Genomic DNA, 144,179 nt, shown 5'->3' with positions numbered 1-144,179 from the left:
TAGAAAGACTATTTCAAATGAATAAATATTTTATTGGTAACACCTGGTGAAGGAGGTCTACATATTGGTTTGTAATTCCCCCTCCGTGGGATGGGTCCTTTGATATCCTTGATGCTTCAGAAATTTATTCTCTCTCTCAATATGTGAAAAACCCAAACAAAAGTGAAGAACTTAAAATGGGAGCTCAAGAAAAATGACAATAATGTTGACGATGATTATGATCATGGTGAAGAATGAATGAAAAGCCCTCCATTATATAGCAAAGTATGGAGTTAATCTTGACAATGGAGAATAATAAAATATTATTAACCAAATTTATATTCAACTACTTGGAATACTTTATTATATTTATTGGAGAGCGAAAACATATTTAAAATGGTTAAATACCTCTATTTAGAAATAATTAACAAATAAAATGATTTATTAATTATTTATCAGGAATCAAGAAAGGTGTGAAATCAAGATAATTATTAAATGGTGATTTGATAATTATTCTAATAACAGAAATAAGGAAATTTAAATAAATAGTGATTTATTTAAATATTCCTAAGGGGTTTAGTCAAATGTGACAAGGAATAATTATTAAATAATGATTTAATAATCATTCCTAGAGAAAATTAAATAAATAATGATTTATCTAATTATTCTCATGGGGTTTTTTTATTTAAATCAGAAAATAATTTAATAAAAATGGTTTACTAAATTATTTTCTACAGTGAAAGTGATTTTACTATGGTAAAATTAAATCTACATGGTGTATTTCGATCCACCTAGTTAGAAATGGTTAGGTGATCATTTTTTGGTGATAACAATATCATTCCATGATCTTATTGAATTAGTCCATAAACTCATGAACCATTTAAGAGCTATATCCTTCAATGTTACTAGAAACAATCTCAAATTTTTAGTGTTTAATAAGTAACCATAAAATCTACAAAGTATTTCAAATTCAAAGAGAAAGGTTTCTGGATCCTCTAACCCCATACCATTGAAGTTGGGAAGGAAAGAAAGAGGGATGTTCTTCATATGAACATTGCTATCAATTCCTTGAATCAGAAATCCAAGAGGATCTTCCTCATTGTCATTATCGCCATCCATTTATTCTACCTTCTATGCCACATCTTCTTCTTCTACCTGCAAAAGTGGATGGTGATGTGGTTCTTACTGCACCACCTGATCAAATGGGGGGTTTGGTGTTAGAGAAGTATTTTTTATGTTTTCATATTTTCTTTTAATAATAATGCTAATGCAATGCAATGTGCCTAAATTGATTTTTTTTTGCAGAAAGTAAAATAAATGAATCAACTGGGGAAGAAAACAATGCATTCTTTGACACCTCCTTGGCAACAACGCTAAAAAGTGATAAGCCACAGTATTGCAACAAGAATGTTGCAACTCTCAAGGCTACCAACTTAAATTATCAACCTGAGGTTTGTAAAAAATTATGAGGTGTTGGAAATATATGTGCAACATGAAATGTGTCCTTCTTTCATTGACCTGATGCAATGAAGTGAATATCAAGAAATCAAATCTAAACTAATTGTAGAATTGGAAATGCTTGAAATGGAAACCTTAATTTATTGTAGGAAACAAAAGACAAGGCAATAAAATCTATTCTAATTGCATAAAGTAAAGAACATGAATCAAATATCCATCACTGCATTCAAAAGAGATTATATCTAGAAATAGAGTTCATTACATGGTTCATAAAGTAATCATGGAAATCATCACTATGCCATTCAATTCATGAATCTATCTACTAACCCTTAATTGTTGGAATGTGTTGCAGTGGTAAAAAGGAAAGTCCTAAGTGGTCTTTGGTCTTCCTCAATCATGGTTTCATAGCCTAAGGGTCATTATTCAAGGCTAAGAGGAAAAAATCAAGCTTTTGGAGCAAATCTAGCCAAGTTTACATGGTGCTACAAGATACTGCAAGATTGCTACATGATTTCCCTATTTTGCTACAAGATTGGATCTGTGAGAATTATGAGGGTGGAAAAGGTTATATAAAGGCATTAAAAGGTAGATGAAGGTATATGAAGGTTGTATGAGGATTTTTCTAAGCTTAGAACCTCTCAAAGGTCCATCTTGCACAAAAACAAATGCACACAGTGTCCTTCAATGACCCAAAAATGTACTTTCGGTGGCAGAGTTTTGAGGAAGTTGTGTAGTGAGGAGAAAGAAGATTATGATAGTAAGAGGAATGTAGGATGACAATTTTAACCCTAAAAATCAATATTACTACCTGCACATTGCAAAAAGATTATATTTTTTTATACTTTAAAAGACTAGAATACCTAGTCTTCCAGCTAGTTTATCCTCCAATTTATCTCATTACATGACCAAGAAAATCAAATGAAAATGATATGGGATATTTTTTTTACTAATTAGGATTTCCTAAGACTCGAATCCAAGTGGAATCACTCAAAAATACCATTTTAACATGTGATAAAAAACAACAGAAAGTTACTACTCCAAAAAATAGAAATTCAAGAATCAATGAGCTAGTTAACCTACCAAATGCCTAACCTGATCAGGTGAAAATGATATGGGTTAACTTTTTTTATTAACTTTAATACTTTTATGAATCAATACAAGTGAAATAAACTCGAAATAATATCATTAATATGTTCTAAAAATTAGCAAAAAGTTACTACTCTTTTGCTACAAGAGACTTCCAGAATTTCTAGATTTGTGAACTAATAAAGAAATCCGAGTAGATCAATGATGAATATGAATTTTCAAAGATATTATAAGGATGGATCATGCTTTTGAATCTATAAATAACCTAAAAATAAAATCACTTCAATCATTTAACCAATATAACCTACAACAAAGGAAGCAGAACACTAAATGCAAAAATAATAGATGCAATTGAAAAAGGCATCCAAAGGAAATAAAGAAATTGTATAGCAGGGCTCTAAGGCTCCTGAGATGGCCAATCCCAAGGATACTCAAAGTCCTAGGAAGGAAACCAAGCTTTAGAAGCTAAAAATGGCATCAAACTTCATTATTAGAGTCAATCCAAGTACATCCTTGCTAGAAATGAAAGTAAAAATGCTAAATAACAAGTTTTCTCCTCAAGAAGACTAAGAAATAGGTGCCCCTAGAGGAAAATTCGAATTGGTACTTACAAAAACATATGGTGAAGCATCCTCCTTTAAAGGAGGCAACTTTTCCCTCCACAATCTTTCAAAACGTGGATCTGGTTTCCGACACTAGGAATCTTCATTAAATGATAGGGAACACATTCCTAGATTTTCTCAATCAATGGAGCTCTAGAATTAGTCAATAATTTCATGATATCTAGTTCATTTATTATCCAATATTGGTCCATTCTATAGTAAGGATAAAGTCCCTATATTATCTCATTCAGAATTTACTCAATATTCTGCAAAAATAAATAATATTAGGCACATAATATGTAATTATCTCTAAACCTTCCTAAGAACATATTAAAGCTAAAAAAACATTATTAAGTGTAGAAGGAGAGATTTAATATAGAATTTATGTGCCTAAGAAATGTTATATGGGCCTTAATTTGTGTATAATTTGAAGGCCCATCAACTGCTAAATGAGCATTTGGCATTGTTGGTCCAAAGAACACACTAAGAGGGGAAACTTTACTAAGGCTCCAACTTCACTGATGAGCAAGCTTTAAATTTCTCTAGGCTTCTACCTAATTGATACACTAACCTCAGTGGAGGAACCCACCTTTCAACTTCTTGTGGCCCTCTTTTCAAAATATTTCAAACTAGATCCACGTGCTCCTCATTCAATAATAATCCTCAAATTAAACAAAATATTGCCATCATACTATTGTCAATTACCTTTCACGCCCTATCCAAACTTTGGTCCGACTTGATCATCAATTTAGCCATAGAAAACTCATCAGTCCTCGTACACATAATAACCCAAAAACACTAAGAGAAGCAAAGAGAGGGGATATCTCTTTTATTTACCCTAACATGACCTAGTGCTTAACTCCTATGTTAGAGGAGCTTCCTTAGCAACACTAGATTTAGCACTCACTAGTCAATATCTATGTTTTTTTAGTGTCCTTGGAGAGATAACTCTCCAAACTATTCCAAGGTTCTAAACCTAGATTGTATGTGTAACCAACAATATATAACTCTTGGAAAAATTCAAATTAACATTCATTTTAATGTTTTTTTACTCATGGTTATGGATGTTAAACTGGTATTTTTTTCAAAGACACTCACAAAAGATAATTGATAAGAACAATGACCATTTTAATAAAAGCATTGATTCTTCAATGTGAATTTTAACCATGAAATACTTCAATGAAATCTACAAGTTAACCCTAGGATGTAAAATTTTATTTTCTTCTAGAATAAGAAAACATGAACTAAGGCTACCTTTTTAATAAAACCAAGTGCTTCACTAAAAAAACCCGAAACGCTACTACAAATGCAAAACCTATAAATGAAAACAAGAAATAAGTGAAGAAAAAATCCTACACTAAGATCTCTTTTTTTCATAAATGAATGCAAATCAACAAACTAAAAAGTAAGAGACTTAACAAGAAGCAACCTATATTCTCTTTCTACTACTAAAGCAATAAAACCACTAAATTGGTAAAGACATCTGATTGTAGAGAATATTTTTCTTTTTTCTTTTTAAAACAAGAATGTAAGAGAGGAGAGTAAAGGACCTAGGTATATAATCATTAATTTCATATATGAATGCAAATAGTAGAAAAGAAATGAATAAACCCAAGTCAGATACCTCTCTTTTCAAAATTGCACCCAAGAAAACAAGCAAAGACCTAAAGGAGACAATTTTATTTTCTTTACTTCAAAAGGAAAAAAAAGAGACATCCAATACCTATAAAGATTAGTTAAGAGATTTTAGACATAGACTGGAAATGTACATAGAGGTCATAGCCATAACAACAAGGTCAAACAAAGGCATGAAGAAGAAAAATTCACTTCCTATGTGATATATGTTATTGTTTCTTGAGAAAATATCATACCTACACTACTGGTTTTTGAGAAAAATGTGTTTACATGTAGGTTCTCCTTAGGAAAGGAGTGTATGCAATTAATTTTTGCAAAAAAATAAAGAAATAACTAGAAAAACACCACAAAACATATTCTAAGTGATCTAAAAAGGACAAAAAGAGAGTAAAAATAGTGAAAAGATGAGACTTAAGAACCTACAAGCAATAAAAACAACCATTGAAGACCAACTTCACTATTGTGTCCGAAGTAGAGTTACCAAGTATATTAATGGAAATAATTATCCTATGAATAGGCTCAAAGTAAAAACAAAATAGAAATTGATAGAAAGGAAACTTAAACCCAAATTATCAAGAGCACACACATCAATGTAACTTCCTAGTTAGTTATAGGGAAAATACGTCGAGCATCGATGCTTGAAGGAAATTTTGGATGGAACAAGTAGTAAGTAAAATAAATAAATCCATAATTATTTTAACTAAATAGAACCAAATATATGCTTCCTACCAAATATTTATGATTGAACACAATGAATATAAGTTTTAAACCTTACATAGAGATTTACCCTAGAAACCTAATCCAGGAAAACCAACTAACCATTTAAAGTTGCATCTCTAATTTTTATCATATAACATCAACCAACTTCATGTTTACATTATAATATGTATGCTTACACGACATCCAAAACCCCAAAATCGTTAACATGGATTAGAATCCACAAAATTGCTAAGTATGAAAACTGTATATAAAAACTTCCAAAAACGAACGGAAAAAAATTGCCCAATTTTTTTTAGTGGTTCTATCGTCCCAGGTTGTGCCTAATGCACAAAAATTGTCCATAGGCATAGTCATACAAATAATATGATACATAATCGACAATGAGAAGCATTGAAAAAGTTAAATAGGGAGAGGGAAAGATGTGATTTCTAAATAAACAACATTGGAATGGAATGATTATACCTAGTTCTTTCCATTGGCACCACTTAGCAGCATTTTTTTGGTTTCTCCTCATAGGCCACTGAAGGTTCATTCCTCCTCACAATCCTTACCCAAAATAAGAAGGAGAAATAGTAGGAGTCTCTTTCTTCTAGTAAGATAAGATGGTAATGGAATTAGGAAACAAGGGTCTTCTAAGAGAGAGTTTCCTTAAAATCAAGGAAATGATTCCTCGCAGATTCTAATAATAGTTCACCAACATAAGGGTGCTTCTTGTTTGCCTTCATCATGAGGCTATATTTATACCACTAAATGATTGTTGGGGTACCTATCCATGGGAAGTAAGAGGTAAATGACCTTGACACTAGTAAATGTTGCCCAAAACATGCAATTTTGTAGACATTTATATTTTTTTGGTGCATTTTGAAGCCATCTGTGAGTTTTCAATGGGAAAATAGCATATATATGCACCTTTCTCTAAGGAAACATGAATATGTATACTTTTTGCAAGATCCAAAGTAGCATATGTGAGCCAAAAAGGTGTTTGTTAAAGAGTTTAAGCATTATAAATGAGGTCGGCAACTATAAGGGTATTATGGTGTAAGGCCATTAAATATATCTTAAGCATGAGAGTGATAAAAGATGATATAACACTTGGTGAAAGGATAATGTAGAAAGAATCGAGAATTGAGGCTTGGGAAGGAAAAGGGAAATATAAGAAGAAGAGATCTTAAATAGGTGATCTACTTGAATATTAGAGGACAAAGGAGTCATTGAGCCTGTCCATGCATGAGTAGAATTTTTCCACAACAAAATCCATTTACAAATATTGTTAGCATCTAAGGATGTATCAAAATATCATGAAAATACATAGCTCACCCCTTGTAACACTTTCCTAGGTAAGAATAAAATCCCATTGAATGTTGGTTTTCCCATTTGGGTTTTCAAGGAAAAAAATATCTGTTTATTACATGTATTCATTCATTGGTTGTGTGATTAAGTACATTGCTTGCTTAACTTGTTATGTTGGAAATTTCTTAAAACACATTCATTGAATAATTGGATCAATTTCTTGTCGACATTGATCAATAGCATAATATATCTTTACAATGCTATGTAGCAATGTCCAAAATTAGATTATTATCTATTTTCTATAACACTCATATTAAGTGTTTGTTGCATCATTGGTCTTGTATTATACAATGTATTACATTTAATTAATTTGTTTGTGTACATTTCTCAGTTATATCTTTCTTTTTATTTGTAGATCTCCCAGTTTAAGAGGGTCTACCACAAGCCTAAGAAAAACCCCTTTGCGAGAAAACACCCTCCTGAAGCTAAAACTACATTTATACCAATGTAGGTTTTAACCCTACATAATTAATTGTTACAAATAAATTCTTATTAAAATAGAAAATTGTAATGGAAAACATACACATTAACACATATATTTTATCCTATAAATCCAAACTCGAAAAACCAACAAGATTTTTTTCAATATATTTTCCTTTATTATATGTTTATTAATGAAATTTAATAAGATTTTTATATCTTTATTAATTATATGTTTTGAAATATCATTGTTATGATATGAATATTATTTAAATTTATTTTAAAGTAATTTGCATATGATACTTTTTTCATGAAAAAAAATGTTTTTAATTTTACTAATAGAAGAAAATGATAATGATTTTCTATTTGAGAAAAATATTTGGTGATGGAAACCCTAAAGCCTTCAGCTAACGCCTTTGTTATAGACATTTTTGGGCACTGCAACCCCAATCATAAATTTCCATAAACCAAGGGCTCCTAAGTCCCTAAAAGTGTTGTTCCAACCCCTAAAAGAACAAGGTCAGCTGATTACATCATCTCCTAGAAGTTCTCCATGAAAAACTACTCAGAACTGGTCAAAATTAGACCATCTCACCTGCTCCATGGTCAAGCTATGCTGCATCCCACCTAAATGCACACGGGAGGTGCGATGCATACTGAAAAGCCCTTCTATGGGGTGCGATGGGCGAGAGTGGACAAATGGCAGGGTCAATCTGTGAGGTGGAGGATCATGGAATCTTCCAGAAACTTCTCATGTGACACTTGCCTCTCTGAATTCGACCAGGGATGAGTAAGAGATCATTATTCTCCAAGTGGAATCAAGAACTATCAGAGAGAGGACACTATTCAGATCCCAGAAACTGATTCATCCCCCTTGCAAACATCTATATATGGATCCCTCATCCCAGAGATCCAGAGGCTGGAATTTTGTATCTTGTAAGGAAGTGCTGCTGGTTTCTTGGTGTAACATCATAGCGTTGGGTGATCTAAGCTTTTCATGAGGTTAAGAGGGGCTTTCTTGCTGAGAGGATGATGCTGAGTCAGAACAATTGGTTGTAATCCTCTTTGCTATTCTTGATGTTAATAAAGCTATTCAAGTTTTCCTCCACATTCTTGTATGATTGATGATATATGCATTCGTGTGGTCAATGTATATCTAGTCCTATATTGTTTATGATAGTAGATCTCTGTTCTTGGATAGTGTTATGCTGCTTTGATTCCACAGGTACTCTTTGAAGCTGGGTAGAAGAGGAAGCGAGTGGCAAAGATCTATCAGAAGGGAGAGGAATCAGGCAAGGAACCAAGCGCAAGATAGAGGTTGGTCTCCTTCTTTCCCCTCTTATCTACTTCTCATAAAGGAAAATGAAAGTGGTTTTAGTTTGTTTGTTTCTAAGGTAGCTACCAGCCTTAGTGGGACTAGCAGCTCTGCATAGACAGCAAATTTCCCGATAACAAAATGGCGACTCCGCTGGGGAGCGAATAGATTGTTTGTTTGTCTATATTTGTTTGCTTTATAAACTTACAGACGGAGCCTGAAGTGAAGCCAGCTAGCCTTCGAACTGCATTTGCTATGCAAGTGCAAAGTAGATCAATGCTGCTTCAGTCTATCTCCGAGTTTTGTTTATGAACTGAAAAATCGATTTACAAGCTCTCTAATTGCCCCTGTGGTGGCTCTAGTAACCTCCTTAGATCTACCCCTGTGATTTATTTACTGATTACCACTTGCTCGGCCTAAATCCCTGAACTATGCTGCAAACTGTGATCAAGAACTGGATCAAAAGTCTCGCACTGTACCATTGCACCCTCTCTTCAAGGATATTAGTATGCATCACACTTCCCATGTGCTGTGGGTGGGATGCATACTGGAATCCCTGTGTAACAGATGCGCTGATTAGAAAGGGCTAATTTTGCTTGCAGACTTTGGTTTTTTCACTCTTTTTAGCTCTATTCAGGAGTTTTGTTGTCTGTAGTCAGTATACCTCTGTTGGAAACCCCCTTCCTTGCCATTATTCTGCCTCCATTGTGCAAAGAACTGTAAATGTTTTTATGTATTTTGAGCCATTTTCAGTTCTCTTTTATAAAGAAGTAGCGTAATTGAACTGTCGTTTCTTGATTTGGAAGTGTCGCAAGTGTCGTTTTCAGTCATAGAAGAGAATTCGATTGTCCTTGATAGTCGATTACACTGTTACTCTTGTATTTGATTTGAATTAATAGTTTTTCAAGTGTCGAAAGCAAGTTTTCAATTCCAAATAACAAAGTGTCATCATTGTCTTCATTTTGTCTTGAAAAGAAACTTGTTAGTAATGTCGCTTTGAAAAATAATTCAGATTTGCGCTTAGCTTTCTTTTTTATCATTCACACATTAAGAAGGCTGAAAACAAATACTGCATGTGCATTTGCATTTAGACTGTTTGTTGGTTTGATTTAGGACAGTGCATATAGTGTATGCTCTTTGCTCTATGTTGAAATAATATCATCTCTCTTTCCTTAGTAGCTAGGATTTTCATTGCAAAAAGAAGATTAAACGATTGTTTATCATCTTAGATTGCATTTTAGGAATTGTATATCTACATCACGCGATGAACCTGAAAGGCAAATTTCTTAAGCAAGATCAACTGTAAAATAAATTTAATGAATCTAAAAACGCTTTGGAACCTAATGCACAACATTTAGAATTCTAGGCTAGAGACGTATTCCGACGTCGTAAAGCCTGGTAACTGTTGTTTTCATTGCTGGTTGGGTGATTCCTCCACTTTGAGACGATAAGTGCCAGTACGGACTTGTGCTCCCACGTACTGTCGAGTATATATTTGGAGACCACAATAGGCTTTATCCTTTATCCATAGGAAGCCGTGTCTACCGCCCTATCGATCACAATGCACTAAACACAACATTCGGGAAGATTGACTGCCGTACCATAAAAAGTATTCTGCAGTTTTGCGATTGGTTTGGTAATCCCTCTATCTAGATTTCCAGAGTAGTCTCTTTCGTTCCTTTTCAGACTCCTTAAAGGAAAAGGTCCATCTGAGCACTTGTCACTTCAAGCTCATTAAAAATCGAAGGTGACTAGAGTCATCTTTTGTTTTTTCTCGACTCTTAAAAATTGAAAAAACAAGTTGTGTCAAAGCGTCTAAAATTTATTTTAATCGGAATAAATATCACCTTTCCTACGTTGGTCTTAGTTTGAGAAAAATGGAGTCCAACAACCAAGGAGTTCCCCTTGGGGGAAATCCTAGTCCTTTCTCCTCTTGGGGAGATGTTGGTGCACCTCATATGGCCACATTGTCGCTTCCAGGATTGACAATCGACCTGCCCGTATGGCTTTTCTCGACCTCTGTCGTTCAGAACACCGCGATTCCTGAACAATCAAGTAAGCAACTAGATGATACCAGAGTTACCCCCCAACCTTCTACGTCGTCCAATTCTCCCTCTCCTCCTTCCTCTTTACTTGATGAAGCTGGTAAAGCCAAAAATCAAGTAACTGAGAAGAAGAAGGAGCCAAAGGCGAAAAAGGGCAACGAGGCATTGTCTAACGAAAATCCACACACTGCACCATCCAGGCCTAAAACCCCATGTGTCATTTGCAAAGGAGACCACTATCATCGAGATTGTCCTTACATCCCTCGGATCTTAAGGGACTGGTCTCCTCGTTTGCACAATCCGATGTCATCAACCTCTGACGATCATGTTGAGAATATACCGTCAACTAGTGAAAGTGAAGTCCCTGGACAAAAAGGGAAATTTAAATTTCCTTGTAAACTGTGTGAAGGTGATCACGCCGTCCACCGTTGTCCCTTCTTAGACGAGGCTAAAAGAGTATTGGACGACTGTCTGGTTTCACCATTACAGCTTCCTCCTGGATATAAGAAACTCTTGCCGAGTCCGTCACTAGTTGAGAATCCGGCTGACACTCCATTGTGGTTGGCTGAAGCATCTATCATTGAAGATCAACCCTCTGAATCAACACCAGACGAAAGTCAAAAGGTCGAGGTGGCAGTTGACCCGGTCTTGCCTTCAGAAGGTCCATCTTTGAATGATACAGTCACCGGAGATAACAAGAACGACACCGTTCAAATTCTCTTCGTAAACACAGACTCCGATGAACATGGGGGCAGTCTACCCATTCCTTTACCGCAGGAAGGAAGTTCATCAGAGTCATATCCGGCCGTCTATTCGGTCCCACCTCCAAGCAACCTAGTTGTTTCCTTCGATTAGAATCTACTAGGCAGACCCCGTTTACCGGCTAGTGTACCATTTCGAATCATTGCTCAAATATACAGAATGGTCATGGCCGCTACCATCATAGATGAAGGGGCTTCTGTGAGTATCCTTTCCTCAACTGCTTGGAAAGCGCTTGGTTCGCCATCGCTTTTGCCTGAAATGAGAAATCTAACAGGCTTTGATAAAGGAACCAGTCGACCATTAGGGATCCTTCCCAATGTGCCGATAACATTGAGAAGGAAAACCGTTCACATGAACGTAATGGTAGTCCAAGGACCCCTGGATTATAATCTACTCCTTGGACGTGACTATATTTATTGCATGGGATCCATTGTCTCCTCACTCTTTAGAGTAATGTGTTTTCCGCATGAAGGAAGAGTGGTCAAGCTCGTAGACCAACTTTCATTCCCCGACTCACACATAGAAAATAGTCAAATACCATCCCTGAATGGTCTTTTCATGCAAGGAATGTCTCATCAATCCCCAGTCCGTCCACCTAATGAGCGCGAGTGATTCGGAGGACATGACTGAAACCCAGGAGGCATGCACCCTGGTCTGTTTTGGCAGGAAAACCTTGGGTATAGGGTAGGTTTCCGCTAAGGATATATGACTAGTTTATGAGATTAGACTGGAATAATATTCCTTCGTCAAGGTTATGTGAGTGGAGCCAGTTGCGCCACTCACCTTTGTTTATTTCGGTAGACATCGCCGAGGAAGTTTTTTGTCCGCAGTACGGATAGAACAATCTTTGGTAATCTGGAAATTTTTCGCTATACCTAGGGGCATGCAAACCTTTTGGCATCCAAGCAAAGAGCGACCATTTATTTTTTAAATTTGTAGGTCCTATAACCCTTTAAACTTGTAGGATTGGTCATTTCCTAACTTGCATAAAGAAAGGATCTGGGGCAAAGCTTTGTAAGGTGCAAGCTCCATAAAAAATGGCATCTTAGATGAGACATCCTTATTATACGACTGGATTGAGCAGTTTTAACGCAGAATTCAAGCTCGTTAAAAAATAAACATAAGCAATGAGCCAACGTTTCCCCAGATTTTAAGCTCATTAAAAAATGAACCAATTTCCAGTAAATAACCATCGTGAATTCATTATCATCAGCCTTTGAAGCCTTGGTCATGTTCTCATCACCACCTCTACTCTATATTGGCCGATCATTCACCTTCATTTGATTGCTTACCCTTTTGAGGAATAGCTGCGAAGAGTGATCCTGTTAGCCATCCTTGTGACACTGCCGTGATTGGAAAATTCCAAACCTTACCTGGAATTAGCTGCTAGAATTTATCACTCGTTCCTCAAAAAACGAGTCTCCTTTAAGATCTTTTCAACTGACTCATAAAATATGAAAAGACTGCCGAGCAATTGGCCTCTCCAGCTCGTTAAAGTGACTGGAAGTGCTATCCCTCCTTTAGATTTTAATCTTTTTGGACCTGAGGGATTATTACACAAAAAGATCGAGCGCTTGTTTTGTTCGGCTCGTTAAAATTACCGAAAATTCATCCCTTTTGTATTATTTTATACTTTTTCGGACTTAAGGGATTATATGATGAAAATGGATTGTTAGAGTTTTCTTTACATCCCTTTTCAAACTCTCTAAAATTGAAAAGGACCGAGTTATCTTTGTCGTTAAACTCGTTAAAACCTAATAGCGACAAACTTGTCCATACAGACAAGAACGAGTTTCACTATCGCTAGGCTCGTTAAAACATAGCGATGGGTTTACCTGAAGGGAAAATTATAGAACAAGCATATGTTATCCTCCTCAAGCTTGACAAAAATAAAGAGGTACTGGTCAGCAATGACTGGGGAAAAATTGGGAAGAAAACTTGAAGAAACTTTATTGGTAGCAAGTCGCTCTTGAACATGACACTTTCACTCCGCATCTGAGTCGGGTTGGGTTGTTCCGTTCACTGGTCATATCACCATTGGTTCGTCACACCATCCACATTTGGGGTTAATGCTACCAATCCATCATGTCAGTGTCGCCGATATGTTCTAGAGAAGTCGCTCAGAGAATTCACCTGTGTCTTATCCACTGCAATACATTTATGCTCCATTCCTTCATGACCGCCACCCTGAACCTTATGTCATCAGATTGTTTTCACCTCCATTAAAATCATTTGCTCCATTCCGTGTCATTGATGTGGGATTCAATAAGGCCCTCCTATGACGGATCGCTTCTTGTCGACATCAGCTCATTATCCAGGAAGTCGATCTAGGAACAACCCTTTTAGTACTTTGAAGCTTGCATGACTCAATGGCAAGTTTCTCACTTCCGGCGATAGGTTTACATCAATGGCCTTCGATCGAAATATTTTGCATGGTATTCGAAGCCAAGTCCCTTATTCACACCACGTGAATTGTACTGTAGTACCTTGAGGGTCATCATCATTATCGGTGATTCCTCTCACGCCTGTTAATAGCTTACATCATTGGCTGGTAATCAGGCGATGTCTTTCCATGTTCGACTCCAGAACATCTCTCACATGGATCGAATTGTACTTTGAGTGAAGATCGAACGAGATTGAAGACCCCGGATCTAGTTTCATCCATCCGGGCTGCGGTATATATTTTGGAAAATAAAAACATCAAATGTACATCATTACTGCACAGATAATCATCCAATCCAAAGGATGATGGCTCTACTAGAATCATCAGTCTACACTCAGACGATTGTCTAGCTTATGTACATGAAAATGAATTTATAAAGCTGAGCATGGGAAATGCCTGCCTTAGCTAGATCATGAAAATATTATGAAGATAATGTATTGTATTGTATCTTATTACAGGTCACCTTCTAGCTCGAAAAAACTTCGGATCCTCATGATAAAGCATTTCACCCGACATCAAAAGATTAACAACCTCATGCTTTAGGGGGCAACTGTTATAGACATTTTTGGGCACTGCAACCCCAATCATAAATGTCCATAAACCAAGGGCTCCTAAATCCATAAAAGTTTTGTTCCAACCCCTAAAAGAACAAGGTCAGCTGATTACATCATCTCCCAGAAGTTCTCCATGAAAAACTACTCAGAACTGGTCAAAATTGGACCATCTCACCTGCTCCATGGTCAAGCTGTGCTGCATCCCACCTAAATGCACACGGTAGGTGCGATGCATACTGAAAATCCCTTCTATGGGGTGCGATGGGCGAGAGTGGACAAATGGTAGGGTCAATCTGTGAGGTGGAGGATCATGGAATCTTCTAGAAACTTCTCCTGTGACACTTGCCTCTCTAAATTCAACCAGGGATGAGTAAGAGATCATTATTCTCCAAGTGGAATCAAGAAATATCAGAGAGAGGACACTAGTCAGATCTTAGAAGCTGACTCATCCCCCTTGCAAACATCTATATATGGATCCCTCGTCCCAGAGATCCAGAGGCTGGAATTTTGTATCTTGTAAGGAAGTGTTGCTGGTTTCTTGGAGTAACATCATAGTGTTGGGTGATCTAAGCTTTTCATGAGGTGAAGAGGGGCTTTCTTGCTGAGAGGATGATGCTGGGTCAGAACAATTAGTTGTAATCCTCTTTGCTATTCTTGATGTTAATAAAGCTATTCAAGTTTTCCTCCACATTCTTGTATGATTGATGATATATGCATTCGTGTGGTCAGTGTATATCTGGTCCTATATTGTTTATGATAGTAGATCTTTGTTCTTGGATAGTGTTATGCTGCTTTGATTCCACAGGTACTCTTTGAAGCTGGGTAGACGAGGAAGCGAGTGGCAAAGATCTATTAGAAGGGAGAGGAATCAGGCAAGGAACTAAGCGCAAGACAGAGGTTGGTCTCCTTCTTTCCCCTCTTATCTACTTCTCATAAAGGAAAACAAAAGTGGTTTTAGTTTGTTTGTTTCTAAGGTAGCTACCAGCCTTAGTGGGACTAGCAGCTCTACATAGACACTAGATTTCCCGATAACAGCCTTGTCTCTGGGGGATTTTTAGCTTCAAGAGTCTAGAGATCCCTCATTATTTCACCACTGTTGCAGATCTATTAAACCATGAGGATTTTTTTTGTAGTAGGGTTCTTCCCTCCTCCAAGGTCATGCCATTATTTTAAATCACTTGAGATTTTTGGTCTTCATGAGGCCATTCTTAGGGAGTACCCTCTATCTATAGGTGGGAGTCGTCAAATTTATATCTAGACTCATATCTAGAATCCAAGATCAAATAGGAATCCCTTTTGTCTCAATGCAACTCCTACATGGGGTAGGCAACTTTAGGAAGGGTGTTTGCTTAAATATTATGGTATAGCCAAGGATTCCTTAATCCTCTTAGTCTCAATAATAAATGAAGGAACCAAGGTGAGGGTGTGCCCCCATCCTCTACACCACAATATTTTAAGGATGCTCTAAAGCAAGGCCTCTTTCAACTGACTCCCAAATATCTCTCAGGGCCAACCTTCATTGTAGAATAAGCAGAAGATATTGTAGAACGAAAGGTGGAAGTCTCCCAATATGACATTTTTAGCTTATCCTATGAGTTGAATGTCATAATATATAATTTTAGTGGGTTTTTTCCATCAACATACGCACTTCAAGAATGGGTACATCAAACTTGATCTCTAAATACATATCTATATTTTTATTCGAAGTGATTCTTTGTGGTTTATTTCAAAAATTGAGAGGACTGTCAAAGAGTTTTTTTATCAAGGACCTTGGTTTTTGGGACACTCGGGGCTTTCCTTTCTACAATTATTTCCTGAATTCAACCCTTTATCCATGAAAACTATAGCCACTCTAGTTTGGGTAAGACTTCCTAATATTCCCTTTGATTTGTTAACTCCAAATGTATTAGTTTATGTAGGAAAATATCTAGGTCGTTTCATTAAGATAAATACAAAAATGATTGATAGGAGTAGTGTAACCTTTGCACACATTTTTGTCAAAATAGATCTTAGAAAGGGGCTTCATGACATGATCCTTATCAATTGGAATTGCCTAACCTTTCACAGTCGATGGATTACGCAAACACAACTTTTCGTTGTAGGTATTGTCAACAACCAAGTTATCTCTATAATTCTTTCCCTGAGTCTTCTCAAGGGCATTCTCATCCCCTTGATGGAAAGAAAAAGAATTAAGGATGGAAAGAACCAAAATAATATAATAATTACTTAGTGCACAAGAAAGATAACATGTAGCAACAAAAAGAAACTATGGCCAAATTTAGTCCTTCAGCCTCAACTAAGCCCCCTATAGCGCTAACTTATCCCACAGACACTACGATCCCTCCTCAGCCATATCTCCACTCTCATTTAGATTCCTTGGGTGGAGAAGAGAGAGATACAACCATGATCTTTCATTTATCCATGAGTGGACATAAATGTCTTAATGAGCCATATCACTAAAATAGTGATAAGGAAATAGCCACTATTGCAGAACCTCCATAAATGGAAATTCCTCAAGGAAATGTAGTCATTTCCTCCATGCCATTTTCTCTCAATGAATTATTGTGATGGATTGATGTTCACAAGAAAAAATGAAGAAAACACTTAAAAACAACTCAATGATCAATTTTTGTCTCTTGTTGTTGGTCTCCCCCTCAATGGGACAGTTAATGGTTTTTGTCAAAGTTTTACATGGGTTTTCATCTAATTTTGTAATTTCTTGACTCTCTATTTTACTACCTCTGGTATGTTTTCCAATATGGCAAGCTAGAGATAGTAATTTTGCTAAACTAATGTAAATATTTTCTACTGCAATGCAAAGAAAGATTAAAAAAATATTAATAAAAACAAAATTATAATTTAACAAATTGAATTGAATCAACTTATTATTTTTATTACTTTTCATTTTTTTACTTCCTTAATTGAGTTGAATTTAAATGTTTACACTCATTTATAGCCACTACAACATATTGAATTGTAGAGTGTCCTACGATGCAATAATTTAAATAAATAAATAAAATATGGATCTTTATATAATTATGATGATTTTATATATGTTTTATTTTTTCTAAAGGTGTAACTCAATTCTCCATTCTCCCCGATGGGGGTGCTTTCATAACCACCATTTCTCGGTTAGCGATTTAACAGGAGAGTCGGGATTGACAAGTGGTAAAATGAGAAGGCAATTTTTCAATGGAAATTAACCATGGGTATAGTCATTATTTACGTGTGCAATTCATGTTTCGTTAATAGAGTGGCAACCCTCGGCGTCCAAGCTTTTCTCTCCACCTAGCGTTGCATGTCCCTTGCGTGGAAAAAACTTGATTCCCTAGCTTTTCCACACTTGCTCAAGCCAGATAGAATCAAATGTGAGCAGGTGGGAGGATGTGGTTTTGTGTATGTTAGGTTCCATTGTAATAGAATTATTTATGTCTTCTCTCAAATGGGCTGCCCCTATCATGTCAGATTGTTTGTGGACAGGGAAATTCCTGATTGCCAAGGTAAGCACATTTATGAGCTTATCATGCTTAAGGGTCTTGGGAAGGAAAAGTACTAGCTTACACAATACACTTGGCTCACCATGATGAGTGCTCCTACCCTTCATCTATTTTTACTTTCTCGACATGCCATGCCCTAAAATCGCTATATTTGCATGGGCTTAGAATCAGGATTGCAGAAACATTTTTTCAAGGTTACGATCTGTGCATATCAACAATTGTTGATTTATTCATGGTGGTGCAGAGGTTTGTTTTTATTGTATTTTCTTCATATTGTCAATGTATGGTTGCATATTAGCCTCACAGATGCCTACTCATCTCTTTGTCATTGGGTTTTTAACTGTAATTAAGTTAACTCATTTCCCACTCCTTCGTTTCTTCTCCAAAGGTGTCAATGTTCTCTATACTCTTTCTTCCCAATTCGGGGTCTAGTTTGTCATTTGAATTGGTTGCAATGTTACCCTTGAATGCTACTCAACACTCCGACCTTGCTAGGATTTCGTTTAGTTATCAAGTGTTTGCCTATGGAGTGTGGTACCCAGGTACCTTATTCATATGGTTTTGACAAGGTATATGGGTTTGTTAAAATTAAAGCCTTTAAATTTCTTCCCGCTCCTTGAGTAAATGGTGCTCATAAATTTAAGGGTAATGGGAAACTAGGACACTTTTCGCCCTTGCAGTATTGTGGGTTTTCAATTTTCGTTTCCAGTTCAAAAAAGTTTATCTTTGGTGTCCCCTTAGAGTTTGTGGCCCCTCTCGTTGGGGATCCCTACACTCCCTTGGCTCGTTCCATCCATGTCAATTAGTCTTCCACAATTTCTCTTTGCTTTCCTTGTAGGTAAATTTCCCATATGGCTCTACAACAAAGACTTCCTAGTTGCAAGGGTGGCACTCCTGGGTCATCTTTGATGTGACACCGACATCTGTTTACATGGGAATTTGTGGCCAACTTGTTCGATGCAACTCTTCTGGAGGTTCGTAAGGAAATTCTTCAGTTGAAGGCCAAGCAGTTTGGTGATCGTGTTTATTTATTGGATTCAAAGATTGGAGGCAACAACCTCAAGTGGGTTCCAGACCCAAGGAAGTTTCATAAGGGAAGGCTCCACTTCCTTCACTCCATAAACCTACGTCAACAAATGGAAACTCTATTATGCATGCGAATTAGAGACAAGCAAGTAGTCAACTACAAGTTGTTTGATGGTCAGGAGGAGATAACAAGAATCCTAAGGGATGTTAGATATAACTTGGATGATTTAGTGGTTAGACTGACTTGAGTAGAATGTTATGTGGTCTCTTATTTAGAAACTGAATCAAATCAGCAATGTGACATACCTATCATCATCAATGCTCCAACTCAAGTCTCTCCTCACGCCAATTCCTTTTCCACTTCATCAATAATCATCTTGGACTAACAAGTCTACCACGTACTCTGTCTGCAGGTCTTCCATGGGTGACAACTTGTGTTTTTTTGTAAACAATATTATGATTTTTCTTAGTGTTTCTTATGGGCACGTATATGTATTAATGTACCTCCTTTTTTGGATTTGCTTCGCTATGTAACAGAGCCCTCGTGATACTGGAAGAATGAAATGATATTCGTCTAATCTTATAGTCCTCAAGCATTAGAAGTAGGGTACTATGAACTTATCATTTTTGTCTTTATTTGGTCAAGCGTTGTCTATGGTTATCCCTGTTGGCAGACAAGATCTTGCAGGTCTCTCTTTTGGATGTTTTTTGGAACAACTTTCACTGTAAAATATTTTGATATTAATAGAAATCTATTGTAGAAATTTACAAAAAAAAAAAAAACAAAACAAAAACAAAACTCAATTCTCCATTCATAATAAGAATACAATTGATTATATATATATATATATATATATATATAGATATATTTTATTTTTACTTTTCAAGGAAAAAAATTATAATTTCATATATAATGCAAAATTGCAATTTATATATACACCATGGCATCCTAGTGGTTGCATGCCTCATAATAAACAAGTTCTCTCATTATGTTTCCCTCCTCTTGAGGAGGAAATTACGTATATGCTTTACATGATTAGGTTTTACAAAATAACATGGCACAATAATTATAGTCTCATATACATTCTTGATAATATTAAACAAAAATTAAAAAGGTAATTAAAAAAAAGTATATATCAATATAATTTTTAAAAAAATTTGTTTAGACCCAAGAGTCAAGAAGATAATTTTGTTGTTGGCCTTCCACATTTTTTGTGACTTTGAATGTGCCTTTGTCCAGATCTTGCCTTTGTCGAGTTCCAATCTAGTCTTCGTGAGGGCATGTCAATTGTTGTTCCTATGCCTGTAGTTATGATCAACGGATATCTAAGTAAAGTGAGCGATCTGTTGAATTTTTAAAAATTTGGGAAGAAGAGTGTACTTCCTTATGATATTTGCTCTTTTCATTTGATTGATGATGGTTTGAAAGTCCCCATATATGTGTATGGAAAAGATACTCTGTGAGATGGCTAGTTGTAAAAATAGTTTAAGGGAAACACTTCCATATCATTATTTGTTGTTGACCCAATGTTTACAACAAATAATAAGGAAATAGATAGTATAATATGTAGTATTCCACCAACCCTTCCCATTGAGGGGGAGCATTGTATTGCCCCATCTAAAAAGGCCCAAAGAATATTAGTCTATGTTTTTGTTTTCTAATTAAGAAAAATAAAATGCCATATTTTTATATATGTAAATAAATCTATATCTAAAATTTATTTTATATATAAATTTATTTTTTCTCGATTAAGACTAATTCTATTAAGGAAACAATATTGTACAAGAGGATACATTCCAGAGATGCAAAAAACCGGCCACCGGAAATGATAGGACTATCAACCTCGGTTCCGGAGAAGGAAAACAGCAAGCAAGGAGCTACAACGAGTCACTGGTGATCTAAAGGAGCAGTGATTCCTACCCAGAAAGGGTAGAGGGATCAACACGAATCTTTTTACCCTTCCTTTTTTTGACTTCAACCCACCCATTTTGGGGTGGATGAGCAACAATAACTTGAAGATTGGGTACCTCCCCAGGAGAACCTTCCTTTTCTGAATCAGAGGAGGAGGACAAATGGACACGTTTCTGAGCAATGGCTGAGTCAGTGGAAGGCGCCAGACCATCTGTGGGAGGGGCCTCGAAATGAGGCGATTGAAGCAACTCTTCATCACTGTTTTCATCTTCATCTTCAGAGCTGGAGGAATCAGAGTTCTCGACAGGAGGAGGAGAACAAGGAGCCCATCGTTTTGCCTTGGGCTTGGAGACGTTGGCCTTGTTCTTTCTTGCTGGGCGAGATGGGCATGTATCTTGCAAATGCCCAGATTGGTGGCAATGTCGGCACCGGAAAGCAGTATTCTCGTAGTCCAGTGTCTGGGTCCATACGAAGTCGTTGATCTTGAGATTGATCTGTTCTGGAAGTCCTTTGCTCAGATCTAATTCTGCACATATTCTTGCAAATGAGTAGAGACCTTTGGATTCCCTCCAAAGATCACCATGAATGAATCTACCCAATGAGTCTCCTATGGCTCTGAAGACGCGAGTACTCCACAGGTGGGCAGGGAAGTTTGGAAGCCGGATCCATACAGGCGTCTTAGTAATGACTGCGGTAGCTGGATCAAAATCTGGGAACCAAGGAGTCAAGAAAAGTCCTGCAGTTCCCATGAACCAAGGGCCTTCTTCTAAGGCCTTTTCATAGTGCTTACTATTGTCAAATAAAACAATGAAATAACCTTTGGAGCAAAAAAAGATCTTACAATGATGTGTCCAGTTTGCATGGATCCATGCATAAAGATCCTGAGATCGCGGCCACAATCCATTGAATCTGCAAATGATGGCTCTTTCTGCAAAATTTTGAAGCTGGGAAGCCAGTTCATCATGCCTGAGTTCAATAAAGGGAATATCTTCAGCCTTGTCAACCAAGAAGGCCTTAGATTTAAGGGCTTCCGGGGGATTGGGGAGCTCAGAGTGAACAACATCTTTGTATGAAAAAGGCCGAGAGGAGGAAGGCTGTCCCGCTGCCCCTCCTCTCAAACGAAGGGTTACCACTACAGAACTGTTCCTTAAAATGCTGTAGGCAGAGAGGGAAACAGGGTCTTCAAGTTGTTTACCTTGAAAGAGGAGTCGTTGAATGCCTGCAGGGATCCCCGTTCTGCTCTCCAGTTTCAGTTTAAGATCCAGCACCAGATCTGAAGGGCTAACCCATTGCATGATAGTGCTGCCTGAAGGCTGAGAGATCTGGATCTGAAAAGTGTCAGGTGATGGCTTTGAGCTTCCTTGAGCAGATCTGCCATGGCCATTTCCCGTCCAGGGGAGCAGATCTGCAAGATCTTGGCCATGATGTGAACAGAACTTTGGATCTGGCCTGAGCGGGGGCAGTTCCTCCTTCTGGGTGACCGGATCTGGCTGATCTTTGTCAGATCTGAAGCCCAGACTGTGCTTCGGAGGGCGCGTGTTTTCCCCAGATCTAAACACAGACCAAGCTGACTTTGAAATCTCCTGCTCTGGTTTGTGGCCACATCGCATGGTTAACTGACCGGTCGATGCCATAGTGGCGTGTGCAGATCTGCTATGAGGGCATACTGAACCCGCGTTGAGCTTGCCGCAGCTGCCCCAAAAGCTGGATCGGAACGTTTCTTGACGGCTTTCTGCAAGATCCCGCTTTGATTCAGTTTGATTACAGAGTTTATTACGGGACAACACATGGGCCCTCTGTCCTTCATGGCCATCTTGAGCACCGAGAGGGGCCCTAACCTGAGCGGCCGAAGGCAAAAACGAAGAACTCAAACCCTGCGTCGCTGCTGCTGCGTCCATCTTTTTTAAACTATTAGTCATCTTATTGTTCATTTTATATATAAATTTATAATTTTGTAATAATATATTTTTTATATTTATATATTTTTATTAAATTAAATTAATATTAAAATATAAAATATAAGATTGTAAAATAATTATATATATATATATATATATATATATATAATTTTTTTGGAAATCTAGCCAACTCTTCGGAAGGGCTTTCATAATTTAAGAATCATTTAAAATTCAAAATATATTCTTAACATTATCTTTATACTCTTTGCTATTTGGTTTAACTATTTGTACTAATTATACTGTAGTTTTTCTTTGACCAAAGCTACTTAATAGATATCTTTTAATATTAATATATTAGTATAAAAAAGTTTTGTAAATTAACTTTTTATTAAAATACATTTTTAAAAAAGGGCAATCGTTTAGTATTTATCTCTTATCTAAAATTAAATTAAATAGATATATTTTTAAATATATAAATAAAATTAAAATTAAAATATTAAAAAAATAATTATATACATTCTATTATTTATAATTTTAATATATTTTTATTTAATATTAAACCAAATTTTTTAAAAATAAAATCATTCAAAACTTAAATGAAAGAAATTTTAAAAAATAAAATCATTCAAAACTTAATATCAATCTTTGTTATAATACTAACTTTCTCAGCCTTTTACAATGTCAATATTATAGTGAGCTTGAGGGGCTTCTCTCCAAACTTTTTGAGCATAGGAATAAAAACTTTTTGACCAATATTTGGTCTCAATGGACGTTAACCACCACCACCATCATCATCACCATCATTTAAAAACAAAAAACATAATAATAATAATAAAAAATTAAACTCTACCATCAATATATTAAAATATATAAATTATTTTCATTAATTCTCGCCGACCGCACTGCATTATCTTTTAATTATTTTTAATAACGTCAAAAATTAAGGTTTAAAATTTCACTACCACATGACTTAATCATTTAATTGCCGTCGTTGAAATTTGACGATGGTCCTGCGTCTCACTTTGTCAATATATGCGAGGAAGAAATGATGAAAATCATTAAGAGAAAAAGGAGAACCACACAAACTATAACCATGGCAAAGTATTAATAAATATTTTTAAATATTTATGGTGTAAAATATTCATTCTTTATAAAATTTAAAAGTTGTACATGAGTATGTTAGAAAAATTCTCTTACTATAAAATTGATATTTTCATATTTATAAAGTATATAAATTTTATTTATCTTTGCTAATAATTTTATATAAATTTATAATTTAATTGATATTTTCATATTTATAAAGTATATAAATTTTATTTATTTTTGCTAATAATTTTATATAAATTTATAATTTAATTAAAATTTATTTAATTTATATTTAAATTTATTTTAAAATATAAAAATAAACGTAGTTTTGTTATTTAGTATTTATTTTTTATAAAAAAAAAAAATTAATAATAAAATATTTCTCATAAAAATAATTATAAAATAGTATAATATAAAGTTACTATATTAAAAAAGCATGGAACAAGTCATTTACATTACTACAATTTTATATATCACAACATGAAATGAAATGAAATTATATATATATATATATATAACAATTTTGGTTTGATATATCATTAGATACACATCTGATATGTTTTTCTAAAATTCTATTATCTTTTTAATAATCTAACACAATTGAAAATAATAATATTTATAAAAATCTCATTTAAATGAATGTAATTATAAATTCCAAAAATTTTATAAACTTTATAAACAATCTATAGAAATATAATATTTTCTAAACTTCTCACTTGACTTTTGAATGTTAAAAGTCGTCTTTCAATTTGAATTTAACTTAGGACTGAAATTTTAATAATTTGAATATAATTAAAAAATTTATTAAAAAACCTATGAGATCGTACAATTTTTTTTCGATAATATCAATTGAAAACTGTACCCCGAAGAAAATCTAAAACTTCAAATAATTAAACTATGATTTCTACATAAAAAAACATACATAGAAATGAATTAAATGGTGACAATGTCGAGCCGACAAAGTTCATAATGTGGTAGGGGAGGGACACCATTAGCTGAACGAGTCCAGCTGGGAGCTCAATGATGCCACGTCAACCTACTAAGGTGTTGTACAACACCTGTTCGTTGCCTGAAGACACCTGTCATGCGTGTGTGGTGATTGATTCAACTGGTTTAGGGCGCGTTAGGTTAACATGGCAATCACTTGTCGGAGCCTTCATTCAACTGCTACCTTATTTTGTTCAGGCTTGTTTCTTGTGTGTTTTTGGTCCCGGGTACTTGCGCGACGTTGCTGCAATGCCGCTCGCAACCACACTTGTCCTTGGCGCTACACATAGCGACTTATAAGGTATTTTTTTTGCTTGTTTGGGAGGTTGTGAGGTTGTTATCTAGAGTTTGGTCTGGTTTATTGGGTTTTTTTTCTTCCCCGTATGGTGTATTGGCCTGGGTATTCGTCTGTGTTCGTCCCTATGGTGGATTTAGCTCGGCTCAATGTTGGTTATGGCAGTTTCGTGCTCTGAAGGGTTTTATCAGGTAAAAGAGTAAGTTTCTGAGCTACATTAGAGATTTTGCTTGTTTTATGCAGGTTTTTGGATGTCTAACCCCATGGCAGGCTTGTCTTGCAGGTCACTGTGTGATTTGCAGTTGGAGCTATGGTTTATGGAGCATATAGGGTTCTTATGGCATGTTGGCATGGAGGAAGCCGACAAAATGAGACCTGGAAGGTAGGACACTGTCCTACCAGCCTATATCTACCTGTGTTTTTAAACACATTTAACTAGATGGATTATTGTGCCTTTGTTCAACATATTTGCCTATGTTTTTGAACACTTTCAGTTGTGTTGGTTTTGTCTAAATTGTGGGTTTTGTGTAAATTGTGGGGTTTGTATAAATTAAGGGGTTTGAAGCATGAAGACTATATGCGTCGAGTCATTTGTGCAACAACAATGCCTTTTGTAGGTTGATTTGTTGCATAATAGAGGAAGGTTGAATGCTTGTGATAATTTATTTTGGTTGTAGTTTTGGTGTTTTGGTAGTTTTTATGTTTTGTTGTTCTGGTTGTGATGATTCATTTTGGTTGTGCACTCAGTGCTAGGGTTTGGTGTATTATAGTGCTCTATATGTGAGAATAGGGTTTGATCTTGTGTGTCGCTTTGGAGTAAGTTTTCTTCCATTGGAGTCACCAATTGAATCTTTTAAGCCAATCATGTGTAGCTTCACAACTTCAAACACATAATATAATCGTTCTCCCCAGGGAAATTCTTCCTTTGTGCATCCTTGGCAATGATGCCATTTATGATGTTGTAGCAATTTCTTGTATTCTCTCCTAGAGGTATCCTCTGATACAAGAGGCACCTAGGCATCTTATAACTTTGTTATAATTTCAACTTAGCCTTAAATTCTATTATCTAGAGGACAATAGTTAAGCTTTTATGTATGTGCTTGAATTTACTCTTAGGGGTAAAGTAATTCAGCTTTGAATCTCTTAAGAATAGAGGAATCTAGTAAATCATGGTCTTGATTGAAATTTTGTAAGTAAATAGGGTTAAAGATCTTTTCAATACCTTTAAACACGGGGCATTAATCCATCATATATCAGATATCTTATTGTTTTCATGAAAGTATGAAGAATTTCCAGAATACAAATGAAAATAAGCAAGGCACAAATGTGTTGTAGTTTTGGTGTTCTGGTTGTGATAATTTATTCTGTTTGCATGCTTAGTGTTCGGGTTTGGTGCATTATACTGCTTTGTATGTGAGAAGGGTTATTTTCACTTATTCTAAGATTGAACTAAGCAGTATGTAGTCTTTCTGTTTATGGTTGGCATACTTTCTCATGAAGACATCAGTCAAGGCCTAGGTAGCAAAGCCAGTTAGTGTAAAATCTTTTGTAAAACACTCGTATCATCCTAGATCTTTGGTCTTCTCTAGATATTTCAAGGTTGTCCACTGGCATTGTGGTTGGATCTGGTAGTGCATTCTAGTTTGTTTGTGTTGTTGGTGTTGCTAATTGGCCTGGCTATGTTCTTGCTGAGATTGTTTGGGCAGTGTTTTTCTTTTCAGGTTGATATGGTACTGGTTTGTTGTAGATGCCATGTGGTTATGTTGGTATATTTTTATCAGTGGGTTATAGTTTCTAGTTTTTGTGATGGAGGGTACATGTTATCAGTAGTCCGGATTATGATTGGTACTTGATTGGATTATGATTATGTTACCAATTTAATTGACATTATAATAATTTTTTAAAGCAGTTGTTAGTAGTATAATACATTTAAATTGTTAGAAGTTGTCAGCAGTATAATACATTTGAATTGTTAGTAGTTGTTAGCAGTAAAATTTTGTTAGCTTGTTTGTTTGTTTGTTAGATTTAAATTTAAAATTGTGTAAATACATGCAATTTTCTTCATTTTCTTTAGTCCCTCCCTCTTTTCAATTTGGGTAATGGTGTCCCCCCCGAATGGTTTAAATGCTTCCGTTGTGAGTTGTATATTCGTGGTGCCAGAGAAAGGTTTGGAAGTCTCTCTTTTTTTTCATGGCCAAAAAATTATGTGAGGAGGAGATACAACCACCATATGTGATTGCAACAAAGAAAAGTGCTTGCAGATTCATCAGAGAAGGTGCTTAGAATTAGCTTTAGGGCTTTAGATTTTAGTATTTTACCTTATTTTCCCATAAAGATAAACTTAATGGATCCACACATGCTTGTATGTTGTTGTATGGAACTGGGTGATTCAAACTAGAAAAGTTGGTTAGCAATAAGATGCCTAAAAATGTTGTTGTTACTGACTCCTAACAAAACCATAAACTAAAGCTTCCAAGGAAAACATTAAACTAAATGATTCATTGCTTTTTCTCTAAATAAAAGAGCAGATTTTGATGATTGAAAAAAGCATAAAAACCTAACATCGAAATAAAAATAATTTTTCAGATTAGAATTCAAATTAAAATTCAATAGAGTTCAGATTCTTGAATTCAGTTTATCTAACTTTGATCAAATTATCCAAATAGAGTTCAATTATCTACAGATCATATTATCCCAACAAAGTTCAAATTCTTGAATTCAATTCATCTACCTTTGTTCCTTGATCATCACAATGACCATTAACAAACATTCTCAAATCAAGTAAAACTGGATGTAACTATGTAGAAGAGAATGGTATTTTTTATCATTTGCAATCCTCAATCTGATGAACTAGATAATCCTTAACTATGTAGAAGTGTAGCTTCTACTATTAAACCAATCAACATATTGCATCCTTACAAAATTTACATTGCGATGTGGTTACAAAAATTATGTCATGCCACCCTTATGTTTGATGGCCTCCATTTCCTTCATTGCCCAAAATTGTTGAGTTGCTTGCCTGACCCAAGTATGGTGGACTACATAAGATTGGTTGATTAGGATGTGCTTGAATTTTTTCATATGCCTGACTCCAATTTCCTCCTTATAGCCATGGAGGGACTGAGTACCCCAGGTGTCCACTTGTGTTACTAACCCGAGAACTGAGTGCAGGTGTCATATAAACATAGTTAGGATTTAAACTTGCACTGGTAGGGGTATAAGAGGTGGGCATAACCCCTGGCTGATAGCTGGGCATGTCGATGTTAATCAGGTCTTGGTATTATGGTGTGTGCTCAGCAATGTGGTCTAGCATGTTGGACATCATCCTATTTGCCTCAAATTGGCTTGGACCATAGTCTTCCCTTCTTTTCACCCCTCCTCCTTTTTCCAACACCCGTTAACCTTTCTTGCCTCCCTCTCTTTCCTTGCCAATTTTTTTTGATGCTCCTTATCTTCCCTTGTTTTTTGTCTTTCCAACCTTTCCTTTGCTCGAACTTTTGCTACTGCAATCCTTGCAACTCTCTCTTCCTTGGTCAACTCTCTTTTCCTTGGTCAACTCCTTCTTTCTCTTTTTAGATTCTTGAATTTCATTTTTTTTATGTTCAAAATAAAATAAGAAATTCATATAATATTTAGATGTGAGCAACTGTGAACTCCTCCCCAAGCGAAGGAAATCTAATGTTGAGTGCCTTGATGAGGCCTTCACTCTCTCTACTGGTAGCTTTAGGAATTCACCAAGTATTCTCTGTTTTGATGTACCATACTCCTCAAGACCTAACACTTGGATTTCAACCTCCGGGACAATTGATTGGCCCCCATTGTTGTCTTCTTCAGGTACTTCATTCTGAATAGGCTCCTCTTCCAGTAATACATTGTCCACAAAATAATGAACAATTTCAATGTTCAACTCTGATGGTTGTGAAGGCATGTCCATGCTTTAGTCATTGGTGGTAGACACATTATGTGTGTTGATATTCATCATGGCCTCTGCCAACCATGATGGTGGGCTTACTTGGGTTGGCATGCTCAATTTCTCATTTTTTAATCCTATTGCATTATCATTTGAAATCAAGTTTACATTTTCATTCGCTTGATCAACTACCTCATATGGAATATCACATGAAGAATTGGTCAGTGGTTCAATGGGTGTGACAACCTCCATGATATTGACAGTTGGTTCATGACTGAATTGTGTCTCACTCACATGTTCATCATCATCACCATAGAAGTGCCCTTCAGAAAGGGAAATTATACCTTCAGCAGCAACAACATCTTCTTGACCATCAACATGGTCTTGTAAGTTCTCTGCTTCTTGACCTTCCACATCAAATGCTTGGCTACAACCAGTATCATGCATAAGAGCATCAACGTTAAGTGGCCATATACCAGTCCTCCTAAATCCATCCTTGATATTGGAAGGTGTGAGAGCCCTTTTAAATGCTTTACTTGCAATCTCAACTAGCTCTAACCTCTTTACTTCCACCCTTGGATTCTTTGCCAGCCATGAAGCTCGCTCGACCTTGAAATAGTTCTTGAATGGCCCAAACTAGCTGGCATCAAGGGGTGGAAATTTATGAGTGGTATGAGCCGACAATGTTAACAGGTCAATGCCCAAATTGTTGGCCTCCTCAATTGTCTGCACAACCATGTGGCTTCCATGGCCATCTAAAATCAGTAGGTATTTTTTTCAGGTGCAACACCACCTGGTACAAATGCAACAAAGTGACAAATCCAATTTAGGAATAGTTCCTTTGTCATCCATGCACGAGGATGTGCAGCCATGCATGCACCTAGTTCACATTTTTGTATATAGTTTTTTTAGTTGTGTTTTACCTTTGAATAGATAAAATCCTGGGATTGAAGAACCAATTTCATTGACACAACAAAGAATAATGATCCACTCCTTACTCTTAGGCAAAATATTAGGCACATTTCTGCTCCCTCTCTTGGAAATTACCCACATACCACAATTCCTTCCTGCATGTAAGCATGTTTCATCACAGTTCCATATATGGTCTAGGGCATATGAGTGTTGCTCATATGCAGAAGAAAGAGTGTTATAGAACTTGGACACAATTGCAGGGCGTAGATTTAAATCCTATCTCTGTCAAGGCCCTCAGTTGTACGTAGCACAAGTTCTGGATGCCTTTTTTTAAACCCACTCCACCATGATTTACCAAGAAACCCATCTTTGAAGGAGTTTGGCCTCCCTTGACAGATTTGAGCTAATGTGGATTTAAGTTGTATAAGATCTAACCCATGTCCCAATTGGGTCATCTCTCCTTACACCATTCAACCACATCATCCTCCTCCTCTTCATTCATAACTATAATAGGCCCTCTACGCTTTGTATTAGTCAACCCATTTATCCAATAATGTATGTTAAAGGAGGAAATAACATGTTTTTTTGCAGAGGTACGGATTGAATATCCCTTAAACTCGATGTCATCAATTGCAGCTAGCATGTCTTGCTTTGTCCAGCCTCTAATGGCATTGATTTTCTTTATTGAACTTGCACCTTGCACTGTGGTTGAAGGTGGCTCTTTGGTTGATGGTGGGATAGCATGATCTGCCACCACAATGTCCTTTTCAACAACCTTACTTGGCGCATTGGGAGCATTCACATCATCCCCCTATCCTCATCTGATGAATTGGATCACAGTTGGGGCCCCCTCGCCCCTCGCCTACTCCTATTCCTGGTACGATCTACAATAGAAACTCATGGCATGGTTGCAACAACCTACAGAGTTACCATGAAATTTTGATTTTAAAAAATTGTATTAGAAAATAAGGTAATTAATTGGCATTTGCAATCAATGAGCAATGACAATCAGTGCTTTATCTATATATTGTAACTTCAATCTTACATTTCCTTAACGTGAGCCTTACGGGTGACTGAATACATCTCAAATCTGAAACTCATAATTGGAAGGGTTTTCACACATAAAATTTCATATTACAAGAGGCTTGGAATAATTAAATTCACACAAAGAAATAAGAAATCTAGAAAGAAACAGTGAGGATTCACACATAAAAAATCTTTCTAGAATTCTCTTGCATGGTTGTGGGCTTTATTTGATTGATTTGTCTAGGCTGTGAGGATCTTCTAAGGTCTATTGCATGTTATTGATGATTGGAGTGTATTTTTTCAATCACTTGCAAGCTTACTTCTCCTCAACAATGACCTAATGCATATTGTCGAAAAATATTAGGTCTGAAGCATTGCTATTATAGTATTCTGATATTGAATTGCAGGGGTCGGATTTGAGGTTACAGTGGCATTGACCCTTTCTTGCATTTTAACTTCTTTATTGATTCTTAGAAGATTTTTTTTGTTATCCAAACATTTAATCAATGTCTTAATCTGCTTGCAATCAGTGTTAATATTTGACTTTCCTTTTCATCTTTAAACCATGACTTTGGTTTTTTTGCTTCCTTTTTATTTTTGTAACATCTTTGACATAACACATTTTTTTCAACCCAACTATTTTTATGTGTGCTCAAATCATTGTTCTTGGCATTCATTTTATCCTTTTGCAATATTTTTCTTTTTGGTATTGGAATTGGTTACTAAATTGGGTTGTTGGGAAGCCGGGGGTTTTTAATTAGTATTAGCATTCTCAGTGTTCTTGGGTTGCTCCACTTATTTCAGTTATTCTGTAATTGGAATAACTAGTCTTTTCAATTCACACATAAAAATTCTTTCTATATTTCTCTTGCATGGTTGTTAGCTTTATCTAATTGACCTGTCTAGGTTGTGAGGATCTTCTAAGGTCTTCTGCATGTTATTGATGATTGGAGTGTATTTTTTCAATCACTTGTAAGCTTAGTTTTCCTCAATAGTGACCTATTGTAGGCTGTCAAAAATTATCAGGTCTAAAGCATTGCTATTATAGTAGTTCGATATTGAATTGCAGGGGTCAGATTTGAGGTTACAATGGAATTGACCCTTTCTTGTATTTTAACTTCTTTATTGATTCTTAGATGGTTTTTTTTGTCACCCAAAAATTTAATGAATGTCTTAATCTGCTTGCAATAATTGTTAATATTTGACTTTCCTTTTCAGCTTTAAACCATGACTTTGGTTTTTTTGCTTCCTTTTTCTTTTTGTAACAACTTTGACATAACACAATTTATTTAGCCCAACTATTTTTCTGTGTCCTCAAATCATTGTTCTTGGCATTCTTTTTATCTTTTTGCAGTATTTTTCTTTTGGCATTGAAATTGATTACTAAACTGGGTTGGGAAGTTGGGGGTTTCTAACTAGTATTAGCATTCTAAGTGTTCTTGGGATGCTCCACTTATTTCACTTCTTCTCTAATTGGAATAGTTGGTCTTTTCAATTCACACATAAAAATTCTTTCTAGATTTCTCTTGCATGGTTGTGGGTTTTATTTGATTGACCTATCTAGGCTGTTAGGATCTTCTAAGGTCTGCTACATGTTATTGATGATTGGAGTGTATTTTTTCAATCACTTGTAAGCTTACTTCTCCTCAATAGTGACCTATTGCAGACTGTCGAAAAATATTAGGTTTGAAGCATTGCTATTATAGTATTATGATATTGAATTGCAGGGGTCGGGTTTGAGGTTACAATGGCATTGAAATTGCTTACTATACAGGTTTGTTGGGAAGATGGGTTTCTAACTAGTATTAGAATTCTGAGTGTTCTTGGGCTGCTCCACTTATTTTAGTTCTTCTCTAATTGGAATAGCTAGTCTTTTCAATTGACACATACAAATTATTTCTAGATTTCTCTTGCATGGTTGTGGGCTTTATTTGATTGACCTGTCTAGGCTGTGAGGATATTCTAAGGTCTGTTGCATGTTATTGATGATTGGAGTGTATTTTTTCAATCACTTGTAAACTTACTTCTTCTCAATAATGACATATTGCAGACTATCGAAAAATATCAAGTCTAATGCATTGTTATTATAGTAATATGATATTGAATTGCAGGGGTCGAATTTGAGGTTACAGTGGCATTGAAATTGGTTACTAAACTAGGTTGCTCCACTTATTTCAGTTCTTCTCTAATTGGAATAGCTAGTCTTTTCAAATCATAGGCCTTTCGTGTTCCCTCTCCTCTATAAGTTCGTTATACCTCCTTAGGTGCATCCCTTCTTGCATTTTCAGGCCCCCTTACTTCCTTCTCCCTTCTCAAAATTGGTGCATTCAATATCTGTTGTAGCTCATATTTATTTCTCACATCCGCCATGATTTTATAAGGCACCATTTTGAGCTGGGAAAGGGACAATTTAAAGGGATGGTCATCATTTAAGTACACTTCCTGCTCCCACACTTCTTCTTCCTTCCTCATAATGAGAAAACTAGTGGAATCAAGGGAAATAATGTCATCTTCTACCTCTACATTATCATCATGATTAAATAGCATTTTAATGTCTATGGGCCAGTCTATAGGATCTTAAACACCTTTCTCATAATATTCCTCGTAACGAAATAAATGATTATCTGTTGCATCTCATTTGTATAATTCCTTGTATTTATGCTCTCGCAATATTGTAGTTATCTCATATTAATTTGATAATCTAATAATTAAAAGAGAATTTATAATAAGCATATACAAGTGATAAATAGACATTGGTATTGTTATTCAATTAAAATTGCTTCTCTAATCAAAACTTGTGATCTGTTTAACAAGTGATATTGGCTATAATGACTTTAATTACGCCGTAAGGCGTTCCCTCTGAGAAAGACATCCCTAAAATGTGAGGTGTGCGATCCTGAGCCATTGATTCTGTGTGTTAGATGATTGGAGTGTTTTCTGCCGTTGGTTTAATTTGTTTTTTTCATAGAAAAATGATTTTTTTCTCATGGTAATGGGCCATGAAAGGCCAGGCCTGGCCTGCTGGCGATGAGACTCTTCAGCTGGCGATGAGACTCTTCGCAGAGACTGCCTGCTGGCGATGAGACTCTTTCCAGAGACTCTTCATGTCTTTCTTCCCTGCATGCGTAGCCTTGTGCATGGGATTTCTGCCCAGGAATACTTCAAGGCTGCCCACCTTGCATTTTCAAGTAGTAGACGGATTTCGGAAGTCGCAGAGGCTGCAGAGACTGCAAGGGCCACAGGGCTGAAAATTTCAGGTAGGTACAGCCGCCCTATTTTTGGTGGACAACGAGAATCCTTCAGCATTAATCCGAGGGTTTCCTGAGCCTGGACGAGGATCAATTTTCTGAGGTCAGTGAAGAGACAGATCAAGCCTGTAATAGATTGATATTGCGTGAAGCAATAACATTAGCACTGTGGCTGAATCAGAGGAGTTACTGGGCTAATTCAGAGGAGTTACTGAGTTAATTCGGAGGTCGATTTAGGGGCAGAGTTTGATTGCCAGCTCTCTGTAACCAGAGTTAGGGCTTCATTGTCTCTCTGCTTCACTGAGTAGTATGTGTAAATATTGCGTTACAGAAATGTTCTTTTATGTTAAAGATTATGTTTATGTATCTTTATCTTCACCACTTTCATATCGTCACCAATTCCAGATATGGGGTTTTCAGTTTCCCTGGTCATACAACATATGAGCACAAAATATATTACTTCAACTCAGTCAATGCAAGTATTTATGACAGGGATTTTTATATTATTATGTTCCAATTTCCTTAACCTATATTGCACTTTTCTCCCTTCTGCTCTCTGGCGCTGGTTGTTTGGTGTGCTATGGTCGTCTATGTGGAGCGCTTCCTTTGTTTTTTGTTTCTACTTTCATTCAGTTGTGTGTGGCTTCACCTATGTGCCTGAGTTGTGTATGTCATTTTTGTTTTATTTTCGAATTTAATGCCAGAGCGAGAAAGCGCATAGCAGAGAGGATTCTTCCTGAATTCCACTTAGTTTGATCTTTAAAGCGAACTAGTTAAACAAAACCTCCCTTATTTTGATTTGAATTCTTTAATAACCAATTTGTTGTTTTGATTTTAGATTTTGTCAATTAATATTGCTTTCTTTGTTTTCTTTTACGATCACCTTGTTGAGAGAAAGAGTGCAAAGGGCTGAACTAAAGGCCAAGCGAATACCGCTAGGAAGCGAAAGGATTAAGGTACCTTTCAACAAATTAATACTTCTCTATATTTACTTTTTCATGGAGTAATCTCTGGATTAATGGCGTTTAATGTTTGCTTAATTTGATTAAGATCAAAGTAGAGAGGATTACTACGCCTGAGAGCCAGAAAGAACAGAGCAGAGACGATCATTCATGAATTCCAGTCGATCTTTAAAATAACAATATCTAGATTAATGTTGTTTAATGTTTTCTTAATTTGCTTGATATCAGAGTAGCGAGAAAGAACAAAGCAGAGAGGACCATTCCTGAATCCAATGTCGTTCGATCTTTAAAGTAATAATCTCTCGATTAATGTTGTTTAATGTTTTCTTAATTTGCTTAATATCCGAGTACAGAGGAGAACAAGAAAGAACAGAGCAGAGAGGATCACTCTTGAATTGCATGTGGTAGGATCTTTAAAGTAATAATCTCTGGATTAATGTTGTTTCCTGTTTGGTTAATTTCCTTAAGATCAGACTACAGAGGATTACTACGCCTGAGAGTTGAGAAAGAACAGAGCAAAGAGGATCATTCCTGAATCCAATGTCGTTAAATCTTTAAAGTAATAATTTCTGGATTAATGTTGTTTAATGTTAGCTTAATTTGCTTAAGATCAGAAGAGATAGGGATAAGAACAGAGCAAAGAGGATCATTCCTGAATCCAATGTCGTTCAATCTTTAAAGTAATAATCTCTGGATTAATGTTGTTTAATGTTAGCTTAATTTGCTTAAGATCGGAATAGATAGGATTACTATCCCTGAGAGCGAGAAAGAACACAAAAGAGAGGATCATTCCTGAATTCCATGTCATTAGATCTTTAAAGTAAATGGCCAAACACAATCTCCATTCCTCTTTTGGATCAAGTGATCAGGTTATGTGATATAGTTTTAGTGATATCATTTCATTAATTATTTCTAGACTTTCTCAATTAATGGTGCATTGTTTGTTTTATATTTTTAATTCTTCGAAGAGTGTTATCTCTCGATTCGCTTAAGAGATAGCAGAGAGGATCACTATGCCTGTGAGTGAGAAAGAGCAAAGAAGAGGTTCAATCCTGAATTCCATGTAGTTTGATCTTTAAAGCAAACTGATTAAACAAAATTTCCATTCCCCTTTTGGATCAAGGGGTCGGGCTATGTGGTATGGTTTTAGTCTCTTTAATTCATTAATTAATATATTTATCATTTTAGTATCATTGTCTGTTTGTTTTGCTGTTTTTCTTTCTTTCGTTCTTCATTCTGCTGAGATAAAGAGTATAGAGGGCTGAGCGAAAGGCAGAGTGAATACCGCCATGGAGCCAAAGGGTTAACACACTTTACAACGACTTCTGAATATTTATCTATTTGTAATTATTAAACTAGTCATTTCGGGATTAATGTTTTTTAATATTTGTTTAATTAGCTTAAGGGCGGAGCAGAGCCGATCATTACGCCTTAGAGCACAGTAGAGAGGATCATTCATGAATTGCATGTCCTTCGATCTTTAAAGCAAACTGGCCAAAAATAATCTCCATTCCTCTTTTGGATCAAGCCATCAACTGAGAGATGTGGTTTTTGTTTTGATTTGAAGTCTTTAATCTCTAATTTTTGTGGTTTGGTTTTACTCTTATTAATTTATTAAGTATTTCTAGATTTTCTCAATTAATGTTGTTTTCTATTTTCCATGCTGAGATAAAAAGAGATAAAGACTGGAAAGATGAGTGAAAGACAGAATGGATACCGTTATGGAGGAAAATACTAAATGTACCTTAAAACTTCTCAATATTTCCTTATTTCTGCTTTTTCTTAGAGTTATCTCCAGATTTATGATATTTAATTTGATTAATAGATTTCGAATTTTTGGAAATAAATAAATGCATGCATGTTGGATTATTCTATTATTCTGGATTCATGATGTTTAATTTGTATAATTTATTTTTATTTTTTTGGGTAAAAAGCTAAATTTATTCTAAATTTACCCAAGTGAATAACTCGTAACTTCTAGTTATGAAAATTTGCTTCATTGTATTTAAAATTTGAACGAAAGTTTAAGCAGAAGCTTTCTAAAGTTTTAACTAAGTAGATTATAAGATAACCAAAACAATATGAATATAAAACAAAACAAAAAAAAATGAATAAATAATTGCTGGTGATCTGCCCCTCGTCGGGTTACCGCAAGTTCAGGTGATTCATTCGAGTTGTAAGATATGAATAGTTTGATGAAAACTCTTTCTTTCATCGAATCAAATCACTGCCGGTGCGCCTCTCTCATAAGACTAATAAGTCTATCCTCTTAATGTGAGTATACAATGTTGACATAATATTTTCCAATATTGTTGAAACTTAAGAAATATTCTTAATTTTGTTGATACTGTTGAAATTATAGAAATATTGGTAATTTTGTTGATGGTGTGTTTAAATCCAATCTATATTGATTATTATTTAACAAACACAACACTCAGGGCTTACAAATTTCCTGTAGATTATGGTCGATTATGGTCGGGTTCAAGAGAATTATAAAATCTATTCCTCAGGGTCATAGAATTATAGAGAGGGGAGGAGTAAAAAATTGTTTAATTCTTTCAGATTCCTACCTGCAGTGTTGTGAAGAGAAATTTCCTAAATTGTTGGAGGCAGACAACATGTTTACATTTTGCTGCGAACAGGATGATCGCGTTTACAGAGGTAAGCAAGTGACTTCTGTCAATTTGAATTATTTTAACATTCTTAAGCAAAGCTTGTCCTTCGATCCTTGTTTTAAAGTTTTGTTTATAATTTTTTCCTGCAACCATGTATAGCATTTATAGATAATTTTGTTCTCACATTTGAAATGCTGATCACTTCTTTGGAAATATTGTTTATAATTATTTTTCTACAACTATGGATAACATTTATTTCTGTCTACTTTTCTTCATACATTTGAAGTTCTGAGCAATTTCTTATCAATATCCGTCTCTCCTCACACCCAATCACAGTTAGTCCTCACAACAAAAGCTATATGGTTACAATTTCGAAACAGAGCACTACATATTCGTCTAATGGTGATCAATTAAAGCTATATGGTTACAATTTCGAAACAGAGCACTACATGTTCGTATAATGGTGATCAATTATTTGAAACAGAGGACTACAGGTTCGTACATTGTATTGTGTGTTTTTTGTAATTTTCTGTTTCGGACGACCTAAACTCATTTGCTCCAATACGTACACAGTACGATTGTGTTTTCCAGACCTGATTTGGACTATGGACGAGGAAGCCTTTTGTGGTGTTCCATCGTACTTACGTCTATGACCAACGGAGGTTCTGTCAAGTTTCGTTGTGTTTGTATGTTAATTAGATTTGGGGTTTTTATAATCTACGTCTATGACCAGTGAAGGGTTTCCGAAGTTTTCTTGTGTTTGTATGTTTACGCCGTAAGGCGTTCCCTCTGAGAAAGACATCCCTAAAATGTGACGTGTGCGATCCTGAGCCATTGATTCTGTGTGTTAGATGATTGGAGTGTTTTCTGCAGTTGGTTTAATTTGTTTTTTTCATAGAAAAATGGTTTTTTTCCCATGGTAATGGGCCATGAAAGGCCAGGCCTGGCCTGCTGGTGATGAGACTCTTCCGCTGGCGATGAGACTCTTCGCAGAGACTACCTGCTGGCGATGAGACTCTTTCCAGAGACTCTTCATGTCTTTCTTCCCTGCATGGGTAGCCTTGTGCATGGGATTTCTGCCCAGGAATACTTCAAGGCTGCCCACCTTGCATTTTCAAGTAGTAGACGGATTTCGGAAGTCGCAGAGGCTGCAGAGACTGCAAGGGCCACAGGGCTGAAAATTTCAGGTAGGTACAGCCGCCCTATTTTTGGTGGACAACGAGAATCCTTCAGCATTAATCCGAGGGTTTCCTGAGCCTGGACGAGGATCAATTTTCTGAGGTCAGTGAAGAGATAGATCAAGCCTGTAATAGATTGATATTGCGTGAAGCAATAACATTAGCACTGTGGCTGAATCAGAGGAGTTACTGGGCTAATTCAGAGGAGTTACTAAGTTAATTCGGAGGTCGATTTAGGGGCAGAGTTTGATTGCCAGCTCTCTGTAACCAGAGTTAGGGCTTCATTGTCTCTCTGCTTCACTGAGTAGTATGTGTAAATATTGCGTTACAGAAATGTTCTTTTATGTTAAAGATTATGTTTATGTATCTTTATCTTCACCACTTTCATATCGTCACCAATTCCAGATATGGGGTTTTCAGTTTCCCTGGTCATACAACATATGAGCACAAAATATATTACTTCAACTCAGTCAATGCAAGTATTTATGACAGGGATTTTTGTTTTGTTCTAAATATGACAGGGATTTTTGTTTTGTTCTAAATACTGTAGAAAATTTATCAAGGCTGCCCACCTTGCCTTTTCAAGTAGTAGACGGATTTCGGAAGTCGCAGAGGCTGCAGAGACTGCAAGGGCCACAGGGCTGAAAATTTCAGGTTGGTACAGCCGCCCTATTTTTGGTGGACAAGGAGAATCCTTCAGCATTAATCCGAGGGTTTCCTGAGCCTGGACGATGATCAATTTTCTGAGGTCAGTGAAGAGACAGATCAAGCCTGTAATAGATTGATATTGCGTGAAGCAATCACATTAGCACTGTGGCTAAATCAGAGGAGTTACTGGGCTAATTCAGAGGAGTTACTGAGTTAATTCGGAGGTCGATTTAGGGGCAGAGTTTGATTGCCAGCTCTCTGTAACCAGAGTTAGGGCTTCATCCTGCAGCCACTCGGATATCTCTTCTATAAGGAATCACAGGTTATGGATTAGTATGATAGGGTTCGGGTCACTTGAATCTTGCCTACTAGTCAAATTCTGTTGAAGCGTTAGAACTGTTGCTGAATACAATACTGTGCTTGGATTTCCGGTTGTTGATTGGATAATATTATTTACTGTGGATTTTAGAACTGTAATTACCCATTCATGTATTAGTCTGTCATTGTTGAAATGTTGGATAAATAAAGGGATTCGTGCTGGACTGTTGGAATTGGGTTGTATCGAGTTGATTGGTTAAATGACAAATTTACAGCTTGCACTGAATAGTTTATTGAATAGCACTGTTTATTGGGAATTTTATCTACATTAGCCTACAATACTGCTGACATGAAAGAATGATGGAAACCCTAGAAAATTGCCCTAGTTCACTACAAACCAAAAATCCTTCGTGAATGAATTATTTTCCCTAGCTGAAAACTTGAAGTAGAAGGCTTAGAGTGGACAAGAGATTCCCCATTAGATCAAAAAACTGAAGCATAATACCTTACTTGAACTAGAAGTTTCTGACCCGGGTTTCAGAGTTAACATCCCTGTAATAAATTACAATGGGCTTAAAAAAAATTATCGTGCCCAAACGGAAACGGAAGACGGACGACTCACACATTAAAGATATTCACCATATAAATACAGCTTTACAATGGCCCATGCAAACAGTCAACCTGAGCAATTCATTGGAAAAAAAATCAATGACCATGTAAATGCACATGATGTCATATTTTAGGCATTAATTTTTATTTTTTTGTAAATCGGGTATCTTGGGTTTAAGACTAATGCGATTTATTTGAACGTAGTATTAGTATTTGCAAGTAGTAATGAATACTTGAGTGTGTGGAGATGTATCTCAAATTTTTTGTAAATTGGGTATCTTGGGTTTAAGATTAATGCGATTTATTTGAACGTAGTATTGGTATTTGCAAGTAGTAATGAATACTTGAATGTGTGGAATTTGCAAGTAGTAATGAATACTTGAATGTGTGGAGATGTATTTCAAGCAAGATTTTCATGTTGGTGTTGCTAATCTAGCAAGATTTAAAGCATAATCTCAATTTTGAATACATTAAATTAAAATATTTATATAAATAATTATGAAAATAGTGTTTTTAATTAATATAATAATATTTATTGACTTTTATTTGAAATTATGTACTAAAAATTTAATATTTATATTAAAAAATAATTATGATTATAATTGAATTTATTATAAGAGAATTTATTTTCTTTTAAATTGTAGATAAGAAAGGTGCACTTTAATTTATATATGAAACGGCTATTTGCACTACCTCATATAATTTTCAAGTAAGATCGTGATTTTTTGTTGGACTTTAATTTATACATGAAAGAGCTTTTTGCACTATGTCATATAATTTCAAGTAAGATTGTGATTTTTTGTTTTTTTTTGTTTTTTTATGAATGTGTAAGTGGATTTAGTACTCTAAAACTTAAAAATCTCTTCCAAATTTCAATTAAAATTAACAAAAAAAATCATGAAAAAAAGTCATTTCGTGGATAATAAGTTTTTTTTTTGTTTATATATATTGATTTCACTACATTTTGGTGATAAATAAAATGGAGGAGAATTTATTTTCTTTTAAATTGTAGATAAGAAAGGTGCACTTTAATTTATATATGAAAGGGCTATTTGCACTACCTCATATAATTTTCAAGTAAGATCGTGATTTTTTGTTGGACTTTAATTTATACATGAAAGAGCTTTTTGCACTATGTCATATAATTTCAAGTAAGATTGTGATTTTTTGTTTTTTTTTTTTTTTTTTTTTTTGTTTTGTTTTGTTTTGTTTTTTAATTTTTTTTTATGACTCTAAAACTTAAAAATCTCTTCCAAATTTCAATTAAAATTAACAAAAAAAACCATGAAAAAAAGTCATTTCGTGGATAAGAAGTTTTTTTTTTTTGTTTATATATATTGATTTCACTACATTTTGGTGATAAATAAAATGGAGGATTTGATTTTCCAGATTTAATACTTATAAGTGTTTTGATCTCTGCGAATGTAATAATGGAGGAAATAATATAATATGATGTTAAGAGATCTACAATGTCCAATTATTATAATTTTAGTATTTTAACGTTTAAAGGTTCAAATACTATGCATTCAATCTTATTAACATTAGTGTATATCACATGATCTAAAGCAATGCTAAAATATATAAGGTAAAATGTACTTTATCTTTATATCCACTAGTACATATTAGATTAAATAAATCATAACATAAATCATATTAATTCATCTACTTTCGAGTTTTTATTGATAACATAAAATAGTTTTACTATGTTTGTCATCTTATATGTCACATAAGATATTCTTAGTCATATCTCATATATACAAATGCTATGGCATGTTCAGGGCAAGGACATTTGATTTCAAGTTCCAAAATTTTTATTGTAAGTGTTCCATGCAATTTCAAACCAAGATTCAAGATTTAATAAGTCATTTGTTTATTATGGTCTTTTTGTTTTATTCCTTATGGTAATTATGTGAAAAATTTAACATAATTATGTTATTTAAGGGTAATTTTTTAATCAAAACATTATTGGTGAAGGGTCTTTCATTGTAAAAACATCTCTCTTGACGGAAAAAATTTTGAACATAACATTTTTGAAGAGAGCATAAGAACCCAAAACGTCAAAAAAAAATTGCATGACAAGTAAAAACAAATCCAAATTCCAACCTTGGTGGGTGGGGAGAGTATTCTTTATCACATGCCAAGGTTTGAAAATTAATTTAAGATTGATTTCATAATAAGCATCAAAGCTATTGCTATTTTTATAAAGTTGTTTCCATTTATGGTTTAAGATAAATTAATTTAAGATTTGACTCCATAATAAGAATTATAAGTATTATTGTATTTCTTAGGTTGTTTCCAATAAGTTTAGTTCTAGATAAGAAACTAAGAAAAGTCAATTTTTTATAAATGGAATTTTTGTTCATGCATGAGGTTTTAGCCTTGAGTTTTTGTCAATTTTCTCTGATGGTCAGCCTTACATTTCAAAAAATATTCGGTTGATAGTAGTGGAGAACTTTTGTAAAACAATCTCTCAATCTACTGGATTTTCTTTTCAGGTGCCTCTCGACATGTCAGGGGAGCATGTCAGATATGAAGAGGTGAATAACGGAAAACTACCATAATAATCACAAATAATTGATGTTCTTTAAACTAAATTTCCTAATGCTCATAGATTTCCATGACTAATGTTGTTTAAATTAAATCCATATGCAGGAATTCATTATCAATTCCTTAGGAGTGAAGTTATTTACTTGCAGATGGGTTCCCACAGAAAGGGAAGCCAAAGTTGTTATATGTCTCTGTCATGGTCAGGATCAGATGTCCTTTCAAACTACAGAGTCCACTTCATAATGCAACATTAATCACGATTTTATAGATTTGGGAGTTTGTTAAATTTGTTGACAATATCAGATTTCTATTGTGTAATTTGTTTTCTATTGCAGGATATGGTATGGAGTGCAGCGTTTTTATGGAAGGTACTCGGACTGGGCTCGCCCTGGTTATCTTGGTTTCATGGATTTTAATAAATCAACAATTATTTGGTTGTCTCTATCAATAGAAATTTCGTATTAATTTATCTTCAGAACTAATCATATTTGGTATAGATTATGAAGGACATGGCAAATGGCTAGAATTTTGCTGACAGAGTTAATTAGTGAACTTTACATAATGGAGGGTGAGAGTGAGATTTACATAGTGCAATATTTTAATAGAACACTTTATCACTATTTACTCTAAGTTTGACTAGCCCAAATAAAATAGTAAATCAATCATTAATTTATTACAATGTACTTAATATTTACCTTTTTACTAATACAAACTAAACAACCTACACAACCTGAATTGGATTATAACTGTGTGTGAAAAAATTGGAAAACAGAACCAAGAGTAAGAGTATCGTACGAAGTATGATCCCATCCACTTAATAGCATCCACTTAATAGTATGTCTCTGAATGAAACAACATAGAGTTAAAGGTTTTGCGACGAACTCAATGTATCAATGTATTTGTTTCAGGAACCAAACGTCTTGCCACTTCTGTGGGAGCTACCATTTAGATATCTCTTCTCTTTTAATGAGGGAAGACACTTCTAGGCTGCTGCAAGATGGGAGTTCAAATTATTATAAACCAGAGCTTATGAAATGTTATATCTAACATAAGCAATACTTGTATCACTTTTCAGTGAAAAGTAGTCTACAAAGAAGAGAACTCAAATTATTATCGATTTTTATATGTACAAGTTATAATTGGGCATAGATCCTTAAAAACCATGTTTATATTTTCTAATGATTATAATAATTGTAATAAATAAGTGAATTAATAAGTTTTAAAAAGGGCAATAGTATCTCAAAACAACTGCTATTGCTTTAAAAATAATGATGGAAGATATGCATGACTATCTCATTTCTTCGCGTGTAAACATGGGTTTGTATTTTCTGTGTAAACATGGGTTCGTATTTTCTGGATTTTTAAATTATTCATGAGTAGGTGTATAAGCTTGGGTTTATATTTTATGTTTTTTTTAATTATTCGAGAGTACGCCATATAGCGATTCTGTTTATGGAAGGTACCTGGGATTATTAAGTTTTTATTCTCTATGAGTGTATTATTTAAGGTTATTTTGATATAACAATTTAGTAATGTCAGCGTATTATTTAAGGCTATTTTGATATAATGATTTAGTAATGAATGATCTCTGATCTTGTAAATATATAATTTTGAAACATTGCATTATAATGTTGTGTAGAGATTGTATTTATTTTACAAGGCACTTCAAGCTATTAGTTCTTTTTTTTATTGCCTTACGGCGTTTTCTTTGCAACATCTGGTGCAAATGCTAGTTTACCCTTGTTTCTCGACAAAAATAACATTATACAACAAAAATGATAACAGTATTCCCTCATGGATCTATTCCTAATGATGAACCACAGAGGTTGGTTCGAAATGTCGATTCCAACAAACATGAATATGATGACTCCGAAAGATAACTCTACACAGAATATAGATCGCAGAAGCCTCAAATCAATAAAAATGATAACATTATTAAAAAAAAATGATAAGATTATTCAACAAAAACAAACCTATATGTCTCCAACAGTTGACGAATAGAATGAATGTAACATTGTGCACACACTCTGTTTGTATGTCTTCAACAATTAATGAATAGAATGAATGAAATAGTGTGCACACACTCTATTTGTATGTCTCCAACAGCTAATGAATAGAATGAATGTAACAGTGTGTGAACACTCTAATTGTATGTCTCCAAGAACTGATGAGTATAATGAATGTTTGAAATGAAAATCAGTAAGAGATGATGTTTTATAGTTTTTTGAACTAGAATTTAATTGGTAGGGAAGATTGGCATGGATTGCCATCTCCCAAATTCAAATGTTTTTTCTGGATTGATTTGTACGTGATCAAATGGTTGATAATCTTTCATGGTTGCTCCTTATGCTTTCGTATGTTTAATTATTGAATTGAAAAGGCTGGTGTGTTTAATACTTGAATGGAAAGGGTTGGTGTCATTTATTTCTTCCTCTGAACTAATTCCTAAATTGAATGTTGTCATTTATTGTATTCAATAGGTTGAATGGTTAAACACACATGTAGATATGGCTGACACGCATTTCACCTATTCTTGTGCAGGTATTACTGAGCAATGGGATGTGTTGCTCCAATGGAAATCAATGGGTGACTGCTTGATGGGATAGGTGTACTCCTAGATAGAATTCAATGGAATGTTTTGTAGTGCATTTTGACTTAATTGGTAATTTAGAGATGGAGGTACTTGGGACATTATGTCTTGTCAACTTGTGATGTTAAGGTTTGGTGTTTGACAGTTGTTGGTCCAATCAATATATGGGCCCATTTTGGACATAATTATATAACTTATATAACTTAATATAAACTATTTATGTGCATATTTTTGATGGTTTATGATGATTTTTTTATGGATGTGGGGGACAAGTACTATAACTAGTACTGGTCCCTGCACAACAATAAAAGGCTCCCCCCTATACTATATGATAAATTTCTTGTAAAACCTATTTGAATGGTATAAATTTCACCATCTATAAAGTCATAAACAGATGAACATACATGACAATATCTTCAACAAGGTCTCAGTACATCATCTAATATGCGTTAAAAAATGAAAGGAAATGATGGCGGTCATATCCGTGCACCTATCAACTCCATAACCATTTAGTTGAGATTTAAATAAAACTCTAGATAATTAATGACTGATTTGAATTTAAACAGAAAAGCAACAAATTACATATATAACCATAAATACATATACGTGGCAGAAATAACACTTCATTTCATTAATATCAAATACTGAAATATGCTTACAAACAAAATGGAAATAAGACTAGCTCGGGTGATGCTAGCTTATCTCTGGGAAGAGATGTGGCAGCTACATGCCTCTGAACTGTGTTACAATGAGGCTCAAGGGCCTATTTATTATTGAAAAACATGAGAAAAACCCAAACAACCAAAACCCTAACCCCAGGAGATGTAATGCCAAGAGTCTGTGGGCCTCGTTGGGGTTAGTTGGGCAACCAACTTCCCAGGGTCATAACTTGGTCATGTTATCTTTGTGTGACGTGTACAATACCTTGTTGGAAAGGTATCTCCGAGTAATGCAAGATTCACCACAGGCCCCTACCTTTTGCTATGGGTTGCAATGAACGTCAAAAAAACGTTGTTTAGGGGGTCAAAACTGCTTCAGAAGTTCAAGACCCAAAAAATTGCTAAAAATAGTAAATGTTGAAATAAACAAGGAAACAAATGAAACTGATTGGAAGTCTAGGTGGGATAGGTGGGTGGCCACCAATATCCACCTAGATCATTCCTCCCCACTTAGGAAGCAATGGTCCCCATTGCGTGCAGAGCCTCCATGAGGTGAGGAAATTTCTATTGAACTTGGTCCTTGGTGAGCCACTTGCCTTGGTGCAGGAGTTGGTCAGCTTTGACAACTCGATATAGTTGGATCTTTTGCTGGCAAGTGTTCTTGACCTGTGTGTCCATAATCCAATCAGTTGTGGCATGTTCCATGTAATATGGGTTTAACTCTGTTGGTGTGAGTTGTTTTGCAATGTCTGATGTGTCCAACAATGGTGGGAAGTATGGTTGAAGGCGGTTCACATTGAACACTGGGTGCAGGCCAAGGAATGGGGGAATGCTGAGCTCAAAATCATTGTCTCCCATAGCCTTCGTAATGGTGTAAGGACCATATTGGAGTGGTCTAAGCTCTTGATGGGCTCCGGTAAGGTGTTCTTCTTACAAATGCAACCAGACTTTGTCTCTCACCTGAAACTTGTGTGGTACCCGATGTTGATCATGTCATTGCTTGTACTTGGAATTTGACTTCTCTAGGGTGTTGTGAACCTGTTGGCGGATGTGTTGGATGTGTTCAATAAATATGGTCACTTTATCAGCCTCGGACAATACATGTGTGGATTCTGACTACGTAGTCGCATGAGGCATGACAACATCAATTGGACATAATGGTTGAAATCCTACACCCACTTGAAAGGGACTGCGATCAATCGAGCTATGAAGAGCTCTATTATAACCGTGTTGCACATATGGAAGAGTCTCGTCCTAGGTTCCAGGATGCTTGGAGTTGTACATGCAGAGTATGTGCACTATCATCCTATTAATGACCTTCATCTGGCCATCAGTCTGGGGATGGAAGGAAGGCAGTTGATTTGGTGAGCTTGGTGTCCAATAGTGTCCAGATGCTTGACCAAAATGTGCTCAGGAACTTGCTATCTTGATATGAAATAATGGTCTACGGGATCAAAAAATGTACCCATACTCGTTCAAAGAAGAGTTTGGCAATGTCCTCTACTATGATACTCTTCTTGCAAGACACCAATATAGCCATCATAGAAAATTTATCCACAACCACAAATACACAGTCATTACCATGCTTGGTAGAAGGGAGGCCAAACATATAGTCCATGGAGATGGATTCCCATGGTTGGCTGAGAATAGGCAAAGGAGTGTACAAGCCTTGCTTCTTGATGGTTGGCTTGGAGATGGTAGAGGCAGTGTAGGATCTGATATATTTCCCAACATCTAGTCGGAGCTTAGGCCAGTAAACATACTTTTGTAGTATAGCCATAGTTTTCTCCACACCAAAGTATCTTGCGACCCAATTGTAGTGGGCATCCCAAATCAGCTTGGCACGCTCGCTTGAAGGAACACAAATGGGGCCCAAGTAGCATAATAATGCATCATGGAGGTGGAAATCAGGAACTTTCTTTCTAGCTACTAGCATCTGGTATGTCGAGGTGAACTCTGCATTTTTGTATAGTTTTGGCCATCCAAAGGTCTCGTGACCACAAGAGTTGAGAACAATAGTCAGTGCTGAATCTGGGGGTTGTCTGAGGTAGTCTGCAACATGATTGGTGCTACCCTTTTAGTCTTTAATGTTCAAGTGCAATTGTTGCAGATATGTAGACCACTTTTGATGGTGATCCTTCTGCAACTTCCCTTGTGTCTGTATAAACTAAAGAGGTCAGTGATCGGTGTGGATAATCCTCTCCTTACCCAGAATGTAGTTCTTCCATTTTCAACAAGCCTACATGATGGAATACATCTCTTTATCATAGATGAGGTACTTCTGAATTGCATCAAAAAGTGTCTCACTAGGATAGGCCACTGGATGCTCGTGTTGGGTGAGGACTACACCAGTAGCATAGTCTGAGGCATTTTTCTTGATTTCAAATGGCTGCTACATGTTTGGTAGTGTGAGTATCGGTGTAGAGCAGAGGCGGTGCTTCAACTCAACGAATGCCTTATGTTGGCACTCGGACCAGTGAAAATTTTCCTTCACCCCGCCCATAGTAATCTGACTCAAAGGCCAAGTGATATGGGAGAATCCCAACATGAACCTTCGATAGAAATTTGCAAGGCCCAAAAAGCTGCGAAGCTCCATTAGAGTGGTCGAGATTGGCCAATCCCGAATGACTTGGATCTTGGTCGGGTCCACATGCACGCCATGCTCATCTATGATGTAACCCAATTATTGGACCTGGCTCATGCCAAAGGTGCATTTATCCAGTTTGGCATACATTTTGTGCTAGCGAAGGGTTTGAAGGACCTGTCAAATGTGTTGCAAGTGTTCTTCCCAACTCTGGCGAATATGAGAATGTCATCCAAATTAACCACCACAAACGAGTTAGTGAAGGGCTACAAGATGTCATCCATTAGCCTCATAAAAGTAGTAGGGGCATTTGTCAACTCGAAGGGCATAACCAACCATTCAAAAAGGCCTTCCTTGGATTTAAAGGTGGTCTTCCACGCATCTGTGGGCTCTATTAGAACCTGGTGATAGCCAAACATTAGATCGATCTTGCTGAAATACTTGGACCCCTTGAGTTGGTCCAGTAGGTCATCAATCCATGGGATTGGATACCTGTTCCTGACAGTGATTTTGTTTAGTGCCCGATAATCAATCCAAGGCCTTCAGGTCCCATCCTTCTTCTATACAAGTACAATCGAGCTGCTACAAGGCGAGGAACTTAGTCAGATGTGCCCTTTCTGTAGCATCTCCTGGATTTGCCACTTGATCACTTCATTTTCCAAAATGGAGCAATGATATATTAGCCCGTTGGGTAGAGGTGCTCATGGAGTTAGATCGATTAAATTCTTGACCTAAAATTGCAAGGGTACCCCTATGGGTGAGGAGAAGATGTCCTTGTATTCTTCCATGACCATATCCACCTTCTTCTACTACTTTAAGGAACCCTTCCCGAGGGCCATAGATGTGGCTACAACCTTCCCCTTACTTTGAGAGCGAATCAGAAAGAAAATAAATTTCCCAGTCTGGGAGATGACCCTACTGCATTACTTAGTAGAGATCGAAGAGATGGCGGTAGGTGGGGCTGCCTCCAATATCCCATATAACTTAGTACCCAAAGAAATAATAACAAAGCGGGGTCTAAACTCATATAAAACATGTCGCTTCCATAAGTATGGTTTTTCTAATAATAAATCACAAAATTCAAGAGGAGCAACATCACATAGTACCCCATCCGTGAAGGGCTTGATGCTGTAGGGAAGGTGACACTGTTGGCTGATGCAGAGATATCATCCTTGGTAAAGCCACCTAATGATATATAGTTGTGGTTGTATTGTAGTCAGTAGGCCCAGCCAATTCACAACCTCTACTGAAATGAGGTTCTTTTGGCTCCCATTGTTGAAAATGAACTGCAGCAGAGAACCCTTCACCCACATTTGTGAGTGGAATAGGTGCTCCCCCTCTTCTGGATCTTCACGCTCAATCTTATCGATCTTGATGGTTGCCACAGTGACACTAGGCTTCACATCAATGATCTGCTTCCATTTTTCATTCCCCTTGTCGAGTTTTGACTCCGAGTCGGAACATGTGTCAGACTCATAAGCCTTTAGCTCGACCACCAATGACTGCTTGGCCCGACACTCACTTATGTTGTGAGTGGAGCTCTTATGGAACTCACACCACTTTCCTGTGTCCTTCTTTATCTTTGTGGTGTTGTTCTTTGCTTGTAGCTTTGGTGGGTTATTGTGGGTCACCCTGCCTTGGATTTTCCCTTTGCTCTATAGTTTGGGGGTGCCTTCCCCTTACTTCGGATTCGCAGATCCAAAGTCTCACTTTTTTCTGTTTAAGTTTCTTCTTGATCTTGATAGCATATAAGTACGCCGTGCCAAGCAAGGAGATGTCCAAGAACTCGATCTCATCCTGGATGTACCTATGTAGGCAGCCATGGTATTGAGTACCAAATATTTCTTAGAATCCTTGATACCCAACTTTGTGCAAAGGGTATGAAAAAAATTTGGAAACTCTTGCACGTCTTGGTCCCTTCCGTGTCACAGTGTGGTCCACTTTATGTATTTATCATCATAGCTCCTGACAGGATAGTACTACTCCTTGATGGCGTCCCAGAATGAATCCCAAGTGGGTGCGGTCGAAAATAGTGAGGGTGTATTTTCATCCTTTTGCTCATAGTAGGTTTCCCACCAGTCCTTGACTTGGGGGGTGATTTTGAGAAGAGCAAAAGTAATCTTTTCCCGGCTGGAAAAATCATCAACAAAAAAACATCCTTCTAGCAGATTTTACCATTTATCTACGTGTCTGCATCTATTTGTCCCTCAAATATTGGAATGTCAAAGTTAACTTGTACCTTAAAGGGTGTGGACCTTCCAAAGTAGCTGTTGGAAGTAGATGTGTTTCCCTTGGGTAGCCACTAAAGGATCTGGGCAAAGTTGTCCATCATCGTGTTCCTCTATCACTTGAGGGCTTCTTCAAGAAAGATTTTGAAAGGATCTCCCACCCCCTCATCTTTCTTTTTTTCCCCCACGGGAGACCATCGGAATTTGAGAGGTTGGTCTTGCAAAGGTTAGACCAGTTCAAGCTCTAACTCCTTATATCCCGACCTTGTTGGGGTCATGCAAAGAAAAACAAAGAAAGAGGAGACCGCTATGATACCATTCATCTGAATTTAAATAAGAACACAAAAAATTACAAATATAACCATAAATACATAGATGCAGCAGAAATAACACTTCATTTCATTAATATCAAATACTGAAATATGCTTACAAATAGAATGGAAATAAGACTAGCTCGGGCGATGTTAACTTATCTCTAAGAAGAGATGTGGCGGATACATGCCTCTGAACTGCGTTACAATGATGCTCAAGGGCCTATTTATTATTGAAAAACATGAGAAAACCATGAACAACCAAAACCCTAACCCTAGGAGATGTAACGCCAAGAGTCTATGGGCCTCGTTGGGGTTAGTTGGGCTGCCAACTTCTCAGGGTCCTAACTTGGTCATATTATCTCCGTTTGGCACATACGATACCTTGTTGGAAAGGTCCCTTCAATTACTATAAGATTTTGTGCAAGCCCCTACTAGTAGCTACAGGCATGTAGTAGACCTAAAAAAATGCCTTTTAGGGGGTCAAAACAGCTCTAGATGTTCAGGACCCGAAAAACTGCTAAAATAGTAAACGCTGAAATAAATAAGGAAATAGATGAAACTAACTGGAGGTTTAGGTGGGATAGGTCGTTTTCCACCAATATCCACCTGGATCATTCCTCCTCCCTTAGGAAGGAATGGTCCCCATTGCATGCATAGCCTCCATGAGGTGAGGAAATTTTTATTAAACCTAGTCCCTGCTGAGCCACTTGCCTTGGTGTACAAGTTGGCCAGCTTTGACAACCTAATATAGTTGGATCTTTTGATGGCGAGTGTTCTTGACCTGTGTGTCCATAATCCGATCAGTTGTGCCCTATTCCATGCAATATGGGTTTAATTTTGTTGGTGTGAGTGGTTCTGTAATGTTTGATGTGTCCAACAATGGTGGGAAGTATGGTCGAAGGCAGTCCACATTGAACACTAGGTGCAGGCCAAGGAATAGGGGAATGTTGACCTCAAAAGCATGTCTCCCGTAGCCTTGGTAATGGTGTAAGTACCATATCAGAGTGGTCTGAGCTTCCGATGGGCTCCGGTAAGACGTTCTTTCTGCAAATACAACCAGACTTTGTCACCCACTTGAAACTTGTGTGGCACCCGATGTTGATCATGTTGTTTCTTGTACTTGGCATTTGATTTCTCCAGAATGTCGTCAACCTGTTGGCGGATGTGTTGGATGCGTTCAATAAATTTGGTTCTTTATCAGCCTCGAACAATACATGTGTGGATTCTGTCTACATAGTCGCATGAGGCATGACAACATCAATTAGACACAATGGTTGAAATCCTAGAACCACTTGAAAGGGAATGCGACCAGTCAAGCTATGGAGAACTCTATTATAAATTTGTTCCACATATGGAAGAATCTAATCCCAGGTTTTACGATGCTTGGAGTTGTACATGAAGGGTATGTGCGCTATCATCCTATTGATGACCTCCATCTGGCCATCAATCTGGGGATGGAAGGCAGTCAATTTGGTGAGCTTGGTGTCCAATAGTGTCCAAAGGCTTGACCAGAATATGCTTGGAACCTGCTATCCCGATCTGATATCATGGTCTGCGGGATCCCAAAATGTACCCATACTCGTTCAAAGAAGAGTTTGGTAGTGTCCTCTACTGTGATACTCTTCTTACAAGACGCCAACATAGCGATCTTAGAAAATTTGTCCACAACCACAAATACACAGTCATTACCATGCTTAGCAGAAGGGAGGCCAGACATATAGTCCATGGAGATGGATTCCCATGGCTGGCTAGGAGCAGACAGAGGAGTGTACAGGCCTTGCTTCTAGATGGTTGGCTTGGCAATGATGCAGGCAGTGCAGGATCTGATATATTTCCCAACATCTAGTCGGAGTTTGGTCCAATAAAAGTACTTTTGCAGTACATCCATAGTTTTTTCGACACCAAAGTGTCCTGTGACCCGACTGTAGTGCGCCTCCCAAATCATCTTGGCACACTCACTTGAAGGAACACAAAGGTGGCCCAAGTAGCATAATAATGTATCCTCGAGGTGGAAATCAGGAACTTGCTTGCTAGCTACTAGCATCTGGTATGTCGAGGCGAACCCTAGATCATTTTTGTATAGTTGCGACCATCCGGAGGTTTCATGAGCACAAGACTTGAGAACATTAGTCAGTGGTGAAACTCAAGCCAGACTAAGGTAGTCTACAACATGATTGGTGCTACCATTTTTGTATTTAATGTTCAAGTGGAATTGTGGTAGATATGTAGACCACTTATGATGGTGATCATTATGCAACTTCCCTTGTGTCTGTATAAGCTGAAGAGGTTTGTGATTAGTGTGGATGACCATCTCCTTCCCTATAATGTAGTGCTTCCATTGTCAGCAAGCCTGCATGATGGAATACATATCTTTATCATAGGTGGGGTACTTATGAATTGTATCAGAAATTGTCTAACTAGGATAGGCCATTGGATGCCCGTGTTGGGTGAGAACTGCACCAATAGCATAGTCTGAGGCATCTGTCTTGATTTAAAATGGTTATTGCAGGTCTGGTAGTGTGAGTACCGGTGCAGAGCAGAGGCGATGCTTCAACTCAACAAATGCCTTCTGTTGGGACTTAGACCAGGAAAACTTTGATTTCACCCCACCCTTATTAATCTAACTCAAAGGCCAAGTGATATGGGAGAATCCCAACATGAATCTCTGATTGAAATTTGCAAGGCCCAAAAAGCTACAAAGATCCATTACAGTGGTCAGGGCTAGCTAATCCCGAATGACTTGGATCTTGGTCGGGTCCACATGCATGCCACACTCATCTATGATGTAACCCAATTATTGGACCTGGCTAATGCCAAAGGTGCATTTATCCAAGTTGGCACACAGTTTGTTTTGCTAAAGGGTTTGAAGGACGTGCCGAATGTGTTGCAAGTGTTCTTCCCAACTCCTGTTGAAGATGAGGATGTCATCAAGATCAACAACCACGAACAAGTTAGTGAAGGGCTGCAAGATGTAATCCATTAGCCTCATAAAAGTAGTAGGGGAATTTGTCAACCCAAAGGGCATAACCAAACATTCAAAAGGGCCTTCCTTGGATTTAAAGATGGTCTTCCATACATTTGTGGGCTCTATTGGAACCTCATGATAAGCAGACTTCAGATAGATCTTGCTGAAATACTTGGCCCCCTTGAGTTGGTCCAGTAGGTCATCAATCTGTGGGATTGGATACCTATTCCTGACAGTGATTTTGTTTAGTGACCGATAATCAATGCAGGGCCTTCGGGTCCCATCCTTCTTCTATATAAGTACAATCGGGCTCCCACAAGGCAAGGAACTTGGTCGGATGTGCCCTTTCTGCAACAACTCTTGGATTTTCCACTTGATATCTTCATTTTCCATAATGGAGTGATGCTATATCGGCTCATTGGGTAGAGGTGCTCCGGGGGTCAGATCCATTGAATGCTTGACCTAACAATGCAAGGGTACCCCTATGGGTGAGGAGAAGATGTCCATGTATTCTTCCATGACCGTATCCACCTGCTTCTGCTACTTGGAAGAACCCTTCCCGGGGTCCATGGATGTGGCTACGAATCAAAGCGAATCGGAAAGGAAAAAAAAAAATCCCAGTATGGGAGATGACCTTACTACATTGCTTAGTAGAGATTAAAGAGACGATGGTAGGTGGGGCTATCTCTGGGTATAGACTCATATACAACATGCCACTTCCATAAGTATGATTGTCCTAATAATACATCACAAACTTCAAGAGGAGCAACATCACACAGTACCTCATCCGTGAAGGGCTTGACGTTATAGGGAAGACGACACTGTTGGCTGACGTAGAGATCTCGTCCTTGGTGAAGCCACCAGATGTTATAAAACTGCGGATCTGTTGTAGTTGGTAGGCCCAACCACTTTACGACCTCTACTGAAATCAGGTTTTGTTGGCTCTCGTTATCGAAAATGAACAATAGCAGAGAACCTTTCACCCATATCTGTGAGTGGAATAGGTGCTCCCCCTCTTCTGGATCTTTAGGCTCAATCTTCTGGATCTTGGTGGTGGGCACTGGGCTTCGCATCAATGATCTTCTTCCCTTTCTCATTCCCTTTGTCGGTTTCTTACTTAGATTCGAAACATGCACTAGACTCAGAAGCCTTCATTTCAGCCACCAGTGACTACTTGGCCCAACACTCACTTGTGTTGTGAGTGGATCTCTTATGGAACTCACACTAACTTTCTCGTGTCCTTATTTATCTTTGTGGTGTTGTTCTTTCTTGTGGCTTTGGAGGGTTATCCTGGTTCACCTCGCCTTGGCTTTGCCCTTTGCTCTGTGGTTTGAGGGTGCCTTTTCCTTGCTTCGGATTCATAGATCCAAAGTCTCGCTTTTTCTGTTTAAGATTCTGTTGGATTTTGACAGCGTATCCGTACGTTGTGCCAAGCAAGGAGATGTCCAAGAACTCCATCTCATCCTAGATGTACCTATGTAGGCAGCCGCGATACTTGAGTACCAAATGTTTCTCATAATCCTTGATACCCAACTTCATGCGAAGGGTATGAAAAACATTGGTAAACTTCGGCACATCTTGGTCCCTTCCCTGTCGCAGTGTGGTCCACTTTATGTATTTATCCTCATAGCTCCTGACAGGGTAGTACTGCTCCTTGATGGCATCTTGGAATGAATCCTAAGTGGGTGTGACCAAAAATAGTGAGGGCATACTTTCATCCTTCTACTCACAGTAGGTTTCCCACTAGTCCTTGACGTGGGGGGCAATTGTGAGAAGATAAAATGTAATCCTTTCCTGGATGGAAAAATCATGAATAGAAAAATATCCTTCTAGCAGATTTAACCATTTATCTACGATGTCCGCATCTATCTGACCCTCAAATATGGGAATGTCAAAGTTAACTTGTACCTTACAGGGTGTGGCGCTTCCAGAGTAGCTGTTGGAAGTAGATGTGTGGCCCTTGGGTGGCTACCGAATCATGCACTAGAAGGCAGCCGAGCAAGTTGAAGATGATTGATAGTTATCTCGAGTTTTGGGAGCCAAGCCTCCCTGATTTTAAGGAATCTATTGGTAGCTTCATATGTATAAGTAGAGAGGCCTAGGGCCTCACTAAGGTCGACTTTTTTTTGCTTGTATAAACTCTGCTCAAATTTCAAGCTTACTATTTTATGATAGTTTTATGTAATCTTGCTATTTTTTGATAATGAAGATGGAATCCCTTTTGAGCTAGCACTGAGTTACCTCAGAGGGCTGAAGCTCTTGGGTTAGGGCCCAATCCAAGTAGCCAAGCTTCTCTTTACTTGTATTTGTATGCTTTACTTCAGTTTGTAGATTAGTTTGTTGTTAGATGTATTTCTCTTATGGTTAAGAATAGGTTGCTTTTGATGATTTAGTAGCTTGCTTCCATTTGTGCTTTTTGTAGCAGGTTAAGCAGTGATCAGAGAAGATTCAAAAGGCTAGCAACAGTGCCTTAGCCTCTCTTCCTCCCTCTGGGACCATGATTTGAGGCAAAGATTCTCTTGCTACCCCAAAAACACAGATTTTCCTCATTCCTAGGACTTCTAGTGTTTGCAACTCTCTAGTAGGTTGATAGTCCAGTTTTGCTTTGATTTAGATCTTCTTTATCATGTTCACTTCCTGATTTGCAATAGTCCTTTTTCATGCTTTCCTTTCTTACAACATTTCTCAACATTTCCTTCTATACATCATAGTTTAGGCTATTTTAATGCAAAACTCTGTTTTTCCTAGGATGCATTCATTTCATTAGTTGCTTGATTTTCTTGGTTGACTGTTAGTTTCTATGCAGAAAATCTCTTCCATAAATAGGCCATCTTACCAACAATCACACCCTCCATCTGATCCATGCCCTATAGGTCTCCCAAACCTCACCTCAATTCTGCCCTAGTTTCCTTCATTTTTCATAGAACTTCTTCCTCTCTCCTTGAGCAAACCCAATCATATTTCTCTCTCCTGGTGATTCATGATAGACCTTAGGCACCCTAAAACCTCATTCCAACCTTCATCCACCTTTTCCACCCACTCTCACACCCTCAAAATAGCGAAAATTTCTCTCGGCCTCCTCTTGTAGGCCTCCTGTAGTTTCCCTGTTTTCCTCCTGTAGTTTTCCTGTGTCCTCCTGTAGTTTTTCCTGTAGGCTTTCTTTTGAAGGCTGAGTGTGGGAAAAGCCTCCAGAAGGCCACCTAAGACCTCCTAGGACCCATTCACACCATCTTACATCCTCCCAAGCTCAAAAACTGCCCTCTAACGCCACTTGTTTGCTGCCACACTCACACACAATAAATTAGATGCATGTTAAATTCACATAAAAACACATAAAAATCCAAAAATATGTTTTTTGCTTATTTAATTCCAGAAATAGCATGGTTAGATGTTGTTTACTTCCTTGAGTAGGTAATGCCATTTCTTTCATGGTTTTCATAGTGTTTTTGGCTAAAGTAGAATTAGCTTGTTAATTAGGGTATACTAGGTTTTGCTTTACATTCTAGTCTTTCTTCTTTCTGTAGTTAGAATAGCATCTGTAGAGTAATCTTTCTTTCCTTTCATCACACATAGATCTTCTTCTGAAATCTATAGAAGTTGGCTTGATCTCCTAGTGATCTCACACCAGCTGACCAAGTGACAACCTGCAGTGAGAACTAGTACTTGTGCATATAGCACCGCTGCTTCCAAGTTTGTTACGAACTACTGGGTTGATAAAAGTAAAGTTGGTAGCCTAGGAGTTGCAGCATTCTTGCTGCAAAACTGTGCTCACCACTTTTTGGCGCTACTTCTAGGGAAGCGTCAAAGTATTCTATGATTACTACTTTCTTCTATTTCCTATTGCAACATTCTGCTAATAGTTTATTTTGGCAAAAGTAGACTAGTCATTTCTTTTCTTTCAGTTCTGCATTTCCTTGCTTTCCTTTTCAATTCTGCAAATTTCCATTCAGCAAGTTCATTTTAGCTAGTTGCAATTTGTTTTGTTCAATCACAATTTCAATTTTTGCAGGTACTTTCAGTGTGGGGAAAAAGAAACAAAAAACCAACCAAAAATATTTCCTTTCATGCCTCGTAGGAGTAGAGATAACTTAGGAAAATTTTTGCCCAACACCCCCACTGCTTCACACAGCCAACCTTCTCTCTTCTTTGGTGGTTGAAATCAAGAACCCTTAGGTGAACATCCAGACATATTTGAAGAACCTATAGGGGAAGAAGAAGAAGAAAAAAATTCCTCTGGACCAAATGGCTGAAAACAGAAATGCTAGGGGAAATGGAGAGAGAATAGAGGGTACCTTCCCCATTCGGGAGACCAATGGGGACACCAAAATGAAGAATATAAGTCCTTTAGCCCTACTTCACTTCCATGGTCTAACTACAGAAGATCCTAACACATTCTTGTTCGAGTTTGCTATCATCTGTCGAACTTAGGACTATGCAGAAGATGAGCAAAAGTTGAAATTGTTCCCTTCTACTCTCAAGGATGCAACACTGCGCTGGTTCATGGGATTACCTAGAAATAACATCACAACTTGGGCTTAGATGCAGCAGGCCTTTAACAACAAGTATCGAGACTATTGTAGGTCAAAAGATACTAAAGAAGAAATCTTCTGAATGACCATAGGAAGTGATGAGTCCCTGGAAGACTATGAAGAGAGGTTCCAGCTCAGTTACAAAAGGGCTAGGTGTACACTTGACCCTGAATCTCTGAAGTTGGTCCTACTTAGGGGAATTTGGGAAGACCTTTTAGACACCCTCCATCTACTAGCCGGGGGAGACATCTACCAACTATCCTATGAGGACATAAAGACTATTTTTAGAAACCATTCTAGAGCAGCCAGAAAGAAAGGTAGGGGGAGTCAACCCATAGCCAGTACCTCTTCTTCCAATTCATCCATTAAAGGTGAAATTGGAAACATGTTGGAAGACTTCAAGAGTGAGATGTTGCATAATATTGCCATGCAAATGGATACCTTACATATCAAAAGAAAACAAGAGGAAGCAGAGAGGGCTTTGGCCATTTTTTGCCCTAGATGCACCAGGAGGCATCCTAGGAATGAATGCCCATTGAACTCTATAGGGGTTTGTTCAGTCTGTGAAGAAGATCATTCTATAGATAAGTTCCCTTCCTTACCCCAACTTAAAGCTATATACGAAGGGGCCGAAGGAGTCACTAAACAGATCTATTACATAAACCAAAGGAAGCCGCATGGACTTAGACCATACTAGAAGGGGATGCAAGGGACATCTTAGGCATACTACAACCCCAACCAAGTTAACTCCATACCTTCTTAGGGCCCTCCTACTCATCCTTCTTGGTCCACGCCTCCTCCTTGGTCCTTCACATCTCAATATCATGCCCAACCAGCTACCCATTCATTTCAATCCTATGCTCAGCTACAACCTCAGTGGAATGCATCTCATCGGGGGTGGAGGCCCCAATACAACTCTCTTCCCGCTCTTCTGCCTCCACCACCTACTCAACCATAACCATTACCTTCTTCTCCACCAAGGCAACCCCAAATGCCTGCCCAGCCAAATCCGAACCCGAACAATAGACAGGATCAGCAAGTGTATAGTGGGGAACCATCATGCCCAACTTATGCTATGCAGATTCAAGAAATTATCTTGTGATCCAGGAAAGTTCTCCCAGATAGCCAACCTCCACCCAGCGAGGTTGAGGAAGATAAAGAGGAAAGAGAACCTAAAGAAAATCCACCCTTTCTTGAGAGACTATCCATGACAATCCAGCCTACCCCAGAAGAGACTGAACTCCTGGGAGAATTGAAACATTTATGTGTGAAGATACCACTTCTCCAAGCCATAAAATATGTGCCTATCTACAATAGGTTGATCAAAGAGAAGTGCTTTAGGCATCCAAGAAGGTGCAAGAGAGATGCCCAAACCATCAATGTCATAGGACAACTGTCTGACCTAATGTTGGGGCAGATAATCTGTCCAAAATATCTGGACCCTAGAAGCCCAGTAGTTGATGTCCACATCAATAGCTACATACCTTGATTGATCTGGGAGTTGTCATTAATGTGATGACAAAAGACACAATGCTCAAACTTAACCTCCAAGGCTCCTTGAGGAAGACCATGACAGTGTTTCAACTAGCAGACCACTCCACAATGACCCCTGAGGGGATTGTGGAAGATGTTATGGTCTCCATTGATTCTTGGGAGTACCCTACTGATTTCTTAGTTCTCCAACCAAAGGCAAAGCTCACTGGGTATCCTCTCATTTTGGGAAGACCTTGGTTGGCTACAGCCAATGCCTACATTAGCTGCTGAGCTGGGAACATGACTATAAAGAATGGGCACATGTCCAAGAAGTTAATCCTATATCCTCCTACCCAACCCTTTGCTAGAACATGATCTACCTCTCTGGTTGGAGGAGGAGGATGACAATGAAGTTTATTCTGCACCATTTTGTACATTAGAAATCGCCATGGGGGGGAAACCGCAATATGAGGATGATATGATTAGAAATTTGATTCAGAATCCACCTCCCAGTGTATCACCATTAGAAGACATAGTAAGAGAAACCCAAAACAACCCCTCAACTAATCTCTGTGTGGCCGATCCCACTTCTCTCCGTGTTAAAAATATAGAGTTCATCCCAGAAAGAACATTGAAAATCAATCCATCCCTATCTACTTCCCAGGAGAAGGAGCTATGCAGCATACTGAGAAAACATCTAGATGCCTTCGCCTGGAGTTATAAGGAGATGAAGGGAGTGCACCCTTTAGTATGTACTCATCATATATACATCAAGGAAGATTGCAAGCTAGTCAAGCAGCCTCAAAGGAGGATGAACCCAACACTTAAATATATTGTTAAGGAAGGACTACTGAAATTTCTTGATGTAGGATTCATCTATCCCATCTCTGACAGTGAATGGGTATCTCCTTTGGTGCTAGTGCTAAAGAAAAATGGTGAGTGGAGAATCTGTGTCGACTATCGGGAATTGTAAAAAGCCACTAAAAAGGACCATTTTCCTTTACCTTTCATAGATCAAGTGTTAGACGGTCTGGCAGGGAAAAAGTTTTTCTCCTTCCTAGATGGGTTTAGCGGGTACAATCAGATTCAAATCAGCCCAGAAGACCAAGATAAGACCACTTTCACTTGTCCTTGTGGTACCTTTGCATACCAGGTCCTTCCTTTTGGTTTGTGCAATGCTCCAACCACTTTCCAAAGAGCTGTGTTGAGTATATTTTATGAATTGGTTCATGATGTAGTATAAATATACATCAATGATTTTAGTCCTTATGGCTTTGACTTTCAGGAAGATTTATCTAACCTAGGAAAAGTTCTAGATAAGTGTATTGAGATGAACCTATCTCTCAGTTTAGAAAAATGTGAATTTTTTATGACTGAAGGGACCGTGTTAGGTCATGCAGTATCTTAACAAGGACTGCAGGTGGACCCCAACAAAATTGCCATCATCCAAAGGGTCCCACCTCCTCAAAAGGTGAGAGATGTCAGAAGCTTCCTAGGCTTAGCTAGATATTATAGGAGATTCATTAAAGACTTCAGCAAGTTAGCCTCTCCTTTTTTTGGCCTCCTAGGCAAAGATGTTGAGTTCATATGGTCAGAAAACTGTCAAGAAGCCCTAGATACCTTGAAGAGCAAACTAGTGACTACCCCAATGCTTAGAGGCCCAAACTGGGCCCTACCCTTTCACATTCACATTGATGCCTCGAACAAAGCAATACGAGCAGCCTTAGGACAAATTGATGAAATTTACCTTATGCCATATACTTTATAAGAAAAAAATTGTCAAAGGCAGAGTTAAACTATACAGTGACCGAGAAGGAACTCTTAGCTGTCATGCATTCCTTAAACAAATTCAGACATTATATCATAGGCTATCAAACCTTTGTACACACTAATCATGATACAATTAGATATTTAATGAACAAACCAGATGTAAATGCTCGCATTATTAGATTGTTGCTTTTACTGCGATAGTTTGATCTGACCATTATTGATAAGCCTGGTAAAGAGAATGTTGTTACTGACTTTTTGTCTAGAGTAAATTTGCCTGCAGGTGAGAAGGAATGGTGGATGACCAATTGCTAGATGAACTCCTATTTGCTATATCAGTAGTCTATCCATGGTTTGCTGATATAGCAAACTAGGTTTCAACACAGTTCCCACCACACCTATCCTCAAAAGAGAAGAGCAAGATAGTAAGGAAAAGCACCCCTTTCACCTAGATTAGAGGCAATCTCTTCAAACTTGGCCCAGATCAGATCTTGAGAAGATGTGTTAAGGAGGAGGAAGTCTTTGACATCCTCCTGACCTGTCATGATGGGCCTTGTGGAGGTCATTTTGCAACAAAAAGAACTGCCTTCAAGATATTGCAAGCAGGCTACTACTAGCCCACTCTTCATCAGGATGTGAGGAGATACATGAGCTAGTGTGATCGGTGTCAGAGGATGGGGAAACCCACTCCAAAGGATGAAATTCCCATGCAACCTCAAGTGACCTTTGAGCCATTTGAGAAGTGGGGCATGGACTTTGTGGGGCCTATCAACCCCCCTTCAAAGCAGAAGCAATACATCATTGTGTGCACCGAATACCTAACAAAGTGGGCGAAGACAAAAGTAATCAAAGCAGCGACAGAGGAAAAAGTAGCTGAGTTTTTGAGGGAAAACATATTCTACAAGTTCGGGTATCCGAGAGAGCTGGTCACATACCAAGGCGGTCAGTTCACTTCCAACTTGATTGAAGACCTGCTCACAGATCATAAGATCAAGAACAGGACTTCCACCCCTTACCATCCACAATCCAATGGGCAAGTGGAGGTCACTAACAGAGCATTGGAAGGGATCCTAACCAAGGTAGTGAGCAGCAACAGAAAAGACTAGGTGGACAGATTAGTTGAGGCCACTTGGGCCTACAACACAACATGGAAGACCACTACCGGGTTCACACCCTATGAAATGGTCTATGGGAAGAAGGCTTTGCTATCAATAGAGTTTGAATTCAATACCCTAAGGATGATAGCTCAGCTAGACCAAGACCTTAGCCATGCACAAAAGGAGAGATTACTTCAGCTCAATGGATTGGATGAATACAGATTGCAAGCCCTTATCCATACAGAGGTAGTTCAGCTTCAGAGAAAGATATGGCATGACAAAAATATCAGGGAGAAGCAATTCCAAGAGGGAGATTGGGCACTACTCTATGATTCAAGATACAAGGATTTCAAAGGCAAGCTGAGGACAAGATGGTTGGGACCCTACACTGTGGAGAAATGCAATGAAAATGTTTTAGTTCTGATCAAAACCATTAATGATGAAGCCGTCCCCATGCTTGTCAATGGACATCGGTTGAAAGTCTACAAGAAACCCCTCTCTAAGTGAGAGTTTATTGAAGATTTGAATAAAACAGTGATGGTAGTGGAGCATGTCTTAGCTTCCACCTCATTGAAGAAAAAAGAGAAAAAATAAGGACTCAAGTGAAAACCTCCATGAGGCACTTGAGTCCCATCATTGGGTTGAAAACCTCTTCTGAGGCAGCCCAGTGATGTAAAAAAAAAGGGAAAAGAATAAGATCCCTAGGTGAAAACCTCCCTGGGAGGCGCCCAGGGCAGGCAATTAAAGTGAAAATGTCTCTGAGGCGCCCTAGTTGTTTTCAAAAAAGAAAAAAAGAGAGAAAGAAAAAAATAATTTATATTGCATTGCGGGTTTGCAAGAGGACTACAGGGAGTAGAAGAAGGTGCCAAGGGGACCCTGACATTCATACCAGCATCCATCTCATCTTCTCCACACCTTCCTCCATCATTTTTGGCATCTCTTTCACCCCACTATACCTATTCTTCCAAAATTGTGTTTTCTACAGGAGGCTCTGTTTTTTCTACAAGAGGCTCGTATAGGAATTACAGAAAGCCAAAAGTGTCTACAGGAGGCAGTTTGAGGGACAATAAAAGCTTCATGAGGAACCTATAATCCCTCTTACCATATTCAAACCTCCTTGCCATCATTTTCAAGCCTGAATCACACTCTAAGCATCATTAATATTTATTTTTTCCTTTCCAAGAAAAAACACAGAAAAACAGTTTTTCAATTTTGAAGAAAAAAACAAAAATAAAAGGAGGAAAAGGCGCCATTAACTTTACTTGAAGCTTACCTACTATCTCTCCATCATTCATCTCCATCTCTGGAGTCATTCTTGAGCTCCAAGCACAGGGAAATAGCTGAAGTTTCAAGGGGAGAAGCAGCTACAGGAGCTCCTATAGGAATTCCTATAGCAGCTGATCCCATAGAAGTCCAGCACCAGCAGCAAGGGACAACACATCTGAAGGTTGAAAAGGCACATGCAGCTTAGCTCCAGCAAAAGAAGAACCTGCAAAAACACACAACAACACATCAACAAGTAGAGATAGCATGCATGAAGGAAAATGAAGGCATGTAGCAGAGAAAGCCACAACACCTCACAGTCGATGGCAGCAAATACACTTGGATTACAGGTAAGTAGCTAAGTCACTCCTCTATCTGCATTTGTGTAATTAGGAATCATACGAAGGCAATGAGATGGTTGAAATCGAAAGAGGGAAAGGTGGCCAGTTAACTTGGCCACCTTCATTTAGTTGACTCCACTTAACCAAGATATCACCCACATGTGCACACAGTCAACTCAAGAAAAAGATGCAAAGGATAGGTAGTGGGAGGAAGAGTTAACTCCAATGCAGTAATGAGGGGATGATTACAAGGGGGTTCATGATGACCAAGTAGGTGGGGACCAACAATCCTAATCTGGGCAACGTACACCTTTCCAGCTCAACACTCATAACCGAAAACAACCGTAAAAGGTAATGAGCACTCCTCCCCGCGCATTCTCACCACCTTTTCTTTAGTTTCTCCTCGTAACTCAACCACACAGCAGTCTTCTTATGCCCCCATAGCCTCGTATCCACCATCCTCTACCGATTTCCTCCATATTTTTTCTCTCGACATTTTCTACAGGAGCACCTACAGGAAATCTACAGGAGGGACAACAAGCTTCTATAGGAGGGGCAGTGAGTCATTTTGAAGGGAGGAAACATGATTTTTTGCACGAATTTTAGTTTGAAGAGGTAGGGTTCATGAATTACCTCTATTGAATATCAAAATGTTAAAGAGTTGGTCTCAAATTGAAGATAAAATGAGTCTTTAAGAGGGTAGAAATACATTAAAAAAAAATTGTTTTTTTTTTTAAAACAGAGTCCCCTCTATTTTTCTATTTCACTCAAAATTATTTCTCTCCACCTCCATATCTTGGTTTTTCAAAAGAAGTACAGGTAGTATGATAGGGGGGTTTATGAGAAAGGAGCCCACTAAATCCACTAGACTCCATGCACATCCTCAAGTGGTGGAAATATTTAGAAGGGAAAATTGGATGAATTTCTTTGAGAAGTTTAGAGGTTTTGATGATGAAATTTCCCATGAATTTGCTCTCTCTCTGGTCCCTCACACAAGAACTCATGCTACTATAACCATTAGAGGCCTCTCCATTGAAATAACCCCTGAATTCATCAGTATGGTCACTACCCTTCCTCTTGGGCTGCCTTGGAGTAAAGATGAGAAAATAATTGGTTAGGCTGCTAAAAGAAAAATTTTCCAAGATAATGAAATCCCTGTTGAAGACAAAAAGGGAATTAGGAGGGCTAGTGTACCATATCCCTGGGATGAGGTTAGGTACCAAGTGATCAAATACATTTCTTGTGAGGGGAGGCACATCATTGTTTATGGATATCATTTCAGGATCCTCCAAGAATTGAGATATGGCATGGATACCCTAGCACATAAAAAGCTCAGTATCCCTTACTTTCTCCTTCAGTCCCTCATTGACTCTAGCACCAAGGTACAAGAAGGAAATTCACAGCAGCTAGCTCACCATGGCCTAATCAAGATCCTAGTAGAAGAAGCCCTCCATACCCTTACAATCCCTATAGCATGGGAAGTTTTCAGAAATATGACAGCTGAGGATGACATCAAGGCATTAACCTATGATGTCAGTCCTGCTGTCAGTGAGGAGGGAGAACAGCAAGGAGGAGAAGATGAAGCCAGTGGTGACATAGCAGAGCAAGAGAGGAAGGAGGAAAGAAAATAAATAGAGGAGGGGAGAGTTGAAGAGACAGAACAGGAGGTAGAAAAAGAGACAGAGCAGGAGGAGGAAAAAGAAACAGAAGAGGGAGAAAAGGAGGAAGAAAGGGAAAAGCAAAGAGAAGAGCCCCCTGAAACTTTGGAAAGAGAAGTAGTAGCTACCCTCACTACCCTCAGTACACTATTCAAGCAGAAGCAAAAGAGGAAAATAAAAACCTCCATGTATTTCAGGGCAAGGAAGAGTACCAGAATTAAAACAGGCAAACCTCAGCCCTCATTAAAGACTCCCATTAACATTGAAGATTCATCATCTGCCAAGGTGAAAGAATCTCCTTCCAAGACACCCATAACCTATGAAAGGAGGACTACAAGATCTTCTACATGGAAGGGAAAGGAAATTCTACAGGACCCCAAACCAGACCTATAGGAGGTTAAAACAATCCTACAGGAGACACTATCCAAACTACAGGAGACAAAAACTTGAGGAAAAGATAGGAGGACAGCCAAAGGTGAAAGAGGAAGCACAATAGCTACAAGAACCTAACCCCCAGCCTAATCTTGACTCATATTACAGACTACTTAAGGGAGGCAAGATAATCCCACAGAAATTTGCAATTCCATTGTTTTTCGAATTGGAAAAAGAGAGAGTGAGAACGCATAGGTGGATGCAGATAGCCAAGTCCAAAGGAGTTGAGGATATTGGCCACATGGAAGACAAACTCAAGGAAATGGGCAGGGAATTGAGTGCTCTTAGAGACAAAGAAGCCATTACAAGAAGCCACCTTGAGAATGAGAATGAATTACTAAGGAGACAGCTGTAGGAGAAAGAGACTCATTTGGCATACATGGCCAGCTTATCCATAGAAGCATTATAATGCAGAACACCAACCAAATCTTATGGCCTCTATCTGAAGGATCAATGGCTTCAATTCCAAATAAAAACTTTGGCACAAAGAAGCATAATGCCTTTCCAAGACTACAGGCAGTTCATGGATTTGTGTGACCAAAGCACCTCCGAGGACAAAGCAAAGATGGCAGAGTTCTATCTACACAACATGGTCCTCATAGACCTGAATGTGTGGGACCCCAATGCTAAGCTAGGGGATTTGCAATTAATGGCCATGGCGTCATGGATGAACCATGAAGAATTGAGGGCAACATAAATGAAAATATTGTTATTAAAAGAGCAGAATGAACCATTGATGATAAGAGCTAAGCCATAAGATCCTATGGCACTTATCAGCACACACAACCTGCTTGCTAATGACCCTCAGATTGCCCCTAAATATTTAGCCAATCAGGAACAAGCCATTGCACACTTTGAAGATATGCTTAGGCTACTTGGGGATGACTGTGTGCATGCATGCATGAGAAGAAAGAACACCCTACCCCACAACATGTAGATCAAAGAATACCATTCCCCCATGGGGCTGAAGGAGGCATTGAAAAGAGTGCCAATATACAAGTGCTCCATGCAAAGGCTGTAGGTCAACTAGATTGGCCTCAAACTGAGTCCTCCACTCATATTAGGCATGTTGGAAGGAAGAAGAGAAGAATAAGAGAAGGAGCAGTGGAAGGACATAGACAGAAAGACAAGATTTTATGGAGAACATGAGCAGACCACATCAGAAGCCTGGAATGCTAGGGAGGCCAGTAGGGCCATGAAAGACCAAGAGATTGACTAGGTTGCTTAGAGGATGAGCAACACCTTCAATAGTGGGGTGATTATAAGCCTCATAAATGGGTAATTATATCGGCTCATTTTACCTCCTAACCTAGTCAAATCAACCATTTTCTTAGCTGATTGTATGATTTTCTAATTATATTTATGCTTATAGGGTGAGTTGAGTTAGTTATTATGCCATGTGGTCTAACACGTATTTAATGTAGATTATTGATGGATTTCGAGGTCAAAGTTAAGGATCTAGTGGTCAAACTATAGCAATAACTCAAAGTAGACAGAGGAAAGGACTTATAGGAGGGAATCCGCCTCATTTATTGCTCCTCACTTCAAATTCCCCTTCATTCAGCTTGAAGTACAAGCAGCTGAATCATGCACTAGAAGGCAGCCGAGTAAGTGGAAGATGATTGATAGTTATCTCAAGTTTTGGGAGCCAAGCCTCCCTGATTTTAAGGAAGCTGTTGGTAGCTTCAGATGTATAAGTAGAGAGGCCTAGGGCCTCACTAGGGTTGACTTTTTTTTGCTTGTGTAAACTCTGCTCAAATTTCGAGCTTACTATTTTATGACAGTTTTATGTAATCTTGCTATTTTTTGATAATGAAGATGGAATCCTTTTTGAGCTAGCACTGAGTTACCTCAAAGGGCTAAAGCTCTTGGGTTAGGGCCCAATCCAAGTAGCCAAGCTTCTCTTTACTTGTATTTGTATGCTTTACTTCAGTTTGTAGATTAGTTTGCTATTAGATGTATTTCTCTTATGGTTAAGAATAGGTTGTTTTTGATGATTTAGTAGCTTGCTTCCATTTGTGCTTTTTGTAGTAGGTTAAGTAGTGATCAGAGAAGATTCAAGAGGCTAGCAACAGTGCCTTGGCCTCTCTTCCTCCCTCTGGGACCATGGTTTGAGGCAAAGACTCTCTTGCTATCCCAGAAACACAGATTTTCCTCATTCCTGGGACTTCTGGTGTTTGCAGCTCTCTAGTAGGTTAATAAGCCAGTTTTGCTTTGCTTTAGATCTTCTTTATCATGTTCACTTCCTAATTTGCAATAGTCCTTTTGCATGCTTTCCTTTCTTACAACATTTCCCAACATTTCCTTCTATACATCATAGTTTAGGCCATTTTAATGCAAAACTCTGTTTTTCCTAGGATGCACTCATTTCATTGGTTGCTTGATTTTCTTGGTTGACTGTCAGTTTCTATGCAGTAGATCTCTTCCAGCAGTAGGCCAGCTTACCAACAATCACACCCTCCATTTGATCCATGCCCTATAGGTCTCCCAAACCTCACCTCAATTCTGCCCTAGTTTCCTTCATTTTTCATAGAACTTCTTCCTCTCTCCTTGAGCAAACCCAATCATCTTTCTCTCTCTTGGTGATTCATGGTAGACCTTAGGCACCCTAACACCTCATTCCAACCTTCATCCACCTTTTCCACCCACTCTCACACCCTCAAAATAGCGAAAATTTCTCTCGGCCTCCTCTTGTAGGCCTCCTATAGTTTCCTTGTTTTCATCCTGTAGTTTTCTTGTGTCCTCTTGCAGTTTTTCCTGTAGGCTTTCTTTTGAAGGCCGAGTGTGGGAAAAACCTCCAGAAGGCCACCTAAGACCTCCTAGGACCCATCCACACCATCCTACATCCTCCCAAGCTCTAAAACCACCCTCTAACACCACCTGTTCGCTGCCACAATCACACACAATAAATTAGATGCATGTTAAATTCACATAAAAACACATAAAAATCCAAAAATATGTTTTTTGCTTATTTACTTCCAGAAATAGCATGGTTAGATGTTGTTTACTTCCGTGAGTAGGTAATGGCATCTCTTTCATGGTTTTCATAGTGTTTTTGGCAAAAGTAGAATTAGCTTGTTAATTAGAGTTTACTAGGTTTTGCTTTACATCCTAGTCTTTCTCCTTTCTTCATTTAGAATAGAATCTGAAGAGTAATCTTTCTTTCCTTTCATCACACATAGAGCTTCTTCTGAAATCTATAGAAGTTGGTTTGAGCTCCTAGTGATCTTGCGTCGGCTGACCAAGTGACAACCTGCAGTGAGAACTAGTACTTGTGCATATAACACCGACACTTCCAAGTTTGTTACGAACTAACAGGTTGATAAAAGTAAAGTTGGTAGCCCAGGAGTTACATCATTCTTGCTGCAATACTGGCGCTCACCAAGTACTACAAGATTTGTCGCACAACCCCCTGGGTATGGCAGCGAGCTTGCGACGAACCTCAAAAAAACGTTGTTTAGGGGGGTCAAAACTGCTCCAAAAGTTCAAAACCCTAAAAACTGCTAAAAATAGTAAATGCTCAAATAAACAAGGAAACAAATGAAACTCACTAGAGGTCTAAGTGGGGGCCACCAATATCCACCTAGATCAATGACATATTTATATAAAATTTGAAATTTGATGTGTATTATTACGACACTCAGTAACATATAAATTTATTTTATTTTTTATTGTAGAAATAAATTCTATTTATAATCCCATAAAATTATTCATTTTTATTATATAAACAAATAAAGAAAATAAAAATTCAAATTTAAAATATTTCAAAATTTATTTTTAATTTTTAAAATATTCAATTTAATATATATATATATTTTAAATTTTCCAAACTAATTAAAAATCAAACTTTTTTAACTATCAAATAATTACACTATAACCTCACCAAAGTGTATTGTAAAAATACACTTGGTATCTTAATCCTTCAAAACTTTTCATGATTACATTCATATTATATTCAAACTTTATTTTAAACTTAAAGTATACTTTTAGCAAATTTAGAAACTTTATTTTAAACTTAAATTATACTTTTAACAAATTCAGAAACTGTCTTAATTCCATCGCTTCAAGCAACCCATAGTACACTACACAATACCGTGCAAGTTCCATACTATTTCGCACCCACTTCGTATGCACTTGAAATCATTTCGTACCTAGCCATATCCGAAGAAGCATCAGGAAAACAAATATGTTGAAGGCCACATGTATTTATTCTGTGTTTTTCTTTTTTCTTTTTTTAATTTTAAATTATTTTTTTCTAAAAAATCTAATTTAAACACCATAAAATTGGTCAATTTAAAAATAATAAATTTTATTTATGGAAAAGTTTATATATATATATATATATATTCAAATTGTTTTAATAAAAACCCATTATAAAAACTTTTTGATTTAAAATTATCACAATAAATTTTCAATTCCAACTTACCATAATATACTTGTTACATATATCCATTTCCACTCAATGAAAGAGCAATGGTATCGAGTTGTTATAAAGTTTTCACAACCAATTATTTTACATTGTTTCAATATTTTTTTTTTGAAAATTATCACAAATATGTGATTGAGAAACATTATCTCAATCACATGCATAGACATGTAATTTTGTGACTCTTCCGTGGGATGATTAAATTTTATGGTCATTGATGGGCAGAGACAGAATATTCTTCATGTACATAATTAAACATGCATAGGAGTACTGAAAAAAAAATCAAACATGCATAGGAGTGAAGTTTACATTCCATTTACATGTTTATTTATGTTTTATAAAATTATATATATAGTTATAGTTAAAAAATTTATTTATATATTTAATTTTTTTTTATAAATTTATTTTAATTTTAAATATTTGTTTTTATATATATATATACACACAAAGATACTTAAATTGCTAATAAGGTGAAAGAAATATGATACAATATAGTAATTTAATTGATATAAATTGGATAATTATATTATTTGACATTTATTTTAATATTTTCTATTAGAAAATTGAGACATTTATTTTAATACTTTCTACGAGAAAATTGAGATTTGAAAATTTTCAGACTTATTTTGACATATCAAATAACATTTTTGGGGGTCAAAACTTTCTTAATTTAAGATAGACTTTTTGATGTTGATGTACACACAAAGACTTTTCCCACAACGGGAGATCACATATTAACCCAAATTTTAACCATTTTACAGTGATACAATTCATACATATTCTTAATAAAGGAAAAAACAAAACAATATTAATTATATAAGGAAAATTTTTGTGTAATGTGTGATTTCCATTATTTTACTCTTATGTTTATTAACAATATGTGTATGCATTGCATTGTAGTGAAATGTTTACAACTTACATTTTTCCTAGTTGGTTTTGTATACAATTCATACATATTCTTAATAAAGAAAAAAACAAAACAATATCAATTATACAAGGAAAATCTTTGTGTAACGTGTGTTTTCTATTATTTTACTCTTATGTTTATTAACAATATGTTTACAACTTACATTTTTCGTAGTTGGTTTTGTTTGACAACATTTCTGACTTCTCTAAAGACATCTTAACCATAAACAAACTTCCTAGTTTATGGATTCCAAAGCTTATAACCTTTTAGACCATGCTTATCACCAAAAAAATGCACTTTTCAACTTTATTGTCTAGCTTACTCCTATTTTTCTTTGGAATGTGTACATCACAATAAAAAAACTACATTAAAAAGCAATGTGTAAATATTTAATGTATTTCATATATGTATAAAAAGCTATTCTTCCTTCATATTTGAATCACAACAAAACTCAAGTTTTTAAAATTATATGAAATATCATCTCAAATTTAGTTGGTGTGCATCAAGAGGAAGATAAATTTTAGGTAAAAGAAGCATTAATGCATATGTTTTTTTAATTTATTGTTAAGCATATAATTTTTTTCCTTGGAAAAAAATTGTAATTTCTTCATTGATATAATGAAATCTTTACATTTTGTAAATGCACCTGTAGTTTTTTTTCTTTTTGTGTAAATCAACTGATATATTAGAGCATAAAAATGTTACATATGGTTACAAAAAGAGGCCTGCCATTTCCAGAGAGAAAAGAGAAAATGCAGGCCTGCTAAACAAAAGGCCACTTATATAAGCCCTGTAGTCGATCGCTGTTCAGACAGGAAACATACTGCGTAATAACTAACACAAACTTAACCTGAATCAAACATAAACCGAAACAGAAATCAGCCAACCACACAGGGCTGCCAGATAGTAAGAGAGAAACTGCTATTATAGAAGGCCGCTTAAAGGTGCACCAAAGCTTACATTCATCACACATAGAAAATAAAAAAAGCAAAGGATAACCAGGAACCATCAATAGAAGACCGCCCACCAAGAATCCTACTGGTTGATTTTGGCGACGCCTGGAGAACCAGCGGCACTCGAACCAGCACCATCATCTCCCTTGGGAACACTGCAAGGCCTATGGTGTCTAATGATGGTTGTTTTGGCATCATCTTTAGGGATTTCAATAGAGACATTTAGCCCATGGCACATCTACAGCTTGAAGAGCCGAATAAACCCTCCTAGACTATTAGTAAGCATTTGAAGTTCTTCCGTGAGGGAGTTGATGGTAATCTCCAGCTTGTCCAGCCGCGCCAAATTCTTGGCAGAGGCGAGGGAGTTCGCTTGGTAGGCCTCCTTGAAAGCGGCACCTTGCATGCTCATGGCTTTTGCAAGCATCGTTTTCATCTGCCAAGCCACACTCTTGTTCTCAAGAATTGGGTAGCTCTGGTTGTTGGGGTGCCTGGGTCCGAGATCCAATCTACCTCCTCGTTGATGGCTTTACTGTCCATCCCTTCATTGGCTTTGTCCACCTCAATTTGGAGCTCTTCAATAATCTGTTTTCCTTTTTTGGAGACGAAAGCCTCATAATCCTTCCGAGCTCTCTTTAAATCTCTGGCAGCTTTGGAGCTGTGGAGGTTGTGCTCGACCATGACAAGATTGCAGGTGCAGACTATTGAAATGTGAATACCTATACACGAAACCGTAAACATAGGGCTAATCTTTGAGGGATACCGTAATGGCTCTGTATTAGTAGTGAAAGTCACAGCGCAAGGGGCCGCGATCTTAACTGAAACTTCTGTCTTTTCCATGTTTTTGACAGCCTGGATCCCCAACAGGTGACTGACGACATTCCTATTATTACGGTTGAGTGCGTTTGGACTGCCACGATTATCACTTAAGAGAAGAGGCCACGCGTACCCTAAATCATATAAGGTATTCTAACCTCTATCCTTGTGGTAGATCTTCCATCTTTTCCGATGTGAGCCATAAGACAACCGCCTACGATGCCACCACTAGGCATTAAGGATTAGGGAATAAACATTAAGAGCAAACCACATTACTCATTGATGATCGGTGCCTTGTAAGCTGTCCTCCTCTCCTGACACGCATGTGAGGCCTTGCCTTGAAATTTGAAGGAATTTGTCCCAAAGATTAGCACATGTGACACTCTGCCAACAGGTGTCAATGTCATCATTCGGGTGGTCAACCGCGTGGTTGGCTAGGCTATCTGCCATTGCATTTGCATTGCGCCTAATTGCCTACGGAACGACTCCATTGAGAGCAGAGAGATGTTTGGCGATGAGCGTGGTGACCATGGCAAGGTACCAATGCTTAGTAACCTTTTTAGAACGAGAACCATTTTGCATTTTCCTCACAACATTAATGGCTAAGAGCAAGTCTCCTTCCACTATTGCTACCCCACTACCCAGGCGGATTAGGATTTGCAAGCCCTGCTCTAGAGCTGCAAATTCTACCTTGTTGTTAGTGGCTTCCCCCAAAGAATTGTTGTAGATATGAAGAATTTCCCCTTTATCGTTGCATAAGACACCTCCAAGGCCGGTCAGGCCAGGGTTGCCCCGAGAGGCTCCATCAAAGTTTAATTTGTGGAACCCCGGGATAGGAGGTTGCCAGGACATCAGAGATGGAGTGGGCTGAGGTCTCTGCGCTGAAGAATTGAGGCCATTTGCTGCACTCATGCCAAATAGTTGCAAAATTCACCTGTCATTAGCGGAAAGCCTGTTTGCATGTTCTACTTTACTACTGGTAAGGGCAGTTTCTCACATATTTTTCATGATGCTTGTTTTGATGGTATCTAGCTGCCCAGATTCCCTCTGAAAAATTCTTCTATTTCTTTGTTTCCATGTGGACCAGACTATAAAACCGAGGCTTAGCCTCCATAGGATGTTTACAATGTCGCAGCTAGAATATTTGGTTCGCCAGTTGGCTATGCTATCTTGTATGGACTCTTTGTTCCTATTTGTTTGTCTGAAGATCTCCTCCAACCATACCCATAGCTTATTGGTCTATTCGCAATTGTTGAGGAGATGATTCATAGACTCCTATTCTTTTTCACAGAGGGGACATCGGGATGGACCAATGAAGCCTTTTTTGCACAAGTTCTCCCAAGTGAGGATCTTACGATGCATTAGGAGCCATAAGAAAGTCTTTTTTTTTTTTTTTTGTTTCAGCCAGATGGTGGTATTCCAAACATTATTGTGCCAAATCACTTTCTCTTCCAGATCCTTTTGTTCTAAGTAAAGTCTAGCTTCCTTTAGGTTGAAGGTGCCTCCATCAAGTTTGCCCCACCTTAGTTGATCTTCATCCCGAGAGTAACGGATCTTCCACTTATCCAGACAAGAGTGCAAGGATAAGAGAAATTTTCCCATCACATCTACCTGTGGGGGAGTATTAGGGTGCCAATGTCTCCATTCCTGGTCCACGATACTGCCAGTCTAGTATTGGTTCACCCTGAGTTTTCCTTATTCCTGATACCTGTGCTGTAGGGGAAGATAATCAAGACTCTCAATCTTGGGAAGTTGTTGCCAAGCATCTTCCCAGAAGAGAGCCGTGCTACCATTTCGGATTTCCCAAAAGCAGTGATCTTGTATGATGTTTCAATTAGCCCATGCCAGGTTCCAAATGGGGGATCCAACTGGAGGGTCAGTCATTCTAATGAGATCCTGAGGGTGCCAGTTTTCAGCATACCTGGCTTTCCATAGCCTGGCCCAGGGTGTTTGTGGTTCCTTGACCCATCTCCACTAGAGCTTGGCATCACAGGCTTTGTTTACTATGTCCGGGTCTTGAAGTCCCAGACCACCCAGGATCTTGGGTTTACAAAGTTTTTCCCATGCTACTAGAGCCCATTCTGTTTGTTAGCTTTTCCAGACAATAGGAATGTTCTCTGAATGTTTCTGATTTTTTGGAGAACACCTTTGGGAGTCGAAAGGATAGAGAGCATATATTGAGGAATAGTTTGTAGAATAGCCTTAGTCATGACAAGCCAACCAGTGAAGTTAAGGACCCTATTAGTCCAGTGATTACTCTATTTTTCGAGGTTGGATAACAGTTTCTCCTAGTGGAGCTTTTGCCTGGGTTTATCAGTGAGAGGGATCCCGAGATACTTAGAGGGAAGACTTTGCCTTTTGAACCCAAGGATAGCAGTAAGATGTTTCTGGATTGCTAAATGAGAATTGAAAAAGAACATGGAGGACTTATCCAAATTAGGGTCAATACCTATCGCTTGAATGAAGAGATCAAGGATAGCTTTGAAACCTTGGGCTTCCCAAACTGTTGGAGTTCCATGAAGCATGGTATCATCCAAAAATTGTTGATGAGTAGTGGCTAGGCAAGATGGCAGGGATTGAAGGTCCTTGATATTGTTCCTTTCCTTTGTAGTTTTAATGATGCGACTTAGGCCTTCCATCAAAATGACAAAAAGAAAAGGGGAAATGGGATCCCCTTGGCAAATGCCTCTAGAGGGGGAAAAGGGGTAGGTGGGAGCTCCATTGACCAAAAAAGAAAAGCTGGGGGATTTTACTAAGGCTAGAATCCAGTTGATCCAACATTGTGCAAACCCGAAGGCTTCCAGAATGGCTTCTAGGTACTTCCAACTGACCTTGTCATAAGCTTTCGAGAGATCCAATTGAATGATCATACCTGCTTTTTTCTGGGATTGAAGAGTGTGAACCATTTCCTGTGCTAGCAAGACATTATCCATGATCTGTCTGCCTTCCACGTAGCCAGATTGCTCCTCTGAGATTATCAAAGGGAGAATTGGCTTTAGTCTATTGGCCATTACTTTGGAGATAATTTTATAAAGAACATTGCACAGAGCAATTGGCCGAAATTTCGAAGGGGTACAGGCTGCCTCCTCTTTGGGAATAAGGGCGATGAAGGTGGAATTGAGGGATTTGAGGATGGAGGAAGATTTTCAAGAATCTTCCACCACCTCCCACACTTCCAACTGCACAATTTCCTAGCAAGCTTTGAAAAAATCAATGGTGAAGCCATTTGGCCCTGGTGCCTTACCATTAGGCATCCCTTTCACTACTTCTTCCACCTCCTCCATGGTGACAGGGTGGTCTAAGGATTTATTCTGATCCTCAGTAATTAACCTTGGGATGGAAGTCATGACTTCCCTGATAGCCTCTTCCCTATCAATGTCTGGTTCCATTGCTATATGGCTAAAGTGATCAGTGAGGATGGAGGAAATATCCTGATGAGAGTGGAGGGGAGTACCTTGCTCATCCTTCAACCGGGTGATTTTGTTGGTGCACCTATAGTCTATAGCCGAACGATGGAAGAACTTGGTGTTTTTTCCCCTTCTTTGAGCCATTGTATGCGAGACTTTTGTCTCCATAATATTTCCTCCTGTTGGCATCTTTCATTCCATTTCTGCATGAGGACTCGCTCAGTGCTAATGGAATCCTAGGTGATGTCCCCTTTGAGCCATTCTGTATGGATCTGTGCCATCTGTTCCTCCAAGGCCTGTTTGTCTTTGAAAATATTCTCGAAGACCTCTTGGTTCCAGGATCGAAGCTGAGCTTTGAGGTGCTTTAATCTAGCTTGGAGCCAGTACATTTTGGTGCCTCTGGTGTCCAACTGCTCATGCCACCAATGTTTGATTTTAGAAGTGAAATCTGAATGGATCAACCAAAATTTCTCAAACTTGAAAGGTCTATTTTTCAGAGTGCCGAGGATGGCTGTGTCCAAGGTGATGGGCCAATGATCAGAGCCTCCATAAGGAATAATGTCCGATTCAACAGTGACCCCCTCAAGGAGGATGACTTCTGCTATAAGAAAATGGTCAAGTCTAGAGGAAATCTTCCTTTCTCCTCCTCTTTTGTTATTCCAAGTGTATAACCCGTTTTTGGAGAGGATATCAACAAGATTTACTGCTCTGATGAAGCTATTGAATGCCTCTGCATCTCTGTTCATATTTCTTACCCCTCCTTTCTTTTCGGCCAGCGAGGAAATCATGTTGAAATCTCCTCCATAGATGGCTTTAGCAGTGGAGTGTCTACGTTGCATCTTAGAGAGGCGATCTAGCATCAACAATTTATCCTCTAGTCTTTGGGGGTTGTAGATATTAGTGCACAGGTATGTGTTGGATTCCCCTATGATTTTCATTTCCAGGGAAATGTATGATCTGGAAGCCTCTGCACTTATAAGATGGAGGGAGTGGGGATTCCAGAAAGTGGCCAGGCCTCCCTCCATTCCATTCCCTTCCACTTCCATGTATTCCATTCTTTTTCCTAAATTTCTGCTTATTCCTTTCATTTTCTGGCTGGAGCACTTGGTTTCTTGTAAAAAAATCATGTCAGGATTTTCATTTTTGACTTTCTTCCTTAGAAGTCTTTGTTTTCTTTGGCTATTTATCCCTCTAGCATTCCATGAAAGAATCTTCATGATTAACAAGGTTTAAGAGGAGAACTTGAAAGCCTTAAGGGCTTTCATCTTACCTGAGTTGAGGGGCATCTAACCTAGCTCGTGGAGTGCTTTGTTGTTTGTTCATCAACCTCTCTTTTTCCTGTGTTTGGCATTGTGGTTTGTTTGGTGTAAACCTTGGGCCTTGATGCCCAGACCCTTTGTGGCGCCAAAGCCTCTTTTCTGCCCTTTTAGTTCTACATCTTTCCTTGTTAGGAAGAGAAAATTGACTCTGTCTACTTCCTCCTCTGGGATATGTTCCATTCCTTTTTGCTTCCATTGCTCTACCATGGTATTGAGATCCATGCCTTCCCTCTCTAGTATGTCACTGAGTTCCATATCCTCTGTTCCTATTTCACTGGCGGTCATTTCTACATCTCCTTCTAAGTCTTTTGCCAACTCAGGACCTTGTAGGATCTCATTTGTCGGATCTGGATTGGGATCTTGGGCTTCCTGTGAAGGAACATCTTGGATTTCCTACGTTAGGTCTGGTACTTGGGGATTTTCAGCTGAAACTGTTCTGGACCCAAGAACTTCAAAGGCATTGACAGTTCCTTTGATGGAGGTCCCTGTTTTGGGTTGGTTTTTCCAATTGGCTGATTGTCTCCCATTTGGATGAGAAAAACCTTCCTAATCCTTGCCTGTGTTTTCCTTGGTTTTGTCGGTTGGATTATTCATTGGGCATTCCCTAAACAGGTGCCCATGTTCATGGAAATTCCGACATCGAAAGGGGATTTGTTCATAATCTATGGCTTGAAAGAAGACTTCATCTCTAAATTCTAGCCATAGACCTTCATGTAATGCACCTGAAACATCCATTTCAACACATATTCTTGCACAAGAGGTGTACCTTTTTTGCAAGGTGGCCTCTAAGGCTTGGATGAAGGTTCCCAGTTTGTTGCCTATTTGTTCCAATGCTGTAGGTCTCCAATAATCAATGGGGAGAGAGAATAGGCGAATCCAAACAGGTACATGCATGAATGTTTCCTGTTTTGGTGCAAAGTTTGGTTTCCAGGGTCTCATATAGAGGCCTACTGAGGCATAGAAATATGGTCCTCCATCAAAAATGTGATCCCTGTCTTCCAGGTTCACAAAGACAACAGTGAAGAACCCTTTGGCCCCTAGGTGTAACTTGACATCTTCCTTAGGCTTCCATTGTTTCTTGATCTAGAAACAGAGGGATTTTTCCGCAGGCCAAAAGCCCATGAACTTACAGATCATCACATGTCTTGAAATATGGTCTCTGTAAGCTTGCATTTCAGGGTCGGTGATAACAACCCACAGACTTTCTGTCGTTTTGGGCTTGCAGCGCCCCAGGTCCTCCTGTTTTCTTGTCGTTGTGGCAAATCCCTCCAGATCTAGGCCATGCTGGAGTAGGGCCTCGGTTCCCACTATTTTTTGTTTTCTCCTTCTGCTCCTTGTGGTTCCTGCTCGGGATTGGGGTTCCCATTGTCTTTTCCCTCCGTAATCTTGATTCCATTTGTCCGTTTTCGACTTTGGGTTTCCTTGGTTTGCCCACCAGCCTTTTTCTTCTTGCTTAGCTCATCTTTTCTTGCATTTTCAGATCTAGAGATCTGCACCCCTTCCAGTGGGGCCTTTCCTTTATCCATCATTGCTTCGTTGTATGAAGGGGCCCCATTGGTCCCTACGTGCCTCATTTGTTAGGCTAGGGCAAGCCCACGCCTCCGAAGCTCTGCGAGCAGGGCACTGCCCTCAGCCAGAGTTTGTGACAGTATTTAGATTGCAAACTGAAACCCTAGGCATAGTTACAAACTCAACCTAAACCTCCTTGGAAAATCTATCGCACTTACCAAGCTTGAATTAGATTCTTTATATCTACAATACAATTATGGGTAAAAATTAACAAGGTGAGCAGTTTCAAGAAGCAAGATAATAAATGCATCTTTATTTTGATATATCATTTCAACAACATTAAATTTTCGTAACATTCATCATCGTATATAACATTTAATGGTTCCTTGAATCCTAAATGATGATCCCTACCTTTGAAAACCTCACGAATTTCTTCTTTTAATTCTCACATGAAGGTTATGATTTTTGTTAGTGAGAACAGGTTTTTTAAAGATATACAAAGTGTAGTTAGATTTGTGTTTAAACAAAAAGGAGTGTATTATTGCATATAACTATAATTCTCCATGGAAGGCTCATGTGGTTAATCAATATTAAATTCATAAATAATAAATGCAAAAGAAATTAATTAACATGCATGCATTGATGATATGCTAAAAATGTTAACAATGCTAATCTTTTTAGACTATGGAAATATAATGTTGATTAAATTCATCTAGTTGTTTATCAACATGTAATCATGAAATATATTGCAAAATATGGTTCAAAAGTAAAAAAGAGGAGTTGTTTATTTTAAACTTTGTCAAGCTTTGATTAAAATAATTGAAAACATAAAAGACATTAGATATTCATCTTTGCACGTGCATAAAACAGGTTCATTGTAGAAACATATAGTTTTTTTAAATCCTCGTACCCTTCCTTATGCCCTAATTGATTGTTGTGCTAAAATTTCCATGTACATTCTCCCAGAAAAACACTCAAATCATTTGTGCCCCTCTTCACCACAAATGATAACAATGTACATTCATTGTTGATAGTTGACCTTCAAGCATCTTCCTTGTTCTCTAAATCCACTAAATCCACTAAAACCTCTATCTCTTGATTTATTTTTGTCTCCTTATCAGCAATTTCATTTCTCTTCTCATACTTCTCATCCCACATTTCTTCCACTTTTTATTTGGAATTTTGAAATTCCCTATAGTTACACATTTTAAAGCGCTAAATGATATTGTGCTTCTAATGAAGAAAAAAGTTTCCAATTAATTTGATCTTATATAGTAGGCTTTCAAATATTAACATACTTAAAAACTAGTTGAATAGGTTCCTTATTGTATCATGGAGTGTGTATTTATGTATTGTATGGTTTTTTAGTCACAAATTATCTTATAGTTGATTAAATTTGTATAAATTTATAGATATAGATTTTGTTTTCTCTCATGAAATAAACTCACCCCTTCAATTTGGTAATCACTAGCTTGATTTTTCAAGAATCTTCCATTCTATCAAATTCAAAATATTCACCATATCATTAAGTTCTAAGTAATAATTCCCTCTGAAATATGTATTTATACTTCCTATATAATAATTTAAACTTAATTTCTATTAGTCTTTAGTTCAACAACCTTGAAAATTATTATACAATATCTTCTTCATCAATTTTTCTAGATCTTCATCCTCTTCTCATTTTTGAGCCACTCTCTTTGGCTTCTTTAGTAAACTCTCCAAATCTTCTAATTTTATTCCTAATACCTATTCTTTTTTAATCACTTAAATCTATTTCATTCTCTTCTCACAATCCCTTTTACTTGACATTGGATTTAAATAATTGAAATTTTTGGTAAATGAGATATATGAACAAAAATATAATACCATCCTTGTTACAGTAGGGATCACTTTTAGTTTGGGATTTATATAGACTTTTGAAGAAATGGAAAATTTTTGCTAAGAAAAACTAATTTTGAAAAAGTCCTTGAAATGTCTCACTTGGTAAATGTGACTTGTTGTGAAACCAAACAAAGCTTCAGATCTAGATTTACTAGTGAAATTTTGAGGTTATATCTAACAATAAACCATCTTTATCACACACCCTTCAATCCTATGCCCAAATGGTTTCAAGTTTTTTTTGTCTCTTAAACATGTGTTGGGGGGAGAGTGAAGAGAGATTATTGCTCGTGGGACTAGATTACTTGGGAAATAGGTATATATTGACAATTTACTCTCCAATTTCTCTAATTTTATTCTTAACACCTATTCTTTTTAAATAATTTTTCTCTTTCCTTTTGTTCTCATAATCCCTTTTAGTTGGCATTGGATTTTAATTCAAATGTTTGGTGAATGAGATGTATAAACAAAAGTATAACACCATATTTGTTGTAGAGATCACTTTTAGTTTAGGATTTATATCATCTCATGAAGAAACGGAAAATTGTTGCTAAGAAGAAATAATTTTGAAAAAGATCAAATGCTTCACTTGATAAATGGAGAAATGGAGGTAGATATATTAAAAAATATATATTTATGAATTTAATTTTTAATTTTTTACATTATTAAATGAATAAAGAAATTCCAATTATTTTTTAGTAGTATGACACATTTTCTTGAAATAATCGATTAAATAGAATAATTTTATATAAAGAAGATTAAAATATAAATTAACAAATTTGAATTATGATATTGGAAAATTTATAAAACATAAAAATATAAGATATATATATATATATTGACAGTATTGTATTTTATTAATTGTTTATATAAATATAGTTAACCACACAATATAACTATATAATACATATTTGAAATGACAAATTTTAAACATTTAAATTATAATATATATCATTAAAATTTATATTTAAGTAATTATTTTTTTTTGCCAACATAACTTCATAATTTAACATAAAAGATAAATTTATTTTTTATCATTAAAATTTATATTTAAATGAATTAATTTTTCATTGTTAACATAAGATCATATTTAAAACGTAAAATATAAATTTTTAAGTGTGCAAATATTTTACAAATTGTGGCATCCCTTGAAGTTAAATCATGATTTATACATAAGCAACAAATTTTAGTTGTTTAACTAAATCAAGTTATGCAATTCAATTTAGTTGGTAATAGAAATATAATATTTCCCAAGGCACTAATTTTTCATCTTCCTATATTATGCTCACATATAGAATAATTTGGAAAAGTAATTGGTCCATTATCCACACATCTTTTCTTTTCTTGCAAGGAACAAACATCACATAGTGTAATTAGGGAATTGTATTAAAGGATCATGAACCACATATCCACATGGAATTCAAACACTATGTATGTGCACTAGACTCACCTTGGACACACCATCACTACTAACCAATTTGCTTCACTAAGCATTACAAGTAGAGTAATTGCTTATATTTGAATTTGAAATTTTGCACATAAACGTATGCTCACATAATATAATTAGGAAAGAAGTAAGTGGTCCAACATCCACACATATTTATTTTCTTGCAAGGAACAAACATCAGATAGTGTTATTAGGGGAATTGTATGAAAGGATCATGAAGCATATATCCACATACTTGATATTCAAACACTTTGTATGAGCACTAGATTCACCTTGCAGATACCATCACTAGTAACCAGTTTGCTTTAATGATCATTATAGGTAGTATAATTTTTTGTATTTTATTTTTGAAATATTTCATGCAGACATATGCTCACATAGTATAATTAGGAAAGAATCAAGTGGCCCATCATCCACACATCATTTCTTTTCTTGTAAGGAACAAACATCCCATAGTGTAATCAAGGGAATTGTAAAGGATCACCACATATCGACATAAATTCACATTTTGTATCCTCACAATTTCAATTCCATGCACATTCACCCCATACACTAAGCTCACTTAAACTTTGTATAAAGGGTATCCTCTTACAAAATCTTTGTACCTAATTTATTTGAGCATATATTTTGTTGCACACCCTAAGTGAAGAAAAGCCTTTCTAAAAACAACATTAACTTGAAGACACTGTTATGAAACCAACTCACAAAAAGATAGAAAAGATAGATCAACGCCTTAGAATTTAGCCTCTTCGAGGGGGAAACCTCCTTTACATTACACAAATGAATGATTCTTTGATGATTCAAATGACAAAACCTCCTTTCTATATATAGGAGTCTAAGGAGTCACAATATAACCCAGCCAACCTAACAATAATAATATAAAGGCACAAAAAATAACAATAGAGGGATTCTATGGGGCACAGTAATAACAATATGGGGACAATAGGGGCACAACAATATTAATAAGGGATACAACTACAATAGTAATGGGGTAATCACTAGTATTATAGGGACCTAACATGCCCCTCTCCTTCAAAAAAGTGTTTTCCTCAATGCTTGAGTAGTTCTGGATGCTTCTGTATAAAATTCTCATCCTCCCATGTGGAATCTTTAGCGGATAAGTTCTTCCACTTGATGAGATACTCTGAAATTGATCGATTTCGTAGCTGTCGAGTTCTTGTTTCTATGACTGCTTCTGGTTCCAATATAATTTTTCCTTCCTCGTCAAGTTCTGGAAATATTGTTTGAATTGGGAGCTTGTCGCCTATAACCTTCTTTAAACATGAAACATGGAAAACTGGGTGCACTCGAGAAGCTGCAGGAAGCTCCAATTTGTATGCCATAGTACCAATATTTTGCAACACCTTGTACGGACCATAATACTTTGGTGATAATTTATTATCCTTCTTAGCTTGCTTGAGGGACATTTGTTTATATGGTTGTAGCCGTAGGAATACCCAATCACCTACATTAAAACTTCTTTCGCTGCGATGTTGATCTACCTGTTGTTTCATTCTATTCTGCACCAACACGAGGTTATCCTTTAAGAGTTGGAGGACTTGTTGTTGATGCTCGATGTGATGTTCCACTGCTAGAACCTTAGAATTTTCTCTTAAATATGATGTGATGGATGGTGGCTGATATCCATAAAGCGCCATAAATGGGGTCATTTTTGTTGCTGTATGGAAGGAAGTGTTATACCACCATTCAGCCAGAGGCAACCATTTGACCCATTGTGTCTGTTTATTAGATACAAAGCAACGAAGATATCCTTCCAAACATTTGTTTACTATCTCAATTTACCCATCAGATTAAGGATGATAAGATGAGCTATGAGCCAACTGAGTACTGAGACAAGAAAATAATTCTGTCCAAAAATTTCCAGTGAAAATGAGATCTCTGTCACTTACAATAATCTTTGGGTTTCCATGTAGCTTTTGAATTGTTTCCATAAATGCAGTAGAAACTGTACTAGCTTTAAATGGATGTGATAATGCACAAAAGTGTGCATACTTGGTAAGTCTGTCAACTACCACCATGATGACACTCTTTTCCTCAGACTTGGGTAAACCTGTGATAAAATCCATTGAAACCTCCTCCCAACATTGGCTTGGAATGGATAACAGTTGTAATAGACTGGGGGTCTTAATTGTTTCAACTTTACTTTGTTGGCAAACCAAACATTCTTCCTTTTGAATATCCAATTTAAGGCCATCCCAAAAAAATTCCTTCTTAACCCTATGGTAAGTTTTTAAAAATCTTGAGTGCCCTCCTAAGGGAGAAGTGTGCAATTCCATAAGAATCTTTTGTTTGAGTTGGGAATTCTTACAGAGGTATAAGTGATATTTGTACCATAATGAATCATTTTGCCAACTAAATGTATTAGATGTACTGGAATCTTGTTGTAACTTTCGAATAAGTGCCCACACTTCTTCATCATTCTTCCATTCCTCCCTTGCTTCATTTATCAATCTGGTTGGATAATAGAAATGGCGCACAACAATGCTTCCACATCCTCATCCTTTCTTGAGAGTGCATCTGCCACCACATTTTGCTTCCCTTTTTTGTAGATGATTTCAAAGTCATAACCCAACATCTTTGTGACCCACTTTTGTTGCTCTTCAGAGGATAATCTTTGTTCTAAAAAGTATTTAAGGCTATCATGATCCATTTTTACCTTGAAGTGTCTTCCCATTAGGTAGGGTGGCCATTTCTTAAGTGCATGTAGTATTGCCAACATTTCCTTCTCATAAATAGCTTTGTGTAAAAACTTTCCCTTGATTGGACGACTTTCAAAAGCAATGGGTCTTTCATCTTGCATTAAAACAACACCAATTCCATTTCCTGAAGCATCACATTCCACAATAAAGGTTTTTGTGAAGTCCGATGTAGCTAAGACCGATGCTTGGCACATTGCCTCTTTAAGATGTTTGAAGGCCTTTGTTGCTTCTGGAGTCCATGAAAATGCATCTTTCTTCAATAATGTTGTTAGAGGTGCTGCTATTCTCCCATAATTCTTAACAAACTTGCGATAATACCCTGTCAACCCGAAAAATTCTCACAGATGCTTTATGGATGTGGGGATTTTCCATTCCTTAATGGCTTTAATTTTTCTAGGGTCTACCTTAACTCCTTTATGAGATACAATATGACCCAGATATTCCACCTCTTGTACTCCAAAGAAACATTTGGATATTTTTGCATATAATTGTTTCTCCTCCAATAGTTGTAGCAACCTGTCAACATGTTCAACATGATCCTTCCAAGACTTGTTGTAGATTAGTATATCATCAAAAAATACTAACACAAATTTTCTAAGGAAAGGTTTGAAAATGGAATTCATCAAACCTTGAAATGTAGAAGGTGCATTGGTAAGGCCAAAAGGCATGACCAAAAATTCATAATGACCCTCATGAGTTCTAAATGCTATTTTCAGAATGTCTTCAGTCTTCATTCTGATTTGATGATATCCTGAACGAAGATCCAACTTGGTGAAGTAAATTGATCCATGCAATTCATCCAGTAATTCATCAATGACAGGAATGGGAAACTTATCTTTAATAGTGAGCTTTTTGAGCTCCATATAATCTGGACACATGCACCATGATCCATCCTTCTTGTGCACCAATACTATTGGAGCAGAGAAAGAATTTTGACTAGGTTGAATTATACCAGCCTCTAGCATTTCTGCAACCATACGTTCAATTTCACTCTTTTGGGCATAGGGATATCTGTACGGCCTGATGTTTGGAGGAACACTTCCTGGAATCAGATGAATAGCATGATCATGATCACGAATAGGTGGGAGACCTTTGGGAGTCTCAAATACCTTGGAATGATTGTCCAAGACTTTTTGGAGATTTGGAGAAATAGATGATTTCGATGTGGAAACATCTAGCGAACATAATTGTGCAATTACACCTCTTTGTTCCTTTTTTAGAAGCTTTGTCATACCGTTAGAGCTGATTATCTTTCTCAGTTTCCCTGCAATACCCCTTAATTCAACTTCCTTTCCTTTTGCAGAAAATTTCATGAAAAGTTCTTGAAAATTAAAAGCTATTGTACCCAAGGATTGTAGCCATTGGACTCCTAGTACAACATCAACACCTCCCATTGGAATGGAAAGCATTGGGCTAGTCAATACATATTCTCCCATGGATAGCTTGATATTACGGCACTTTCCAGAGCAATTTATTGTTCCTCCATTTGCAACCATCACTTGACACTCTGGTGCTGGATATAGGAAGCAATTCAATTCTTTTGCTACCTTACAATGAATAAAATTGTGGGTACTTCCTGAATCAATCAACACTATTACCTTTTTCTTCTTGATTTGTCCTTCTATCTTGATGGTTTGAGGAGTGGTAATTCCAGCCAATGCATTACAAGATATGGTCGGATTCATTTCTTCTTTATCTAGGCTTTGTTCCTGGAGTATATCCTCTTATTTTGACCTTTCTTGCTCCCTTTCTTCTTCCTCTTCACAATCTATGTAGAATAATTCCTTCTCAGCACACTTATGACCTTTAGTGTATTTGCTATCACAACTGCAACAAAGCCCTTTTGCTCTTTTTCCTTCCAATTGTTGTGGTGTCAACCTTATAGGTTGTGGAAGACTAGGGGCAACAACACTTCCATTTTTATAGTTGTGAGTGGTATGCTTCCTGGTTGCCATAATTTTGCTTTCCATTTTTCTTGCTAACCTGAATGTCTTCTCTAATGAATTAGGTTCCCAAAGGCGAACATCATGTTGGATATTATCCTTTAAAGTCCCTATGAGCACATCAATCTTATGCTCCTCTGGAATATTTTTTACCCTTATGTTCAATTTTTGGAATTCCTCAATGTGCTCCATTATTGAACCCTTTTGTTTGAGACTTATCAATTGGCTAAAAATAGTGTTGCTTTTTGTATCCTCATAATGTGCTGTCAATTATTCCGTAAAAATTGCCCAAGTGATAATTTGTTTACGAGAGCAAAGCCATTGATACCATACAAATTGATTTGGTTCCAAATATAAAGTTGCAATATGTACCTTTTGTGTGTTTTGCACATTATTGAGATCGAAAAATTGCTCCATCTGTAATATCCATGTTGTGGGTGTAGGAATTTACAGGGTAAGTTCCTCAGACAGAACACCAAAGGACATCGCTCACAAACATATCATAGATCAATACACCAGTACTTTTGACGTGGTTAAAACCCTCAAAGAGGGAAACAGTCCACGGCCTGAGCCAACGCGGCCACTTCAGGCAATTTATTAATAAAAGAATGAAAATTTACATGAGCTTCTCTCATGAACGGTTAACCTACAAATGACCCTCCATGCTCTTTAAATAGAGATCATGGACCAATCAGGTGCTAAGCCACAGATCAATTGTCGATAATACCGAGGAGAGAATGAACCGTCGGATCACTACATATCGTGACCGTCGGATTGTAAGTTACAAAATGTACATAGTAAAGAAACAAACTTTACCTAACTCTATACTAGACCAAGTTATACTTAACTATTTCCTATGTGTCGGAATAACCTAACATCACCCCTTAAGAACAACTTGGGATAGGATTGAAGGATTTACAAATATGACACAATAGGAGAAGGAAGGAGGCACTAGAGCCTATCCCCCCTTAGTGACAACTTCCTGAACTCTAACCATAAATCAAAGTTTAGTGAACTTTGCCTCTGTGAGAGCCTTTGTAAAGATGTCTGCAACTTGATCATCTGTTGAACAATATTGCACTTCAAGAACATGGTCATGGATGAGCTTTTTGATGAAGTGAATGTGCAGTTCAATTTGTTTGTTGCGCTGATGTTGGACTAGATCTTTTCATAGTTGAATGGCACTTTGATTATCACACCAAAGTGTAGTCGGATGTTGCTGCTGAAAGCCAAACTCTGACAGGATCTGACGAAGCCACAAGGCTTCCTTACTAGCTTCTATGGCACCACGATATTCTGCTTCTGCTGAAGAAAGAGAAATGGCACCTTGTTTCTTGCAAGCCCATGTAATAGGTCCTGAACCAAGAGTGAACACATAACCTGCAGTAGACTTCCGATCATTAGGGTCACCAGCCCAATCGGAATCAGTGAAACCAACCAATAGAGGAGATGCTTCGGCACTGTAATGAATCCCAAACTGAACTGTACCTCGAACATAACGAAGTATTCTTTTAGCTGCTTTCCAATGGCTTTCACGTGGGTTTTGCATAAACTGAGCAACAAGGCCAACAACAAAGGAAAGGTCAGGACGAGTATGGGTTAGATACAAAAGTTTTCCTACAAGTTGATGGTATAAGGTAGCATCAACTTCAGGAGAAGTACAAGTGACTGAAAGTTTGACTCCAGACTGAAAGGGAGAAGGGGCTGGATTACAGTCTTCCATGTGAAAATGGCGTAGAATATCACAAGCATACTTGGACTGGGAAAGGGAAATACCTTGGATTGCAAGACTTGAAGACCAAGAAAATAATGTAAGTGTCCTAAGTCTGTCATTTCAAACTTCCTTTTAAGGCTAGACTTCACATGGTTTATGAGGTTGGGATCACTACCAGTCAGGATAAAATCATCAACATAAAGAACAAGAATGATAAGAGACTTGCCCACTTTCTTGGTGTAGATAGTATTGTCAGAATGACACCTAGAAAAGCCATTTTCTAAAAGAAAGTTATCCATTTTGGCATACAAAGCTCGAGGAGCTTGCTTGAGACCATAAAGGGATTTCTTAAGCCGACATACAAGGCTGGAGTCTATTTGTATAAAGCCAATAGGTTGTTCCATATAGATTTCTTCATGCAAGTCCCCATGCAGGAAGGTGGATTTAACATCCATATGATGAACTTCCCATTTGAAAGAGGCAACAAGGGAAAGAACAAGGTGGATAGAGTTCATTTTGGCAACAGCGGAGAAGGTTTCAGTATAGTCAATGCCTTCAACTTGTGAAAAACCCTTAGCAACAAGACGAACTTTATGTTTATCAACTTTCCCATTTGGTCCATACTTGGTTCTGTAAACCCATTTGCATCTAACAAGTTTTCGTCCCTTTGGTAGAGGAACAAGATCCCATGTATCATTTGCCAATAATGAATGATATTCTTCATCCATAGCTGCTTCCCAATCTGGATGGCTTGAAGCTTCTACAAAGGTGTCAGGATCATAATTCACTGAAGCTTGAGCCAGTAAAGAAGAGGCTCTCTCGAACTGAGAACGTGTATGTCGCTGATCTGTAGGATCACCGGCAAGATCACCTGCTACATCCCGAGTAGCACGGACCCATTATGGAAGCTGACGAGCTGAAGGAGGATCCTGAGAAGGTGGGGGAGGATTGTCATCCTCGCTTTCATCATCTGAAGAAGAAATATTTTCAAAAGTAGAAGAGATAGGAAGAGGTGGCACATCCGCTGAACTAGGCTCGTAGGCCGATATATTTTCAGCGAACTTTACATCTCTTCTAATGATAACATTCTTGGACTTAAGTGGAATAAGTCTATATCCTTTGACATCTTTAGAATATCCAACAAAAACACATTTTTCACTCTTAGGTTCTAAAGCTTTATGTTTCTCATCTAGAATATGGGCCCATGCTTCACTTCCAAAAACACGAAAGTGACTTACATCTGGTTTTATTGAGCTCCATGCTTCTTCTGGAGTGATATTCTTTAAAACCTTAGTAGGAGTGTGATTTATTATGTAATTTGCATAGTTAACTGCTTCTGCCCAATAATTAAGACTAAGTCCTTTAGATTGAAGCATACAATTAGCCATTTCCTTTAAGGTGCGATTCTTCCTTTCAGCTACACCATTTTGTTGTGGAGTATATGGAACAGTATGTTGCATTTGAATTCCATGCTCAGTGCAAAAGTTGATGAAGTTGTTTTTAACATATTCTCTCCCATTATCAGATCTTAGCTTAAGAATTTGATGTCCGGATTGTTTTTCAACAAAGGCCTTAAAGGCCAAGAACATGTTAAATACTTCACTCTTGAGTTTTAAGAAGTATACCCAAGTGCGTCTGGAGAAATCATCAATGAAAGTTAAGAAATACTTGTAGCCAGAGAATGAAACAACTAGAAGTGGACCACATAAATCACTATGCACGAGCTGTAAAGGGGCTGAGGCATGCCAAGAGGCATGTTTTTCAAAACTGTCCCGATGATGTTTTCCGAGTACACATCCGGAACAAACACCATCTCTGCAAGATACCATTGGAAGACCTGTCACCATATTTTCTTTACATAGATTCTAAAGAGAGCAATAGTTTAAGTGACCAAATTGCTCATGCCAAAGTTTGCTCACTTCATCATTATGAGCAACAAATACTGAGGGAAGATTTGATGACCCAAAGTTGTGAAACTTATACAACCTTGTAGAATCATCAACAATGCCAGTAGCTAAAATCTGTCTAGGATCTCTTAGGTCCTTAATTACAACATCGTGAGGTGAAAATTCAACGATTTTACCTTCACCTGAATGGGTTATCTGATATACAGATAGAAGGTTGCAGGATAAGGTTGGAACACATAATACATCATTACACTGACCATTGTCTAGATGAACAGTTCCAGTCCCTACAACACTAAGAGATCTATCATCACCAACATATATATTTTTGGTGTTACAATCATTTAATGAAGAAAACATGGCTTTGTTTTTGGCCATGTGATAAGAAGCTCCAGAATCAAAATGAGAAGAAGAAGATACATTTAGTGCATAGCCAGACCGAGATGCTTGACAACCATGCAGAAAGTGCCATTCCTGAAGATGAAGTTGAAGTTGAAGAGTGCTCCAAATGGATGTTATGCTTCTTCATTGCTACTTCCAAGGCTTCCATCTTCTTAAAGCATTTGGATTCTAAGTGGCCATCTTGATTACAAAAGTTGCAATGTCTAGCAGTCTTCTTCCCTTTGTTTTTATTTATCTTATCATTTTGTTGAAATGATTTTTCATTTTGAGGCTGAAATTGCTTAGGACCCTTGTGTGGTTTAGGACCATTCTTTTTAGGATACAACTTCTTAGGATTCTTTGGATTTGGTTGCTGCTGGGCAACTAACGCTTTCTTAGAAGAGTTTCCAAGATTAAGAAGACCAAGGTGTAAGAGTTTTTCTTGTTCTCTTATTAAAGAATCACAAAAAGAATCAAAGGAAGGGGACTTGTAGTCTTGTCCTTGAGAAATGAAGGCTTCTCTTGTAGAATGGAGGGTGGAAACAAACACAGAGTAGGCTGGTCCCAACTTAGTAAGAATGGAATATATAACGTTAATATCTTATTTCTTAACCTTAACACCTTCCAAGAGAAGTCTAAGGGTCTTGAACTTCGACAAAAAATCTTCAATGCAAGAAAAATTATTGGGGTCCAATGTAAGAAACTCATTTTCAAGTTGATGGGCTCTAGGTTCATTTTTAATTCCAAATACTTTAGTAATCTGTTTCATTGCTTCATCAGGAGCATCAAGTTGTGCAATATGGAATCTAAGATCTGGAGAAATAGACATCCCTATCAACCCACGTGCTTGGTCTTGCCTATTTTCCCATTTAGCTACCTTATCTTCATCTTTCGGTTTGGTTTCTTGGCCTGTGGCTATTCTGTAGAGACCTTTACTTCTAAGTAAATCCACAATGTAGGACCACCATTGGAAGTAGTTGGTGCTGTCAAGAATAACTTGGCATGGACTTTCCATTTTAATAAAAACTGAAGCTATAGATGCTGAAACTAAGTGTTCCAATGGAAAGATCTCAAAAAATTAGCCTGTTTAAAAAAAAACGGTTCTGAAAACGGCTTCCGGATGAAGAAGTTATGGCTTTTTGAAGAAAATTTGATGAAGTCGCCGACGAAGTGCAGGAATGTACGGAAATAAAAAAACGCCCCCTTTCCAACAAAAAGGATACTTGAACTCAAGACCTCTACTCTCATAAATTAGCTTTGAACCAAGTGAGCTATACAAAAATTTTGAGGGAGACTTGAACTCAAGACCTCTACTCTCATAAATTAGCTTTGAACCAAGTGAGCTATACAAAAAGTTTGAGAGAGAGAGAGAAAGAGAGGTTGGAGCTTTGGGTTGCGTGCTTTCTTTGAGAAAGCTCTTTTTCCCTACAAAACAAAAAACACAAAACCCAAAACGGACATACAAAAAAAACGAACCTTGCGGCTCGAAGTTAGCTTTACCCGGAAACTAAATATTTTCCTCAATGTTTCTAATTTTCCGAGATCACACTAAGGCGCAGCGGAAAAGAGCATACACATGAGAAAAATCCTTCCTTTCTATTTCTGATTTGCCCAGATCGTACAGAGTCGTGGGGCAAAGAGCATACGAAGAAATGAAAGGTATAGATCCGGTAATAAAAAAAAAGCTAAATAAACCGAAACCGAAATAAACAGAGAGAAAATAACTGTAAACTGCAAATAAATACTGTATACCTCCAGATCTTAAAAATGACGCAGCTAGGGCTACCGGAAACCTTTTCGCATGAAATGAAAGGGGTTCCTCACTGGAACAGATGCTCCCAACAAAACAGAGCAGTCCTCTCGGCCCGAAAGCAGTCAGAAACAGTAGATCTAGGAAACGGTAGTCGGATGCAGTTCTACCGGCTTCAGATTTGGATCACCAACGGACGCGGCCCTCAAATAGATCTGATACCATGTAGGAATTTACAGGGTAAGTTCCTCAGATCAATACACCAGTACTTTTGACGTGGTTAAAACCTTCAAAGAGGGAAACAGTCCACGGCCTAAGCCAACGCGGCCACTTCAGGCAATTTATTAATAAAATAATGAAAATTTACATAAGCTTCTCTCATGAATGGTTAACCTACAAATGACCCTCCATGCTCTTTAAATAGAGATCATGGACCAATCGGGTGTTAAGCCACGGATCAAGTGTCGATAATACTGAGGAGAGAATGAACCGTCGGATCACTACATATCGTGACCATCAGATTGTAAGTTACAAAATGTACATAGTAAAGAAACACACTTTACCTAACTCTATACTAGACCAAGTTATACTTAACTATTTCCTATGTATCGGAATATCTTAACAGTGGGATCCTTGCCATCAAACTTCCTCATATCGATTTTTGGAATATGGTGGGTCTTTGATCCAACATTAGAGTCTATGAAATCATGATTAACATTTCTTTTGTTCGCATCATGAGTTTCCTTTACTACCCTTTCACCATTAGTAAGTATTTCTTGTAGAAAATTTGTCAAATCTGTCTTCAAATCTATCTTCAAATCGTCAATCTTAGCTTCCACACCCTTTATCTTAGATTCCACGCCATTTATCTTAGCTTCTGTTAGCTTTTGTGAGAGTGAAATTTGTTGCACTTGGTCTTGTAATTTTGATATATCATGTAGCATTTCTTCCTCTTCTTCATGAGTCATGCTAAAGCTTTCAGGTTGCTTACTAGGTGTTTGCATTTTATTTCGTTGGGGCATCAGTTACCGATAATAATTCTCTACTATGCCCTTTGAATTTCTTCAAAATAATTTTTCAAACCAAGATTAAGCAAAAATTTAAAAAAATATACACACCTTTTTTCACTTTGTAGGAGCTCAATATTGCTTCTGATGTATCTCTGTAATTTCGGATCATCCAATTCTAAAATTGTGATCTGCAGTAGCCCTCTATGTCCTCTTTCCAATGCCACCAGTTTGATCCCAATTGGATTCTCCAAGGAAGAGTTATGCCAAATCTCCCATGGTGACCTGATTATAGACTAGTTCAGTAGAGCGAACTTGTATGATGTTTCACGTGTCCCTGTTTCGAACTTTGGTTCTAAAAAATATATACATGAATCTACAGTCCGTCCTATTTCTGTACCTTCTTACAAAATTTCAATCTGATGCTCAAAGAGAAAGTTATGATGATTTTCCCTAGGTCACCTGTTTGGAATGTAATTCAGGAGTTTGCAAAAAGACCAACTTCCTAAGATCATATCTTCACAAATATAGCGCGAAAAGCTCTGAAATTCAGACCCGAGGTTCAGTGCAACTTCATATCAAATGGGTTTTTTTTTTTTGCTTCTGAAATGTAACCAAAAAAAAGTTAGAGCGAAAATTCCACGATGACCTATTTGGAGCAGCGAAACCCTAGAATCCAAAGCTCTGATACCAAATGTTATGAAACCAGCTCACAAAAAGATAGAAAAGATAGATCAACGCCTTAGAATTCAGCCTCTTTGAGGGGGAAACCTCCTTTACATTACATAAATGAACAATTCTTTGATGATTCAAATGAAAAAACCTCCTTTCTATATATAGGAGTCTAAGGAGTCACAATATAACCCAGCCAACCTAACAATAATAATATAAAGGCACAAAAATAACAATAGAGGGATTCTATGGGGCATAGTGATAACAATATGGGGACGATACGGGCACAAAAATATTAATAAGGGATACAACTACAATAGTAATGGGATAATCACTATTATTATAGGGACCTAACAGACACTAAATTCTCGACAATGCCACAAGATAATTTATAGTTCAGGCTAGGACCATGGTAATAGGAAACACATAAGCTATCAAGGTTGTTTTTCATATTGAAACATACAAAGTTGTCATGTAGGGAGTTTAAATCTTGCATCATCCAGTGACAAATCCAGTGTATGGAAAAAAACCCGTGAATGGGGTAAGGCCTAGGCGGTAGATTATTGCGAACCTTCATGGTGTCTCCGGACAATGGTAGGGGTTTTGGGTCCAAAACCAATAACCATAAGTTGAGATTCATCCATTCCCACTAGATGCAAGTAACTTAGTGGGAAAATCTTAAGGAATTTTCCCCTATAGTTTGAGGTGTGGGAGCACTTAGACCTGAGGTAATCTTGGTCAGGCTATTGGAAGCATTGCCAACTCTTTCAGGATGTAGCCCTAGTAAGTTTGGCCACTATAAACCTCTCCACAATTTGGTTAGTTTTTTGGGTACTGGAAGAGTCGATAGTGACATTTATGAAGTGGACCTATTACCCTATTCTAAAATCTTCACAAGGCCCAGTTAGTACTTGAGCGGAAGGATGTTAGGTCTTTTTAGGATTTTTTCTCATACACAAAACCTCACAAAACCTTTTTTGTTGATTGTTTCACACATTAGAATTAAATGGAAAACTAACCATTTATTTTTAGCTTTGCCTTATATATGTGGTTCATTTGGTATTCCTACAGAAAATTTATGTATTCAGGTGTCGTTACAAATGCAACAGTCTCAGGTGTTGTTGATTTCTTTCCTTTCTTGCCAACATGTTTTTTTCTCAGAATAGAACACTTGTAACTAGTTACATGTTTCATAGGGATTATATCATCTTTAGGTGCCTCCTATATACAATTCACATCATTATGAAAATTCTTTTACCTTTCATACATGTTGAATGCTTTTACCTTTCTTCATATTCTGAATCACCCTTTTTGTTGACACAGGGACCAATACTTTTACTGACTCGTATTATTCTTCAACCCATCTTTCCCTGAGATCAAAACCATTTTATTTTCATGTTTCAACTTAGAACCCTTGGTCCATGTCAAATTCTGCTACCTAGCTACCAAGTCTCAACTTGTTTTTCATTTAAATTTTCCCTAGGGTTTGTGATTAGAATCCTAGGGTTTGTGATTAGAACCATAGGTTTTCTGATCTGAAATGTTGGGCAAAATTGTTAATGCTATGCAAGCTCCCTCATCAGTATTAAAAATGTGTTTAGGATCGTCCTAAATTAACCATCATGTGAGGAATTATGTGTCAAGTGTTATGTGCCTTTTATGAGAAATTTATGAGTTTAATTAGCTGTTAAAAACACATATGCAGCAAGTAAAATGCAGAGAAATAAAACACAATAAACTCATAAAACACAAAGCTGATAAAGGATTTCATCCCTCCTGGCCTACATCTCCTTGGACATGCTTCAATGGCTAGGCCCTCTTTGGATTAATGGTCAATTCTCTTATTGATGATGATGATGGTGGTTAATGTCCACTAAGACCAAATTGGTCTATCGAACCTATAATTTTCTTAGGTCTTAATTGTTTGGCTTCTCATTATTCTTGGCGAGATTGGTGCTGTAGCTTTCTTTTTTTTCTCTACGGTCTTCCAAATTCCTTTATCTTGCATCTCCTTCATCTCTTCTGGTTCTTGGGACATTGGTGTCTAAGCTTTGCGATCTGTTGTGTACGTCCTTTTGAAGATACTCGGAGAAGAAGCTTGGTCTGGGAGATCTTCTTTGTTGTTAAATGAAGATTTATTTTGTGCGGTATGTGAATCCTCATAACTGTTGATGCTTGAGGGGTTGTCGAGTTCACTTTTTTGCTATTGGGCAGGGCTTTCCCTGTGCTTGTCTTGAGAGTTGTTTGTTTCTTGCTCGATTTCCTGCAATTCAGAGTTTTCTGGAGAGTGTTCTTCCTTGATGACGGTGTAATGTTCTTTTTGTGCTCCTTCCCACCATGTAGATTTGTGGTAATTCTTTCTAGCATAATTTTTCTGGGAGGCTTTTGGGCAATTTTTGGCTAGATGGCCTATCTCAAAGCACGATCGACATTTGAAGAGGACACTTTCATAATCGAGTTTCTGGTTCCACAAATGGTCTTTACTTTTTAGGTTTATTTCAACTGGGAATCCGGTGCTGAAGTCTATTTCCACACAGATGCGTGCATAGGTGGTTCTGGCATATTCCTCTGTTTCTGGGCACCTGTAGTAAAATTTCCCAATTGCATTTCCAATTGCTTTTAGCGAGGAGAAATTCCAGAGATGCAAGGGTAGGTTTAGCAATCTCACCCAAACTGGTGCTGAGATTATGACTATTGTTGAGGGATTGAATGATGGCTTCCATGGCTGCATGAATAGACCTGAATTTTCCCAAAACCAAGGGCTGGAATCTAGAATACATTGTCTGCTTTAGGGTTTTCAAATCCACTATAAAGAAACCCCTAGCACATGGGTAGATATTAATTTCATCAGAAATGACAGGTTTCCATACCTTCAAGATCCAATTGTGGAGAGTTGTCAGCCGCGGCCAAAAACCATTGAACTGGTAGATTAGGGCACTTTCAGAAAACTTCAAAGCCTCATTGAGTGAGGCCTGGACCACCTGGACAGTGGGAGTTGGGGCTTCACTGACGATATGGGCAGGAGCTTGCCCACCAGAGGCAGACAGAGCTGATCCAGCAGCTATCTTCACGAAGCTGGGAGCCATTTGGAATCAGAGTCAAAGTGTTTCTTACAATGTTGTCCCTCTGTCATTTAATGAAGTCCAGATCGCCAAGCAGAGAGCTCAGGAGATCGTGGTGAGACTCGTTATTGGGCAGATCGTGGCCCAATAGAGACCCAAATGCAAAACTAGAATCAGATCGCGGCAGAAATCAATAGATACCCAAATGCAAAAAGTTATCAGATCTCGCGGCAGAAATCAATAGATACCCAAATGCAAAAAGTTATCAGATCTCACGGCAGAACGGTTTGCTAGGTTGCTAGATTACACAACAATATCCAATATTCTAGAACCCATATAGATCACAGTAGATCGCGGCAGAGCGAAAGAAACTGGAACACTATTAGTGAACGGAAGATCGCAGTGGACCGTGACAGAAATCAATAGAGACCCAAATGTAAAAAGTTGTCAGATCTCGCGGTAGAATGGGTTGCCAAGTTGCTAGATTATGCAACAATATCCAATATTCTAGAACCTGTATAGATCGGAGTAGATCACAGCAGAACAGAAGAACCCAGATCACGAAGAAAATGTAAGGTTTGATAAGAATATAGAAAACCCAGAACCCAGAACCCGGAAGATCTACGATAGAACGGAAGAACCCTCTATGAAATAGCAATAACAATATTCATAAATTCAAACCTGCGGTAGAACGGAAGAACCCAGATTTGCGATAAAATGGAAGAACCCAGGGTTCTCATGCACATGTAGATGCAATGCTCCAATGGCTTTGCAACCTTCTGTTGTGGTCACCAACAACCCCCCTCTTTATTTGGTATTAGCAATAACACCAAGCAAAGGGGGACCCTTAACAAAAAATCCAAAAAATATTTTTATCAAAATTTTTGTATTTTTACTCCCTAAAGCTATATCGCATCGCGAAGAGAGAGTGAAGCATTTCCTATGCGCGTAAATAAGCTGCGAAGAAGCGACGCGAAATTCATCGCATCGCATATATTGAAAGCGCCCTTAAATGAGAAACTTAAGGAATCGCCAACGGCCGATATGCGACGTCGCATATCGCAACATCGCATAAGCAACACATAGTGATTGAATGATAAAACGCGATCTTGCGATCTGCGATCTTGCGATCTGCGACCTTGCGATCTGCGATCCTGCGATCTGCGATCCTGCGATCTGCGATCTGCGATGAATGAGACTATTAATTCCTGCGATGACACTTCTTGACATCGCAATCCTCGATACTGTGATGCGAATCGCAGAAACCACTCGTCGCAAATTTTCTTCGACATAGTCTGTAAACCCAAAATTGAGCGCGCACCTTAAGGGAAATTAATGATTGTACGCCAAAGTATCCAAGAATGATTGTGTTGCGTTTTTCGAAGAGTCAAGTCATTATGAGTGTCATGATTATGCATTCATTAGAACTTAAAGCTTTCATGTCAATCTTCTCATCGTTTCTCTTTTCCTTCGCGTAAACTGTAAGACAGCAACTAATATAAATCAATATGCAGGAAACATCTAAGGAGAAGGGGAAAGCGCCAATACTCGGAGAACAGAGAGGAGATGCCTTCGCAAATGGATGCCGCATGCAGCAGGACCGCGGATTCCAGAGTATCACTCAATAGACACTGATGAAAATAGACTATCCAAGACTCAGAGTCAAAGGCGCACAAAAGCGGCATGTTTACAAAAGATCCTGAACCTCAGACTGGGTAAAGCAAAAAGAAAAACGCTAAGGAAGGAAGACGCTTCAGAAAATCCTGGAACAAAGAATGGAAGCAATCTGCAATACAGAAAATTGTTCAGGCAACGAAATCCCTAACTCATTGAGTCATTCGCACGGCCGGAAACCGAAATAGCAACAGCACAATCAGTTTGAAAGAAATCTGGGTTATACCAAGTATACACACAGCGAATACACCAAGCCAGAGGAAGATTTTCGAAAATATCTTCTAGTTTGTCAGAAAGCGGTGCCAGCTCTTGTTATTTCTACTTTTATCGCTCGAACGAAAGGAGAAGACAACCAGCCGACTCTTCTCAGGTGAACATTGCATTGCTTACAACACTAAGGAGCAGATACAGAAACGGTTAGAAATTAGATTCAATTTTTAGAAATAAATCTGTTTTAGTAGAAGGGCGGTCATTTGAAGCCGTTTCCTAAATTTTTGTAATTAAGATTAATTAGTTAGTAGTATTTAACCCTTCTCATGGCATTTGGAGAAGGGTCCGGAAATCTGTCAAAAAACTTGTCCTCAGAACATGCACTTTTGCACCCTCGGAGGGGGTTTTTGATGAATGGATGGATCAAGATTTATCAACGTTTGTATTTAATGTCTGCTACTGATGTTGCACTTCTGTACTCTTAGTAGATATTAGAACAATTAGAGATAAATCGTTATTGCTTGAAGTTTATGAGTGAAATCAGTCATAAATGGTACTTTTATCTCTTGACCAATTTCTGCTTATATTCTTAGAGTGATATGCAGTTTTAGTTGTTTATATGTTAATGTATGAATGTGTGGGTTACCATTTGGCACTTCTGTACGGTGGAGTCATTTATTTGTGCTTGACATATGAATAACTTATTATGCGATATGCTGTTCACAACTGTTTTGCCTAACTTTTTATGCAGAATGGTTTATCTTAATTGATTTCTATTCTTATGATAGCTGAATGATCTTTATTACCAGTTATTGTTCAAAATCTCTTTAGATCGCATAATAGAAGAAATACACCCCGGGTTAGCGTAGATTAGATGTGTTGTTTTTATTAGATTACAATATCATAGAGTCAGTTTAGAAGTTCGAATTAAATTAGCTTAAAATACTTCTAGATTAGCATCATCCAACTCTACACACACACACACCCCCTAGATTGGGAAACTGGTCCCATTATCCCCAGTCGGACCCGCTATACCAAACGGACAAGGAGCTGCCAACCAAGTTCCGGACCGGGTGGGTATCCCCCTTGTTGTCGACCCGATTTTCGGGGCTTCAACATATTTGGCGCTAGAAGGAGGGCATGAACTATGAATGGCACCTAAGTCAAAATCTAAATACCATTCTGAGAGTAAATCACCCTCATCAACTCCCCCGACTTCTCCAGTACGATTAAAATCAGAGTTTGAAGTCGCTCGAGTATCCACCGCTGCTACATACCCTAATATTTCAGACCAACTTATCATTGAACCCCCTGGAATTAAAACTCTGATTCGTAAACTACAGGGATTCTCTATTTTTAATCAGAGGTCTGATAAATCTCAAAGTAGCATGACTTCGCAGTACAATCCTGCTCATCCCCTGACCAGATTGAAAAGTGAAAAGTTTGGCATCCAGCCAACTGAACTTCCTCTCCCCACTAGGAAAAGAGCAAGGAAAACACCACCAGAGTCTGACAGTGAGACTATTTCATCTACTTCGTCCATTTCAACTCCCTCACCGCGAAGTCAGCCACCCACATCTTCATTCCAAATCACTCATCCATCTTCCACATCCCCTCCTCTTCAATCATCAAAGATAATAATATCTTCATCTTCTCAGCATCAGGGATCATCCTCTACACTTTCATTCACTAGCAACTCAACGATGGCCCAGTCTCCATGGAACAATCCTGGGGCGGTTTTAATGCCTCCACCCCTGAGTCCAATACCAGCCCATCCTGAGAAATGGCTACCCAAATTCAATCCAGAAACAGGCATGCTAGCTAAAGAGCATATTAATAATTTCATGCTTTCTGTTAATCTCAACGAAGTTACCAACGAGGATACTGTCGTCCGACTTTTTCCCTATACAATGCAAGGAATAGCCAAGTCATGGTACTTTTCGTTACCTTCCGGGTCTATCACAAGTTGGGACATTTTTCAAAGTCAATTCCTTACCAAGTTCGGTGATGACAGATCAATGGCAACGTTGATCAATGACCTATCCAATCTCAAAGCTGAGGCCAGAGAACCCATTAAATATTTCAATTTACGGTTCAATAAGATCCTCAACAAAATTCCCGCTGCTTCCCAACCCAGCGAGGAAGTAAGATGTGAATGGTATATCACAGCCTTACCATCAAACTTGGCTATCTTCGTAGATAGGGCAAACAAGACGACCTTAGTTGAAAACTTGACAGAGGCGATAGCAGTAGAAAAATGCGTAGTAGCCCTAGAAAAGAAATATGCGATAGAAGAACGCAAATCTAAGAAAATCTCTTTCAAAGAAGACACCAAGAAGAAACAAACGAAAGATCCTTTCAATTCGGAAGGATTACAAAAAGTATTAAAGGCCATGTCCAATGAGATGATTGACATAAAAAAACAAGTAGCAGAAACTTCTTCAAAAAAGCCCTACAAAGCTTTTAAAAGAAATCCTCCCATGGATGTGAAACCACCCAATGCTGTCTCAAACGTTGAATCCGAAGAACAAGAAGAAGAAGAGAACATCACTGAAGGGTAGACTGATGATGAAGAAGTTGTGGAACTACAAGGAATGTGGGATTTCATCCTCCCACAAGAAGAAGATCAAGAAGCATTTTCGGTTAGCACACGAAGCAAAAATCAACTTGATCCTCCCCGAACTACCCCTAAACAGAAGGGCGCAAGCCCTGCAATAAAAGATAAGGTCGCAACAAAGAAAACAACCGCTAGAGCGACCCAATCTAGCCCAGTCCAATCAGATCAAGCACCTCCATCAAGAACACTGATAGTGTCGGATGAAATGGAGTATAACATTATCGATGACATGAAAAAGACTAGGGCTAATATCACTCTTTATGAGTTGAGCAAATTGAAACATCAACAGAAAATAATGATGAAAGAATTACATGCCGTGCCTACTACATCTTTACCTACAGCTGTAGCTTCCCACAACATGGGAAGACCTCCAACCAACACGATCAATCAGATTGACCCAAATGACATCGCCTTGATTGGAGGAAGATCGAGATCTCATACTCCCCCTTTTCTTCTCACTTATGAAATTTTCAATAAAAACGTGCACAATTGCTTGGTTGATTCTGGTGCTTCAACGAATATTTTACCTAGATCAATATGTGCCAAATTGAATGTTCAACCACAAAAATCCACAGTGCGCATAGTTCAGCTTGATCGATCTCAAGTCGAAGTGATTGGTGAACTTAATCAAGTGACCATAAGATTGTCGTCTAACCCGAAGGTATGTCAGGTTATCGACATTCTAGTAGCTGATATCCCTGAATTCTATGGTTTAATTCTTAGCAGGGATTGGTCCGAAAAACTCCACGGATACTTCTCAACCGACTAGTCGCACATGTGGTTACCCTACAATGGTAAACCGAATCAAATAAAGGTTGAACGAGAGTTACACCAAAAGTACATAGTGACGGAATTGGAGGGAGAAAATGAAGCAATAGCATACAACAACAGTATCATAGGCAATTACTCGGTAGATTCTTTCCTCGGCAATTTCAATGCTCATATTTCACCTTACTTAGAAAATTCAGTTTTGTCCCAAGTTGAAAATTTTTCCCAAACTGATAATTCAAAATGTGTTAATTTTTTAGATAACCCTGTAAATACATCTTTATTTTGGAAATTATATTTTGATGGCTCCAAATCTAACGAGGGAGCAGGAGCAGGACGTGTTCTGATTAGCCCAGACGGAAATAAGACCATGCTTACGTGCAGGCTTGAATTCGATTGCACAAACAATACAGCAGAATACGAGGCCTTAGTACAAGGCCTATACAAAGCAATCGGGTTGAACGTTAAGTACCTTCAAGTCTTTGGAGACTCTGAGATAATCGTCAAACAGGTACGTAACACCATACATTGCCTATCAGGTCATTTGAAGCACTATCAATCTTTAGTACAAGATTTGACTGCACATTTCATAGCATTCAATATTTCATCAATCCCAAGACTCCAAAATGCGAGCGCAGACCTGTTAGCTAACGTAGCCTCTAGAATTATTCCCTCCGAAGATTTTAGTCCAGATAGATTCTCAATAGAATTAATCTTTAGACCATCCATCCCTGACAACATCACCAACTGGAGAGTATTCAACGACGATCCTGACATTGTAAATTTCCTCACTTCTGAAGGATCCTACTCAAACCAAATAATTGACGAAGACCATCATGATCACCAAATACAACAAAATAGCACTGATAATGCTATACCTAAATTGGTGGTTAAGTTAGAAGACTTATACGATTTGAAAAGTCAGTTTAAAAAGTCTACCAATTCTAAACTTTACAGTTCGACTCTGAACTATGAATCAGTGAACCTAGGAACCGATGAGAAGCCACAAAACGTTAATCTAGGCCATGGCCTAGCTCCTGAAGAAAAATTAGCATATATCCGTCTTCTGAGACAATACAAAAACGTTTTTGCCTGGAATTACGATGAGCTGAAGACATACGACACCTCTATCATTCAACAAACTATCCCTATGATTGACAACGAAAAACCTGTCCAGCAGAAGCTCAGAAAAATCCACCCCAATTTAGAAAATCAGATAAAAACTGAGCTAAATAAGTTGTTGAGAGCCAGAATAATTTTCCCCGTCAGACATTCCAAATGGGTATCCAATATGGTGCCCGTTAGAAAGAAAAACGGAGATATTAGGATCTGTATCGATTTCCGGAATCTCAACAAAGCTTGTCAAAAAGACAATTTTCCCCTCCCACCTATGGAGCAAATATTACAGGCAGTAGCAGGCTCAGAATTAATGTCTTTTCTGGATGGATTTTCAGGATACAATCAAGTGCTAGTACACCCCGATGATCAGTTAAAAACCACAATCCGAACTAAGTGGGGCACATACACATATCGGAAGATGCCATTTGGTCTGATCAATGCCGGCGCTACCTTTCAGAGAGCCATGGACATCGCATTTAAAGGTTTAGTCAATAAATCTGTAGTGATTTACCTGGATGATATAACAGTGTACTCCAAGAAGCAAAGCGACCATCTCAAAGACTTGAAACAAATCTTTCAACGATGTTTGAGGTATGGGATTTCACTTAACCCAAAGAAATCCTTTTTCGCATTAAGTGAAGGGAAATTGCTAGGATTCATAGTGTCAAAATCTGGTATTCACATTGAACCTGACAGAATCAAAGAAATTTCCGAAATATCCATGCCTCATAACAAAAAAGCCATGCAATCTTTCCTTGGTCAAATCAATTTTGTAAAGAGATTTGTCCCAGATTTTTCACGTATTGTTTCTCCTTTGCAAAATATGATAAAAAAGAATTCAAATTTTAAATGGGGTCAAGACGAGCATGAAGCATTCAAATTGATCAAACAAGCCATCATTAACGCTCCATCTTTAGCGACCCCAAATTTTTCAGAATCTTTTATCTTATACACATTTGCCTCAGAGAAATCTTATGCCGTGATTCTAACTCAAGCAAATCAAGAGAAGGCGGAAGCTCCAATCGCATTTTTTAGCTCGAACTTACAAGGTGCTGAACTCAATTATTCAGACGTGGAGAAACAGGCATATGTTGTTTTCAAAGCGATCAAGTATTTCAGACCTTTCTTACTTAAAGCCCATACCAAAGTCGTAGTACCGTTTCCGGCGGTAAGAAACCTTCTGATACAGAAGGATGTGGGCGAAAAGAGGGAAAATTGGATTACTGCTTTACAAGAATACGATCTTGAGATCAAGCCAGCAAACATCGTAAGAGGTCAAGGCTTCTGCAAGATGTTAGCTGGAGCATCGCAAATTCCTGAGAACTCATCTGAAGAGGTACATACGTATGAGGTAAGCCTAAACGACGCAGAATCATTATATGCTGACACCATTTATTATCTTAAGAACGGGTATGCTCCCTCACACCTGGATCACACCAAGAAAAGAGCTCTGAGATTGAAAGCCAAACAATACCAACTCATAAATGATGTTCTGTTTAAAAGGAATTACGATTTCGTGCTTCTTAGGTGTCTTGAGAAAATTGAAGCCGAAAAGGTTTTGCAGGAACTCCACGATGGACCAGCAGGCGGACACTATGCTGGAGACGCTACTGCACATAAACTATTACGTGCAGGATATTATTGGCCCACGCTGTTCAAAGACTCATACAATTACGTAAGGAAATGCCAAGTCTGCCAGACTGCTGCAGGGAAACAAAAGAAATCGTCCATGCCACTACAGCTGGTTAACATCGAGCAACCATTCAGTCAATGGGGCTTGGACATAATAGGTGAGATCGTTCCTCACTCTTCTAAGCAGCATAGGTATATCCTCACGGCAACTGATTATTTTACTAAATGGGTAGAAGCAGTTCCTCTCAAGACAGCTAATTCTGAAAACATTATTGAATTCATAGATCAATTTATAATCACTAGGTTTGGATTGCCAATGGCCTTAGTATTTGATAATGCCTCATACTTTTCTGGAAATACAATGACTGAGTTTGCACTTAAAAGAGGGTTCAAACTGAAATATTCTGCCAACTACTATCCACAAGGTAATGGATTGGATGAATCAACAAACAAGAACCTAATCAGGATTATTAAAAGAACAGTCGACCAAAACCAAAAGAATTGGCACAAAGCACTGGTAAATGCTTTATGGGCAGATAGAATTACGAAGAAAGCTTCAATCGGCACTTCTCCCTTTAATTTAGTTTATGGGAAAGAAGTGGTTCTTCCAACTCACTTAGTCATTCCCTCTTTGTCTTTAGTACAATACATCGACGAAGTATCCACTTCCTCCTTACAACTGAGACAAATGGAAATAATCAAATTAGAAGAACAACGAGAACAAGCTAAGAAAACCCATGCTCATCACCAGGCGCTAATAAAATCCTCTTTTGACTCAAGCATAATGACCAGAAAAAACTTTCAGATGGGAGATTTAGTTTTGAAATGGGATAAGGCTCATGAAGAAAAGGGCAAACATACGAAATTTCAGAAGCTGTGGCTTGGTCCTTTTCAGATTGTAGAAGTCATAGGCCCATCGACGTTTGTGTTGCAGGATTTGGCAGGTAGAAGAGATTCTTTGCCTGTTAATGGACAGATTCTTAAAATATATTTTCCATAGAAGATCATTCTTCTATTTTTGTAAGATAGTTTTAGTTTTTATTTGTTTTTCTCTTTCTTATAAATAAAACCAGTTGTAGATGGTCACTAAAAGGATTCATGAAAGAGCACACCAATCCTCTATCAGATTTTGATTTTGCTTGTACAAGTGGCAAAACTTTTCAAAAAATCTGATTTTTATTATTGACAAATAGAGTTAACTTTAGCCTAAATATGATGTTAGTTTCAACCTCAAAAAACTTTGATGAAAGAAACCTTTGGTAAAAAATTGTTTCATATCAGCACAATGAAAGGTATCAATAATAAAATAAATATTCTCTGTAAAGCTGCTGTTTTCAAACTCTATTATTGTCGTCCAGAGCTTTCTTAAGGAAAAACAATGACTTCCTCCCTGCTAAAGGAAATCGCAGCATTCAGAGGAACAATCCGAGAAAACACTATATCTCAAAGAATAAGAGGTCTCATCACGAGCCGGCTTATCATGATCACAGATATTATAACTTGCTGACTTTGCCAAATACTGTCTACCAAAACAGGGCAACGACTCAAGATTATTGCAATCAAAAGACAAGGGGTCTCATCACGAGCCAGCTTGTTCAGCAAAAGTGTAAATCAAGTGAATGACTGTGTCATAATTTGGCCACCAAACCAAGACATTGTTCTTTAGAGAATAAAAAAGGAAAACGTGTCAAAAAGGTTTTTCTCTGAAATGTTGTAAATAACCTCAAGCAGGATAAAGGATCATTGCTGGATAACAGGTAACCCTGTCGAGGCTATGGACGCTTGCGGGCAGCAGAGGCTCTACCTACGACAAATGAGCATATTTCAAAAGCCAGTACGTAGAGAAGACCTTATTTTATCTTTAAAAGACCAAGTAATGTCTGGTGCGAATACAGGAACTAAGCCCGAGGAAGCAAACAATTGGAATATGAAAAGGTTGAGACAAAGTATCATTGACAGGATAAAGGGTAATGTACTCTATCTATCCATAACAAAATTTAGACATACGAAAATTTTTCTGTTTTGGAAGTGGAAATTCAATAGAAAAGCAGAGATAATTGGTTCTTCACAGTGAATCGCCATTGTTGTGGTCACCAACAACCCCCCTCTTTATTTGGTATTAGCAATAACACCAAGCAAAGGGGGACCCTTAACAAAAAATCCAAAAAATATTTTTATCAAAATTTTTGTATTTTTACTCCCTAAAGCTATATCGCATCGCGAAGAGAGAGTGAAGCATTTCCTATGCGCGTAAATAAGCTGCGAAGAAGCAATGCGAAATTCATCGCATCGCATATATTGAAAGCGCCCTCAAATGAGAAACTTAAGGAATCGCTGACGGCCGATATGCGACGTCGCATATTGCAACATCGCATAAGCAACACACAGTGATTGAATGATAAAATGCGATCTTGCGATCTGCGATCTTGCGATCTGCGATCCTGCGATCTGCGATCCTGCGATCTGCGATCCTGCGATCTGCGATCTGCGATGAATGAGACTATCAATTCCTGCGATGACACTTCTTGACATCGTAATCCTCGATACTGCGATGCGAATCGCAAAAACCACTCATCGCAAATTTTCTTCGACATAGTCTGTAAACCCAAAATTGAGCGTGCACCTTAAGGGAAATTAATGATTGTACACCAAAGTATCCAAGAATGATTGTGTTGCATTTTTTGAAGAGTCAAGTCATTATGAGTGTCATGATTATGCATTCATTAGAACTTAAAGCTTTCATGTCAATCTTCTCGTCGTTTCTCTTTTCCTTCGCGTAAACTGTAAGGCAGCAACTAATATAAATCAATATGCAGGAAACATCTAAGGAGAAGGGGAAAGCGCCAATACTCGGAGAACAGAGAGGAGATGCCTTCGCAAATGGATGCCGCATGCAGCAAGACCGCGGATTCCAGAGTATCACTCAATAGACACTGATGAAAATAGACTATCCAAGACTCAGAGTCAAAGGCGCACAAAAGCGGCATGTTTACAAAAGATCCTGAAGCTCAGACTGGGTAAAGCAAAAAGAAAAACGCTAAGGAAGGAAGATGCTTCAGAAAAGCCTGGAACAAAGAACGGAAGCAATCTGCAATACAGAAAATTGTTCAGGCAACGAAATCCCTAACTCATTGAGTCATCCGCACGGCCGGAAACCGAAATAGCAACAACACAATCAGTTTGAAAGAAATCTAGGTTATACCAAGTATACACACAGCGAATACACCAAGCCAGAGGAAGATTTTCGAGAATATATTCTAGTTTGTCAGAAAGCGGTGCCAGCTCTTGTTATTTCTACTTTTATCGCTCGAACGAAAGGAGAAGACAACCAGCCGACTCTTCTCAGGCGAACATTGCATTGCTTACAGCACTAAGGAGCAGATACAGAAACGGTTAGAAATTAGATTCAATTTTTAGAAATAAATCTGTTTTAGTAGAAGGGCGGTCATTTGAAGCCGTTTCCTAAATTTGTGTAATTAAGATTAATTAGTTAGTAGTATTTAACCCTTCTCATGGCATTTGGAGAAGGGTCTGGAAATCTATCAAAAAACTTGTCCTCAGAACATGCACTTTTGCACCCTCGGAGGGGGTTTTTGATGAATGGATGGATCAAGATTTATCAACGTTTGTATTTAATGTCTGCTACTGATGTTGCACTTCTGTACTCTTAGTAGATATTAGAAAAAGTAGAGATAAATCGTTATTGCTTGAAGTTTATGAGTGAAATCAGTCATAAATGGTACTTTTATCTCTTGACCAATTTCTGCTTATATTCTTAGAGTGATATGCAGTTTTAGTTGTTTATATGTTAATGTATGAATGTGTGGGTTACCATTTGGCACTTCTGTACGGTGGAGTCATTTATTTGTGCTTGACATATGAATAACTTATTATGCGATATGCTGTTCACAACTGTTTTGCCTAACTTTTTATGCAGAATGGTTTATCTTAATTGATTTCTATTCTTATGATAGCTGAATGATCTTTATTACCAGTTATTGTTCGAAATCTCTTTAGATCGCATAATAGAAGAAATACACCCCGGGTTAGCGTAGATTAGATGTGTTGTTTTTATTAGATTACAATAGCATAGAGTCAGTTTAGAAGTTCGAATTAAATTAGCTTAAAATACTTCTAGATTAGCATCATCCAACTCTACACACACACACACCCTAGATTGGGAAACTGGTCCCATTATCCCCAGTCGGACCCGCTATACCAAACGGACAAGGAGCTACCAACCAAGTTCCAGACCGGGTGGGTATCCCCCTTGTTGTCGACCCGATTTTCGGGGCTTCAACACCTTCTCCATTGGATTCAAAAGACCCAAAAACCTCAAAAATGACTCTCCAAGCTCTACAATTGGATTTAGCTGATCTAGGCTTGGCCTCCTCTCTTGGTGGCCCTAGGCTTTCTTAAACTTCAACGTAGAAAAATCACATACAAAAGTGCCTTTCTACCTCTGAAAACTATTCCATTGTGTTTAGAGCATCCAAATCATCTAGGAATGACTCTTTTTGAGCCAAAATTGGTCGAAAACTACCAAAGTTATGGCTTCTTCAGTTTTTCCTAGGAAATCTCCACTAAATCTGGAAAAACTCCAGTTAACTCTGCCAAATTTGGAGTTAGCTCCAGATTTTTCGGCTCTGCCAAAAGCTCTGCCAAACTAATATGAAATTAATTAACTGATAAACACGAATTAATTAGCACTAATATCCATTAGCACATTAAGCTGACATGGTTAGCATAAAATGCTAGCGGTTAAAGTTTCAGGCTGGTCACATGCTGGCAGTTGACTCTAGTGGTTAATGCTACCTCCCAATCTACCGGTGGTTAACATATGGGTCACATGCGGAGGTTAAATGTTAACGGTTAATGCTAGTGGTTAACTCCAAACATCAACATATTTAACATTTAAATACATAATGCGCCCATAAATTATTAAGTCTAATGGCTGTGGTGTAGCAGTAATGCTTGGTGCTTGTCTAGGTGAGGTCACAGGTTCGTCTCCTTGGCTTGCTGTCGTGGCGGAAAAAGTCGTTTGTGCGGACACAACTGACCTCCCTAGGAGTCTAAACTCTCTAGCGACAAACAAGACAAAATGGAGCGATCTTTCTCTAAATACACCTTTTAAAACATGAAAACTACAAGTGTTTAGGCTTACCTTATTCCAAAACGCTGTTGTTGTAGTCCGTCCTTGCCGATCCGGATGAGCTCCTCCTTCACATCAATTCCTGCAACCACAAACAATCAAACAATTACCAAGCACTTGCATTTCATATAATAAAACATATATTCAACATGCAGACCAAGGAACACATGAAATAACTCATTAACACAAGCTATTGAGAAAAATGAACCAGTTTGTATTAATAACGAAACAAAGAAACTCTTACAACCTGGCCTTGGTGTTGTGCAAGTTCCTCCCAGGGTCCATCAAGGGTTTTCCTCTACTTTGACAAAGCTCACCCACTTCCAAGTAGAATCAAGCAAAGACAATCTCTCCTCACAAGGTTCTAAATGGGAGTCCTAATTCCTGCAGCATTTACCCAAAGAAAATGTATAGCTTCAACCTCTCCTCCCTCTGGCTCAATGCCTTTATTTATAGTGCTGTAAAGAGGTTATTCAGGTCCACCATCAATGGGATAATCCCCCTCTTTGGGTGGGATAGCTCCCTTATTGATGGGATAAGTTCCTCCTTAATAGGGATACATGAACCAACTGGAGGCGCATCCATTTCATCAAACCGACCTCTAGAAAGTTCTAGAAGTAACCACAAGTAACTTTTTTAAGATGAAACTTGCGCATTTTGCCTTTTACAGAAGGACGCACCTGTCCCTTAACATACAGAGCGTCCTAGGACGCAGCTTTTGTGACCATTGTGAGCGTCCCCGCAGGTAAGGCTGAGAGAACCTGCGTCCCCAGAGATAAACACATTTTTTACAAGACTTTCTCTCTTCTTTGAGTTTGAGATGGATAGCAGAGGCATAAGACTTGCCTAAGAGGGTAGCATGACTGTTGATTGAGCCATACTAACTGTAAATAGTCATGGTGACATTTTTTAGTGTAACAGATTGCCCCCTAAAGTGCGAAGCCTGGAATAGATTAGGGTTTTGTAATTCTAGGAAGGGTGAAGCGCTTTATCATTTCAAGGATTGTCTTGTGGATGACCTGGTTGGAACCTGCAATTTTCAACACAAAATACATGTATAAGATTATATCATCACTGAGGTAGGCATTCCCATACTCAGATTCAAAACTTTAACTAATGGACTAACTACTCTGATACAGGAATGATCTTGCAGTACATCATTTTTATAGACTTTTGTAGACACAGTATGGATGCAGCCATCTGTTTATGATTAGTCTACATAGATAATGAATACAAAACTCCTCGCAGCCTGGATGGTAGAAACTAGATCCAGGGTCTTCACTTCTACTTCCCGAATTGGTACGATTCTAGCCATGTGATTAAATGATTTGATGTCGAACATGTTAGAAACCACTTGATTACCAGTCGATGATGTAAACTGTTAACAAGCGTGAGAGAGACCACCAGTAATGTCAATGGTTCTCAAAGTACCAAGCACAACCCGTGAAATGTGAATAGATGTTTTGATGTCGAACACTTCACAGAATCCTTTGATCGAAAGTCAATGATGTAAACTGACGTCAAAGGCGAGAAACCTGCCATTGATGCATGCAGACTTCAAGGTACTGTCGATTCCTAAGTCATCTTTCTAGATAATGTGTCGATGTCGATAGAAAGCGACCCGTTGCAGGCAAGCCTGCAACACGAAATCATTGTTCAAGTTGAAGAAATGTTGCTGTAAGGACTGACTCAGGGATGGTCAAATGGATGACAAGTATTTTGCAGATGAAAGTTTTGCTTGCAGACCTCTTGAACACATAACGACACGACAGATGGCTTGGTAACGAATAACTCAAAGTTAATCCCTGGAACCCGGTTAAAGACTTTCAAAGTGGTTTGATCAACTGTGAGGTAAAATATTTCCCAACCCAGGTGAATGAAAAAGTGTGGTGTTCAAGAGTGGTAATAAAGTTTCTTTTGAGACAAAAGGTAACAAACAGGTTCATTCTTCTCTCTTTTCCCCCACCATTTCTGGCAAGTACCTCTTTATTTTTAACAAGCTTGAGGAGGATAACATATGCTTGATTATAAGCTCATCCTTCGGACGAGTCCAACCTAGTTTAAATTCGAACCCTAGGAAGGAGTGGTTCGTTCCTGTTTGTAATTGAACAGGTCCTCTACTGCAAAAGTTTAACGAGCCCAGTATAGGAGAAACTCGGCGTTTTTCAATTTTAGAGAGTCTGAAAAAACTAAAGGAGACTCCACGTTGAACTTTTTCGTACATTTGTGTCCCTCAAGCCCGAAAAAGTATAAAATAATACCTGGGGGAACCGCTTGATCTTGCGACCAAGGAGTACTTTCATAATAGTTTCGTTGACCTGAAAAGTAAAAAGCGATCAAGGACACGTCGTTTTATTTCCTTATCGAGTTTGAAACGACAAAAACCCGGCAATCTTTTCCTGATTTTGCGATCAGAAAAGAGCTAAAAGGGGACCGTCTTTTAATTCCGTTTTAACGAGTGTAAAAGAAACGCTCGGCGATCTTTTCATGTTTTAGGAGTCAGAAAAGGGCTTAAAAGATGACTCTGATATTTTTGTTTGTGAAAAATGACAATTTCCCTCGAAATCCCTTTGTCCTGCACAAAAGCAACACATTACTCATACCTGTTTAAAATAGGCAAAAATACATCGAAAAACATCTTTTCATGGTAAAAAATGAACTAATTCATCCAAAAAACCTATAAAAAGACCTTTTACCATGTCATTTTTACCGTTTGACTGTTGAGGTTGAAAAAGGAGCTTTTGACAAGAAACTTCCCGTGGTCGCTGCGGAAAATCCGACCGTCGGAATCGAACGCCGTCTTATCCAGGTATTTTACACATCCTACTCTGCATTTCTATCCGTTTAGAATTAATTTTTAGGTCTTAGTTTCATTTTTTGGGGGGGTTTTGGTTTTGGAATGCGCCTCTCGGCGGACGCGGGTGCCCTTCGGGTGACCCGCGTCCCCCGACTTTTTCCTATACAGGAAAATGGTCGGAAGACACAGTCTGCCTTCAGGCCAGCCGCGTCCGGGCACCCTGTGTTGTAAAGGCGGGGTGCGTCTTCCGTGAAACGCGCATTTCAAAACCCCAACCCCCTCAAATAACTATCTAAAAATTCCCAAATCAATTTCTAATGACTATTTCTGGTGTGCAGGGCATTAACCATGTTAGATTGGAGAGAAAGAGAGCATGTAGAGGATGATGAAGCTGCAATAAATCATCAACCTTCCCTGGATGCCTTAAGAGCATGCGGGTTATACAAATACTGGACCATACTGGGCATGAGGGGCCAGGTAAGATTTTTGGAATGGCTGGTTGAGCGATGGAACGTTCAAGAACAATGCTTTTACATAGGAGGGCACCAGCTCGAGATAGAGCCCTCGGATGTATACTTTCTCACTGGCTTGCCGAACAGAGGCGAGCAACTCAGTCTTGCGGGAACTAGGCCGGGTGGCCAATCCCTTGATAGTCTCCGCGACGAGTGGTGCACACCTGGGGCTCACCATTCGAAAGGCATAGAGATAAAACACATCACTCTGCGTGAACTCAAAGTCATAGCGTTCACGGTTACCAGAATTTGCGGCGCGGCCGCTTTACACATTGCTTCCGGATCCCAAATGCGGATGGCAATTGACTGTTACCAAGGCACCATTTTCAACTGGTGTGAAGCTGTGTCGGCTCATATGAAGAGCCAACTGACCAAGGCAAAGAACGGACGACTAAAGACTTTTGGATATGGGCCTTTAGTCGTGAGCTTTGCCTTGGAGAGAGTTCCAATGTTGATCCCTCAGCAACTCACTGTTGATATCTTGGGTCCTCGGGAGCCAAAGCTGATACGATGGGTTGCGGTGATGGCCCGGCATCCTGACGAGGGCACGGCGGTGTTTCGATTCTCAGATAGTTACTTTCACTGGTTAGAGGACCAGGTTTTTTCGATACAGGACTTTCCGTATGCCGGAGTGGATTTTAGAGGTGATCCGGACATGGTTCTTCCACCGGGAGAACAATGGGATGACAGAGGTACTTTATTTTTCACAAGTTTTCTAATTATGTATTTTTTTATTTTTCATATATATCGTCTCAAAACTAACAGTAAAATTTTCAAAATGCAGATGTTGGTCCACAGCGTCCAGCCAACCTCCGGCCTTTTGATAGACTACATCCAGCTGCACCGGTACCGGCCCCACAGGACGCGGCTGCAGAAGTACTAGCTGAGTTGGAGCATGATCTAGAGCGTCTCACGGCAGATATACCTGAGACTACTATGGACGACATTCCTACCAGGCTTCAGCGCTTCGTAGTCGCGGTCCCTGGACCGTTTAGGAGATTTTTGCGTAAGGTAGCCCGTGCAGTGGTGTCATACAGAGAGCACCACCAGTGATTGACTAGTCACTTTTGTAGTCACATGTGACATTTTGACTTTTTGTACTATCATTTTGCCGATCATAAGGTGTTTTCAACCTATGATCGAAGACGATGTATATATTTTTTGACACACTCCTATCTATATATATCACTATTACCGGCTTATCTTGTTTAACATATGTGATGAAATGTTTTTAAATTTACTTGCATGATTATTGTAAATGTCTGTCCAACATTCGAGAAGCAATTGCATCTGCTAATGTATTTAAAGACCTTGGAATATGCTGATATTCAATGTAATCAAATTCACGTTTCAAGAGACGCACTCTCAAAAACAACCTTAATAACACAGGATTTCTAATGGCATAAACTCTATTAAGCTGTAATACAACAAGTTCAGAATCTAACCTCACTATCAAACGTCGAATTCCAAATGAAATAGATTCGGATAATAATTCAACCACTGCACTGTATTCTGCAATGTTGTTCGTTGTTTGACCGAGGCTTACCCCATGCATAGAAACTAACTCGTCAGAGGGCGAATAGATAACCCAAGCTGCGGAAGAGATATTCCGTGTACTACGACAAGCACCATCAGCAAATCCAATGTATGTTTGGAGAGGCGTCGACATCTGCAATATCAAGAGTAAAACCAAGATAAGCCAGAATAACGACGAAAAACACACTCTCTAAGCTAAGCACACTGACTAAACTAACAAACACGCTAGCTAGAAAGAAAATCTAACCTATCTAAAAATTTCTCCATACCCACCATTTAAGCATAATACCTCTTTAGGTAAAGTCCATTTCTGGGTTTACCCAAAGAGTCCCCATCAAAATCAACCAGCTCATAAGCCCCTTTTGCTAGCTTTCGCTTTACAATGTAGGGTCCATGCCACATAGGAACGAATTTTCCAGCACCTAGCTTATCGTTAGCTTGATCATATAATAGCACTAGGTCTCCTTCCGAAAAACTTCGAGGTGTTACATTTCTATCATACTGAGCTTTCATTCGTTTCGCGTGAGTCTCGATTGCCAATGTAGCGTCACGTCGAGTCTCATCTAATTTAGCCAAGTACAATAAACGTTTCTCCTCTTCGGAAGTAGCTGGAAGTAATTCGACAGCCATTTGAAGTGATGGGATTTCGCATTCAATGGGTAACACAGCTTCCAAGCCATAAACTAGCTGGAAAGGAGTGAACCCTGTTGAATTTTTCACTGAGGTTCGGTATGCCCATAGCGCTGAAAATAACATGTTGTGCCAATTCGACCGATGAACACCAATGGTTCGTCGGATCATGATAACTAGAACTTTGTTGATAGACTCAACCAAACCGTTGGCTTGCGGATAATAAGGAGTAGAGCTATCGTGGCGCAAACCAAGCTGGCTTGTAAGCTCAGTCATCATGATGTTTCGAAAATGGCTCCCATGGTCAGTAATGATTGCTTGTGGGACACCAAACCTAGTTATGATATGATTGAATACGAAAACTGCAGCTGTTTTGCCGCTTGCGTCGAATGTAGGCATCGCCTCGGCCCACTTAGTAAAATAATCAACCGCAAGGATGATATACGCATGCCCCCCGGCCGAGTGAGGGTTACAAGTAATAAAGTCGATACCCCATTTGGCGAATGGACCAGCGGCAATTATAGGGTGGAGAGGAGCAGGTGGAGCGCGCATCTTGCGATCAAACACTTGACAGTTGTGGCATTTCCTGACGGCAATGATACAATCCTTAAACATAGACGGCCAGAAATAGCCAGCGCGCAACACCTTCTGAGCTGTGGCATACCCAGACATATGACCGCCACATGCTCCAGAGTGACAATCATTCAAAACCTTCTCAGCCTCTTCGTGAGTTAAACAACGTCGAAAAACTAAGTCTGCCCCCCGGCGATAAAGTGTATCTCCAATAATTTTGTATGGCTGGGATTGAAACCGAATTTTTCGACGTTCCGCTTTGGAAGCTTCAGGCCGAAAGGTTTGGGTTTGGAGATAGATGATTATATCCCCGTACCACGGATCTACAGTACTGATAAGAAACAAAGATTCGTCCGCAATGGACTCCTCTGCCACAGTCTCTGTGTCAGCACTCGGGAAATCACACATCAATTCCGCAAAAACTAAGGATTTCTTAGACTTGGACTTCTCGAACTCCAAGTCGAACTCTTGCAGGATAACGATCCATTTAGAGTACTTGCCCCCTAGCAGTTGTTTTGTCAAAATATAAATCATAGGGTTGCAATCCGAAATAACTGTAGTTTTACGGAGAAGAATGTAGTGACGAAAACGCTGGACAGCTTGAACGGCTGCCAGGGCCAATTTCTCCACATGCGAATATTTTAACTCAGTGGGATTTAAGGTCCTACTAAGATAATATATCACATGTTCCGCTCCGAATTCATCTTCTTGAACTAACACCATTCCAATGGTGGAATGCGAAGCTGCGAGGTATAAGAAGTAGTCCTGGTTGTAGTTGGGAGGATGCAATAACGGTGCATGGGTCAACGCGTGTTTAAGTGCATCAAAAGATTGTTGGGCAATCTCGTCCCAAAAGAATTGTGCGTTCTGTTTCAACAACCGTGTAAAACCTTTAGTGACCTCGGCGTAGTTTGGGATGAATCGGCGTAAAAAGTTCGCTTTCCCTTGCAAACTTTGGAGTTGGCGCAAACTCGAAGGAGGAGGCAATTTGATGATAGCCTCGACTTTCGAGGGATCGACGCGAATGCCGGCTTTTGAAACAACAAATCCCAGCAATCGACCTGTTTCTATACAGAAAACACACTTGTGGGGATTCAACCGAATTCGATAATGCCTACACCTCATAAAGATTGCTCGTAGGTGGACAAGGTGATCAGCTCGATGTAAAGAATGAGCAGGCAAATCATCGAGATAGGGTTGCACAATGTGCTTGATGTCATGAAATGCATAAGACATCGCCCGTTGAAAAGTAGCCCCGGCATTCTTAAGCCCAAAAGGTAATTTGCAATAAGCAAATGTCCCCCATGGACAAATGAATGCCGTTTTTGGTTGGTCGGCAGGTAGAATATTGATTTGATTATAGCCCGAAAAACCATCCATGAAGGAAAACATTTCACTTCCGGCACAATCATCAATAATTTGATCGATATAAGGCGTAGGATAGTTGTCTTTTGGACAAGCTCGATTTATATCCCTATAGTCGATACAGATTCTTATTGTTCCTTGTTTCTTATTGACTGGAACAATATTCGATACCCAATCCGTTAACGGGATCGGATAAATGAAACCTGCTTTCAACAGCTTTTCGACTTCTGCTTTAATCGCAGCCGCTTTTCGAGGGTGAATCTGACGCAACCGTTGCCGGACGGGTTTAGCATCCGGGTAGGTCTTTATTTCATGAACAACAATGGCAGGATCGATTCCCGGCATTTCCTCGTAAGACCAGGCAAACACATCGCGGAATTCTTGGAATAGGGCCTTGTAAGTTTGGATTTCTTCTTCTGTACATGCGGCACCTATATGAATGTTTTCCTCGATTCCGGGCTTCACTGAAATATCAATGGGAATAGTACGAGAAATATTCCCTAAATTCAGCTCTGAATCAGAATGTTTCGTTGGATCCTGAGCGTCTTTGACATATTCAGCGGTAAAGATAGATGAAAAATCATTTTCAAATGCATCATCCTTAGGTAAAAACGAAGATCTGTGATGGAGATCCTCCCATGGTAGATCGTCTACACTTAGGATTTCGCGAAGTTGTTCGTCAGATGACACGACTTCGGGAAACGCTATCCGTTCTAAGGGTGAGGTGAAAAGTGATTCTTCACTGACCACATTCATTTGGTCGATTTCGGTTGAATGCGAGTCGGTAAAAGACATGACAGCTTCATAAGCAATTTCATATGGACTCAAAGGCATAGCATCACCGAATGAGTCTATCTCAGAGTCAGATGGGACAATCCAAGGATCATCATAAATAATGTTTTCTGATGTAATCATATGAATTGTTGCAAATGAAGGGTCTACGTTGAGTGGAGGGAGAGGAAAAGTTCCCAGTAAACCGGAATCCTTAACTAAACCTACACCAACGTCCCTATAAGGGATTGTCGTCTTACCGACATGCTGGATACTCTCTGAAGAGGCTGGGTCGGATGAAAAGTATGTCAGCTGATCAATAGTCACGATCTTACCGTTATGTGGAAACTTAATTACTCTGAAGACCGATGAAACGACCGCTGTCATAGCATATGACCAACTTCGACCCAAAAGAAGGTTGTAGTCTAGAGGGGCATCAACCACTTCCACATCCAGACTAACGGTTTTACCTTCTACCCCTATAGGCAATTCTTGTAGAATACCAAACGGACGGAACCCACGGCCATCAAAGGCCTTAAGGATGGTGGGGGATTGGTTCAACGAAGGAGAACCAAGGGATCTCCAACATTGAATCGACATAATACACGTAGAAGCTCCCTCATCAATCACAGTCCGATGAATAGGCCTGTTTTTTACTATCACTGGAATTTGGAAAGCCATTTGATGGGGGAGACGCGGTGTACTATTTTCTAGATCGAAGATCATTAGATTCGGATCCTGAACATCAACAGCTCCGATAGCCGACAAAAGCAATTTTCGTTGTGCTGGGCATGATTGCAGCACTTCTAACGCCGACATTGCTGAGGGTGAAACAGCTAAGTCCTCAACAATGTTGTAATTCTGGGCTGCTCTCGCATGTGGATTGAAAGCAGACCTTCGAAGTACACCCTTGGCGGGCGGCTTAATCACTAAGTCTGGGTTAGGTTTTTCGATCTGTAGTGGATCGGAACCAGGAGCTGAGGTTGATGGGTTAGAGTGAGAAGATTCTGCTTCCTTACCATCAACAGGATTCTTACTACCATAATCTTGCGATCGAGTCGCAATCCTCACATGAGACATCATCAAAATGGGTTCTTCACTGGCATTCGAAGAAGAACCTATCATCTTATTCTCCTGCTCCGGAAATGGATTTTTTAACACAGCAGGAGTGGGAGAACCTTTGACTATTTTCACAACCTCGGCCCGATGAGGGCAATCTCTCGTAAAATGATCCTCTTCACAAATAAGACAAGGATATCGAGGTTTGCGCTTTTCGTCATTGGTTTCCGACTTTTATGTTTTCTCCTTCGGAGCCTTGTCTGCTTTAGCCTTCTTCTTTCCTTTCTTCTTTCCACCGTTTTTTGATTTGGCCGTAGATGACTCTACAGCGTGAATATCGGCGGTAAGTTCAGGAGAAGACTCTCCTGTCGGAGAATCAGGCAAAGTGATAATTGGAGTAGTTGAAGCCTTGGAAGACTTCTTCTTGCTCTTTGTAGTCACGATACCAATCATACCATCAGCGGCATGAGATCCCGAAGGAGCAGCAGCGATTTGATTGACTTTGGAAGATCCGGAATCTTCTCGTGTAATGTACCCGACTGAGTGTAAACTAAGTCAAGGTATTGTGCCTGAGCAATGACTTGCTCCTCAGTAACTACTCCGGCCTTAGCTACATCTTCAGTAATCTTCGGTAATAATGATTTGACAAACCATTCAGCTAAGATTTGGTCCGGGATAAAAACTTTCACTAACCTCCTACGACGTCTCCACTCATGGATGTGATCAGAAATGTACGTGGACGTCGATTGTTTTAGTGAAGTTAATAACTCCGTGCCGTTATCGTATCTGACCGGCAACTGAAAGTGAGTTAAGAACGAGGTAGCTAACTGGCTAAAGTTGTAAAAAGAGGCCCGTGGTAACTCAATGTACCACTTGGCCGCGAGACCAATGAGTGTACGCTGAAAAAGACGTAAGCGGATGGAATCATCTGAGATAGAATTCGAAGCACACCAGAGGTGGTAAGTCATCACGTGATTGGACGGATCCTCTCCAGACTTACCTTCGAACTTGGGTATATCACTGGGCAACTTATTTGGCATTGGCGGCCAGAACGGAAGATATTGAATTGGATCGTTCGTTAGGCGCGTCAAGTTTGGTAAATCCAAAGTTGCGATAAACGGTAACTGCCGGTTAGGATCTCTAAAACTCTGGGTCACAATACCAGCCCCAGGAGGAGGATATCCAGGATAACTAGGAACAGGAGTCGCATTTGGGATATTATATCCTCCTGGAAAACCAGGATTAACCGGACCGTACTGGGGTTGTTGAGGTTGTTGATAAGTGTACCCAGGATACGGTTGATACTGGTAAACCGGTTGTTGGACAGCTTGCCCATGTTGGTACTGTCCCTGGTACGGAGGTTGAACAAATTGAGGTTGAGTAGTAACAACCGTACTTATACCAGGCTGACCTATAGGCATCTGGACCGTGGTTTGAATCGTAGATCCAGACAACGGTAAAGATGTCTGAGGTGTGGTAATAGGGACAGTAGAAACTGGAGCCGTCGATACTCCAGAAGTAAGTATGGTAGATGTAGTGGTAGTTGCAGCAGCCGTTGAGATGGAGTACTAGGTGCAATTGGCGGCTGAGTAACTACCGAAGTTACAGAAGTTTGAACATTTGGCTGGACAGGTTGCGGTTGCTGGGTTGGACCAGAAACTACGGGTTGTCCAGCTTGAGGAACCATCTGTACACTTGGCTGCAACACCTGTTGACCCTGTGATGGATCCCATACTAACATTCCAGGGTATTGACCCGTAACAGGTTGAGGATACTGAGATCCATAACCGGATTGAGGGTAGGATTGATAATTGTAAGGTGCAGTTCCCATACTTGGAACATATGACTGACCTTGAGGCGGTTGATAACCTTGACTCGAGTATTGACCTTGAGGTTGATAACCTTGAGGTAAATACTGATACTGGGGTTGACCTTGACCTTGAGGTTGGTACCCTTGAGGTTGATAACCTTGGGGTTGATACCCTTGAGGTTGCCATCCTTGAGGTTGCCATCCTTGAGGTTGATATTGATACTGAGGTTGACCCTGGGGTACATATTGAGGCTGGGGTTGACCTTGAGGCGTGTATTGCACCATAGGTGCATACTGACTTTGAGGTTGCCCCCCAGACACGATTTGTGTACCTTGAGGTTGCCCCCCAGGCGTTAACTGCGGTTGCCCCCCAGGCGGTAATTGGCCACCTTGAGGTTGAGAAACGGGAACTGAACCTGACATCATGTAAATGTCTCCTACACCCAATGGTACATTACCACTGTTTCCAATTAATAACCCATGATCAACGGGTTGAGGAGATGCTCCCGCAAAGGTACCAGAAAGAGATTGATACCCAGTGGGGACAGAAGGACCGCCGTGTAAGAAAGATTCAGGACTTTGAGTAAACACGGATGACTGACCAGACATATTTACAGGAGTATAAATACCTCCAGGTGGAAAAGGAGTACGAGGTGGAGAAAAACCTACCCCTGAGTTGTCTAAATAATTGGTTAACGAAAGGTACCAAGTAGTACTTCTAGGAGGACTGTAAAAGATGGATTCACGCTCCCTTAGATCAATAGTAAGTTGACCTTCAAGGTGAGAGACACCTATATCCTCTTCTGGAGCAAGTTCTTCTATAGCAATCAAACCAGAAGGTAGATTTTCGGTGATAATTCTTTCTATTCTTGGTGAATCTGGAACACTAGAAGTTGGAGTAACAGGTTCAGATATTTCAGGTTCTTCGCCTGTATCACTAGCAGACGAAAAACTACCAGCAAGCTCAGAAACTGAAACAGCTTCGGGATTATAACCTGTCTCTAAACTTTGGTAATCTGGATGGACTACCAAGGAAGATTCTCCTTCTTCAGGTGAACCTACTCTACTGTCACTAGGAGGAGTTACAAGGACCTTTAACCCTTCGTACTGACCCGGAATGTCTTCAGGAGGTTCACCCTGCGATTTACGGAGTTTTCTTAACAAATCTATTCCGGCAACAATCTCAGGAGACTTGCCCCGAAGTCGACGGGACTGTCTCGGTAATTCCGCCACAATTAAAGATTTTTAACTACAACACACGAAAACAAAGTAAAAATTTCAAATCAAACCACCTAAAGTCTTCTAAAGAAGCAAACAAATTTGAAGCACACGCCTAAAGAATCTAGAGCGTCAAACCAAACACAAACAGTAGTCTTCCGGACCAAAAGCGCTAGTTGGTGATGAAGCCCAACCTCGCTGGATTCAGTACAGAAATGGCGGGTGGAACAGTTACCCCGGCAACCTGCTTAATGAATAGACCGGCACAAGTTCCTCCACTTTAACCGTCTCGAAGTGAAGTGAACCCCCTGGAAAATCCAAGTGAGTATAACCGACGTCTGCTCCAGGTACAGTGGGACCTTCCCTCCACCGTCACCTCGGTAGAACCCTAAAGATTATGGTCACTAAAGTTACCAATCACAACAATTACACCTGGGGGAACAGTCTAAACTCCGACAGCACGCAAGGGCAGAGTAACAAGCTCAATCCCCTTACCGGCTCCTTGACAGTAATCCAAGGTTTACCGATAAGTGACCCCTGGCTCCTCGACAATGGTTAATCCGAGGTTTACCGTTTGTAATACGTACTGTCTGGCGTCGTTCCCAACGAGGGGGGAATGATCCCCTCACTGGTTCGGACACGAGCTCGTGCTTCTCCTTTAAGAGGAGCTTTCCCAGAGTGCAATTGAAACAATTGGATTTATTCTACTCAAGATAAACTATTTGTTTGGTTTTGTAGTCTTGGAGAGTTAAGTACTCACCTACTCCAAGACCCTAGCCTAAGCTATGTTGGTGTTTCAGAGCCCTAGAAAAATAAAAATTACTAGATTGATTTTAATTTAAGCGTTACTTTTAAGGTTGTTTCTTAAGTCAAAAGGTGATGGAAGTGAAACCAGTGGTGTGTTGACTCGACTCGAAACCACTACAAAATGCACCTAGGATGATTTACCCACTACTTTACTTTTCGATGAATTGCTTAACTAAAAAGTTGAGAGAATGCAATTTTTATAAAAGCAACTTCTTAATTAAAGACAATCAAAGAAACAATTCGTTTGTCTTTTCCAAGCATAAAAACATGACCGCTCTTTACTTGCACGAAAAAACTCTTTTTCTTCCAAAAACTTTAAATGCTACTTGAAACAAAACTTTTAAAAGGAGATGTTTTTGTATTTTTCTTATTTAACGAAAAACATAAATCTATTTTAATAAAAATCAATTGCAAACTATGAAATCTATGAAAATTCACTCAAAAAAAACAAATCAAAAGGAAATTACCCTAATTAAACCTAATGAGGCAAAGCCAACAATGATTATTCTAAGGTGTTTTACTTGATCACAATCAAATCAAGGACTAGCTTATTGCAGAACCAAAAACTAGTCAAAACAAAACTCTAATCTTTTTGTTCTTTTGTAAAATGGAAATCAACACTTTATAAACAAGTAATTCGAAATTTGACCCAAAAGACAACTTAAATGGCAAGCTGCTCACACAAGGAGACTTTACGACAGGCCCGACTTCTAAGAAGGCTGACAAACCAGAGAGATCTAAGGCTGGACAACTTTCTACCGTCAAAGTCACTACAGGACCTATTCAAAAATCAAACCCTAGGCCTAAACTTCGTTGAAATCCACTAAAACACTCAAAGCTCACAAAACAAGTTCAGGTGAAAATTTTTGACATGGTACTAAAGGATCTGGGCAGAAAACACTAAGAAAAAACAAAATCTAAAAGCAATTAAAGCAAAAATGGAGTTTTCCTAAATTTTTACAGGAAGACGCAGGCAACCCGTTAGAACAGGCGCGGGCCCGCTCTGTGCAAACGGCAACAGCGCGTCCAAAGACGCACTGTGCAGTACTCAGAGGATGCGTCCTTCTGGAAAAGTTAAGAAAGACCAAATCTAACTAAATCTAAAGCTAAGCCACCCAAATACTAATTCTCACAGTCAAAAACCAGAAAATAAAAATGATTTTCTCAGAGCAAAGTTCACACAAAGGAAAAGACTTTCACATTAATGGATTCCCCAGCGGAGTCGCCAATTTGTCGTGGCGGAAAAAGTCATTTGTGCGGACACAACTGACCTCCCTAGGAGTCTAAACTCTCTAGCGACAAACAAGACAAAATGGAGCGATCTTTCTCTAAATACACCTTTTAAAACATGAAAACTACAAGTGTTTAGGCTTACCTTATTCCAAAACGCTGTTGTTGTAGTCCGTCCTTGCCGATCCGGATGAGCTCCTCCTTCACATCAATTCCTGCAACCACAAACAATCAAACAATTACCAAGCACTTGCATTTCATATAATAAAACATATATTCAACATGCAGACCAAGGAACACATGAAATAACTCATTAACACAAGCTATTGAGAAAAATGAACCAGTTTGTATTAATAACGAAACAAAGAAACTCTTACAACCTGGCCTTGGTGTTGTGCAAGTTCCTCCCAGGGTCCATCAAGGGTTTTCCTCTACTTTGACAAAGCTCACCCACTTCCAAGTAGAATCAAGCAAAGACAATCTCTCCTCACAAGGTTCTAAATGGGAGTCCTAATTCCTGCAGCATTTACCCAAAGAAAATGTATAGCTTCAACCTCTCCTCCCTCTGGCTCAATGCCTTTATTTATAGTGCTGTAAAGAGGTTATTCAGGTCCACCATCAATGGGATAATCCCCCTCTTTGGGTGGGATAGCTCCCTTATTGATGGGATAAGTTCCTCCTTAATAGGGATACATGAACCAACTGGAGGCGCATCCATTTCATCAAACCGACCTCTAGAAAGTTCTAGAAGTAACCACAAGTAACTTTTTTAAGATGAAACTTGCGCATTTTGCCTTTTACAGAAGGACGCACCTGTCCCTTAACATACAGAGCGTCCTAGGACGCAGCTTTTGTGAACATTGTGAGCGTCCCCACAGGTAAGGCTTGAGAGAACCTGCGTCCCCAGAGATAAACACATTTTTTACAAGACTTTCTCTCTTCTTTGAGTTTGAGATGGATAGCAGAGGCATAAGACTTGCCTAAGAGGGTAGCATGACTGTTGATTGAGCCATACTAACTGTAAATAGTCATGGTGACATTTTTTAGTGTAACACTTGCCCATAAAAATTTTACCCGACCTTTGAGAGGGAACGTGGCGGACTCCAGGCTTGCCACGTGTCACCCTCCCATTGGTCCACCAAAATTACTTTTAACCAATTACGTGCCGCCACTTGTTGCAATGAGATTGGGCCTCTTGTGGGAATATTCTAAGAATATTCCCTAGAATATTCTAAGAATATTCCCTAGAATATTCACTTTGATAACTAGGCTGTATAGATGCCTAGTTAACATCCTAGTCACCAAATTCGCCTGTTTGACCAAACATACAATAGGCTCTAACATTCTCATACGAACTCCATTTTGAGTAAAATGAGTTGCGTTGGGATTGTATCACTGAGACAAACGTGGCCATTCAGGTTTTGACCAATTCCGAGCACTTTTAGTTTTGAGGAAATTTTCCCCTAATCCAGATTCCAATCAGTTTCCAAATTGATTTTTATTGACTGAGGAAGAATGGTTTTACCTTTCATCATATTTTGAATCACCCTTTTTGTTGACACAAGGTCTGATACTTTTACTAGTGCACTCTTCTTCGACCCATGTTTCAACTTAGAACCCTTCATCCATGTCAACTTCTACTACTTAGCTACCTACTATCAAATCATATCATGATCTCCCACCTATGGTGATTTCTTAAATAAACATGTGTAGATCTAATCACTTGTCTTATGATGATGATTCACTTGAATTAGAAGTATATTTTTTATTCCACTATGCAAGGATGGAAATTAAGTAGTGATATGAGGGAGAAGATGTGTCCCATCAAGTTGACTAGCCGAATGATGATCAATATGTGCCCTATGGACCTAATGATCCACTAGAGGAACATGTGCCCTATCAAGCTAATCAACTGTCACTTGGGGAAAAATATGTGCCATATCAAGCTAATCAACCACTAGAGGAAGAATATTTTCCCTGTCAAGCTAATCAACCACCGAAAGAATAAATTGTTTCCTCTCACGTTGATAGGATAATAAAGAGTTGCAGTGGTTTAGAAAGGGGTGGAAAATTTGCAGAAACTTTGGATGCAATAATAATAGAGGACCTTTGGGAGCCTATCCCTGCTCACACTGTTAGAGACCATGTCAATAACATCATTCGACAATATTTTGAGAAACATTCAATTATTGCACAAGCTCAAATACTACATGGGTTGATTAAACATAAGAAACTAAAACATGACACAAAGCTTTTGGGTGTCCAACATGATAAAAGAAAAAAGACCCATATGAATGTCACTAAAAATATATCTAAGGCATTCTCTGTGTTTGGAAAATCAAGAAAACCCGATGTTCGAGCTACGCGCAGGGAAATTACAATTGCTATTGTTGCACCAAGTACATCAAAACAACAAAATTTGGAAACAATGTCAAAATTGCTCCATGTCTCAAGAAAAGCATTGCATAAGCATACCAAATTTAGGGTTCGAGTAAATGAAAATGATGAGTCTGCTTGTTGGGCTCTTATCACCAAAAAACCCTACCAAGATAGGCTTATAATAGGAACCAGAGCACTTGTGGTAGAGTTTTGGGAGAGAAATTTCCATGCTATTCCAAATAGAAAGTATGTCATACGAAATCACATAGATAAAGGTGAGTATGTGGAACATGCTAATCACAATGTAGAAATGACAGAAGTTTCATTGTTCAAGGAATTTCAGGAAAGCAATCATCATGTGAAGATATCCATAAGGATGTTTCAGAAATTGAAACAATGGTTTGTTAGGCCTAATGCAATATGTTACATGTGCTATTGTCAATATCATGTTGAATTTAAGCTTCATTATGATACTTTCTGGGAATTTTACAAGAAGAACTGTCACAGTGACCCTCCTCCTCCTACAGTGCACAGTTTTGTTTCATCAGTATTGTGAAAAAGGGAGACACAAGAGTTGTTTTACAAGAAAATATGTACAGGTGTGAGAAGATGCACTAAATGTGGTGATTTGGTATTTTTCTATACAAACTTTCTTATTGATCCCAACTAGTCTAGCATGTTAGATGTCACTATCACATGGAAGCACTATGAGTATGTTTTGGGAAATTAACCATGTTCTTCAACTCTATTTCCAAGGATCAACTATGTTTAGTATGAGATTACTATTTCATAATTCACTGAGGTTTTTCAAAACCATATCTATAAATATATCAAACAATTGCACAAGACTAGGTGGCAAGCATCTGAGTTTAAGCATTCTCGTGAAGTATTCTAGCTAGGCACAATCTTATCAATGGTGGAATTTGATGAAAAATACACATTTGCTCCTGAGACAAAGATCTAGAGTGAGTATTTGATATTTAAGTGTTGGCATTATGATATAGGTGTTGTCCTTGATGGCAACTCACTCAGAGGTATGATACAGGTGTTGTCCTTGATGGCAACTCACTTAGTTGACAGATCATAGTGTAGTAGGTCAAAAGCAAAGAATTGATGATCAGAGAGAGGTATACGCAGGTTAACCTTGATGAAAGTGTGTATACACGTGGCTTAGCAGAACAAAATACGCGTATACGTACACACGTAGGTTCACAGAAGGAAAGGTGCATACACATTGGAAAACTAAGTTTTGGTCCGTGGTATTTGATCCATGGTATTTTGGTATTGGTCCATGGTATTTGGTCTGAAGTGTTGACCCCAGGTATTGGGTCCAAGGTATTGGTTCTACGTGGTTTTGGACCATGGTATTGAGAGAGGCCTAAACCTATATAAGGAGAAGATCATTAGGCCAAGAGAAGCAAGTGAGCAAGTGATGAATATCTGATGAAGTGTGAGATCTAGTATGCAGGTAATGGGTTTGTGATGCTTTGCTTGATCTGAACCAAGGATTCACCCATGTGGATGATGATGAACGATGGATTGGGATCTTAAGGCTTGGAATGTTTTATCATGATATGGTTTGATCATGGATAAACTAGATCTGAATTATTGACGCATGTTTATTCTGTTACTGTTATGTTTGTTGGAAATAATACTGAGAGGGGGGGGGGGTGAATCAGTATTATCTAGCAATTTAACAAATCTTCCTTATTTGATCTTTGAATTATTCTTGCATATCAGTACCATAAAATAATGAGCATGAACAAAGAAAACAGATAGTCACACCAAAGAACACAAGATGTAAGGTGGAAACCCAATGTGGGTGAAAACCACCTGCTGCAATATGTCTCTATCTTCTTTCAAATTAGAAACTCCTTTTACAATGATTTTGTATTGGTGCAGTCCTTTACCAGTACGCAGGCTGCAACCTGCAGAGAGCTTCAACTCTCTACTTCTTTTCATATAGCATCAAATGATCATCCAGTACATAACAGTTACTGTCTACTACAGTTATCAGATCAGAATTAACCCAGAACACCTTATCAACAGATAAATACAATCAATAGAACAGAGACGCAGTATTTCCTTCTGTGGCCTGCGACCAGACGCGGCTAACCTTTTGCTACTCTGCGTCCAGACGCAGATATCCTTCTGCTGCGCTGCGTGCCCACGCACTGTTCCTTCAACTGCTCTGCATTCTGTTGCTTCAGGGATGCATCCAGAAACACTATCGCGCCGCGTCTTTCTGCTACAGGGACGCACCCAAAACCACTATCGCGTCGCGTCCTTCTGCTACAGAGACGCACCCAAAAACACTGTCGCGCCGCGTCCTTTGCTTCAGAGACGCACCTGAACCTTGATCGCTCTGCGTCCCTACGCAGATCTCCAGTTACTGAACTGCATCCCAGACGCACCTGAACTTCGTCTGCCCTGCGTCCCCACGCAGGTCTCCAGATTCTGCACTGCGTCCCGGCGCGCTTTCCTTTCACCGTACCTGCATCCCTCCGGGTATGAATGATTTCAAGACTTTAAGTGTAACCCAAACAGTCAGATCTTCAGATCTGATCTTGTGCCAAAGAGATCTCAGTGCTTCAGTAGATTCGCCTTCTTTAGATCTAGATCAGATCTCACCCAAAAGGATATTCAACCAAAGACATTCTTAGCCAAATGATCTCCTTGCTTTATATAGGCAAGCTCCTCCTCAAAACATGGAACAATACCACGAGCCGACACGATAGAAACACAAAACCGTCGGCTAGATACCACACAAGAAACCCCCACGTGCTTTTTCTCTGCCTTGAAAAGTGTGCACTGGGTGGACGCACCCCCTGAACGGCTGGACTGCGTCTCTGGACGCGGATCCTGCATGGTGTACCTGCGGGTACGCACCTTCTGAACTGGTTTCCTGCGTCCTTCTTAATTTTCAACAAATTGAGAGCCTTGCCACGGGAGTTGCCATCAAGTACAACATCTGTAACATACAGCCATACCAGAAAAACATAATGCCAACAATCTCCCCCTTTGGACTTGATGGCAACCTCACAAACTTCAGCTTCATTCTCCCCCTTTGACATCAAGGGCAAAGGGGTATGCTTCCCCTAAGATCATGCTCCCCTTGAACCAGATCTATAACAAAGAACCATAATCCTCCATGAAAGAGATAGAGACATATTGCAGCTATTTCCAAGATCTCCTTCTGACCATCCTCCATAATGCCAACAATGCATTATATGCTCCCCCTGAACCTGTACCATCAATCAGAAAAGGTTCAACAACAAGAAGATGCATCAACAACCCCCAGCTTTTGCCTGAGGTACTCAAAGGTGTCCCTGGGCAATGGTTTGGTGAGAATATCAGCAACTTGTTCCTTAGAAGGAACATACTCCAACTTGACTTTCTGTTCAAGCACTTGTTCCCGGAGAAAATGATACTTGATTGGTATGTGCTTGGTTTTTGAATGCATAACCGGATTCTTTGAGATGCTGATTGCACTTGTGTTATCACATAAGATGGGGATAGGTGGCGTACAAGTGATTTGAAAATCCTGCAAAGTCTGCATCATCCAAAGAAGTTGGGTGCAACAAGATGCAGCAGCAACATATTCTGCTTCAGCTGTAGACAAGGCAATCGAACTCTGTTTCTTGCTGAACCAAGATACCAGTCTGGAACCCATAAAGAACGCACCACCACTTGTGCTTTTCCTGTCATCCACGCTTCCGGCCCAATCTGCATCTGTATAAGCATGAAGAGTAAGATCTGTATCTCTAGGATACCATAAGCCATAATTTTGAGTCCCTTGAAGATATTTGAAAATTCTCTTCACTGCCTGAAGATGAGTCTCCTTCGGATTTGCCTGAAATCTTCCAACTATTCCAACTGCATGCATGATGTCTGGTCGGGTACCTGTCAAATATAGTAAACTTCCAATCATAGATCTGTAGGTTGGTTGATGTACTGCTGCAGATTCATCATTTGCACTGAGACTACATCCTGTGACCATGGGTGTACATACTGGTTTTGCATCTTCCATGCCATATTTCTTCAAAATCTGTTTGAGATACTTGGTTTGAGATAAAAAGATTCCTCCTTCTTTTTGTTGGATTTGCAAACCAAGGAAATATGTCAGTTCTCCTAGCAAGGACATTTCAAATTCTTTCTGCATGACCGAGGCAAAGCTTTGACTCATAGCTTCTTCATTGCTGCCAAAAATAATGTCATCTACATACACAACAAGTATTAGCAATTTGTTATTTTCAACTTTTATATACAGATTGCTATCTGCTGAACCTTTTGAAAAACCTTGTTGATGAAGATATTTGTCCAACGGTAGTACCAAGCCCTTGGAGCTTGTTTGAGACCATAGAGAGCCTTTTTCAATCTGCATACAAGATTTGGATCATTTCCAAGAATGAACCCATCTGGCTGTTCAATGTACACTTCTTCTTCCAAGTCTCCATTCAGAAAGGCTGATTTCACGTCCATTTGAAATACTTTGAAGTTTTGAAAACTTGAGAGAGCAAGGAACATTCGGATGGCCTCAAGTCTTGCAACAGGAGCAAAAGTTTCTTCAAAGTCTATTCCTTCTTGCTGCGCATACCCTTTACAAACAAGTCTGGCTTTGTTTCTAATTACTTCTCCATTTTCATTCAATTTATTTTTGAAGACCCATTTTGTTCCGATAACATTCTTATCCTTTGGTCTAGGAACCAGCTCCCAAGTGTTGTTCTTTTCGATTTGCTCAAGTTCTTCATCCATTGCTTTCACCCAACATTCATCTTTGCATGCTTCTTTCACATTTTGTGGTTCAGTAGAGGAGAGTAATGCCAAATAGCTTGAGGCTTCTGCAACTGTTCTTCTTGTTTGTACACCTGCTTCTTTCTGCCCCACAATCTGAGATTCTGGATGATTCTTCTGAACATATCTGGATGGAGTCTTTTCTTCTATTCTTGTTTGCTCTTCTGGCTCTTCTTGAGGTTCTTCTTCTTCATCATTTTGTCTTTGAGGATAGCCTTCATCTTCTTCGATGTTTTCATGATGTACTTGCCTAGGAATGTATCCCTTCTCATCAACCACTACATCAATGCTGTCAACAATTCTGCCAAGTCTTTTATTGTAGCACTTGTATGCTTTGCTATGTGGAGAGTAACCAAGAAGAATGCCTTCATCTGCTCTAGGTTCAAGTTTGCCAAGCTGCTCATCAGTATTCTTGATATAGCATTTGCTCCCAAAGATTTTGAAGTGCTTTACCGAAGGAGTCCTGCCACTCCAAAGCTCATGAGGAGTTTGAGTGCTGTTCACCCGGACATTTGTTTTGTTGAGAATAACAACCGCAGCGTGTGCAGCTTCACCCCAGAAAGTTGCGGGAGTTCCTGATTCATCAAGCATAGCACGAGCCATTTGTTGGATTGTTCTGTTCATTCTTTCAACAACTCCATTTTGCTGAGGAGTTCTAGCTGTAGAGAATTCTCTCCTTATCCCATGTTCATCACAGAAATCGAAAAATTCATTTGAAGTAAATTCCCCACCTCTGTCGGATCTGAGGCACTTAATTTTGTGACCTGATTCATTTTCAACCAAGGCTTTGAAGGATTTGAATTTTTCGAATGCTTCATCTTTGTGCTTCATAAGTCCTAACCAGACAAACCTGGAGAAATCGTCAATAAATAATATCAAGTATTCCTCTCCTCTAGGTGTTCTTTTCCTGAATGGACCACATGTATCTGTATGTACTAGCTCAAGAGGCATGCTAGCTGATCCTTCTTTCTCTGGAAAGTTAGTTCTGGTTTGTTTTCCAAACTGACATGATCTGCATATGGTGTTGTCAGGAATTTTGATATCTGGAAGATCGCGAACTGCCTGATATTTGCATGCTTTCCTTATTTGTGAGAAGCTTAGATGTCCCAACCTTCGATGCCATAACCAGTGCTCTTCATCCTTGCTCAGATAGCATTGTTGTTGTCCTTCTTCAAATATGTACAGATTATTTGGAGTTCTTTTGCCTTTGAGTACTGTTTTACCTGTATCAAGATCACGAACAAGACATCCATTTGATCTGAAAATAACCTCGGTTCTTTGATCACACATCTGGCTGACACTTAGAAGATTATGCTTCAATCCATCAACATACAAAACATTTCCAGCTTTGACCTTTTCTTTTAACTGAGCAATCCCTTTTCCTTTTATAGTTGCAGGAGTATCATTTCCAAAAGAGACTTTCTTTCCCTTTTCTAGAGCAGAATAAGATTCAAGTTTTTCTTTATCACCTGTCATATGCTTCGAACATCCACTGTCAATGTACCATAGATTTTCCTGTCCCTCTGCATAAAATGCTATTCCACATCTTTCTGTTTGAGGTTCCTTTATTCTCCATGTTTTGGTGCTTGAGGCTTGCTCCTTTTTCTGCTGAAACCTGCTCCTGCATTCAGATTCTTCATGACCAAAGTTATTGCAAATAGAACATTCGACTTCATTTTCAAGAACCGAAAAGTTGTTATAGGTCCTTTTTGTAATCCCTGTCATACTTCTTTGTTTTTGAGCTTCCCTAGTCATGATTGTTTTATATGCAACACATTGAGCTGCTTTGTGACCAAAGTTATGACAAGAAAAGCATTGTCCATTGAAGAAACTTCTGCGGTTATTGAATCTACCAGCCAACTGATTGTAATTTCTATTTTCATCTATTCTTGAACCAAATTGAGAAGATTTTACCTGTGGCTGGTTCACCCTTAAGATGGATTGCCCTTGATAGTTTCTGTTTGTAATTTGTCCTTGCTTTACCTGATGATCTTCATTGTTCTTTTGCTCATTTCTTCTTGCTGCATCAAGATAACTCTTTGAGGTGGATGCTTGAGAGGTTTCTCCATTGTAGCCCAGACCTGTCTTGTTTAGAGGAGACCGCTGCACATTGATAATCTTATCCAAAGTTTCAGATCCTTTGACAAACTTAAGATTAATAGCTTTTGTTTTCTCAATCTCTTTTCTAAGACCAACAATTTCTCCTTCTAGTTTTTCAAGATGTTTTTCTTTTTCATCAATTTGAAATTGTAGAGTATCAATGATCACATTCTTTTCTTCTATACATCTCTTGAGTCTAGTGATTTCATCATAAAGGTTATCCACATCTATAGCATCCATATAATCATCATCTTCAAATGCCATTAATAACTTATATTCATTACCTCGTTCATCTTCATCACTGTTTGATAGACCATCACTATCTTCATGGGTGTAGTAGCTTTTCTTATTTGCACTTTGTTTCTTGTTCCATCTAGTAGGTTCCTTTCCTTTATCCTTATAAGGACATTTTGCAGCATAATGACCTACTCTTCCACAAGCAAAGCATTTGAAAGGTAGCTTACCTCTGAACCTTCCAGAACCCCTTTGAAGATTTCTGACAAAATTGGATTCTTCTTCCTCTTCTTCTGGAACATGGCTTGCTTCATAGTAATCTTCCTTGCCTGATGCCTTGAAAGCAGCTTCCCTTCTGTCTGATGGACCTCCCTTTCTCATTTCATAAGCAGTTAGAATTCCATGTAGCTGAGACATAGTGAGAACTCGGAGATTTTCCTTTTCTTCTATTGCAGATACTTTAGATTCAAACTTGGGGGATAATGATCTTAGAATCTTTTCAACTACTATAGCCTCTTTTATTTCTTCACCCAAATTTTTCATACAATTAACAATCTCATCTACCCGAAGAAAATAATTAGCCACACTTTCATCATTATACATCTTAAGAGTCTCATACTGAATCCTGAGAGTTTGAAGTTTAGCTCGCTTTACCTGTTCATCTCCTTCATAGCTCGTGACCATTTTGTCCCATATCTCTTTTGCTGATTTGAAGTGCATTACCTTCATGAATTCTGTTTGGGATATACTTCCTAATAGAGTACTGACTGCTTTTGCATTTGTTTCATACTTCTTTTTCTCAGCTGGATCTGTAGGAGTAGCTGAAGGAAAAGCATAGCCTGTTTCTACAATGTCCCAAACTTCTGTACCAAGAGATTGAAGATATGCAGTAACTCTTACCTTCCAATAATTGAAGTTTGTCCCATCAAAAATTGGTGGCCTGATTGATGCTTCTCTCTCGTAGTTGCTCATGATGAACGATCTACCTTCAAGCGATCAAGCTTCTCTGAAGGACCTGCTCTGATACCAATTGTTGGAAATAATACTGAGAGGGGGGGGGTGAATCAGTATTATCTAGCAATTTAACAAATCTTCCTTATTTGATCTTTGAATTATTCTTGCATATCAGTACCATAAAATAATGAGCATGAACAAAGAAAACAGATAGTCACACCAAAGAACACAAGATGTAAGGTGGAAACCCAATGTGGGTGAAAACCACCTGCTGCAATATGTCTCTATCTTCTTTCAAATTAGAAACTCCTTTTACAATGATTTTGTATTGGTGCAGTCCTTTACCAGTACGCAGGCTGCAACCTGCAGAGAGCTACAACTCTCTACTTCTTTTCATATAGCATCAAATGATCATCCAGTACATAACAGTTACTGTCTACTACAGTTATTAGATCAGAATTAACCCAGAACACCTTATCAACAGATAAATACAATCAATAGAACAGAGACACAGTATTTCCTTCTGTGGCCTGCGACCAGACGCGGCTAACCTTTTGCTACTCTGCGTCCAGACGCAGATATCCTTCTGCTGCGCTGCGTGCCCACGCACTGTTCCTTCAACTGCTCTGCATTCTGTTGCTTCAGGGACGCATCCAGAAACACTATCACGCCGCGTCTTTCTGCTACAGGGACGCACCCAAAACCACTATCGCGCCGCGTCCTTCTGCTACAGAGACGCACCCAAAAACACTGTCGCGCCGCGTCCTTTGCTTCAGAGACACACCTGAACCTTGATCGCTCTGCGTCCCTACGCAGATCTCCAGTTACTGAACTGCGTCCCAGACGCACCTGAACTTCGTCTGCCCTGCGTCCCCACGCAGGTCTCCAGATTCTGCACTGCGTCCCGGCGCGCTTTCCTTTCACCGTACCTACGTCCCTCCGGGTATGAATGATTTCAAGACTTTAAGTGTAACCCAAACAGTCAGATCTTCAGATCTGATCTTGCGCCAAAGAGATCTCAGTCCTTCAGTAGATTCGCCTTCTTTAGATCTAGATCAGATCTCACCCAAAAGGATATTCAACCAAAGACATTCTTAGCCAAATGATCTCCTTGCTTTATATAGGCAAGCTCCTCCTCAAAACATGGAACAATACCACGAGCCAACACGATAGAAACACAAAACCGTCGGCTAGATACCACACAAGAAACCCCCACGTGCTTTTTCTCTGCCTTGAAAAGTGTGCACTGGGTGGACGCACCCCCTGAACGGCTGGACTGCGTCTCTGGACGCGGATCTTGCATGGTGTACCTGCGGGTACGCACCTTCTGAACTGGTTTCCTACGTCCTTCTTAATTTTCAACAAACTGAGAGCCTTGCCACGGGAGTTTCCATCAAGTACAACATCTGTAACATACAGCCATACCAGAAAAACATAATGCCAACAATGTTCTGGGTATAATTGATGTCTGGAATAGCTGCAAAGTTATAAGTTAGAATTTGCAGATCTGTACACGGGTTAGCTTTGGTAAAAGTGTGTATACATGCAAGTTGGGTTTATCAGAGTTGCGTATATAGTATGAAGTATGATATTTTGAAGTTGCAGTTGGATCTGGTTGTTATTGCAGAGTTCTGTTTTCTGTTCTGTGTTCTGGTGACTGTGTTGTTGACAGGGTTTCAGTGTTTCAGTATTGGGTGATTCAGAGATCAGTGGCGATTTATTTTTTGCTTCAATGTTGTTAACGGGTCTAGTATGAAAATTGGATAAAACGTGGCCTTTAGATTATGGCGTTGTGCTTCAGGAGTATATAGTCTGAAAATTTATGAAACGTGGTCCCTGGAGGAAGAAAGAAGATTGTAGCCTTCTATAGGCCGGCGCCTACGTACTGGTAAACATATCGGCCAGTACAAGAGCTAGGGGGTTGGAGCTCCCTTCCAGTAGCAGCTAGAAAATGAGTGAAGGTTGTAGCCTTCAGTAGGCTGGCGCCTACGTACTAGTAAATGGATCAGCTAGTACAAGAGCTAAGGGGGTTGTAGCTCCCTTCCAGTAGAAACTGGAGAATGAGAGAAGGTTGTAGCCTTCTGTAGGTAGAAGCCTGCGTACTGGTATAAGACTGCACTAGTACATAAATATTGTAAAAGGAAGTTTCTTATTAAGGGAAGACAAAGACGAATTGCAGCAGGTGGTTTTCACCCACATTGGGTTTCCATCTTATATCATGGTGTTCATGTGTGCTTTTTACGTGTGATGATTTGTTCTATTTTTACTACACCTGTTTATTGTTCATATGGTTAATAATGTTCTGATGCACTCATTGAAGATCAACTAACTGAATCATAAGTTTACTAGATATACGCTAGTTGCATTAAACACAGTTGCGTATACATGCGGGTATCCTTAACTGAAGTAGCATATATGAATCTGAGTATGAAAATGAAAAAGTGTTTGATTTGCTAATACTGATTCACCTCACCCCCCCCCCCCCCTCTCAGTATTATTTCCAACAATTGGTATCAGAGTAGGTCCTTTGGTAGAAGCTTGATTGCTTGAAGGAGATCCATAGAACAATGGGAAAGAAAGTGCGTCAGAAGAAGAAGACAACTCAAAGAAACAATGACAGCCTGTCGTTGAGTGGAAGCAAGTATTCAGATTCTGAATTCCCTCAGATTGAAGATGAAAAAGCAAATGAAGCATAAGATAAAATCATGATCAACAAGATCTACTTAGCAAAAGGGAGAGTGCCCTCAAAGAAGAAATTATCAGCTTAAAATCTCAGCTGGAATGTGCCTTCAGAGTTCATCAAATGCTATAGGAGCTGAATGAAGAACAAGAAAAAGAGATTCTCAAACTAAGGCAACAAGTAGGAGAAGGAAGAAAGTCTGAAGAAATTTTGCAGAAGCAATGTCTAGAAAAGGAAGAACAACATCAGGTTGAGGTAAATATCTTGAAAGGTAAATTAGAAGAAAAGGATAAACTATTACGATTTCAAGACAATAATAATATTTTGGATGATATTCTTAGTAGTCAAAGGTCGCCTGCTATCAAAACTGGTCTTGGTTTTTATGAATTTGTTGAAGGTGAATCTAGCTCACAAAATGAGGCAAGGAACTCTAATGAGAAATCTAAACTGATCAACAAGGAGATGAGAGGACAACCCCATCAACAGCCAAGGAAAGAAATTCCTCAAAGAAAATCTTTTGCTCCTAAATGTGGAAGTGATAGATGATTATTTCCTCTGATGAATAATGTTGAATGTTATGTATGTCATAATCTTGGACATGTTGCAGTCAGATGTAGAAGTAGAATGGTTCAAGGCCATCACACAGAAAGATCATCACGTTCTAGGTACTTTAAGGGATATTGTTTTGCTTGCAATATGTTTGGTCACAAAGCCATTGACTGTTTTAGGAGGAATATGAAACATGTAAGATGTTATGCATGTAACAAGCTTGGACATATAGCAAAGGAATGCAGGAGAAGACTTTGGACACCATACCAAAAGAAGAAAACATCATCACAGTTGAAGATATGGAAGAAAAAGGAAGTACAGCCAGAAAGATGTGGCATAGCAGAGTACATAGACATGACAGACTCAGAGGAAGCTAAAAGTGTGGAACATCAGTGTTCTAAATCTCATACACAGGTTTCATGAAGAAAAGACATGTATATACACATGTTAGATGCTGCACAGTCCTGTATATGATGTTCTGAAGAAAAGCAGCAGTAAAGAAGTCTGATATGGTTCAGTCATTGTTTGATGATGGCATGACACAGGTTCAGGGGGAGCATATACTTCAAATAATGCATTGTTGGAATTTTGATGAGAAGTCTTTGGTGATGATGCTTATGTAGCTAAATGATACATCTTGCTACTTATTGTTGGTTGGTCAAAAGAATGGTATTGCAGGTTACAGGTCTGGATGCTAATGACAGATGCTTATGGTGCAGATCATACATGGTGTATGATAGTTGTTGATCATGGTCTTGATTAGATTTCTAATCCTTGATTTGTAACCCCACTATGCATGGGATGGATGATGTAATGTTTTCCATTCATGTATTGGTATATCCCCACTTGGTTGGGTGGATGAGTAAAAAATGGTGTATCCCCACTTGGTTGGGAGATTGATGTATGTATGAGTCTTTAGGGAGGTCATTGTCAATGTATGTATTCGTGTTATGCTTGCATGTGCTCAGGGGGAGCATGGACGGATTGGTACATCTTGGCATGTACAAAGGGGGAGCTTAATCAGAAACTTCAGCATGTACTCAGGGGGAGTATGGACAACAGAATGTATATCAAGGAAGATAATATCTTGTTCCGCCCTTTGCCCTTGATGTCAAAGGGGGAGAGTGACTTGGTGTGGTGGTTGCCATCAAGTCCAAAGGGGGAGATTGTTGGCATTATGATATAGGTGTTGTCCTTGATGGCAACTCACTCAGAAGTATGATACAGGTGTTGTCCTTGATGGAAACTCACTCAGTTGACAGATCATAGTGTAGCAGGTCAAGAGCAAAGAATTGATGATTAGAGAGAGGTATATGCAGGTTAACCTTGATGAAAGTGCGTATACATGTGGGTTAGTAGAAAAAAAGACGCGTATACATACACACGCAGGTTCACAGAAGGAAAGGCGCGTACACGTGGTGTGGTGGTTGCCATCAAGTCCAAAGGGGGAGATTGTTGGCATTATGATATAGGTGTTGTCCTTGATGGCAACTCACTCAGAGGTATGATACAGGTGTTGTCCTTGGTGGCAACTCACTCAGTTGACAGATCATAGTGTAGCAGGTCAAGAGCAAAGAATTGATGATCAGAGAGAGGTATACGCAGGTTAATCTTGATGAAAGTGCGTATACACGTGGGTTAGCAGAACAAAAGACGCGTATATGTACACACACAAGTTCACAAAAGGAAAGGCGCATACATGTTGGAAAACTAAGTTTTGGTTCATGGTATTTGGTCCATGGTATTTTGGTATTGGTCCATCGTATTTGGTTCGAAGTGTTGACCCCAGGTATTGGGTCCAAGGTATTGGTTCTACGTGGTTTTGGACCATGGTATTGAGAGAGGCCTAAACCTATGTAAGGAGAAGATCATTAGGCCAAGAGAAGCAAGTGAGCAAGTGATGAATATCTAATGAAGTGTGAGATCTAGTATGCAGGTAATGGGTTTGTGATGCTTTGCTTGATCTGAACCAAGGATGAACCCATGTGGATGCAGATGAACAATGGATCGGGATCTTAAGACTTGGAATGTTTTATCATGATATGATTTGATCATGGATAAACTAGATCTGAATTATTGATGCATGTTTATTCTGTTACTGTTATGTTTTGGGTATAATTGATGTCTAGAATAGCTGCAAAGTTATAAGTTAGAATTTGCAGATCTGTATGTAGGTTAGCTTTGGTAAAAGTGCGTATACACGCAGATTGGGTTTATCAGAGTTGCGTATATAGTATGAATTATGATATTTTGAAGTTGCAGTTGGATCTGGTTGTTATTGCAGAGTTCTGTTGTCTGTTCTGTGTTCTGGTGACTGTGTTGTTGACAGGGTTTCAGTATTGGGTGATTCAAATATCAATGATGCAGGTGTAGTCGATGGATGTATTGTAGTGGTGATTGATTTTTTGCTTCAATGTTGTTGATGGGTCCAATATGAAAATTGGATGAAACGTGGCCTTCAGATTATGGCGTTGTGCTTCAGGAGTATCCAGTCTGAAAATTTATGAAAGGTGGTCCCTGGAGGAAGAAAGAAGATCGCAGCCTTCTGTAGGTTGGCGCCTATGTACTGGTAAACATATCGGCCAGTACAAGAGCTAGTGGGTTGGAGCGCCCTTCCTATAGCAGCTGGAAAACGAGTGAAGGTTGGAGCCAACAGTAGGCCGGTGCCTACATACTAGTAAATGGATCAACTAGTACAAGAGCTAAGGGGGTTGTAGCTCCCTTCCAGTAGAAACTGGAGAACGAGAGAAGGTTGTAGCCTTCTGTAGGTAGAAGCCTGTGTACTGGTATATGACTGCACCAGTACATAAATATTGTAAAAAGAAGTTTCTTATTAAAGGAAGACAGAGACGAATTGCAGCAGGTGGTTTTCACCCACATTGGGTTTCCACCTTATATCATGGTGTTCATGTGTGCTTCTTATGTGTGATGATTTGTTCTGTTTTTACTGCACCTGTTTACTGTTCATATGGTTAATAATGTTATAATGCACTCATTGAAGATCAACTAAATGAATCATAAGTTTACTGGATATACACTAGTTGCATTAAACACAGATGCGTATACACGCGGGTATCCCCTTAACTGAAGTAGTGTATATGAATCTGAATATGAAAATGAAAAAGTGTTTGATTTGCTAATATTGATTCATCCCCCCCCCCCCCCCTCTCAGTATTATTTCCAACATTAAGATGGGAAATTACTAGTGGGGGTGAATTAGAAATTTAAATTCTTTGTTTTTTCTCAACTAAAACTTCTTCTTATGTAGTTAATGGTTTAGGTTTATTCTCAATAGTTATTGAATTTATTTTGCAGATTTCAAGGAGAGAGGTTTGCAGATTTGTTTACCAAGAATTCAAAGAATTCACACAACATGCAAGAATTAAACACATGAAGACACCATATATAAGTGAAAACCCCGAAGGGAGAAAACCATGAACTTTAGGTTGAAAGTGATGTGAAAGCAAGCTGCTACTCCCTTTTCACATAAGATTTTTGTAAGCTCCAACCTACAAGAGGCTCCTACCTCAACGGAAGCTCCAACTCCCACAAGTTTTCTGTAGGCTACGACCCACAAGAGCCTCCTACCTCAACATGCTAAAACAAGTTCTTTTTCAACCTACAGCATATAAAAGAACAAAAAATTCTCAAATCACAAATGTTGGTTGCCTCATATCCAATTATGCTATCAAGTTTTTTGCTGAATTGCTTCTTCTTTTCACTCTTCTTCCCTTCTGCTACTGCTCATTCTTTCTCTGATGCAGACCACTTCCATTCAAGTAAGAAGATCATCTATTTCATTCCACACTATATATTTTATAAGCAAGCCCTCTTGGTTGTTTGTATTCTTTGGAGGAATATGAAATGAAGAATAGTCTATTGGACTTCCAAAACTGCTCACAATCTTGTCTTTTAATTTTCAGTTCTGAAAAATATTTTGTAATGTAAAATAGAGTTGAACTAACAAATCATTTAGTAATTATTACAAGAGACAAATTATCATTAGTGTGCTTAGTGACATCAATAACATTTATTGACACTAATCAAACATGGTAACTTGACATCAATGCCAATATTTCCAACAATCTCCCCCTTTGGCATTGATGGCAACTCATTCTTCTCCTCCTTTTGACCTGAAAGATATTTCTGCTTGCTAGGCATAACTTCTACTTATTTCTCATTGTTTCCCATAACCTTTCCTTACCTCACCCTTTGACATCAATGGCAAGGGGTTATAGATGTCTTGTAGCATGT

Source organism: Pinus tabuliformis, chromosome 1_2 (genome assembly GCF_031772625.1).
Source record: "Pinus tabuliformis cultivar Carrire ecotype Pingquan chromosome 1_2, CPIR1, whole genome shotgun sequence".
In the NCBI taxonomy this organism is placed as follows: domain Eukaryota; kingdom Viridiplantae; phylum Streptophyta; class Pinopsida; order Pinales; family Pinaceae; genus Pinus; species Pinus tabuliformis.
The sequence above is the reverse complement of the archived record's forward strand: the minus strand, read 5'-3'. Positions refer to the sequence as shown.